This window comes from Strix aluco, chromosome 1 (genome assembly GCF_031877795.1).
Source record: "Strix aluco isolate bStrAlu1 chromosome 1, bStrAlu1.hap1, whole genome shotgun sequence".
NCBI classification, from domain to species: domain Eukaryota; kingdom Metazoa; phylum Chordata; class Aves; order Strigiformes; family Strigidae; genus Strix; species Strix aluco.
Genome location: NC_133931.1, coordinates 54,712,036 through 54,856,214, shown reverse-complemented (window position 1 = coordinate 54,856,214; position 144,179 = coordinate 54,712,036). Strand labels below are relative to the sequence as shown.

Sequence of the window (144,179 nt, the reverse complement as noted above, 5' to 3'; positions counted from 1 at the left end):
GCCGGGTTGCTTCTGGAAATGTTTTCTAAGCATGGTTAAATGACAGCCCGGTGATAGCCCGGCTTTTATTTTCATCACTGAGAGGAATAATGCTAACACGCTGCGGAATGTGTCTGGCAGAAAGTGCACAACCATTTTGTCTTTTCAGGCTAAATTAATTCTTTCCTTCTGCTATGGTGTCGTGTTTCTAGCTTAGAGCTCTGCTGGTCCAGCTCCCCTGGTTCCATCAACTCTTCTTCCTGCCATTGCTGTCTCAGGTTGGTGGTCCAGCTCCTTCTGTCCCTCTTGTTGCTCTGCCTCCCCTTTCACTTGGACATTTCTTCCAGAATGACAGCTGATAAAATACTGGGTAGCCCTCTTCCCTTCTATGTTTTGTTCTTCTTTTTCTCTATTAACCAAAAAAAGAAAATTCTTGCCTGCTGCCCTTTTCTAGGTTCTCCTTTTCCCTGGCTCCTGTGCAAAATATAGCCAGAAAAGGACTTTTAATAGCTGTCAAGTTTTCAGATTGTTACCTCAAATTTGGGGAACGGCTCTTGAGAGCTTTTTATTTTTCTTAAAGCTCTCTTTTGTGGTGACACCCAGAGAAAAGCAGTAGCTGCTGACTACAGGGTTGCTGGGCATCCATGAGCTTCTCTCGCCTGCCCTGCTGTGTGCCGGGAGCCACCTCTGTCTCTGGTCCTACGCCTTGGTTGTGAGCTCTGCCTTGAAGCAGCATTTGGGAGGGATGCAACTGCTGCTCCTTCGTGCAGTGACATAACTCCTCCTGATAATGAAAGTAATAAAACATTAACAGGCTCTTGCATAGGAGGGAATAGCATTTTGCAGTTATTAATCAAATCCAAACATACTTATTTCCAACAGCAGGAGGTTGCGCTCTTGGACCCAGGGCAGAGAGGCATTTTTTCTGCACAGCTTTTCTGCAGTCTTTGCAGCTTCTTCCATATGCTTTCTCCATCTGGGATGGTGTGCTTTGAGTCCAGTGATTTATTATTATTATTATTAACTATTATTCACTATTAGCTATAGATTTGTGAGAAGGACATTCCTCTCCCTTTGGGGTGGGTTGTACTCAGTACTGAGCTGGGGGACATCCTGTCTCTTTTTGTGAGTCTCCCAGAAGGTAAGAGTTCAGCAGAGCATGGTTGTCAGAGCAGCAGCAGTTGTTGGGAGGACACTATAGCAGCACAAGACATTTAAAAAAACAATCCCAGTTTGCTGTTGATTTTCCCAGGATCCTGTCCCCAGAGATCCATAGGATCCTGGGTGATGCCTGTTATAGGATCCTGGGTGATGCCTGTGGCCTCTTGCCCAGCAGAGCAAGCTCATCTCTCTTAATAGCAACCATCTGGGAGGGATTTCTGCAAGCTAATGATCAGCCTTCAGCATCTCCTCAGCCTTTTTCTGTGCTGAATATGGGAGTCAAAAGCAGCTCTACAAGCAATTTTTGAAAACATTTTATGTGAGAAGTTACTTCTGCCAAATAAGCTGCATTTTGCCTATTGAAGCCATTTTGTGTAAGTTTTTTTTGCTTTAACTTCATGCTGTGTACCAGAATGAAGTAACTTCTACTGGGCTGGTCTGAAAGTTTCCATGATAAGGCTACATGTGTGTAAACTAAAAAGTAAATCAAAATCAGTAGGGATAGTTCTTCATTATACTAATTAACAAATGATGCGTTATGCTTGAAAGTGATTAATACATGATACAACAATAAATCATTTTTGGGTTTGTCCATTTTGTTCACTTATAAGCAGTTTCTGTAATTCTGCATTGAAATGAGTTGTATTTTGTAGCAGAACTTATGTTATAAAATACCAAGCAGAAATGTAAACAAGAGTTTACATTTACATTTAGAGTAAGGTCCACTGATGTTTAGTTTCTAGAGTTCATTCCTTTTTTTTTTCTCTAAAGTTCATGTAAGGCAATGCACAGCAGAGAGATTAGAGTCTCTTATTTACTCCTGAATCCTCCTCCCTGCGTCAAATTTATAAAACACAGGCACAGAGTCCATTAGACACTTTGGCAATTACGTTGGCAGAGATATTGCTCAGGTTTCTGCACTGCATTTGGTGGATGTCACCTATGGTGGCTGCTGAGGAGAGGGTGAATGGGGCGGCTGCTGGTTGGTGGCCCTGGCTATCATTGCTAAGGGATGAAGAGAGGAATGCTTTAGAAATGCCAAGCGAGTTCCAGGCGCTGGTGGCTTTGCAGGGTAAGGAAGCAGTCTTTATTCAACTCTACAAACACTGCAGAGAGTCGTCAAAGTCTCTGCAGCTCAGTAAATTGTTCTCAAAACTCTTTAACTCTTTACTGTGAATATTTGGTATAAATATACCTATAGCTGTTTAGGTGAAAAAAAAAGACAGCGATCTGTATGCATTTTGTTCCTGAATTAGACTCCCCAGGATTATGGTTTTTGCTTTTTCCCTCATTTAGAAATAGTCACCCACCCTCTTTGCAAGTGTAAATTGCTCTACTGTAATGAGATCAATGGACCTTCACCAATTTACAGTAGTAGAGAGTAATCTGGCTCATTACGCATTTGATGAGATATGATCTGGGAGGCTATCTTTGCATGGATGGATAGTAAAATAAACATTAAGGACTAATAAAAAATGTCGTATTCTCCACCAGTGTGCTCTGGCTGTGTATATAGGGATATGTCACTACATAGGAGTGGAGTGAAAGTATCCATGGGTCACCTCCACAGGTTGCCCAGACAAAGCCTTTTCTTTTCTTCCTGCTTCTGTTGTGCTAAAGTCTCCTTTGTCAGTCAAGGTGGCAAGAAGCTTGGGTTTAATCTTGGGTTTAGCAGATATCCTGGCAACGTGCAGCTGCTCTTTACACAGACATAACTGTTGGGGTTTTTTTGTCTAATGGCAACAAAAACCCTAATGAGGTCTCTTACAGAGTTACCAGGCTGATGTTAAGGGTAGGTGTTTAGAACCATAATCGGGATTTAAAATAAAACCAATCACCTCCAAAATTGGTTGTTCCTGTAATTTGGTTGAGTAAGTAATCAATCACCCTTTGACAGCCAGCTGGCTGCAGCAAGACTTTCACATTCCTGCACTTGCAGTGCAGATCCTCAGAAACTCTACCACTGTGACAGTGCTGGTGACTGGTTTGTGCTGCCTGCTGCTGTTGATCCTTTGGGAAAAAGTTGAATGTGCTTTCTTATTTACTTTTTTTTTTTCCACAAAGAAAATATGTTGCCATGGTATTTACTGTGATATCGATAAATTATACATGTTCCATCCCTGGTGGTGTGAAATCAGGAGAGGAAAGTGGGAGAATAAGATAAAATTGGTTACAAGAGGTAAGGAGTGTACTTTAAAAGTAGTAACATGAATTGTGTAGAGGTCATCTTCTGTAGTCTGTTTTAAGAGTTAAATTATTTTTGTTTCTCCAGTTTATACATAACTCAAATTAATATGTGAAAGTGAATTTTGCTGCTATTAAGACTTCTGTACAAAAGTAAATATGAAAGAGCTCTGCTGCTGGCCATGGTTACTGCATGTTCTTTTTCAAGTACTTTGAAAAATACTTTGTTTTCTTATATACAAATATTTCCCCTTTTATGTATTACTATAATGAGTTAGATGATGTTATATTTCTGGTTTATTCACATCTTGCACATAGACTTCTGTGGACTGACTTCTTGCTCAGTATAACACATGTGATGTTTTTACCAAACACATTAAGAGGAATGGGCAGAAAATGTCTAAAGGGATCACCTTGAGCTTAAAAAATTTCATCTTTATAGTAAAAATTTGGAGCACTTAGAGCTTTTCACTCCATAGATGCTACTAATGAGTAGGGTTGGGTACCTTTGTACTTAGTAATGGCAGAGCTCCTTACTTTTTTTTTAAGTAGATAACTAAATAATGCTTATAATACTAGAAGGCAATATATTTCACACACTTCGTGGGTTAGGAAGCACTCAGGAAAACAAAGATGGCTTTGGTGAGGTGGAATAATCCTCCAGGCTCCTACTCAGGAGGATTGGGTTTAATTTCTAGGCTATGCTATTTCAAAATAACCCTTTTCCTCCCCTCAGTGCTGATGACTAGTCCGAAGTGTTTCAGCTGCTCAGTGAGGCCTCCCTGCCATGAATCGGAGACGTGTTCTCTGATGGCAGTAATCGCGGATGAAATATCTGCGACAGCACAGCAGCCCTTTGGCACCCAGGGCTGCGCACTGCAGATGCTTCATTTTTGTATCCACTAGCTGCTTTGAAATGCATCATAACAGTGCCGGCGTCTGTGCCACAGAGTGGGCGCCCGGGCTGCGGGAGGAATCATGTATGAACCTGCCGTGCTTCAAATCCAGTGGTGATGTCTCCATAAATCAGGAACATTAACTTGCTTAAAATGTACTGTATTTTGTGTGACTGCATGGCTTCACCTGATGTGGGATGCAGAAGATGCCTCTTGTCCACTGACACCAAAACCTTCCTCTGATGTGTGGCCATGACACTTGTGAGAAGCACACGTTTGCAAAAATGGCAGAGGTCCTTCTTATGTGACGATCAGTGTGTGGTCAGCTCCAGCCATGGGTTGCCCCAGGACTTCCTGAAGTAGGTGGGAGCCTCGTGGGCTGTCTGGTGCTTGCAGTGGTTTTATATTTATGTCATAAATTTCAGTCACTGGGCAGAACTTTATTTTGCTGTGCATTGTACCAGTTTCAAACTAGAGCGGGAAATTAAGGGTTGGGATTTACACACCCACACCCACACACACACCCCGCCCCCAAAGGGAGAGGCTATATTCCTCTTGGAAGTGACAGCAAAGGTTTTCAGACCTTTTTTTTTGGTTTTCATGTCAGTTGCAACTGGACTACAGTGCACAGTCTTTTTTCTTTTATTATTATTTTTTATTCTACCTAAATGCCACCTCCTACTGCTGATGGTGATGAGGGGAATAAATGCAAGTCAACCAGGACAAATAAGCCCTTGTGTGTTTTGGTTTTAGTTGGTGGGTTTTTTTTTTTTAGTGTGCTTCACCTCAACACAAATTTCATTCATTTGCTTTGCAAGTACACAAATAGAAAAGCTTGTCCTAAGTTCTGCAGGAGGTTCGTAACTAGTGTGAATCCAGCCCCAATGTCCTCAGCAGCGTGCTCAGCTGGTGCCCAAGCATGGCGGTGATAGCAGTCTGAAGGAGCAAGGATTTGGGACACTGAAGGGATTTTGTGTGGGACATTCTCTGAGCAGCTCTCACGGGGCTGGAGCTTCAGTACCTTCTCTGGTGTCACGTGTGACTGGGGTGGGGGGGAAGAGTTCTTGGGTGAGGTGCTTCCTAAGTGTGATGCTTTTGGAGGTTAAACCTATTAGCTTGAATTATTCCCAGAAGCTACCCAACACCTAACGCAAATCTTTTTCATCTTTGGTGATAAGTGGCATGATCTGAAATTTCACATAATAATTGGGTGGCTTCAGTTCTTCTTGTTCCCAAAAACTTTCCAAGCCAAGGCTGCACTCAGAACACACTGTAATCCTGCAGTCTCGAAGTTCATTAGCCAGTCTGGGCACCTACATCTTAAAGCTGTCATGGGGCTGCTTTTCTCAAGTACAGCTGAAAACATAAAATGATTGTATATGAGAAAAGGCAGAATGATTTTGGGAAGTGAATACGCAGAGTGTTAAACATTTTTAATAATTTTGTAGGTCCATGGTCTTTATGCTGCCTAAAGATGTTATTTTTTAAATCTTTTATGAGAATCTGTATTTTTATTTTACATGTCTTTCATTTCATGCTGTTTAAGATTTCACAAGTGAATATGCTCTGTTTCTGTGGAAAAAAAAAAAAAAGTAATATAAGCTCCAGATGTGATTTCATTCTCTTTGGAGGTGAATTTAAACCTAGTGATTCCTTACAGGCTTTGAATCAGCCATTCTTCCTTTTTTTCCCTTAATATCTAGCTGATGAATTACAAAGTAATTCAAACTTTGTTTTCTAGTTCATTTGCTCTTGTGCTGGCAGCTGGCAATTCTTTCGCTGTGACACATACCGATTCACAACTTACTGAGGCTCCTCAAAAAGAGGAGTGCGAAGCTCTTGCGTTGTGATGTTCCTCAAGGTTTACACCTTTGGGTTGAGAATATGCTGGTTGAATATGAAGTCGTTGAAGACTGTTGATCTGAGAAGTCTTCAAAAACTTAGATTTTGTTATTTAAAAAAAATAAATTATGCCCCCCACCACCCTTAAGTGATTGCTCAGAAAGTCATTACTCTATTGCTGCTTTTTATGCCCTTAGCACAACCTTTCAGAATCATTTGCTTTAGAAAATTGAACGATGAAACAGTCTTGACAAAATCAAATTGAAGGCTCAAATAACAGAGGGTGCAATTCTAATGTTCCTACTGCTAATGAAATGTAATTTAACAAGTCAGTTCAATAATTTGCTTCTAAACCCCAGAGTAAAGTTTCATTCAGTGGCTGTCAAATTTAAGATACCCCAAGCCTTGCAGATGAAACAAAGACCGTGTTTATAGCCCATTTACACTGGGAGCCAGACTGTCAATGTGGAACCCTGCCAGCTTTGGCCAGATGAGAATCTGGCTCCATTCAGAGAGCATGAGATCTGTGGTTTTTGCAACTAATTTTTGACCCTGACATCCAATTCAATAACCCCAACTGTAGCTGAATTGCTAACAAACACAATTTTTACTTTTTTGCACAGTAGAAACACGTGTCAAGCACAGATAATGAGGTTCATGTGCTGTTATTGGTGTGTTTGGGGGGGGCTGGGCAGACTTCCTCATGTCACTCTAGCAGAGGGCTAGATATCACATGCAGTCACACCAGAAAACCCCTAGGACAGTAGCACGTGGAGCTTTAACGCTTTGAGAAGGGGCAGAGGATGATGAGGAAGCAAAGCTGGCCAAAACAGGTACATAGGGACATGGTTAAAGTATTTTGTCTGATGACCAGCAAAACTCCAATGCCCTTGGCGTGGGCAAGTGATTACATCCTAGCTGAGATCACCAGCAAGTATTTTTGTGGGGGGGCCACAGGCTGACCTTTCTGAGGGAGAAAGCCAGCCATGTCACTTACTGGTTCAATTAAATATTGTAGGAACTTAGATGTCAGTTAGCATCCTAGCATCAATACTTTGCTTCAGTGGTGATGGATGTAGTATTTACCTTCCATGAACTTTTTACTTGAGAAACAATTCTCTCTCCATAGTGGGCAGTGTCATTAAACAGGAATCTCAAAGGGGTGAGTCAGCTAAATCTGTTCCTTTCTTCAGCTTCTTGCTTTTTCTTCATCTTTCATGTCTAACATTAATTTGATTCTTTCAGAGATAGCCATTTTAATTGATTAAGTAGGCCCAAAAGGTTGGTGATATGTTGCCAACATTTTTAACAATATGTTCCTTCAAAAAAAATCATCCATCAGCTTCATGCTTTTTTCAGAGGAGAGGAGGAAAGAAACCTATCAATTCTACATCCTTCATCTCGCTCCCTAAAAGATCAATCATTCCTCCTTGTTGCACATCTGGTGTAGTACTTCCTAACTCACACTGATTTTTGTATGACTTCACATGAGGGTAGTTAATGTTCCCAGAAGCAATGCTGGAAGAAACGTATCCTATTCCTTCTTCAGGAAAGTGATTTGGGGACTTTTTGCACTGTATTACTTGGGCTGCCTTTGAAAGCCGTGGATGCCTTTCAGCTCCCTGACTGAGCAGCAGAGGGCTCAATCCTAGGCTTGGACATGAGCTGTTAAGATGTGTGCCAGGTTTCAGGTCTGGATGGGTGGACCTGCCAGGTGACTTTATGCTCCAAAGACCTTTTTCCCCTGTTAAGTGTGATTCCTGTTCACTGTTACAGTGCCATGCAAAGGATTGAATGGAGAACCACAAAAAAGCTGCATTAGTGGACTGGGAGGGAACCCTGTGAAGCTTAGCAAAGAAAAATGCAGAGTACTGCACCTAGGAGGGGATCAGCCTGTGCTGTTGCTTAGGCTTGGGGATGGCTGCCTTAGTAACAGCTCTGCAGGAAAGGTCCTACAACTTCATTTGGTAAACAAGCTGAACATAAGTCACCAGTGCAGCTTTGCAGCAAAGAAGACCAACCACAGGCAGAGATCATAGAATTATTTAGGTTGGAAAAGACCCTTAAATCATTGAGTCCAACTGTTTACCTAACACTGCTAAGTCTACCACCAAACCATGTCCACGATGATGATGAAGAGCATAGATGGCATGTCAAGAGAAGTCCCCCCTACTCAGCAATGAACAGGCTGCATCTGGAGTCCTGTGCCCAGTTTGGGGTCCGGTTACCATGAGAGAAAGGCTTTCAATTTTAGAATGAGATTATTAATATAGCAAGGAGGCTGAAGGACAGAATGATGGACCAGGAGAGGAAGGAAGTGTGCTTTATTTGTCTGGGAGAAGAAAAAATTAAAGGGGGATCTTGTGAATGGTTTGTAGATAAGGTGGATCAGACTCATCTTGAAAGTTCATGGAAACAGGGAATTCCTGCTAGGTGTAAATAAACAAATTTCATTATAAGGATGATCAAAATATCAACACAGTTTGCCCAGAGAGTATGCAGACTTTTCATCCTTGAAAACTCAAAACTTGAGTTTTACTCAAAACTTGACAGAACAAACACTCAAGCGACCTGATCTAACTTTGAAGTTAGCCCTGCTTTCAGCAAGGAGATAGGACTTGATGACTTTCAGAGGCTGCTTTCAGCCTGAATTATTCAATGATTCAAATAAAATCCTATACTTTATAAACTTATTTGATTCTTAACAGGAATGACTGCTGGTGTTTCTCATGGGTAGAAAAACATTTTCCATAATTATTCCTGTTTTGAAATACTTAGGCTAACCCTTTTATCCAAAAGGAGTGTGTGCCTCACCTGGAGTGGAAGAAATGGGATTTGTTTTTTCCCAAACCAAAATTATCTTAACCTTGTTTTCAGAAATGAAAGAATAATGTATTGTTTTACCTGTATTCAAATATTTTGACAGTCCAGTCTCAAAAATTCTATTATTCTCGTGCTTTCAAACAAAGCCTGTTAGCCTGGCAGGGTACATGACTTTTTGGCAAGGCCATACTGACTGAAAACTTCATGTTCAATGAGGATTTGAATAAGTTGATAAGACTAGGTCTGGATGGAAGGAAAGCCTCAGAGTAGAGAGTATGACAAGGATCAGAAAGTGGGGGAAAAAAAAGGGAGCAGAACAGAAACAAGTCAGAGGAAGAGACTGGAGGGTGGTATCATTGCTTTGTCCTGGGTAGGACTCATTCAGTGGTGTGTTTGGAACCCAGCCAGCCTTCTGTTTACTTTTTGCAGAAGGGATGTGATAAATGGGGCAAGGCAATGCAGGTGATGAAATAGCAGACTGGACTTGACCCATCATTCAGTCCTATCCATTGCCCCAGAGCTCCCTAGCGATGCTATGTCACTTTATCTGAATTTTCCCTTTTCTGAGGTTTGAACTGAGATTTGAGAATCGTGGTGCAAAAATGATGAGCTGTAGCTAAAAAGTATTGGGATTGTACTAGAAGATACCAAGTGGCGTAAGCACTCTTCCCTGGGTGGCACAAGTTGGGAATCCCAAATTGATGGATGCTTTTGACTTTAATGCGTGTGGCTCAGTCTCCTGGGTAAAATGGTGGCTGAAAAGATGGTGACTATTGGTATTGATCTTGCAGTGCTCGTTTATCAGTGTTAAGCACTACAGGAAAGCATGGGAGGAAATTGATAATTCTGTCTTCATAGCTCAATTCCTTAAATCTTCTTCACCCTTTACATTGGATAAGGCAGCAGTTCCCTCCTGCCCACCGTCCCCTCCCCGAAAAAAAGGGCGAGGGGGTTGCAAATAGTGCATCAGTAGAGGGCAACTTAATTCTGGCATTTCTTAAGTACTGACTTCTGTAATATATAATGGTGGGTAATTTTACCTAGAAAATTGCATTCCTATTTCAGTTTTGTCAATTTTCTATTGTAAAAGTTGGCCTTAGTGACATGTTCCTCTAAAGCTTGTCAGTCTGTTTACATCCTCAGCATTATCTATGTAAAAGGAGAGGGCCAGTTTGTCCTGTCCAGTTCACTCAAAGAAACATAAAAATGTTTTTCAGAGGCCTAGTGGGCCTTTTTGCTGCATGGGCTTCCACCATCCCTTTCACCCTGCTGATAGCGAATACGTATTTCTTCTGCATTTTGGCTCCTGCTTATGATACTGTTAGAGCCTTTATTTTTAGAGTTGCTATCTTTTCTCCTGCTGCCATATCTGTCTGCGGAGTGTTGCACTCCTGCCAAGTTACACTTGCTCTAGACACAACATAAACAAAATTACATGTAAGAAATGTAAGTTCCTTGGATTCACTGTGAAAAGTTGTTTTAGTTTCAAAATAATTTCACTTTAGCCCTGTTACTAATCTTAATCCTGGCTGTCTATAGCGAGGGTTATCTGTTGTTGATGTGTACAGGGTACAGTGTGCTTTAGCTCTTGTTACTGCTTGGAGTTCTGAGATGCTATGGGAGAGTTAATAATGTTACTTATGTGTATCAATAGAAAAAGTTTTCTCATTTTCATACTGACACCTGAAAATGATCACTAGAACTGTTAAATAAATCGGGGGTTGGGAAAAAAAAAAAAAAAGGAAAAAAATAAAAGATAGGAGAAAGATATTTATCTTTCTTTTAAAAAGGTGGCCCAAGTAGTACATGGTAGTAAGGACAGAAAATGTTTTATTCGGTGTCCTCTGAGGGCTCTCTTCATCCCAAATCCGTTAGTTCTGTGATTATTAAGACTATCGTGCAAACCACAAGGAAAATTTAGGCATATTCTGAGAAAATAAAATATTTGTACTTGAGGGCACATTACTTTGACACTAAGAAAAGGAAAAAGAAAAACAAAAACCTAACCAACTTTGGCTAGTGTTATCTTAGAAAACGCCTGTTTTCAGTTAGCTCTGAAGAGTAGATACTTCGAGGCTGAACTTCAGTAACATATGTCACTCAAACATTGCTTTGATGACTTTTGTTTTGTTTTGTTTTTAACTTGAGGAAGAGTCACAGAAACAGAACTGAATCAGTAATTTGGATGGGTCCTGGTATCTGATCCAGTGCTGTCACAGAAGGATGTAGCTGCATATCACAGCTATTATGGTAACAGAGACCCAATGAAAGCCAATTTTTGTTAAGGCTGTTTTTGGAAGAAACTGTAGATGTTATGAAAACACATACACAGTTGAGTTTAGAAAAAAAAAAATTCACTGAGAGACACTGAAGTAGTTGAATATAATGAAAATGTTAATTTTATTCCTACTTCTCTTTCGTGTCATGTAGGACGGCCTGGTATCTGGTGGGGCTAAAAAGGGTTTGACTCTCCCTTGTCTAGATAGTGTTCTGCAATTGGGAGATAAATGTGGTGCCATAGGTAATAATGAAGGAAAGGAATTAGATTAATTAATTGCAAAGCAGGGCACAGATGAACCCTTGTCCAGAGGACCATGGCTCGTGAGGAGGCATGGAGCTTCACAGGTGACATTCTTCTCTAGGACTCATTAGAATAAAACAAGCTCTAGAGAAGAGGTCCCAAACTGCTCTGACCCTGAGTGAGTGAGCCCAAGAAAACATTACGCTATCGTTGACAACATGTGGAGCAGTGGCTTGCAGTGATATAAAATTTACAGTAAGGATTATGTGGCCTTGCGTGTGAATGTGTGAATATTGGCAGTTTTTACTGGCCTGAATAACTTACAGACTCATTTCTGAAGTTCCCAGCAGAGCAGCCCTGGAGCCATAGAGGCTGTGCCCCGCTTTCCCCTCTCCTTGCTTAGGGGCTAGTGGCAGCTCGCACCCTGCCCGCACCCTGCCTGCTGCCCTGCCCGCTGCCCTGCCCGCTACCCTGTGGAAGGGATGCTCTGTTGTGCCTTCTCTCTATGGCAGGGGACAAAAATTAAGCTTGGGAAAGAGGAATACTCCAGACCGTGCATTTTGCAAGTTCTCCTCTGCAAGAAACGATTGGTGTGGTAGGATTGGTGAAAACTCTGGCTATTCTGTATCTTCTTGCTATATGCTGAAGTAAGATATAATTGTGAAGTGAAGCAGCCTATTTAAATGCTCTTCGTAGAGAAAAACATGGGTATAAAAGAAGGAAAGACAGAGTTGTGTTAGGGCCTGGTTGTGGTCTTCTAGCACCCATTTAAATTCCCATTTATGTTTTCCTGATACACTCGTCTCCTTTTTGCCTCAGAGCTGTTTTAATTGAATTTGCTTGTTCTGCCTGCCATTTAGCTGCGAGCTGCCCTGACTAAAACCAGTTTCAATGCAATAACAAACCAAGTTGTTGCACTAAATTTCTGACGTTAAAAGCAACTGACCTTCGTGTGCTGCTGGGAGAAAGGAGGAGGTCTAGTGGGTCTAAAGCTGAGATCCTCAAGCAGAATCAACTTGCACACATAACTTGGATGAGAAATTATTGGAATTGCACTAACTGCACATATTAAACAGAGTTGCTGCCTTCTGTGCAAGTGTGTGTGTGTAATTTTCAAATATTAACTGCATTTGGAATTGAATTATCAAATTGTCTATAATCATATGCTAGAATATGTTTGGGATGATTATGTATTTTGTAATAGTTCATTACTAGACATAGCATAGCAGTTTCTCTTGAATGTACTTTTTTTCATTTATTTGAAAAAAAACAGGTATTTAAAAATTCTTCAATGAATACAGCATTACTACTATTGGATAAAATACAAATAAAGGTGTGGAGTCAGAATTTAGTTTCTCATAGTACACATTTATACAACTATACAGCTATTAATATTATCTTTGTCTAGTTTATAAAACGGAACAGTCAGCCAATGCACTGTTTCTCTTTGACACTATATTTGTGTTGCATTTGTTGAGCCAACTGCTTGACCACCAAGAATATCAGACCACACAGGGCAGGGACACTGTTGCGTCATTAAACTGATGAGTTTTCCCATCCTTTTCAATGCTCCAGGACTTCACTCACTGAGCTGTTGAGATTAGACCTGTCTGTTGCTGTGGGGAGTATCATTTTTACTTATGGAAAACTACTGTGGCAGATATTATAGATAAAACTGATTTTATTTTTTTCCACCTCCGCTGTACTCTCCAGGACTCCTGATAGTCTGTTTCAGGCTCTTGTTGAGTGAGTGATAAGATTTTCAAACAGACATTTAGAAAGCCTCTGTTGCTTCTCAATGGTTTGGTTGGAAAAGAATGTGTCAAGATAAGGCCTTTCAATAGCACCCACGAATAACCTGTGTGCAGAAAGGCAGAGAGACTGTTTATTTGCATGTTTTATAATGCTGCTTTAATTCTTAGTTTTATAAACAACACAACTGTGCAGGCAGAGAAGTGGTCTTCTGAAATCTGCTATGGTTATCAGATGCTGCCTGGGAGCAGAATATGCATGAGGAAATGGGTATGGAGGAAGGAGGGCTGTTCCTGCCTACTCCCTCCTTTCCCCTCGCCAACGTGCTCAAGTTCAGTGCCACTTTCAAATCAACTTTTAAACCTGCTCATTTAAGCAAACTGTTTGGTCTGACTCTGGTCATGAAAATCCTTCTATTACTTATAGGATACTTGAGGATAGCACCTCCTAAAATAATTTACTAGAAAACATAATAGATGTTAAAATAGGTTGGTGCATTCACAATGTAATGATGAACACTTGGACAGAATGTCTGGATTTTTTTTTTTCTCATTCTCATGCATGTGATTAGTTTGAGTTTCTTTTGTGCTAGAAAGTAAACTTTATTGCAGTACAGTGAAGACCTCAAAAAGTACAGAAAATTATAGTCTATAGAGATATAAGAAGCCTGGATAAGAGCAGGTCCAAATAGTTTATACTGGTTGTCCACTGGGGAGTCTGAGTTACACAAAGCTGAGTTGCTGTTATTAACTAAAAATTTTTAAAAATTTTATTTTTTTGTTAGTTAGGAAATGTCGCACGACTCAGCATGATTCATACCACCTCTCCTTTCCATGTTTAGTTTTCTTATTCTAGTAGCAGACTGTTACAACACCCTGCTTCCCTTCCGCAAGTTATTTTACCGCTCTTTGGAGCCATGAGGCCTAAGCAAAGCCAGGAGATGTAAAGATGTGGGTGGGAGGAAGAAGGGGGAATTGAAACTCTCAGAAAGACCTGGTAGTTTTTATTTCCTGAGATATATGTATATAAAGAGAACCTGGTATAGAAACAGGCATAGAAACATCAGAAATTTGGGGAAGAGAATATACAATAGAACTGACAGTTATATTACTGCTACATTGCAATGCTTTCAAAATGCTTTCTCTGATAAGAATTTCAGTCTGGTTTTAGTCCCCTCCGCTAGTAGGCATTTGCAGCTCATCTATTCCACAGAACCTAGGTTTTGCAGGTCGGATTCGTTATTGGTCGGTCCTTCATAATGAGCCAGGTTGACCACTTCCCCATACTGAAAATACAGGCTTCCTGCAAAGTGATCCTGGTATCACTGGGAGTCTCATTCAGGCATGTGTTTGCTCAGGTACTCAAGATGTGTGTGTGCTTCATCTCTCCAGCCCTCTTGCTGTTGAGCGTTGCAGTTGTGGAGATGCGTTCGCACTGCAGGTGGCCCAGAAGGTGGAGGTGCTCCGTGGGGTTGTCCAAGCTCGATGTCAGCTCTGCGGTTGTGAGCAACTGTTGTTTCTCTCTCGCGTTCCACTTCAGATGTGTCATCTCTGTGCACGCAGTGTACAGTTGTTCCCCATATGTAAAACTCTCAAATATTTGGGATTGTCTTAAGTATAGCTATAACTACTTTCTGTGGGCTAAGGAAATTGTACCCAAAACATTCTTTATCCTTAACTTCTAAGTATTATACTTGGTAAGCAACTGCTCTAGATGTTTCAAAAATTTTCTTATTTTTCATCGCTTCCTTCTTTTGTAAATAAGGAAAACCAAACAATTCTTTTTTTTCTTTTCTTTCTGGAAATCTTAATTCTGTTTTCAGGTAGTTTATACAACTCCAAAGACAAATTTTGGACGGAGAATCTTTGGTAGTGGCTTTCTTCTTTCAGCTAATGCAGTGCAGGCCAATGTATTTTGAAGTTTTCATTTAACCAAGCAAAGTGATATAAACACGTATTTCTTTTAGAGAGAGAGAGTTACTTCATCCATATTATACATCAAAAATGTTTACACTGCAAATTAGTGAAGTTTGAACAGAGTACCATGAAAGCCCTATTGCTTTGCATCCTATCTTCTCCAAGTAGCCATCACTCGTGCTTTTGATTTTGACAATGAAAGTGTTTTATAGGTTTCAGACACTAAAAAAGATTACAAGAAGTGGTTAAGAGCAGTTGCTGTACTCCCAGTACAGAAGCTGAGGGTATTAAGGACCTAAAAGATAAGAGAATAAGATGTAACATGCTACGTAATCCTGCCAGAATAGCTCAGTTTGCGTGTATCTAATGCATGATAACTGCTGTTTTATGGCAAGCTTTCCAGATGTCGTAATTGCCTGGTGAGCGTTGCTCTGCTCTGCTAAGTTCATTGACTGATGAATTCTATACAAACTTTAGACACACCACATAATGTGATGTCTGGGAAATTGCAAAGTAAAAATTTTATTTGATTAGTCTAAATAAAATTGATAAATAATAGGGAACATAATTTTAGCTTTACAGAGGCTTTGAAGAAGGTAAGTGAATGAAATGTCCACATCGGTGATGCAGGCTTTGCAGGAGATATTACAGTTCATGTGAATTTCAAGATCCCACTCAATTACAGAAAAAGAAAATTTCACTTTGTTTTACTTTCTAAGTTAATCGTTGGGAAGTTTACCTTCAGAATTCCTTACTTTAATCATAATAGTGGATATATGTCAGAGTATTTGATTTCATGGGAGTTGTGGAGTATTGAAAATTTTTCTCTCAAAGGGTAGCCTTTTTGTCATGTTATTCTAAGAAATGTTTACTATAGGGTGATTTTTTAAAAAATTGTTACTATTATTAATTGCTGCTCATTAAAAACAGGGGAAACAAAACCAAAACCTGCCAGTGAGGAATTTACTGATGACATGAAAACACTTTTTGTTTGAAGCTCATTTCAGAATACTATGCAAAAATGATCTTGCTGTCTGAAGGGTTTGGCACTCTTGCACCCCGAGAAATATGTCACCACAGTTGTGGTGAAAACTTGAGGCTGAGTTTTCCAAGAATAAGCTGCTATATCTCCTGCCTTTTCACTTGGGTGGAATATGAGAACAAGAGCTCAGGTTTCATCATTTATCTGTATAATCACTTTCAGGTTCCTTCAAAGAGTGGCAGAATCCCCCAAAAAGGAAAATAACGCAGGAATTTGTATTTTTAATGCAAAGCAGAGGGTGGGTGTTGTAGGGAAAGACGTGGAGGCTCTGTGCCACAAGATACTACTACAGCATCTTTGATGCTACATATTCAAATCCACCCTGCGTAGTGGTAAGAGAAATAAAAAATGATGGTGGTGTGACCATGATGGTCTAGAAGAGTCTAGAGACAAACCTTGCCTTTCTAAGAGAAATGTTTTGCTTTGGCATGAGCTCAGCCATTAAATGTCCTGCGTGGCCGTAGCAGGCAGGTAGCCTGTTGGACTAATCGAAGCATATGTTGTGATAGACGATCAGCATGTGCAGTGCTGCCTGTCAGCGTGCATATAGCTACTGCATATGGTCTCTCTTGCCTGACAGAAATATCTAAACAGATATTCGGAGCACTGGGCTTGGTGGTGGTAAGGATGGAGCGTAGAGGATAAGGAGCAGTAATACAATCTTAGAAACACAACCTTTCCCATAGTTAATTTTCCTCTTTCCAACTTTTCTCCCCAAAATGTGAAAGAAACATAGGAGAGCAACTCATTGAAGTAATCCAAACCCTCTGAAGGCTCTTTTATGAGTTCAGTTGTCTGGTTTGCTTATGTTTCTTTTTCGTTTCTTTCTTCCACTTAAAATAACTCTTAGACTATAGATTAGGTGCTGTATGAAAAGCAGTAAAATGGCCCAAACCTCCAGAAACTGATTCAACACTGAAGTCAGAACTGGAGAGTTTGAGGACGTTTTATTCCAAAATAATTGAATAATAGAATTTTTTTGCCATTGCAGAGGAAACAACTGTGTGCTGCATATTCGTTTAAATGCAATGTGCATCAATGCCACCATATTTTTCCTTTGAGAAAATGTTTGTGGCTTTCATTATTTCTGCAGTCATGTGTCAGGAGCAAAGAAAGTCTTAAGTTGAAAATACTCCTTTTACAGCCTTATTGCACTTGCCTGGCACCTCAAGCATCAGTGAAATTCCAAATACTATGAGGTCTGGTTACTTTTGTTAAGAGCACTGATAGTTCATGGTATGTATGTGTTAATAGGTGCAATGGCAATTGTAAATTTTTCCTAAGCAGCTTCATGGGTCAAGATACCAAAGTGCAAAGTGATGTGATCAGTCACCGTGGTCTCAGAGTCCTCTGGGCAAGTTGAGAAACAGGACCAGCACAGTTTGTAAGCCCTGACACTATTAACATGATTTTACCTTACAACAGAGATTCCAGTCCCGCTTTTTCTGTTTGTCACTTTGTTTTGGGAGAGGAGCTAGCATTAAAACCTTGAAAAGTGTAGGTGTTCAGCTGCGTCGATTGGTACATTAAAGAGGACCTTGGAAATGACTGACAGTCGAGCAAAATGGGTTCAGATGTGGGAGACGACGCGGCCTGGATCTCTTCATGGGCTTTTTGTAAATATATTATTTTTGTATTTTGTTTGTAACCACTGAGATGTGCTTACCTTTAACTGTGATCAGTGGCACTGCATTGGCCCTCAGATACACTGAATCAGTATTTGCTTGTTCCTGGATTTGTGTAAGGGATGTGAAGGCAGTATAGTTTGTCACCCAGAAAACTAATCTTTCATCAAAATCTTTGTTTAGATTTCAATTTGAACCTTAGAAACCCCAGCACACAGATTATTTTTTTTTTGGAGGCGATGACAGGAATTGCTACATTTATTTTACGACCAAGAACAAATTGTGCGCCCAGAAATTTTCTGGGAAAGAGACAGAACACCTCTTCTAAATGCAGGGTCCTTATGTAAGCTTGTGCTTCCCTATCGGTCTTTTTTCCTAGTAACTTTCTTTAAAGCAGGAGAGTTGGCCTGATGCTTAAGGCATCGAGAATGTTGCTTGGCAACTTCGGGCTGTGCGTGCATCTCTCCGGGAGCAGCCAGACAGATGTTTGCACACAGGCTGACTGGGAGCAACCCGGTGGCAACCGAGCAAGCCCGGTCCTAAAATTACTGGTTCAGGGGATGTGTGGTAAATTAAACATTTGCACTGTGAGAGGCTGCTCGTGATACTTGTTATTTGCAAAGTGTAAAAAGCTTTTCAAAAGGGCGAGAGGCTGAGATGCCTTTCTTGGGTATTTTTCAGTGCCTAGGGCACAAATATGTATCATTTGTCCTTTGGGTGAGTGAAATTTGTTTAGTTTAAAGCTGTGCGGTGAAGATGATGGTTTGGGGTTTTTATCTCACTTTTAATGTAACAGTAACATTTTCATGATACTAAGAGTATTACTCTTCAGAGATGCAAACCCCGATCCCCCAGGGTGTTTTGCAGGTCCAGTTAGCAAGTAGCCGCATTTCAGTTAGAAAGAAACCAGTAGAGTGTGACACTGCTACTTTTCTATCCCAGGATACAATATGCTGGGTGCACACAGAGCACCTGCCTTTAAGGTATGTTAGCGTATTTGCCCAGGGAAAGACACGAGGAGCCTGGATTGGTACCCCCCAATGTTTCTCCATGAGTACTGACACTGAGTGTGAGTTGCAGGGGGAGGGAGCTGTCAAAGCAGAGGGAAGGTATGGGTTTCTTCTTTTCTCACTACCTTCAACTCAGTTTTGCTGGCAGTGTCCCATCAACTGAACATGAGAAACTGTAAACTGAATTAGAGCATTTTTTTAAAAGGTAGTGCTTTTTGAAAGTGTCTGAGCAGCTATAAACATAAGGTGGAGGGGCTCCTGGCTGTGCGCAGAGGCCCTCTGTTAGCTGGAGGTGGGCTGGTCCCTGGGAGCCCGGTCAGGCAGGGGCTGAAGATTAGGGATATCACTCTGAGCAGTCGCTCACATAAATAAAGGCTGGTGGCCAACACTACAGTCTGACGCTGGCACAGGCTGGTGTGGCTGCAGAAAGAGGTGGTGGTGTGACTCTGCTGTCATCCCCACTTCCCCTGTCACACCACACCGCCCACTTTTCAGTCTCATATTGATAAGATGTCATGGGGAAGCATGGTGAGGAATCAATCAGGTTTATTGTCTTCTCCCTTTTTAGTTTTAACTGGGGTGGGTTTGCCTGCTTTTTCCCATGCCATCAATAAGTGCTTGTAGTGGCTTGAAGGAGGCAGGACAGAGGTGGCAAGGAGCAGCCAAATGGGAGTAAAGATGGAGACTTTTCTCCTGTTGATAATGCAGACCTTTAAACTGGCTGGGAAAGTGTGGCAGACTGCGGGACGGGGAGAGGCTGCAAGGAGCAAGGGCTACGTCTGGCCAGGTGGGCTTGGAGCGACCAGGCGAAGCGTGGGCACAGACCCGTGCCCTTGGCTGTGAAGAGCAGCCACTTCTGCTGTTAAAATAGTGTGCGAGGAAAGAAGTAAGAGCAAGAGGAGCCGGAATACTGGGAACAAATGTGCACTTTTCTAACTAGAGACAGAGAAATTGCACTGTATATTTGAGGTTTTGCTTTCTTGTTCTTTTCTTCAACAAGCATATTTGGTAGATTAAAACCACCAGCCCTTTCCCTTTCTGTGAGTAAAGTTTACTTATTGTCAAACATCAGATCTGGGTTTTCTACTCTTCTGGCACTCTGAGAGAATAAAAATGGAGAGGGATAGTTTGACAGGAAAGACAGCCAAGAAACCTAAAATTCCTCTTAAGACATGCCAGGTCAGAAATGTTTTAATTCTAAGGCATCCTTGGAACTAGTCTTTTAACCATTAAAGAAAACAACCTGTGACATCTTAGAATGCATAACTGTAGGACAATACAGATATAGGATAAATGTGTTCCTTCTTGAGCAGGACTTCTTACCTTTTCTTAATAACACCTTAGTATTATATTAAGCATAAGCATAGTTATTCATTACACTTTAAGTTAGAACCTGCTAGCGCTTCCCTTAATTGCTATTAACCTTCATTAAGATGAGAGGTGAACTGTGTTGGGTGCTATGCAAACAGTCATTAAAGTGCCTTCCCTCCCTGGTAAATCTTGCAGTTTATGAAGACAAATGATTTAAAAGCAGTTGGGGGGCTGTGCCTGTTAACCTGGCCACTGAGAGTCGTTTCATTATAGGTGTCATGAGGAAAAGGTATCTTAAGAAGAGATTTGTAGAGGCAGTTATGATTCAGGATGGCATTTCTATTTCTGATAGTACTTAATAAATATGAGCACTGATTCTCCTTGGAGTCAGTGAGATTTTAGCTTATGCTCAAGGTAAACTCCTGCTTAAATCCTTCTCTGAATTAGATGCTTCATGAAAAGAAACCATAGAAGAGCTAAAGGTAGTTTTGTAACTAAAAGGCGAGACTGCGTTTAATGGCATGGAAAAGGGAGAAGGAAGGTGTCTGCTTTCCTGTTTAACACCTCACAAGTAGGGCAAAACAGCATGCACTGTGGGAATGAGGGCAAAAAGCCAGAATTTCATGGGCTGAAATAGATGGACTCAACAGAAGCCACACCAGTAAAGGAGAAGGGTCTGTGTTGACCTCAGTAGAAGGTGGTCTCAATCTAGGATGCTCTCAGTCCTAGAGCTGCCGATAGAAAATGAGAGTTGTCCTTGCCTCCCTCATTGTTAGGCTGTTTAGGAACCCTACTTAAATCAGAATAAATTTGTGATACCTGCATATTGCATATCTTCTGTATTTTCTGTTTCCAATAGTCAGTGTATATTAAATCAGAGCACAGTTAAACCATATTAATGATTATGCATAGACAAAATAAATTAAAAATTAAAACCCTGAGATAAAAAGCTTCAGTGTATTACTCTGTTTGAAAACTAATTCTTGTTTGTTTTGGGCACAGCCTCAGGTACATCCCAAAGCATCTTAGATCCATAAAATTTGGTTACCTTTGGTTCATAATGGAGGCTGGAGAACTGCAGCAGGAGGTAATCACTTGATAATCCAGTTAATGCTCTCAGTCAGAAAGCGGCTACAGATACGAAAGTGGCAAAGGCCAGTGCTGAATTAATTGCAGTAAATCTTCTATAGGCAGGATTTCAGTTGCAGAGGCACTGGGGCCAAATTTACTGATTGTTCTTTCAGTAGTCTTAAAACAGGGTGGATTTGGCACTGACTGGCAGAGTGCAATTTACTTCGAACAGCAGACCAAATAAATCCCTGCACTGAGGTCAATAAACCCGTGTCAAGAATAAATCTGACCTGCTGTATCACTGAGTTGCACTAAGGGTTGTCTCACCTGAAGGTTTACTGCTTACATATTTGAAGGCGATGGTAATATTGGCCAGTTAGAGGTCTGTGGGCATTATGTTTGCAGTGAGGGAAGACAGAAATAGAAGATTTGGTCTGATTTCTAAATCTTACCTTCATCTGCTGTCTCACAGTGATCGCTCTTAATTATGAGAATTTTGTTTCATTGCCATGCAGAAAGCTAAGCTGCATGAGTCATGGGCAGAACAGTTTGCTTTTAATAAATGGAAGTGGATACGGTAATAATAAAAAAAAAAAAAAAAAAAAAAATCATCCATTTGACTCCAAACCCATCTACCCGTCTAGACAGATAGTGCCAAGCTGCTGTCTGCTAAGAAATATCTTCTTAATAATGCTGTAATAATGCTACTACTTTTACAGTATTTGCCATTTTTCCAAGTGCTGTACCCAGCTAATTCATCGTTGGCTGGGCTTGAGACAGCCTTTTGCTGAGTTTGATAGCATTTTTGTGTCTTGCTTTTCTGTAATGTGCTATTTTGAATGCCATGTCCAATCAATTAGGGAATCACAAGAATGTTTTAGGCAGCAGTTCCCAGGGCTGGGCAATAATCCTTGTCCCTGCTCTTCCAGGGTTGCCTATTCATCCTTTCCTGGCAGAGATCGCGTGTCTCCCCATTCCTCTCTTCTATAAAAAAAAGCCCTTGTTGTGGCCAAATACTCTGCATGGGCCCATTTTCCTTACAGCTGCTCTACTCTGACTGGTACCCCATGGGGAAGGAGGGGTGCCGTGTGTTGGCACCTTTTCCTTCCCACCTCTAATTTACCTGCTTTATGTCAGAGGCTGTCTTTGCTTTTATTACTCCTTGCCTTTTCATGTCAGGAACAACTCCTTTCCTTCCTCCCTCCCTTTGCAGGGCTTTCCCAAGCAAGTGGCATGTGTTCACTGAAGGGGAGAAACTGGAAAACCAAAAATGATGGATGGATAGAAAAGGAAATGGAGGGCAGAGTTTGCCGCCTATTTCACCCATTTCCCCAGCTTAGCGCTGACCTCCTGGGTGACTGACTATTGCTCATACAGTTGGGTCCTGGCATCTCAATAGCTATGTGCCGTCCTCTTCTGCTGCACAGAGGCAGTTTGGATGTGCATCTAGCTCCTTGCATGGGTAGGAAATGGAGGATCGTGGCCTGGAGAAAATGCAGGGAGGTATATGGCGCAAGGGGAAGGAAACTGCTTTGGAGGGGAGGAAGATGAAGAGATACCTCTTGTAAGGGCAAAGGAGGAACAGAGGGTTGGGAGACCCTTGGCCAAGAGGTGTGGTGGTAATGAGGGAGGAGGGAAGGGACTGGGTGGGGATGGAGAATGGGGTGTGCTGGATATGGGAAGAGGAAAGGGGATGACCTGGCAGGAGCAGGCTGGGAGAGGTTTTCTGCAGTCACCAGAACGGAGAGGGGATGGTGCATGGGTAGTGGCACGCGGGGAGCTTGTGGCTAGAGCAGCAGGATGTGAAGGGTTCAAAGGCTGTGTGTTCAGGGCAAGCGTGAGTGTGTGGCATCCTGTCCAAGCTGGAGCTGTTTTTAAATGAGGAGAATGCAGGAGTTAGAAATTTCTTGGTGGTGGGCAGCAGGGGCTGTGCGTCTGGCTGCTCGCAGGGCGTGCGCTGGGAGCTGAGACAAATGGAAGCTCAAATGGGACCATTACACTCATTTGCTCCTGACATCGAGGTCTGAAGCACCACCTCCAGAAAAGCAAGAAAATAGCAAAAATAAAACTATTGTCCTGTAGCAAGGCAGGAGATCAGTGTCTTCTAGTGCTGCCTGGACTTGTCATCCGAGCTTCCTTTCATGTAAATGGACACTGAGGTAACTCCAGTGAAGTGCAGGGGGATTATTCATGTTTCCAACCTCTGTGAGATGAGTATGGATTCAGGCTTGCTATAAATTACTGGAAGAACAGGGTTTTTTTTAAATAATAGTTAAAAACTGCTGACTCATGAAAACCTAAACTTCCATGGAATTCCCATCTAACAGAAGTCAAGGCAAGCTGGCCAACTAGACCACTTTGGAATTAGAAAGTAACATTTGAAAATGAAAAAAAAATAAATACTGTGAGTGTTGAGAACTCTGAAACTTAGGCCCATATTGGTAGCCTGGAGGTAAAAGCTACCTCATATCTGTTGCAAAGGCTTCCTGCTTGTAGGAACAGCCTGTTAATACCACTTGATGTTTTGAGGTTAAATCAGTGTGCTGAAAGCCTTCTAGATCCTCGGATGAAAGGTGCTAGTATATATGCAGTATATCGTCAAAAGGGACCACAGAGTATATTGTAACTGTGGGGCAAATCTGCCTGCGGTACTCTTCAAGGACAACGTGTGTTGCTGTGAAGCGCTAATACTCCGGCGGTGTTATCTCTGCTTAAAAGCAGTGTCAACACCTTCCTCTGTAATGGGCAGTACGAGAGCTGCAAAAGGTTGAGCTGGTGAATTGTGCATTGTTTTTCAAATAATATTTTGTAACTCTCCTAGCTTGCTTTTGAGACTCATTTTGATTCAGGCCAACTCAGTCCTTTTCTTACTTTGCTGCTTTTATTTTTTCCCCCAAATCAGACCTTGTTAACTCTAACGTGTCTTAGCTGTCAAGTCCATTTGCTTGTGATTCATGATGGCTTCCAGAGCTCCTGGTGGAGAAGAGTATACAAGTCTTTTTATCTCAACTGCATGACTAGAGGTATGCCCTCTCTTAGTTGATGGCACGCATTTTCCTTTTGAAGTCTCTCTCCTTGGGCACGTTACGGTGTGCCAGATCTGCCAAAGAGCACTCCTGCATAGCAGGTGAAGGGGAGGGGTGCGTGTCTTGCTATGATTCTACACTAAATACAGAGCAGCGCAGTTTTGTGGATCTGGGAAAGGTACGTCTGCTGTCAAAACCTCTTTCTCTTCTTAAATCCCACAGAGATGCTGCTAATTACAGATCTTCCTCTCCCCCATTCATGTCAGAGGCCTGAATATAATTTGGATCTCTACCATTTTTGGGAGCTATCAGAATACACTATCTAAAGAGAGAATAAGCCTAATTCATCCACTGTGTTGCAACAGGACTGAGGGTGCAGCATGAGAACACGTCAGTCCGTGGCTCTGCCATAGCCAGCCATCGCTGCCCCCTCCACAGCCAGTTACCCCCTGGAGAAAGATCAAGTTCAACTGCTGCTGGTCCCCCCAAGAAGCGCACGAGCAATGCCTCTGAGCGCCGTGGTGCGGCAGAGTCTTGGATCCGACAGGCTGCTCGTATGCGTGTAGTTAGTGGAGAGCTCACTTACGTGCTCTTCTGAGAGGAGCTACGTGTTTACCAAAATGAAGTGGTGCAAGTGGGATCATCCCCTCCCAAACGGCTTCTGTAAGCGCTAGGGATTTTTGATGCTTTCTGACATGTGGCATGTTGTGGTCTGTATTGTAGTGAAAACTCCAAAGTCATTTTCAATTTTAACGTTGCCCTTTCTGGATCGGGAGCTGATGTGTGGCAGGACCTATATTCTTCTCTGTTCTGGTGATGTGGTTGAGTGAAATAGGGTCCAGATTTTAAGAGCGTGTGGTTTATCACTGGAAATTAAAATTGAAAAGACTGGTACCCCCCTCCCCCCCTCAGCAAAAACCCGATGTGTAAATCAAAGCCAGACCTTGCCAGCACCCAGCTCGCTGCGTTTAAGTTCCCAGGGAGTCTCTTCATCGCCACGGTTTGGTTGCAACTGCAGCAGCTAAACTCATCTGCCTCGAGAGAAGAAGAACTCATGTAGCTGAGCCAAACCCCGGCCGGATCCCTACGGACGCAGGTGGGGACCCCGGTGCCGGGCGGGGGGTGCCCTCCCCGCTGTGTGCCCGGGGACCCCCCCCTCGGCGCCCCGCTCTCGCCCCGCGGCAGCAGGCGCGGGGGACTGGCTCCAGAAACCTGCCGGCAGCAGGCTTTTGCCGTTCTCCGCGGCGTGCGCTATTTTTTTTTCCTTCTTTCTTTTTTCTTCCCCTCTCTTCTTTTTTTTTTTTTTTTGCTTTCTTACCCCCCCCCCCGCCCCCCTCCCTCTCCTTTTTCCCTCCCTCTCTCCGGAGGAGCCTCCGCAGCCCTGATTTGCTGGGAAGCGGCGGAGGCTCGCTCTGGGCAGAGCCGGGCTGCGCTGCCGCTGCTGACGCGTGGCCGTGGCCGCCGCCGCCGGGAGCAGCCCCGGTGCCGCCGCCGCCGCCGCCGGGCGCCCCCGCCGCTCCCGCCGCCCCCGGAGGTACCTTCCCGCCGCTCCCGCCCCCGGTGCGTGCAGCGTCCTCGGGGAAGCGGAGGATATGCCCGTGGAGGGGAGGGGGGAGGCGCGGGCAGATTACATCCCCTCCACCCCCCTTTTTTTTTTCTTTTTTTTCAATGTATATGTATTTATATTTCTATATAAACCTCTTTCCTCGGAGCCATTTTTTAAGTTAGCAGCCGCAGGGGGGGGGCGGCGTGTGCGTGAGGCCGGGATGCCCGGGGGGGCGCCGGGAGCTCGGTGCGGCCCGGCCGAGCCGGGTTGGGGGTGGGGGGGGGGCGGACATACGGCTGCTCCCGCCGCAGCTGTGCCGAGGAGGGTGTGGGGTTGCTATTTAATTTTTTTTTTTTTTTTTTTTTTTAGGGCGATACGCGTTTCTGTGGGAAACTTATGTAGGCGGCTGAGGCACGGCGGGGGGGCGCCTGGCTCGGTCGGGGGCACCCCGAGGCCCCCCCGCTGCCCCGCTCACCTTGGGGGGGGGGGGCGAGCACAGCGCCTGGGCGGTGCAGGGGGTAGCTGGGCCTTGCAGTGAGGGGACACACATACACACTGGTGTGCCCCCCCGCCGTGTCGTGTGTGTTCCCCCCCCCCCCCCCCCCCCCCCTTCCGTGGCTTCTGCAATGCGGTGGGTGTGGTTATGTACGGAGCACATCGCAGCCCCGGACCGCTGCAGTGGCAGCGCCGCGCCGCCCCCCCCCCCACGGCCCCCGCCTCACGGCCCCGGCCGGCAGCGAGGGGCCTGGGAGCTGCCGGGGCCGCCCGCGGGAGGAACCGCGCGTGGGGCTCCCTGCACCCCCTGCCTGCCCCCCTGCCTGCCCCCCTGCCTCGGCGCGGGCTCCCAGGTGCGCGGGAGCGGCGGCGGCCCGGGCGCTGCCCCCCCGCCCGTGTCCCCGCGGAGCGCGGCGTGGAAGTGGCGGTACTCGGCCAGGTCTGTGGGGAAACGGGAGTAGAGAACGCGAGTGGGTGGGCGGCAGCAGGGCTGTGCGGGTCCCATCCTCTCGCACCCCGGCTGCGGCCCTTTGCACGTGGTTGACCACAGAGGGGCTGGAGGAGTGGGGGAAATAGTATTTTATCTTTTTAGGTTTTATTTTTCATTCAGAGTTGAAACTTTATCATACGTACTGAGAAGCATGAAAACTCGCACTCTTACGATATATGCAATAGTGAAGTATAGCAAATCTGGCCTTGCAGTTTCTTGATTTCTTTTTTTATTTTTATTTCCCCTGGGGCTGAGCTTGAGGAGGAAGGCATTTGGTAAAGGTGGTTATATCACTCTGAATGCTCTTCTTCCCATGTGTGCTTGTGTTTGAGGCAGAGATGGCATGTATTTCCTCAAGTCAACATGCACGTTGCTTGTAAGTCAAAGGGAAAGTACCTACGATGTTTGAAGACTTTTCTGTCAAAATGATTGCAAGTGAGAGGCCTGCAAAAAAAAAAAAAAAGCTCTGGGTTAGGTGCGTCCCACGTGCGTTCATCTTTTTAGTGTGGCAAGCTGAATGATACCTCTTTCATTTTAGTTTTAATGTTGTCAGCATTTGTCTGTGTCCATAGAAAGTTGTCAGATTTGTATGGAGAAAAAAAGTATAACTGAGTCTCATAGAAGATGAGAATATGAGTAAACTATGTAAGTTTTTGACGAGTAAATCTTGGTTGGATGCGATTGGGTGTATGCTTTAAATCTATTGAGAACGGTCCTTTCATAGAGTATTAAAAGGTCAAGATCATTGTGCTGCATCACTGATGTGGTTAAATTCACGGCTCTTGCTGCACCTGTGTGTGTGTACATGCATAATGTAATACAGGCGAATGCTGCTATGCTGGTCTCCTTGGGCTGGAAAGTTTCAGCTCGAACGTGAGGATGAGACCTGCATGGCAATCAGGGGAGAAGAGAGCCCAAGAGCACCGCATTAGAGTAAGAGCCACTGGAAGTTTATTCCTTACGGCGCAGCTTGAACCGTCAGCGTGCTGCAGACCTGCACGCTGCAGCAGAGAACACGAAACACAACAGGAAGCATTAAAAATACATTGGTTTTATTTAATCAGACCGGTACAGCCTGGCCTCTCCCCAGACTAATTGCATGCAGTCGCATCCCTCCATCAGTGATGCAGCTGATGGCCTTTTCTCCCCAAAGGTTTACCCCTATGACTGAGGAGCTGGTCAGAGGCGTGTCAAGAGCTCATCCGATGGGAGCCCACTTCTGTGGTGGGCAGGTTTTGCCTTTGGGAGGAGGAGGAGGAGGAGGGGGGGAGCATCAGGGTGTGGCACCATCCCCAGCCCCCCCCCCCGCCTCCTCCTTGAGGGTTTCTCACAGGGTGGGGCTGTGTCTGTCTGCTGGGGAACTGCAGCAAAACTGGAGAGGTCTAATTTTAGTTGGGGTTTTATTCTCTCTTCTGAGAAGGAGCAAGTGAAGGTGAAGCTACAACTTACGTAATTTTTGAATTAAACAGGGTGAGGTCCTTTTTTTTTTTTTTTTCTGTAGTGGCAACCTGCTGAATATTTACTCTTTGATGAAAAAGAATTACTGTTCACAGGTTTTTCTTTGAAGGCTGGAAGGGTTTTATAGATGATATGGTCACTGGTGGTAGGTTTGACCCAAAGTAGCATGCTCACACTTATACTTGTTAGATTTGTTGTTTGGTGTAATGGTTGTGAATTCCTCGGGGGCTATGCATGGCTATTTTTTTAAATGCATAAAATGTCACTTCTTTGTATTTCAGGCATAATCTTGAGTTAACAGAAAGTTCTTGAAATGTGTTAAATGTGTTATTCACGGCGGGTGACATTCAGACTTGTTCCATGGAAATCTCATGTACCAGTAAATGACTGCTTGTTGTCTCAGAGAAAACATCAAACCATTTATAAGCAGTTATAAAAGAATACTTGTTTCTCATGAGATGAAGCATAAGCTTTATCTCTCGAGGTACAGCATTTTCAACATGGAAGTATTAATAACTGTGTGACTTTATCACATCGAAATACATCCTGGGGTGAGAATCTGTGTACAGTCAGTGCGCATTCAGTGTATGCTGGGCTTTGGAAACAAAGGGTTGATCTGTGCAGGGAGGTCTGTTTCGTGAGTCTGCAGGATTGTGCGTTTTCAGTGTGTATAGCATGACCCTGGGATATTGTGTTTTAGCATCTTACTCATCACGTTTTTAACTGGAAATATGTTACGACTGCAGAGTTTGAATTTTCAAAGTGTTTTGTTCAGACATATTTCTCTCTAATCAAGTGAGAATAAATGCATATGTATAACTGAAAAATATGATTGCTGTCAACTAAGCTGAAAATTAAGCTGAAAACGTGTTTATTCCAAAGGATCATGATGGATTGTTTTTATTTAGTACAGAAGTTATAGAGTATGTAAAAGAGTGTTACCCAGAACTAGACTTAAATAAGCATCACTAAGCAGTTTGAATCAGTACCATAAAGGAAGCCTTTAAACAAGATGAACTACTGAAAAGATGATGGATTCTCTAGGTTTTGTCACATGTTTGTCTTAGTTTTTAATCTCCAGTATTAGCCATTTCTAATGGTTCGGGAATGGTCGAAGTCTAAACGTGTACATGGACACACAGCACTTCCTCTCACATTAGCTGGCTAGAAACACCCAAAGAGAAATGCTTGTTTTCTTTGGAAAGTTCTCCATTTCTTAGAATGAACAGCACAGGTAGTTGAGAAGAGGAGCATAAGCACCTATCTTGGCTTTGGTAAGAGAAATCCTATGGGCCCTTTGCTCCTGCCCCTGCCATTCTCAATCGTTGTCACCATAAGCATCGGTGCAGAGGAAACTCGGGAGGATTGCCGAGGACTTAATAGCTGTGGAAAAGCAGAAATGGGTCAGTATTTGGGACAGCTGAGTTAATCTGAGACAATGTGCTGTATAGACAGCAAACTCAGTATCTTCTGCACCCTTCCTGAGCAACTGATACAATGCAATTTGAGTATTTGTCAGCTTTTCGTCTCTGGAGGAAAAAGAAATCTTTACTTTTTACGTCGTCTTTGTATCAGCAGAGCTCGTTGTTCTTGAATAAAGCGAATAAAAGCAAAAAGGAAATGATAATAATCTTCTAAATCATGAATCTGTTTGCATCCTACGGGATGCAGTGTATGAAAGGGTAACACATAAATAAAAGTTTAAAAAGTATATAGAAGTAAAAAAAGGGGGAAAATAGCCCTTTTACATAGGCCACTTCAATTTTTACCCTTTCCTTCATAGATCTTGGAAATACTTTGTGTGCCACAGACAGAGAATCTCTTTCACTACCTATCAAAACTGATCTGTTGGCGAGCTGAGAAACAAAAGAAGTACTGAAATCTGCATGAGGATCGCCCACCAGATGTTTGATCCCACTGAGAAAAGTCCTTAGAGGGTTAAAGAAGAATGTGGAAACCAGGGACTTGGAGCGTGTGTGGGGGGTAAAGGGCTAGAATAAATGAAAAGCATATGTGAATATAAGGAAATATTTTGGGAGGCAGGGGGGAGAGTAAAGAGAAAAAAAGCAGGATACAATTTTGGATACGTGCTCACGTGCATGTATTTGTATGAAACGTATGTTTACTGACAAATGTGACAGAAGGGAAGAGTCATAGCACTGCTTTAATGAGTTAGAGGTGGGAGAAGAAAGCTCCCACATGGATTGGAGAATGGTTGATGTTTATGTTTTTGGGCTATGTTAAAACCTGAACTATCAAGGTATAGCATGCGTCTATTGCTTGGCTTTCACTGCAGCTTTTTTCCCTAAAACAGGGACTGAATTTTGATCCCAGAGGGGCTGCAGGTGGCAAGCAGGGGAATGTATTTGAGGTGGGAACAGCTGACCATGGCGGGCTCTTGGTTGGAGCCGTGTGGATGGATGATGGGATGTTAATGGTAGAGAGGAAGCGAAAACACCCGCCTCCAGCCCGTGTCAGACCAGAGCAAGCCGCATGCTTACGCCTGTGGTTTTGGTCTTCTCTTTAGTTGTGTCCTGCTCCCCCAGCCAGACTGTTGCCTGTCACTTCCACCGCACATCCCCTTCCCCGGGCTAGGGACGCTGGCTGGGTGGCCCTTCCTTTGGGCTCCTTGGCGAGGACCCTGCTGGGCAGGAGCCTCTGGCACCATCTGTCCTTCCCATCGCCCAGGAAGGTGGTGAAGCACCTGCCCCACTTCTCCCCCCTCCCGATTTGGGATTATCCCTCCATGTTCCTCATCCTCAGAGCTTCATCCCTTGCAGTGGCTCAGCCTCAGCGCTTTCCACCTCACTGGAGGAGCAGAGGAGGTGAGTAAATCCTGGGAGGCAACCACATGCCAGCATGCCCCAGCAGCCTTTCCCCGGTGGCAGGAGGTGACATGGCTCCCGGCAGCTGGGGAATGTGACATTGGTGGTGGCAGTGGAGCAGGAGTCCCTGGGGGCGGAGGTTACCTTGTTTACTCCTTATGAATTTGAGGGCAATTATGTGTAACACCTCCTGGTTTCCTAGGACATATTGGCTGCAAATAAAATCTTGTTTAATAAGCCAGTAAATGCAAACAGGCTGTGAAGAGGAAAAAAAAGCTCTTCCAGACCTAGGAAACATATGTTTATGCTAACTGAGAGACCTGTTCTTGCACCCTGACTCGCGTCAGGGAGTATCTTTATCTGCCAGTCTTCCCACAGAGATTGGTAAGTCTGTCTGTGAAGCAAGGCTTGATTTGGTTTAGACAGAGGTATCAAAATCTGACCCTGCCAAATCATAGTTTAGGTCAGGAAGCTGTAATCTCTCTAAGGACCCTGGAGATGATGACTTCACCAGGTCCGCTGAATTCATCACTGTTTTCTTTCAATTAAATTACCGCGGTTTCAGAGCAAGGGTTGGGGCAGACAGTGCTCAGCCCCTCTGCTCCCCAGCACAATGTGATTGCTGTGGGTGCCCCACAGCAGTGCTGCAGTCAGTATACAGCCATACACATCTATACAGAGGGAAACATGGCTGCTTGCCTGTGGGAATTATTTGCAGCAAAAAACCTAGTAGCTCTGGTTTGTTCCTAGTAGCAGTTCTTAACCTTGCATATCAGTAAATATGAGGTTTGATAAAGGTAAAGATGGTGTGTGAGGTGTGAAAGTGTGCTTTCAGAAAAGCAGGGTCTCTTTGGTTTAACTGGATGGTCTTGGTAGTCCAGGCACTGGTTGCACAGAGCCCTCTGCATGGGGGCTCTGGCACCAGCGTTGGCCAGGGAGGTTGGGGGGGGTGATGGGTGGCTGCCTTTTCGGAGGTCAGCACGTCGCCTTGTCTTGAAGCAGGAGTAAAACACAGATCTTGCTCCTACCTGAGGGGCTGGTGCTAGGCAAAGTTACCTCTTGTTGTAAGCAATTTTCTTAATTGATCACTTCTATTATGGCAGTATGTTGCTGGTTTAACCGTGCGGCTCGTTAGGCAAACGGCAATGTAAAATCTTGAGAATGACCCTGGAAGGAGAGGCCCAGCTGCAGGGTTGAAAGGTGAAGTGAGGTGGTGGGTTTTGTACCCTGGAATTTGTTTTTTCCATTTCTTCTGTCTCTCTCTTTTGGATCATTCCAGAAGACTGAAAGTTTTGGTTAATTATCCGTGCTTAAAGGGAAACACTGTAATGTAGTTTCCACGTACTGGAGCATTATTCTTGTACAGCTGGAGCTGGCAGCCTTTCATTCCCTTACCACCTCCTTTTCCTCCTAAAAATAGCAGCACACTACAGTGGGATTACAGGAGAGGCAGAAGAACGTTTCCTGAGCAACAATTTTTGCCGGCTTGTGGTTGAGGTAGCATCAAGAGCAGATTTTGGGGGAGTCGAGGGAGCCATAACTAGGAATAGAACAAAATGGGACAGAGACAAAACTGGGGTGGAGAGGATGAGGCTGGTAGGCAAGAAGCGTATGGCTGGTGAGGTTCATTGGACTGTGTAACAGCCTGCTCGGGGAATTAGGAGAAACCTCAGCACTTGAATCATTTAGGAGTTGCCGAGACAGAGCACTCATCAGCACCGTATGGGTAGCAAACTCAAAGTTCAGATAGGAGGCGTGGGCAAGATGACCTAATTTCCATCTCTGATTGCTGTGATTTATTAAAGAGTTTTGCAGGCTTTCTCTTAGCAGGCTTAGAGCCGGAATTTGAGGCATGGAAATTAGGAGGGTCCTTTAATATCGTACAAGCACACTGTTGGGGTTTGGACACTCACTTGCAGGGGTGCAAGCAAAGTGCAGCAAACAGAGATTGTGGACGGACTCGACGACAGTTTAGATCTGGTATTGACACTGGTTTGCATTCTGTGCTCGGTCCTGTCCTCAATGCCACTAGTCCTTATATAGATTATAATAACATATTAATGGGCTATAGTAGATATCTTGGAAAAAGGTAAAAGTAAAAAAAAGATAACCATCACACACAACCAATTCTCATGCCACCCTATTTAATGACATCTTCAAGAACCAGAGAATTGTTGATTTGTCTTAGTTTATTCCGATCTTGGGAAACCCTTTGTGCCTGTAATGGGTTGAAGAAGAGCCAGAAGACAATGCTTCTGCCCCCGCCGGTTGTCCAAGGCAGGGAGCAAAGACTGCGCCCGCTGCCTTCATCAATATATTTAAATATATTCAGTTAGTCTTTCTATCTATATAAGCCGTGTACCTACTGGCATTTGCATGTAACTAAGTATGTCATGCAATTAATTATTGTGATGGTGAAATGCTGATATAACTAAAGTTACATGGAAAGCTTGCCTTTCTCTTCAAACTGTTGGCATTGAGGTTGTTATTTCTGATCTGTACCCACTGACTACAGTTCTTACAAAGCCAAACGAAACAATCCAGAATTTCACATGTAAAGTTTGAAAGTGTTTTATCCTCATTTGCTAGTGGTGTGACACAGATTTCTTGACTTGCTCTTAATTGTGCAAACCCCAAACTATTTTTCTTACACTGACGTCATATATAAACCATTAGTATTGCACTTTGCAGCTTCTCTACTAACATGGTAATGTGGAGCAGTAAAGCCAGTCCTTTTCTCATCCTGAGGGGGCAGTGAATTAAGGATGCAGAGCTGAAGAATAAAAATAAGTTCTTCTTTTTAAATTTTTACCAACTTCCCACTGCTGTGCTATAGGAACAGACATAAAAATTTCTCTTGCTGATATAAGGCAAATGGCGTGGTTTTGGGGTTACCCACGGAGTCAGGACAGTTGTAGTTTCTGTGTTACACTGGCCAGAAGGATACCAGTGGCTTCTGTAACAGGAGTGTCTGTATTAAGATAAACTCTCTGCCTGGTTTTTGACTCCCTCTTCAGCTTTGATTTTGTTCTTACCTATCTGCCATGCAGACATGATCATTGTGTTTTCCCCGTCTTTTGTTGTTCTGAATCACCTCACATCAAGCCAGTAGCAGTTTGGTTATTGCACTTCGTTTTGCTGTTTGCCTCTGTCCTGCATTTTCCATCATCTGAAACACTGCTTTCAAACTCTTGCCGGTGTTTCTTCTATCTGAAGGCAAGGTAGCTGGTGTGAAAGAACATGCGCTCCATGACCTTCTGATCCTGTGATGTTGCTTTGAAGAATGCAATCAGTGTAGTTATGCTTTCTTCTAACCAGTTTATGGAAATCAATACAACTGTTTAATATCTCCGTAATATCTCTGTAGATTTGCAAGAAATCTTGCTGTGCTTTTTTTTTTTTTTTTTTAAATAAAAAATTGCTGGCATGCAATAGATGATGCAGCAACATGCCATCATGTTATAGATACAAATTGCCATAAGATACCTGTCTTTCTCTAGCTTCCAAGCAGTTATAAAATAGATACATTAACTACATACTACATTACATGTTTACTAAAATTACATGTTTACTAAAACCTTCTTTCAAGGCACGCCAGGGCTGTTGTTCCTAACCCGCAGAACTGTGAGTCTGCTTCCTTGATAGTGTCCTCTGTGCTTGGGATGTTGTTGTAAGAAGAAAAATCGCTGCAGGATGGGACTTGGCAAACAAATCAAGGTCTCGGCCAAGGAAATGCATTGTCTGTTCATTCTCTAAACAAAACTAGTTCAGCCGAAGGCAAGTGTTTCATATCTGGTTTCCACTGGCTGTATTTTGATTTTGTAAAGTAGATGTGATAAGCAATTATTTCTGCTTACATGCTGTTGTTTAAAAAATACGAGTGGTTAAATATTTCTTAATTAAAAGTTGTCTGCTGAGCCTGAAAGAAACTGTCCAGAAATTCAGAAGGGGTAGCACAAACATTAATAGGATTCGGAGTAAGTGTTTACATGATGAATAGGATTATTTCCTACTTAAAAACATACTAGTTTGAGAAGTAGGCTGAACAGAAATCACTCTCTGACTAGTGGCACATTGAAGCCAAATATCTTGAGATTTCCAAGCAAGGAATCCTGCTTTCTGGTGGCATTTGGCATTCATTTTAAGACCTTATATAACCTACTTTACTTTAGCCTACTATTCTGAAATTGTGGTGTATGGCAACCCCATTTTAAGTTACTCTGTCAGAATTTTTAGAACTTTATTTCTTTCTGAACTCTGGTTAGACACCTAATAAGGAAATTATTAGTGAGATACAAAATTAGTACCTAAGAGTAATATTTAACACCATTTAAGATGACAGGTCTGCAAAATGCATGGTGTCTTCCAGAACTGGAGTGGTAAGGCATCATGACAAGTGTAGTCTGTTAGAGAAAGGCAACTTCTTGAGAACTTAGCAGGAGCTTGGAGTATTTATCGCTTGCTGTAGGGAAATGAAGTAGTGACTGGTAATAGGTAAGGCTTTCCTTCAGGCATGAGTGAAAAGCTCCTCAAGCTCCTTGGTTCTCCCTGCCAGAGCCACCGGTACAGAATAAACCGCTCGTTCCAGGCTCAGATAAAGCCCTCAGCTTTGTTTCTCTGTTGCCCTCCTTGCAAACCACAGCATTTCTTATCGGTGGGGCTGCTCAAGGTCCTCCCCTGCTTTGGAGAACTGAAGCTAGGAGGTGGCAGTGGGGGCAAGGATGGAGGTCCTGGGCAATCCTGGCTGCAAGAAGTGCTTCACCCCAGGGTGCTGCAAGAAGCTGCTTCCCCATCTTGTTCTGTAGTAGCTCCTGGGGCTGGTAACTGACTGCTCCGCTTCATCCTTTGTTGTAGGTGCTGTGAAGATTAATAATTCAATTTGTCAGGTGAAAATTTAAATTGCATCAGCCACACCTCTTGAAGACTTATCCTGTGATTAAAAATGACAAACAGTTTTCAATGAAACACTGTTTTTGCATTCTCCTAACCTCTCAAACCATACGTATTTGAAGCTTAAGCATGTTATGTATACTCTTCAAAAATTTACCTTTAAAATTATGTGTTTAACATAAGGAGGGAGAAAAGTTTCACCTAGAGTTTAGATAGAACTGAAGGTGTATTAATATCCACTTAAAATGTTGACCTTCCTTGCCTTGCCTCTAGGAACAAGCCATAGCTGTCCAAACTTTGAATTTTTGCACCTGTCTGTTACGATCTCTTCACTGAGCAGTGATGCTTTTAGACTTGACAAAACCTGCATGATTAATCTGCTTGTAGCCCTCCAAAATAGCCTTACAGTAGCTGATAAATCCTGTGCAGTTATTGCAATATTTTGCAACATTAAAACCTTAATGTTAAATTGATAACCTCAACGAACAGGCTAAAATTGAAAACAAATGCGTTCCTTTCCTGAAGGTACCCCACTTTGTTTAAATAGCAGATAACTTTCATCAAGGCTGCAGCCTTCATCCCCTGTGAAACCAGCCTGCAGTTTCTAAAACGTGAAGGCTGGATCCAAGCGCTCAATTTATCTCTGCCACGTGAGGCAAAAGGCAAAGCCAAAGCATGCTGCAACTCCTAAACACGTTAAGAGGAGACACGGAGGTGACTGACCCCAAACATCCCCGCGTCTTCATCAGCAGGTGACAACGCGATTGCTGCAGGCTGGTGTGCTGCTGGGATTGCCGGTGGACACTCGCCAGTTGTGTTACGAATGAAGCCCACTCAATGTTTGTAATGATAGTGCTTTGGCAGTTGAGCAAATGTTGCTCTACGCTACAACAGATAATATCTGGGGACATTGGATCCTGTTTTGCGGTGCACAGAGTTGCAGAGCTGTAGGACTGAGGATGCCGTGTGTGGTTATCCAGCTTTCAGGTTCGGGGTGGGGGAGCTTTGTGGACTGAGAGGTTCAGCAGATGTCCCAGACATTTGGGGCTCATGAAAGTAACACGGGTTTGTGGCTGTCTAGTGGGATTTTCTTGTCCTGGATCTGAAGAGCTTCTGGATTGTCGTTCTCCTGAAGCCCATGGTGTGTATGCCCTGGGTGTCCCGCAGCCCTGACCTGTTGTGTTCAGCTGCCTCAGGGTCACGTTATATCGTGTTACCAAAAAATACAGTGTTTGCTTCAGACATCTTCTCCCTTCCTTTTTCAACTGTGAAGCCAGTAATTTTCTCATAAAATATCAGATCGTCTTGAACACTGTAACAATAACATCAGACAAAAATGTTGCCAGCCATCTCTACTGTCCAAGTAATCATTTACATGAATGTGAAAAACAGATTTTCAAGATTGAAGTGCTAACCCCAATTTACTGTTTCAATCTAAAGTAAGATGTTTGGTCCCTCATTACATTTATTCAGAAGGTCTTTCCAAATCTTAGTTCTTTCATCTCAGAGCTGCTCTTTAAGCTTTGGGCTTGGATTGAACAGCTTGGTAGGTGATGGTGGTTATTCAGCTCTTTTCAGTGTATTTTCCATGCAAAGTGTGGAAGCACTTACAGTGTTTAACCATCAGTTTTCAAGCTCTTTGCACTCCACCTATAGGCACTATAAAAATGTATTAGTTTAATTATTAAGATAATGCTACTTGGCCATTTAATTTCCCTAGTAAAAGGGGGGACAATTTGTAAGTGAATAGGAAGTTTTTAGCCTAAAACTTATAAGAGTAAGAGGCTCTGGTCCTAGCCCATGGTCTTAGAAACTGGAAAAAGAGCTTTTTAGGGACTGCTTAGAAGCAAATGATGGATATTGGTGCCATCTCTGAGTGTGGCAGCTGGAAAGTTTAATTATAGGCTGGAAAGTCAGTTAGGGATTAAGGAAAGTGTTAGCAGAAGGGGTGAATGTTAATGACAGCTGTTTGCTGTAGGCTTCAGGGAGGCAAAGTACATATAGAACATAAATAAAGTGTAGGGCCAAACATATGCTGACTTTGAACATTCAGAAACTCCGGGTCACTTGTTCCTTGACATGTGAACCTGGTTTGTATGAAATCATTTTAATGGCTCGCACACATGGGGAGGTGTGTGTAGAGAGGGGGAAAAAATTACTGCCTTTGTTTCAGAGCCCTCAGCATGGACGAGCTTGTGTTCACTGTTGGAAAACAGCACCTGGGCCAGGGATAAATATAAACCAGGAGAGAAGCACGCACCCACGTCTGCATTAGGCAAGGGGCATTGGCCTGAGAGGAGGAGATCCGTACAGTGAAATGTTAGGGGCTGAGGACTTGACATCCACATGCTTTGCACTGGCTTTACTCTGGTCCCAGACAGCACGCTGATTAAAACAAGTTAGAAAACCCATGCCACCAAGTGTGAGAGTTGTAAGCATGCTGTAGCTCATGTTGCAAACCCACACTGGTAGTTTGAGGGAAAATTCCAGATCCTTTTGCCTTTAAAAGTGTGTAAATTGGGAAATAGTTCTACACCCTCTTAGGGTACCTATAAACCCTACTGTACAGATCAGGCACCGCTGCTGAGATAAGCAATGGTGCAAATTGCTAGGACAGTTATAGCCAATACAGTGTTAAGGTGGAATCATTCTTCCCTTTCTGTCATTTTTCTCAGGAGTGAGTTTAGGTTTTTTCATTGAGGTACATTTGCTCTGGTCTGAAAATATTTTTTTTTTTTTTTCTTCTATGGCACAGGTTTTTCATGCTATACATTTTGTTTGAATGAGGAGTTAGACGGGAATGTGATTCAGACTTAAGCTTGCTAAGTGCATATGTGACTTAATGAATCTTCTTTCTAACACACTACAGCAACCAGAGGTCATCCTCTGAGAGGACAATGAATGATAACATGAGCCATCTTTTTGGGGAAAAAAAAACCCCACAACCAACCAGACAACAACCAATCAACCACCCAACAGAAAAAACCCCAAACACCCAAAAGCAACCAAAAAGGGAAGACCAAAAATCCACCTTTTTTTGTTTTGAAGTGTTTAAAACAGACACGCACTAGGGGCTTGGTGAAGTTTTTATTCTTATGTTGAAGGCTAATAGCATATATGGAGAAGTTTGGATTTATCCCCGTTGGATGTGAGTTTTAAGATTGCCTTTCATTCAGCTGCAGTAACAGATCTGCTGTACCTTACAGACTGCTGTGGCCTGAGTGTTAAAGGAATAAACTAAGGGAATCGTCTTCCCCATAAAATCAAACTAATTTGAACATGTGGCATTATTTATAATACATTTCATAGATTTATAGCTGTACATGATCTTCCTTGACAATTAAAAGCTTGTAGAGCACAAAAATGTGTCTAGTTTAATAAGCTACAGAACTGTCCCATATGAGACTTCTGGATGTTACAACACCGAGGTTGTTGCAAAAAGGTAATAGTAATTCAGCCTTTCCACGTATAATTCAACATGACCAGCCATAATGAGTGTATGGCTGCAGTGTGTAGGGTAGTACTGCCAGATGCTTGAAAAATAACTGTGTGATCTTCATACTAAAAGTTGGTAGCTTTTGGGTACTTGCTGATTTTGGTTACAGCTGGAACTAGTTGGTGGTGGAGTGGCTGGTTATCCCACCGATGGTGTTTTCTGTCCTCGCTCGTGTGAGCCTGGGTAGAGGGGGCTCGGGCAACACCCAGTGCTGGGTGGGTGCCGTGGGACGCAGGGGCTGCTGGCTTCCTCTCTAGCCCAACTGCTTCCCGCTCGCCAGGGAAGGACAAAAGGTATTTACACCTCTCTTTCTTGGAGGGCTTATGGTCCTTGGGAAGCTCTCTGGCAATGAAAAGAAAGCTCTTCATGTGGTATTTAAAGTGCTGGACAAGAATTCACAGCAGGCATTTCCTCTCTTCTGAAGTGTGAACAGAGGGAGAGAAAAGAGGGAAAACCCTAGTAAAATACGGCTTACTTTAGGGATGGTGAAACTGCATACTTGAACCTGTTTTACTTAAGGTTATGTCAGTGTAGGTCAAGCAACGTGCTGAACTGTAGATGAAATAACAAGAAATAAAAAGAACCCTCATCTTCCTGAAGGCAGCATGCTTTTAACAGACCGTAAAAGATTACAAATGGGGTGAAACAGGGAAGAGTCTCCAGTATGTTTGCTTTGGGAATTTTGCCCTTTATTGTATGCTTGCGTGTGAGTGTGTATGTGTAAGCAAGAGAAGAAGTCCTTAACTTGCTCAGGCTGCAGGCTGTTGGGTTTTTTTGTGTTGTTTTGGTTTAGTTTTTCTCCCCAGTTGATTCTTTTTTCCCCCAGCTTGGAAAACCCATTAATTACAGCTGTAATTCTGAGGTTTAGATGCAGTTCTGGGCACAAAGGATCTTGCCATGTTTCTGGTCTTATTTAGTACTAATGGACTAGACACAAAAAAAAGTCTCAGAACCCCACCCTGAAATATTGCTAGCTGCTTTTCTTCTTAAGAACTCCTAAATATCCAAGTCCACACTTGCATCTACTTAATCCAGCTTGAACTGGCTTCTTTGCAAGTTTTCAGTCATCTGAATGCCAGCCATTGTCTAGCAACTGGTTTGAATGAAATGGTATCCTATATTGTCCTGTCAGCCCATTCCTTGGCATCATGTCCCCATGGCACGTTTACTGTTGGTACCAGGAATAGGAAGAGCAGATGTTCTCCTTAGTGGGGTAACATAGGTTGGGACTTTGTTCCCTCTTAAGTTATCAATATCAAAACTGTTCTTAAAATATAGATTAAAGGAATCAGCCTCAGTCAGTCTTATGATTTTCCATTTTTTATTGGCGAGGCATAGCATGTAGTTCATTTCGTGAGTGTATTAAGATGCCCAGATTAACCTGAAATAGCAGTCTTTTCTCACCATTTAACTTTTGGTTCAGTAAGGGTTGAGGCAAACATTTGCCAGCATACCAAAAGGGACCTGACACTTCTGTTGCAAATAACTTTTCCCCAGAAGCACTGCTAGTGTTGAAACAGTTTGGGTTCTGGCTTGCAGCCATGGGTTCACCTAAGCATATTACAGGAAGTGACAGGTAGACAGAAGTAATACATATTTTAATGTGCTTGACTCGGCTAGAGACCGTAAAATGGGGTAGACTAGACTTTCCTTTCCTAGCAGATGTGAGCTTGCTCCCAATTTATTAATAAGTTACGACACTGCCAGCACTGCCATTCAGGTCACCTTAATGGCCCTGAGGCTCTTGAAAGCGGACAAGAACGTCGAGTTCCTGCGGTTTTTGGAAGATGTTCTCAGCTCCTGTGAAACTGCTACAGAAAATGTGCTGAGGGGTCAGCCCAGCCAAATTGCTAATGCCCCTAACACCTGCCAGGGCCTGAGGTGACTGTTTCTGGAGTGGGTATTTCAGCAGTGGATGGAGGCTGAAATTGGAAATGTTTCCAATTGGTACTCAGTAATATTTTAATAAATACGAGAGTATCAATGGCTCAAATGTACTTCAGATACAGGGAACCACAGTTGTTCTAATATAAATCATATGCTCTCTGTCACTGAAACTAGATCTCATACATTAATAAATACTTGTTTGAATGATACTCAGCACAAGAGAGGGAACTTTTAAAATATTATTTGAATTTTTTCATTTTATATCTACCTAGTAGATGGAGTTTTTTCCTTTTATTGGATATAATGTAGTTAAGATAGTTTTCTTCCACTTGGGAGATCTTTAGATAGGTGTTTAGAGAAAACAGTGTGGGATTATGAACAGATCAAAGGTTAAAACTAAGCTGGTAAGTGTCATAATATGGTGAAAATGTTGAACTCTTTACTACCAGGAGGTATAAAGAGGAGTATTGTTTTCAGACATAAAGCCATCCTTGCAATCTGTTCAGCACCAGTAAGCACAGTTGATCTTCAGCTGAAAGTAGCATTTGGATGCTATTGCTTGGGGAAGAGGTGGACTGATGGGAAAGAGAACAGAGGAGAAAGAAAAGAGCCTGAGAGATGGCTAAAAATAGGACTTGCCAGAAGAGGCAGAGAGTGGTCTGAGGGGGGAATGGCAGCAGCCGTCTGCAAGCTGCAGAGCCACGTTATGCATCCACTGTCGTCAGGGTGAGGAGTGTGCCTACATTTCAAGTAGGAAGAATTAGGTCAGACATTTGGGAAAATTTTCCTAAACAGTAAGGCTAGGGAGTTAATGAAATAAATGGCCTGTGGGGAACATGGAAACTTCACCATTGTGGGATTTTAGTAACAGGTGACATGAATATATACCAGGTAGAGTTTAGACAAAGGGAGCTGGGAAGTGGACTATGAAGCACTGATGTCTGTATGCAAGGCACTTTGAAACGATAAGCCCCCTAGTTAAGGTCCAGCACGTATCTGATGTGCTTGTGTTGTCGGTGGTGCTTTTGACATACTTGCAAGGCTGTATCTCTCTGACAGAGTTTGGTGGCTGCTGCTGTAGGGATAATTAATGCTGTTCTGGAACTGGGGGAAGGATTAGTTGGTTTCTTGCCTCTTTGCAAACCTTTAGAAAAATGATTCCTTCAGGGTAAGGTTTCTGTGGCCCCAGCTGTGGTGAAACACATACATATAGCGAAGGCGATGGACAGCAGAGTGGGTTGGACTCCAGCTGCAGGGCACTGCTTCCCCAGGGCACGCATGACATCCAGGGAGGGGGTGGATTACTTCATTCATTTTTCAGTTCAGATGTAATGGCCATGTGAATACTGGCATGATTTTTGTCCCCACAGAAAACAGACTGCAGAGTGAACAGAAGAGGGGAAGGAGAAATGAAATGCAACTCTGTTGTCTAGCATCAGCCATAGCTACTAGAAGAAATTTTTTGTTGTTGAACCACAATTTATGATGAAGTAGGGAGTAATTCTATGTATTTTCTGCATGCTTATTAGCTCCTGGGAAGGGTGAATTGTGCACTAAGTTATCAAAATTGTTTGAGAAATTAAACTTTGAAATTATAAATGCCTTTTTGAGCAAATCTTTCCGGTAAGAAGAGAGACAGTTACTGGTTTTTCCCCCCACACTACCATGTAATGTAAAATATAAATAAGTTGAATTTTACACACTGGGATCTGAAACATACTGAAAGAAATGGATTGGCATAAAATAATCAGTAGATACAATGCACAGTGGTCCTTTGTCACAATGACCTGCACAATGCCAGGAGGAAGGATGGAAAAAGCCATTTATGGACCTGTTTCACTGATTTGGGTACTTTCATGGTTAGCACAGGAGACAAGTTTGGAACTCAGCACAGTGAACAGGGTCTGGTATTGAAGTCTTTCATTTTATTTCTGAATTGTAGGATTCTCCCTTAAATTAAGGTAGATCATTTGGATTATTTAGTAGCTACCAGATTAGTATTTTGTAGCCTTAAAAACACACCATCAAACATTTAGCAGAGCTATACGTAAGGAAAAGTACGTGAGGAAGGAAAGAATTCAAGTTGTAAAATCATTCATTCCTGAGTTAGGAAATAGCAACATCTAGCTTAATTACCTTCACTGCTGCTTTCAAATTATCAACTAGATACAAAATAGATTTTTATTTTCTTAAAATGCTCAATTCCTGTTGAGTAGCCTAGAATGATTTACGTGACTTTCTTTTTTGCATTCCCGTTCATTTAAATGCTGCAAAGAGCTTTTCTTCCTCTTTCGGCTGCAAGAGTTTGTCCATTGCGTTTTACTCTCATTTTTGTGATTAAAGCTGCATCACTACCACATTGTGCTTTCTTATTTTTTCCCTCTTCCCTTCCTCCCCCATTTTTTTCTGACCACTGTCTTGCAGGGGCACTTCAAGCCACCTGGCTGTCCCCATTGCCTCAACCCCTTCTGTCCTCTCTTGAGCTGCCATCACTTCTATGTGTCTTAAGTCCAAGATAGTCAAACATGTCGAGGAGTATGGTGACATCCATCTTCAGAAACAGCATATTTGAGTATAGTACTGGGTCAGGAGTATATAATGTAATTACTATATAGCTGTATGTATAGCATTTCAGGGTTTGATAGGTAAAAAGGGTTAGACCCTCTTTAAAGATAGCTGTTTTCTTTGTCAGGCTGTACTGGATGCTGGTCCAAATCCTCGTAGTTTAGTGTAGCTGCACAGATGGTGAAAGGTTTTGGCTTTATTGGGGTGTTACATGAAGATACAGAAAGCTTGTTCTTAGTTCCTTGTAGAGCTTATCATGCAAAGGACCCTCAGGACTTAACTAGTGTGCATTGGGATGACATGTGCACCAGCTTCCCATGCTTTGGAAACACATAACTAAAATGGTCCTAGAGCACGTAACCGAAGCGTAACTGAAGCTGGAAGAGAATCTTGCTTGCTGGGTGATTTTAAGTGACATCTCTCTACTCTACAGATGCCTGGATATGCCATAAATATTCTTGTTGTCCATGCATTTCCACTCTGACCAATTCGTTCCTAGAAGTCCCTGCTACCACACCATCCGTAGGTCTTGGTTTGCATCCAGTGTGTTATTTAACAGCGGGTGGCTTTGAGGCATCAGGGCTGACTGCTCGTATGTGCACTTGAGTTTTGAGGGGGACATGTTGAACTGTGCAGTTTCTCCTGGTTGATGGTCTGGCACACTGTCATCTGCGTAGGGCCGGGAGGATGGTTTTGGAGTGACAGTATAACCTGGAGTAGGGGTGTTGTGGGCTAGCTGGTGGTGCCAAATGAACGGTATTTTTATAATCTGTAGCAGGTAATTAAAGCACTGGGGAGCGTGGGGATCCCAGAACAGTTCAAGTATAAAAAGCTGGCTGTCTGATGCCACGGGTTTGGTTGTTTAGACTCACAAGATTTTAATTTGTTTGGGGAGCCAGTGGTTTCCTGATGTGGTGCTCCAAACTGGAAAGTCTATTACTTGATATTGCAGGGTGTTTTTTACATTCAAAACTGACGTGAATGCCCAGGAGATTAAAATCTAAATACGAAGTGAATAATCCATTTCAGAAAAAAAACCTGTTATGACTAAACATGCTGTGGTGTCTCATCATGTAGCCTTACTGCATCGGACCAGTTTAATGCCTTCAGAAGTTGAAAAACAGGATGTAAAATGAGTATGATACTTGAGGAAAAAAAGAAAAAGAGGAAGATGAAGTAGGAGAACTTTCAGCTCCAGGCCTCAACAAGATTGCTCTCCTCGCACAGAGCTGCCTTTATTTAACTAGGACCCAGTATGGATTCATGCGTCGTTCCTCTGGTTTTTTTGCTGCCTGTGACTTCTTCCTTCCTTTTGTGTCTGCCTGAGTTTAAAGTTTTCTTGATTATTTTAATAATTTTAATCCAGTGTTCAAGAAAACTGGCAGCTTCCCAGTGATGGAGAGCGGGTACTGGTCTGGGATGCCACGGGGGAAGCCATTGCTCAAGCACCCTGTCTTGGACGGCTGCCTCCAAGAAAAAATGATTGATGACACCCTTACAAAAAATTTTTAAAGGGCTCAGTTCTGGGCAGGTTTATGGAAAACACTGGGGCTGGGAGCTGGGAGCAGAGCTCTTGGCCTCAGTGCTAACGTGTGTCTTGCTGGGACAGAGCAGCAGTGGAGGATGGAAAAGTCAGTGGCTGACTGGAAGAGCATTAGCCAGCTGACTGCAAAATGGGTCTTCTCTGCCCCAAATGCTTCCTTTTTTCCATCTCTGAACCATGCCGGATTGGAGAAAAGGCTACAAAAATGTAAAAAAGAATGCCCTCAAAACCATAAAAATGGGGGAAGAAGTATCCATTCACTGCAAAAGCAAAACAAATTGTAATCCTACATTGCTTTTGCCGGCTGGGGAGTGTTTGATTCATCCGTGAGCAGTCCTTTGACTTTTTCAAGCACCACCCAGTGAAATAAAGCAAAAAACAACTGGTTTCTGTGCTGAATTTTAGTTAGTAAGATGTCCAGGAAATCAGAAAAAACATGTTGATATTTTAAATTATAGCTCATCATTTTGTGATCAGCTTTGTAGGCTTTTACATCACCTGAAAGATAAACGTCTGGTGGGAGGGAGCAGGAAGATCCATCTTGGAGGAGATGGGCTTGATGCTCTGATCTGTACCTTGCCTATCCGATTCCCTTGTTTCTGGGAGGTTAAGCAGGTCACCAGCTTGGGAGCACTGGAGCACAGTCTATTTAGGTAGTGTATGAAACAAAAAATATTGTTCGCAGGTGTTACAGTGTTTTGGCCTGAGGGGTGTGTGGTAATGTAGCACACCTGCCGTGTGTCAGCAACTTGTGCAACTCTTTTTTTTTTTCTCTTTTTAAAATTTTGAATTGATTCTATTTTGTGCTCAATATAAGAGAATATGAGCTTTAACAATCTGATGCCTGAAGCACACTCGGTCTCTGTAGCATTAAGTACAACTTTTAAATAGTGAATGATACACAGGGGGCCCCATGTGAACGTTTGGCTCCTGAGCAATTCAGAAAGGTCAAAACCTCACTCAATGTAACCCAAGTAATCAAAGTCACTTGTCTGCAGAAAATCAGGATGTGCCATTGAGGGCTCTTTCTTGCCTTTTTGGTTGCTGAATGAAATATTTATCAATCGGTTGTAATCACAGTACTACAAGCGGTTTTGCAGTGTTTACTTTTGCCTGGATTTTTTTTTTTTTTAAACTGAGATGAGGAAAGGATGAAGTTGGGCGTGTTTCAATGCAATTCTCTCATGACCAGCATCTGTGGGATGTTGCTGTAGTCTTCATTAGTGCTTCCTTCATTTCCTTCTCCTCCTCCTCCTCACATCTGCCTCCCCCCTGTAATTCCCTGTTGTCTCTCAGCATACTTAGTGAGTTACTTGTGTATTACTTCTGCTCCCCCTTACCTTCCTGCAGTCACAGTATTTGTGCGGATTAAAGCTTTTTGGTGAGTGGATGTTTTGCTGAAGTGTGTTATAAGCAGCAGTTTCTTGTGTTTCTCAGGTGTCCTACTTTTACCGTTTGGGGTTTTTTTGTGTGTGTGTTGCTGGGGTTTTTTGTGTTTTTTTTGTTTGGTTGGTTGTTTTTGTTGTTTGGGCTTTTTTTTAATTAATGAAGTAGCAGTCAGGCTTGGATTTAATCGCTGTGCACTTCTGTAGTTATGCCCAGCACTCCTCAGAAGGTGTGCGTTTGACAGCTTGTGTGTGTGGCTTCTTCCAGACAGGAGCCGTCCGCAGGAACTGCGGTGTGAGCAGTGGGCAGTGGCTGTGATCCTTCTTTTGGAGCTGGTGGATGAATCCTGGCACCGGGGGATGTGGGGGGCAGAGCCAGCCCCCACTCTGGGTGCAGGGAAGGGTGCAGTGGCAACTGCACCCCGTGCCTGGAGATCTGTGCAAAGAGTTTGGTGGGAGAATGAAGTTCCCTTCTTCTGGTAAATACCTGTCTGCCCATGGGGAAAACTGCTTGGATCAGCAGGGCGGGAAAAAAACCAGCCAAAATGGGTTATGATGGCCCGATTCTTCTTGTCCTGATCAGAAATTAGGGTAGCCTTGGGGTGCTCTAGGTGATATGACCTCCAAAAGGTGATCTGTTGTCTTTAGGGAATCTGGTCCATCACACTCTTCATAAACCTTGTGTGTAGGAGGGGCAGCAGAAATTGCATTGATTCTAGGTTTTTTTGCTGTGGGAAGCCACCCATCCAGAGAGTAAAACAGACCCAGGAAATTTCTCTGAGTCACAGAAACGAAAGGTAAACAGGAAATAAAAATGGTAATCTGTGCATCCAGATGCTCCAAAGAAGCAGCAGATATATACATATTGTGAATTCAGAGTTGTCAATCCAAGTGGGAGGGGTAAAAAAATCAACAAAAATTTTAATTGCTTATGCTTTATAAAGTTACAAACAGAGAATTTTGCTGCTGCTCTCTGTACATGTCTCCAGTGATGACTCCATACATCTATAGATAACGTCTTCTTGACTGTCATTATAGTTGATATACCATCTACTCTAAATACCACTTGATGCCAATCAAGTTCTTGCTCCACTATTAGCAAATGCTTGATTACTTTCTGTCTGCAAGAAGCCTGTATGTATTGCAAGGCTCTTATCAGCTCCCGGCTCTCTATTCCCTTTCCCAGGGTAAACAAATTCAGCTCCTTAAACCTTTTTCCACTGGCCACATTTTCTAAACCTACTCTCATTCTTCCTACTCTCTTCTTAACACTCTTTAATGCATAGTTTTTCAAAAAATATGAATCCCAAACTGAAATACAATATGCTTTATACTTGTCCCTGGTGCTGCAGAAGGCAGAATAGCTCCAGCATCATGTCCCAGACTGAAATTCATCTTGTTTAACGTGTGACTTCAGACTTTCATGCTGCTTCCTTCCTGCTGCCTAACCCATAGCTTCCCCATCACTTTTCACTTCTGATGTCCCCACTCCTGTTGCCGTTACCCTTACAGGAACATAGTCACATCAGTATATATATGGTTTCTGTCAGACTGCTTTTCTCTTCTTTAAGCGTGGTGAGGATGCCAGCAGCGTGCCCCAGCCTCCCCAGTGTGATGCTGAGCGTGACTGACACTCTCCTTTCCTTCACTGATGCTCAGAGGACTGTGATTCCTCAAATCGATAAGTTCTCACAGGTTGTCATCATGCTACTGGTGACTGTTCGTAGGCTAGGGTTTGGGGTTTTTTAATCACTTGTACACCTTTTTTTTCTTTTTTTTTTTCTTTTAGTTGTTTAAACTGTTTTTATGGTTCACTCATGAAAAAGTCATGTGGGGCTGTTTTAAAAGCCTTTCTAAAGATAGGCTCTGTCATCTGTACCACTTTCTTTTTATCAGCTGGGACAGATGCTCTGTGAGAGTGAGCGAGAGGGACATTACACTAGTTTGACGTGACTATTTCATACATTCGTATTGATTGGTTTTTGTGTGTTTTGCTTTTTTTTCCTAATTTCATTATTTTTACGGGATTAGAAATCCTTTAACAGTGTGCTCCAGTAACTTCTCTGGTATTAAAAGTACACTGTAATTTCTGGCTTTTTCTGTCCCTACTTTCCTTTGTAAGATCGGGTGCTGTGCTAGGTCTTTCATTTCTTTTAGACTTTATCTGGCCTCTCTGGCATCTGCAAGGCAGTGGTTAATGGCTTAGAGAGGATTGCTGGTAGTTCCCCAAGCACTGTAGGGACATTTCCAGTGGTTCCTGCTGACTTGAAACCGCCTGGCTTACTGATGTGTTTGCTGTGTTCTTCCCTTACTCCATCCAGCCTGTGCTGGCACATCGTGTGCGTCAGGTGAAAGATGCCCTGAGTGTCTGATCCCAGCTAGCTGCTGTGAAATAAGGTACTGAGTAATTCAGCCTTTCCAGTGTGCAGTAACAGTCCTGGTTTTCCTTCTAATGTATTTATAGACTCTCTTCTTATTGTTTGCCACATCTCTTGCTGATTGTTAAGTCACTTTGCATCCTAATCTTCATGTCTCCTTTTATGTTGGCGTTGGCCTTTTATGTTCATGCCTGAGTCATGTGTCCTTGGTTCTGCTTTGGTGTACAATCCCCTTTTGATATTTCCACCCCTCCATCCACTGTCATTTAAAAGCTCCTGGTGCTTCCCTGTCCCCACCCTTGCTAGGTGGAGGATAATCTCTCCAGAAACACTGATCTGCGTTTTCTTTTGGTGGAGGTTCCAGAGAGGTGCATGCGTCTATGGGGTGGTGGAGTTTTGGGTCCTTACAGGTAATTCAAGTCTGCCATTGCCTTTTAGTCCCCTCTGAAGGGAGTGTCTGTTGGTTTCAAAGTGTCTCCTCCATCTCCTCTGGATTACATAACTTCTTCAGATGTTGCCTCCATTTTTCTTTCTTTCCTCTTCATCAAGAAGTTTTAAAGAAATCTGCATCATGCACCTTCCTAGAAGGCCAGACAAATTTTTTAACTCATGCTATGTGTTGCAACACCTCCAACCAGCGTTTTTTTATTATTGCTTATTAACACCTCCCTGTCCTCCCTGAAGTCTCTTGCACTAATGCTTGGGCCCATGGCTTGTGCCACCAGATCTGTTAAGTTGCTTAACCCAGAGCATGCTGCGCTGGCACGATGGCAGCTCCTCCTGATGCTCAGCACCTTTCTCCACTGGGTTTCCTCTCATCTCTCTTGTTGTTGCTTTTTTGACTTTCTTCTCATGTTTTTTCCATGTGCTGACTCTAACGGGTTTGTGTTGATGTTATGTGTGTATGTTTAAGGTGCAATGCTAAACTCTCAGTACAGCCGATGTGTTTGTCAGTTAAAGTATAAGGGTTGTACTTGCTGGACTAGAGCCTTACAGCTGTGTTAGACAGGGTGCCTACTGATGCCCAAAGGAAGGGTGCTGCTTCCCCTGACCCCATCTGGGGAGGTTCAGCCCTCCCAGCTGAGCCACCCAGCCCCCCAAAATTACATTGGTGCTGGCATGAGAGAGGTGACAAGAGTGTGTGGTTGGGAGGGGGCATCCAGTTGCCCTTTTCGGGGTTGTTTTCCACCCGTGTCTGTTTAGACCACATCTCTGCACTTGCTTTGGCTTGTTGGTGTTCACTGGAGAAACCATAACGCCAGGGAGATGCCTCCTCTGTAAGGCCTCCGGTTGCTGCCGGCACCAGAGGATGGCGATGGGTAAAGAAAGAGCTGGTGTTAACTCCTGGCGAAGTGCAGCAGAGGTCCTGCCTCTCCTCTCTCCTGGGGACCCAGCACCAGGCTTTTGTGGCTTAGGTGCCTCCTAGGTGCACATGAGGGCAAAACTCACCTAAATTAAAGGGGATCAACAAAAAATCTTTGTTTTCTTAATAAGGAACCCAACTGGAATAAAGTGAACTGAGACTTCAAGCAGTTTGATGAAAACAGTTTATATTTCAATCTTAGAAATCAACGTTCTGGCATGTATTCTTTTCTTGAAACATGTATTGACATTTCTGTTACTGCTCATAGCAGCAATATTGTCCTCCATATGCTCTTCTCAGCAGCATCTCATCGTTATTGGATAAATATGTCTCTCGTTATGCGGAACATTATTTTTGAAGTATGGAATCATTATTTAGTTACATAACTTCCAAATTTGGACCTCTGCAATGATTTATAACAATCTTCAGAAATTATTGTAATTAAAGTAGAACTTTCCACAAAGAGAATTAATTAGATCAAAGAACCATTTAAATGTAAATCATTAATCTGTGTGTTACAGGAAATAGTTAGTGGCTATGTATAGTTCATTTAATTATACTTGGTTCAATTTTGTTTTGTCATAACATCACAATTTATTCAGAATTAATTTGCAATTTCTTCTGTAATGTGATTTCTGTTTGCTTAATATAGCAGATATTTTCACTAGAATGTATTTATATATAAATAAAGATTTATTAATGACTGCTGGGTTAATTAAACTGTGGACTCTGCTGTCAATTAGCTGTGAATTTTGTTGATCAGTAGATGTAACCTAGAATGTCTGTGCCCATAGAATGGGAGGCAAGGAGTCAACTTGTTGAATGTATGAATATATACAGTAGATTGTGACTTTCACTTGCTGGAGGGGACCAGGTGACATAGTCTGGGCTTTGCCTGCTCAGAGAATTATTAATTGAGGACAACATGATTCTGGTTCACGTATGGAGAAAAGGAAATGATGTGCTTTAAGTCCATAGTAAGTAATTGGTAATGGAAATGGTAATCTCCCAAGCCACTATATGTTGGTAGCTGTAGGTAACAAGGACTAGATGTGTGGGAAGGTTTTAGGATATAGGCTTTTTGCACAAGTGGTTTGCAAGTTTTGCAATCCACATGTAATGTCTTTGCTTTGTAAGGGTATGAAAAGGGTGTAAGGGTATGAAAATACTTATTTTCTCTGATTTGATCTAATAAAACGTATTTTTAAATATGTCAAGTAGTTTTTTGAAGTTGTGTTTTAATACCTTGATAGTATGTTAATGTTTATCTTCCCTTAATTATACCTCTGCAGCACTCTCAAGCACTTATATTTTAAACCTTTACACTGCTGAAAATACATACATTTTAAACTTAATTTTTAAGTAGTAGATTAAAATAAGCTAGTTCTTGGCTTTTTTTTTTTTTTCCTTTAATCACAAGACTTGATTTTCATTCTGGTTGATTCTGTAGCCAAATTGACTTTAACCTTAGACTATCCAGTATTAGCAGCATCTGTGTTAAGTTTGGACTCAGCTAATCTTTTGGAATCTTTGAATATTGGGTTGTAAGCCAAAACTTAGCTATCCAAGAGCACATCTGGCTTGCATAGTATTACCTCATTTGTATAAAGTGGTGCTCTTAGTTTCTTTTCATTAGTTTGTTTTCTGTTTGTTGGAAAGGGGAATTTGATACAGGAGTTTTGCTGGCAACAGAAAAAGTTTAAGGAACTTAAGTGATTTCTTTCTTCCTGTACTGAAATTCACATTAGAAGTCATGATTTTGGTACATAGTGAGGTATAGTAAATAAACTAATAAGAAATTCTCAGCCAATTATATGTGTTTGGCAAATGTTTAGACACTACTAGCTATTCTGTAAGGTTTGCTGTGTATGAACAAAGGTACAGTAATAGTTATGTTGTTAATATTATTAAGATAACTGTTATTTCTTCCAATAAGTGCAACAACCTCTTCCTAGGAGGATTGTTGTGCCATTTATAAAAAATGAAATGCTTTCAAAGTTCATTTAGATAAGCAGCTGTTTGCTGAGGAAGACAAAGCAACCTGCTGGTTCGCACTAAGAGAGGAGTGTTGTTTTCTGTCTTGTAATTTAGGTATTTTCAGCCTGCACTAGATGGAATGAGATAAGTCTTAGCAATACAATCATCCGAGGAGTTTGTAAGAAGTTGGATTCGAAATGTGTTTGCTTTGCTTCTATTTACATCTGTAAGATAACAGCATGAAATCAATGGTATTTTGTTCTCAGTATTTGTTATTAAACATATTAGTATGCGTAGGGAAATAAAAAAGACATTTGGAAATGGGTAGCCTTGGGTTAATTAAATCCATCTGCTGTCTGACTAATGACAGGAATATTGTATCCAGGGAATTGCTTATGCTAAAAGATTTGATAACACACAAAAAGTTTTCTAACAAAGCACTCTTAGAGCCAGCGAGGGCTCGTGTAACTGGAGAGAAAACCAGTCCCAGAGAGTAACTCACAGTATTGTAAGGCTGCTTCATGTGGTAATGTCCCAGAAGAAGTTAAGAACCACATTTGTTGTTCCTTGAGATGCAAAATTATAACTGGCAAGGAAAGTAAAATTTATTTTCATCTCATGCTACATGAAGTTGTGTTTTATGGGGCTAATTTAAATGGCTGTGTTTCCATGCTCACGAACAGCCAGGATACAAATGTTCATTAGGAAACAAGCTATATAGGGTGCAAAAATGATCTTCCAGAGATGCAATGATGGCGGCTGAAGGAACACAGACTTCTGATTCGTATGAATTTGGCAATCTGATCCTGTATAGGTTAATGCCTTGAGATACTTGGGGTGACCGTTTCCAAACAGCAAGTATGATAGTTGCTTTCTATTTACACTGCTCTAACTCATATTAAGAGGAGGAAAAAAAGTCTTTGTACTACAACTTCCATGTACTACACTTTGTATCGGTCATCTGTGCTGGTTGGTGTTGTTTGATCACCGATTTTTGTAGCTGTAAGTTAGGTTTTTTTTACTTTCTAATTCATATTTTCTGAAAAAGAAAATCAAATAAATTGATTTTATTGAATTAATTATTTGATTAATTTGCATTTCATGTCTTCATACACTTGTACAAAACATGGTTTGAGAGTGGGGGGGGAAAACTTGTGAAGTTTGTGGAGACCTGCGTGCTTTTAAAGCAAGGCAACCATAATAGGATCAGATGAAGAATGGTTTATTCCACATTGATCTGACAGATGGGCAAAACAAAACTCTGAGAGATTAACATTGTTCTGGAATTTAATTTTTAAAACGTACAAAAAAGAGTGGCTTAATAGAATTGAAAATGGAGGATGGGTTTGTTTGATCTACAACGGAGGAACTTGTTTAGGCTTCCTTTGTAGCGAGTCGGACAAAGTTGTGCTAGTATGTGATTTATCTCAGCCTAAAGGAGGCATCTAAAATAGGTCAGATGAGTCGCTCTCTGAAACGTCTGGTTTTCTCCTCCACATTTAAAGTGACCATCTCAGATGTGGACATCTGAAGTCTGATTAGGTGAATGCCTTTCTGACTGTCACATTTTAAAAGACATGAGTTAATTACTGCTTTTTGTAGATGCTAAATACAATTTGTTAAACAATACATTTTAAAAGGCATTTTTGATACAACTGTGCCAGCTTGAGTGTAGAAATTTGAGATGTATTCCTAAACAAGTGTGTCACACATTAGGACTTTGAAAATGTGGCCTGAAGCATAAATCTGCCATATATGCTTTCTAGTTCTGCTTCTCTCTCATGCTGTTTTGGCATGCAGAAGATAGGAACATGCACCCGTGTCCTCACATGAAGTGCAGAAGCTGAGCACAGGCTGAATGCTGTGCACTTGCTTGCTGTATGGAGAAATGTATTCACTGGAGAACTTAGCCTTGAAAGTGCGGAATACATAAATGAGTTTGAAAGTAGTAATTGGCCTCATTTAAAACATTTTATATCAAGCAATATAGTTTATTAAACATTTAAGTAAAAAAAAAAAAAAGCCTGTAATTTTTTTGTGATCTTTAATAAACCTACTTCTACTAGTAAACACCATAGTGTATGTTGTTAATAGTTAATAGTGACTTCCTACCAGATAAATTAGCAGATGTGTATTCAGTGGGACTGCTTATAATTACATAGTAGCTATGGTTACCAGGTTAAAGAAATCATGGCCTGATGATGAGCAGAAATAGATTGCAGCAGACTGGTTTGTTTTCAAGTGGCTTAAAAGCAAAATGCTCAGGGATAAGATCATGAGGACTAAGAATGTTTGAGTAACATAAAAGCGTGCTCTCTTTGCTGAACTGGCACAGAGTCTGCTTTTTCAAATCCTTGTTTTGATATAAAATCACATTATTTTTTTAAAGTTTGGGTTTGCTTGTATGTAGTTTGAGAATTGGGTGCTAACCATCTATTTATAACAGAACTATTTAATTGAAATAGTTAAGATTTTCATCAATATTGCTAATATTTTCATTTTGATTTAGTACTGGACAAAGTTAAGTTCAAACAGATTCTTCAAATTCAAGAAAAGTCATATTCACTTTTTTTTAAATGTTACACTTAGAATGACTTAATGGAAGTATTTATCTTTTCTTTTGGATGCTCTAGCACTTAGAAAGAAATGACATATGTGTGGGTGAATTCAAGCAGAAAGGACAGAACTGGGCTTAAGGACAGTTGTACATTTGCACTGATGTTGGTGGGCCCACTTCAGATGTTTCCAGCCTATGTGTTGCCTGGAAGCATCAAAAGTACTTGAGTCCATTTCTAAAGGGGAGTGCAGGTGTTGAGGAGTTCAAGCCGTGTTGACTTCATTGTAAAGAACAAAAGATTTAATGTTTTCAAAAGTTTCCACATGGTTTAGAAACCCAAACTGCAGTGAATTGTGTTGGATTTAGGGCCCTCAATCGCATGAGTTTTTCTCAATGTGTTACTCTCCTTTTATGAATTACAAACTATGTAGAACTGTATGTCTGCATTTAACTTGAACATAAGTCCTCTAATGTCTATATATTATAATGTAGAATAAGATTTTATGGCAACACGCTCTTCCTTACAGTACGGATGCATTTAGACCTGGTCTTTTGCACCAGGGAAGCTTTCCTAGGGGTCCTTGTTGGGTCAGTGTAATAGCCACTTTACTTGAAAAGGCTGAGCATATTAAGACTAAAACTTTGCACCTGATGTTTCTCTATTTTATAAACCTGGCTTACAAATTCACAGAGATCATACTCAGTAGGTCTGCTCACCTTGTTTTACAGAATAACCAACCATGACTACAGAATCAGGATCGGACTCTGAGTCCAAAGATAAAGAACAGGATCAGCAGGAGAGCCCTGCGCAGCAAGGGGCGGCAGAGAGGCAGCCGCAGGACCAGCAGCAGCAGCTGAGCGAAGAGCATCAAAACGCGCTTGAGCAGTTCTCGGCTGTGGCAGCCCACAGCACCCCAGTGAAAAAGGAGCAGGTAAGGGAGCCTGGGCATGCGCGCTCGCTGCATGCGACTAGCTACATGTCCAGTTATTGCTCCTGGGAAAAGCTTGGTGTGTTAGGAGTGGAAATATATATTCAGATACACATGGAAGACTGTTTGGTGTGATGCTGTAGATCTTGACTGATTGGTATTTTGCGTTTAAAAAGTAATAGTTCTCACACAGAATGTTCTGCAATTCATGGCAGGTCTTTCTGCCTCCAGTGCTTAAATACAAGGGCAGTCTTATTAACTAAGCAGGTAACATCTTTAATCTTTCATTTGTGTTAGATAGCAAACAGTGCCAGTTTTTAAGAAACGGAAAATGTTTTCAGAGTTAATTTCTTCATTGACACCTGCCGAAAACTGATTTCATGCTTGCTTGTCTGATGTGTGAGCCATGAAGAATCTGTGGTCCCTTAAGCTTCTCATAGTTCTGAAATGACTGCATTATAATTACTTTAACTACTCATGTAATAGGTTTCAGAAGAGCTATCACATGCTTTTCCATTTGGTTTATTGTTGCACTTATTAAATTTGCGGAAGCTGCTTTCTTTCTCCCGTTAATAATTTCCAGTCAATAGGATTAACAGACATTGTTCTTCATGGGTAAGTGACACAATTAATGAGGTACCTGCAAATCACATCCCTTAGCTTTGTAGGTTATGACCCCCATCTGATCGCATTCGCCTTTAAAGAGTGGAATAAAGTCAGTCTAACTCCTCCTCTCCCCCACCCTTTAAAAGATTCAGATTGTTTGAAGTGGGGTCCTGTTATTTTACCTAGCGGGGAGACAGTGCTTGTGAAGGCTTTACTTAAAATCAGCATGAGTGCTCCTGTAGAAGCTGCTTGAGGCTGGTTGTGGTCTTGGGTTTTAAGCTTTTGTCCGCAGAGCTGCAGCCCAAACTTGCTGTTGGTGGGGAAAAAATGAGGATATAAGCAATTCCACATACAAAGTATTTTTATATTTCCCTTGTTTAAGGGTGCATTACCTAAATGCTTGGGGCAATAAATATTTCTGGGACCAAATTAAAAGAGGTATATTATGTCTGACTTCTAATATCTCAAGAAGTAGACATGACAGGGCAGGATTTCTGGTCTTTATTGCTATTGAAGATCAACCATTGGATCAACTGGGTGGGGTTTTTTGATTGCTAACCATTGGTCAGCCTCACTCTGTGCTCACCAAGGACCTCTCTGCTCTTGCTCTCACATCTACCAATTACATGTTGGGACAATTTGGTCTCTGAAATAGATGAGAAATTGCATGTAGTTTGGGAAGAAGAGGCAGGCTTCTTTGTCCAAAACAGAAAGGTGCTGCACAAACTAACTGGTCATTAATTTAAAGTGTAATTCTACCAGGCCTAGGCGTAAGTATTATTAATTTTGTTCTTCCAGACATCTTCAGTAATCTTTCCACTCCAAGTTTCTTTTCATCTGAAAAAAACCCAAAACAAAACAGACCCCAGAATAACCACCAAAAAAATCCCAAAAGCCTTAGGCACCAAACCTGCCCATCTGTGTTTATGGAGGTGTGAGTTTGGAGACCTGAGATGCTCTCATGTGCTGCGTGATTCCTTCCTTTCCCAAAGATTACCTGTGAGCTCTTGTCTGTAGAAGCCTTGATAGAAGAACTGGGTTAATGAAGGGATATGTGAGACCTTCCCATTGAGATTACCAGATTGAATCTAAAAGTCCCTGTTGTAAACTCACTGCCAAATCCAGCTTCAGTGATCTCCCCAGTATATTTCGTAGTGGCTTAAGTGTCTGTATCACATGAAAGAACCACTTAAACGCAGCACTAAGAGACAGAGCTATTGGCAATGATGTCATTAAAAAAGCCAAAAATCGAAGGAGTAAAGGATATCATTCTGTCCCTTGCTGTCTGTAATCACAGTGAGGAAGTTGATGATTTTTGCTATCACTCGTATGAGAGAATTTTGGGAAGAAAGATTTAAGTTACCAATCCGTGACAGTGACTTCTTATTGTCATTCTATACACATAAAAAAGAACATTTTAATGAAAACAAAAAGGCTTCTTCATGTTGAGATTAGCAATTACTAGAAAAATGTGTCCTTCCTATCAGCTGTAATAATGCAATCTTACTATCTTCCTGCCTTCCTATCTCATTGAAAAAGAAGGTATCACGTGGGTTGAGCACTAATATTTCTGAGCAACTACCTTAAGTAGATGGGATTCATGCGTTCTGCGAGCTTGCTAATATCACTTCATACCCCAGTGAGAAGCTGTGAAGCATCAAAGATTATTACTGCTGACTCCTGTGACTCCAAAGGCTTGCTTCGAGAGGAGGGTCCAGCTGTAGAAGGGGTTGAACATACTGTGTCATGGTAAGGTACAGTAATACAGATAGAGATGAGAGAACTTACGCTCAAAAAACACAAGCCCTGAACCATGTGCTGCACTAGAATTTAGTGCACAACACTGAAAATACTGCAAAAATACAGTACAGAAGTATCTTGGAGAAGAATTTAGGAGAAAATGCACTGTGTTTGCAGAGTTCAACATAATTTACTGAGTGCATGGGTTTTTCACTGGCTGCTTTTTTTTTTTTTCCCTAGATAGCAGAATGTCGAGTTTCTTTAGGAAGAAGAGTCTTAATACAGTCTGAAAGTACCTTAATGCCTGAACATGTCAGTATAGTTTGGGGGATCTTCTCTAATAGTTCTTGGCATGTTTCGTTCTCCAGACAAATGAGAGAAAATCCTTTGTATGATTTTAACCTAGACACATTCCCCTGATCTTAATGTAGACAGGAAGCTTAACAAACAAAATAACCTCAATACTATTTTTTAAAAAAAAATTATAAATAAGCAAACGTCTGCTGTAGTCTTGAGATACCGCATGTTTTCATGAAGAAAAATAATCACCAATCCTTCAGGATTCACAGAAATTGTTCTAAAATTTAAATGTCTGCTGGGTGCCCTTGTTGTTGTGGGCTTTTATCTCAAGCAGCTTTCCCGTTTTCTTGAAAAAGATTAATTCCATGCATCTGGGTTTTTTGAGATTGTTTTTTGTCGGAGTGACGTGCTAACTCTCACATGAACCACCAGGTATGTCACTATATTTTTTCCAGCCCCGGAATGGCAGGTTTCTTTAACAAAACGTACGGAAATCATCAAAGAACCCTTCTGCCCATCAGCAGCAGCGCAGCTCTTCACAAAGGCCCTAGCAGGAGGCATCTTCATCTCGTTATTCTCTCGGCGCAGTAGGTTGGACCACTTGCAAGCTGGCCACGGTTGTGCTAGAGGGGTAGCTGGCCTCAAGCCTTGCTGTGAGCCTGGGGGGACTCTCCTGCTTCGTCATGGTCGCTGTGAGTGTTAAATGCTCAGCGAACAGCTAATCCACTGACATACGCTGTGCCTTCATCTCCTGCCAGCCTTCAAGGTATGCAAGGACCTTGACATCCAGACGCAGAGCTGGTGTCCAAGTGCTGGAAGGAGAAAGCTCCTGAAGCTAGATGGGGGAAGAGATGCCTGGCGTTGGACTGCTCCTGGGGTAGAACGTCCATGTCTCAGGGGATGAGGCAGATCTTGAAAGCAGCTTTTGTGTTGCGTTTTATCTTTCTAGTCCCACTTTCTTCTAGTCTCCCCACCCAGGGAAGCCCAGGAGACCTTTGCTATGTCCTCTCTGACAGGGAAAGGAGGAGCGTGGGTCTTGCCTCGCCCCTTTGCAGTTGCTTCTTTGCAGTTTGCTGGGGTGTTGGTGGGAGCTGGTGCTGTTGGTAGCTGAGCTATTTCCAAATTCCTCTTTCCCCCATTCACCTGAAGGCAGAGTGGAAGATTACGGCTTGTTTGTATGAAATCTCTCAGGGAAAGTTCCCTGTGATTTAGTGGTACATTGTTGTTGCTGGTTACATGATGCAAGGTTGTTCTGGTCTCAAAGCAGATTAAAGCCTTTGGACAGATTTGCTCCATTCTCATGAAGGTTTATTATATACAGTGAATGGAAACAGACTTGGAGGATTAATTTACAATATATTCACAGCAATGCTTGTTGCTTATTACACTGAAATCATTCAGAGCCAAAACAGGTTTTTATTTTCTTGTAGTGAGATAACAGAAAGATGTTATTTTATTTTATTTAAACTTTAGCTTAGGTATTACTGCACTCCTGTTGAGGTTTTGTTTGGAGACTGTCAGAGCCATAACTGATGAGAAGGGTAATGATTGCAGCACAGTGCTGTTGCTAGGAAGGGTGAAATCCTGTAGAGCTGTTCTGACTTTCATCTAGTGCTGTGGAGAGGACCGCGGGCTGTGCTGCATCACGGTAACTCTTCAAATGGTCTGACCCTCAGATAAACCCAAGCAAAAATAACCACGGTTGTTTCTTCTTGCCCCTTTTCCCTGCAGTGTATTTGTCTTTCAAATAGCACCTACTTCTCGCCAGCTTGAGGGACTTATTGGTCATCTGCAGAGAGCAAAATTGAGCCTCTCATCCTGTACTTATCATCCATTAGCCAGCCAGCTGCACATAAAAGTTGTTTGGCCACTCGCTTCCATCCTGTTTGTTTAACCCTTTGCTTGGGTGCTTGGGGAGCCATTCTCTCTCCCAGGCACGTCAGCATTCCCCTGCAAATTTGCACTGTCATGGGGATACCCATGCCCTCATTCAGGGTCTGTTCTCTCGCTGACAGCGAAATTAGTGCAAATCTGATGATCTTTTCCTGTTCCGGGAAGCATCATATGATTTAATAGGTACAGGACTTAAAAGTGGTGTCAGTAAACTGTAGGAATATCTATTTGTCACAACATTACCAATTACTCAGCATTTCCAACAGAGGACAAAAAAAAACCCAACAGGTCCAAGAAGTCCAAGAGGGATTTTGTACCTATGGAAAAAGTAGAAGCCTAAAGTATTTTCATGCATGCCCCTCCTCCACAGGTATTCTATACCTTTTGGAGTGGAAAGAGAGGGCTGGGAGGAATATGGGCAATATGGGAAACCTTTTCAATAGGTAAAGAAGACTCTGTCCTGCATCAGGGACTTTCTTGTACAAGCCCCACACTAGGCTCACTTAAACACTTGGATGCAGGGTGCATAGTGTACTGCATGGCGTGAGTGGTTTATCTCGCTTCAAAAAGTATCTTTCTTTCTCTTTATAGGCCACAGATAAAGAACAGGAGTTTGCTGCTGCGAGTGCAAAACAGCTGGAATATCAGCAGCTAGAGGACGACAAGCTTTCTCAAAAATCATCGTCGAGCAAACTTTCCAAGTCTCCTCTAAAGATCGTCAAGAAACCGAAAAATATGCAGTGTAAAGTGACACTCCTGGATGGATCGGAATATGCATGTGAAGTAGAGGTAAATTGCTTTTTGTCATCTTCTTTTTTTCATCCTGTTTGAAGGAAAATACTTGAAATTAGATTCCTAATTTAAGCAAAAGGATGAATGGCCTGATAAGGATGAATGGCCTGATATTTCACCAATGCCAAGCACAGAGATGCTTCCGTTGTTTTCTCTGGAGGTTGAAGACATTGCACAGCTTTGAGCTGGATGAGGGATTTTGAGCAGTCCATGGAACAGCCAGAGACTTTGGATTCATTTTATGTCAACACATGCCACAACAGAATGCAGAAAGTGAATTATGGGCAGCAAAGTCCATAAAGAAGGATTTGATTCCATAGGGCTTCTCTTTTCCTTGGTACTCTGCTGAGTTGAGACTCGCATAGAGTCACTGTCCAAACAGTCATTCTGACCATCGTGAGATTAGCAGGGGCATGAGAGGCATGAGAGGCACCTGGAGAGGTGGGGGAAGTGTCAGGAGCAAATAGCAGTGAGAATGAGGCACTTTATGTGCTTCTCCTCGATGTCTGTGAATCTTAACTGTGTCTGAACATTACTGGCAGAAAGTTGCTGGTTGTTTTCTGTAAGAAAACTTTCCTTCCCTGCTGGGACTTTGCCAGGAGCCTACTTTTGGGAGGGATGGTCTTTGCTGCACAGTCACTTAGGAACCGGTCTGTGCTTGTAGGCAGGCCCATGCTAAGAGGATGCCTTGCTTTCAACTCCAAAAGGCCATGGAGGAGCAGAGCATGAGTGAATTCAGCATCTCAGAGTGGACCCATTTCTCCATTTAGCCTTTCCAGCCATGTCGCCAAGGGTGGTCTCTGGGCAGTGGACCAGCCTGTCCTGAGCCTGCTTCAGGTCATGAGGCCTCAAACAGTGGCCGGGAAGGGAAGGATGTGTGTTTGAGGGCTCAGCAAAGCTGGGCCTCCTTCAGGCAACCACAGGATGTGGCAGAGAAGGAAAGCCACCTGGGGAGGACAGAGGAGTATAAAGATAGAGATGAGACAGTCTGCAGGATTGAAAGGGGAACCCACAGAAACACAAAGAAGGAGAGAGGGTGGAGGAAAGGAGTATCTGACTGACAGCCACATCCTGATGTCTTGACCATCAGATTGTACTCAGCCCTTGCATCCTCCAGTTGCTCTTGTTTTAAGCACTTTGGAGAGTGGCACGTGAGGAAGAACTTTTATGATTTTCATTTAACTGCAGCTTTACAGTTTGGGCAAAAATTTTCTATGCTAATACAGAGGCTGTGATCTTACTACTCTTACAGCAACTTAGCAGTCATGCTGTGAAGTATCTTTTAGTTTCACTGGCCAAGTCCTGTGTTGTTTCCTTCAGACTATCAATAGCTATCTGGCCACAGACTTTGTGACTATTAAATTGTCCTTTCTTGACCAGTGGTCTGTCAAAAATAGCCTGCAAATCATTAAGCTGGAAGAATGACTAATACTGACTTTGATGGAAAGAGTCAAACTCATTTCAGCTTTTGCCACTTGGTTATAAAATGTGAGTCACTTTTTGGAATACATTCAAGCAAATTTTACCAAATAGGATTTCTATGGAAATCTTGTCTAGCAGGCTGAGCTTTATGAGAATATAAGACGGAGCAGAAGGGGAGATTTGTTATGTTAGACTCCCACTTATGCAAAAAAATGCTGTGAATAATACTTTCTTTTAGGAAGTTTCACTTTTTCACTGGAGTTGGACTCTGTTGAAGTGTCAAAATGCTAGCGTATAGAAGCCGTCATGTTTTATTGCTTGTCAGATTTCTGTGCTTTGCAAGTTTTGAATAGCTCTTGAATAATGTCCAATATAAATTTTGTATACATTTTTTCTACTTACACTACTGAAATATTTTGAAGTTGTATTGGCTGTCATCAATAATCACTTTATCTGCTTCTAAGATGGTTAGACTTCCTAGGCAGAATGTAATATTGATGAGAATAGAGCTCCTAAAAGGATGAATCCTCAAATGACAAAGCTATGATGATGAGCAGACCATTGGGTACATTGAAACAGAAGTTAGTTAGGGAGCATTTCAGAAGGCACAGATATTTCAGGGAACGAGTGCAACTGGAGTGATGCATGCATTTGCATACCTTAAATGGACAATCCATACTTTGCATGCTTCCTAAGTGGTGGTGTCAGCATACTGTGTATTGAGGCTGCAACTGCAGGTACCTCTCTGGCACAGCCCACTCTGGCCTGTGGGAACACTTGGTAGATCCCCAGGGGAGTCCACTTTCCATGTGCATAAAGTTCAGCTATAGCAAAAGGATGCTGTGTCCAGCCAAGAGAAATGTTCTGACTTTCACTGTGCTTTTTCTCCCAGGAAGAAAAAGTATATACAAAAGGAGTTAGGGTGGGGAGACTGAGGGTCTGTCTCAGGAGACATCTCAGGAAACACTGTAGGAGACTGAAGGTGAAGTTCTACAGTAATTTTGCATAATAACAAAGTTCTGTGGCTGTTTCACAGAAACTCAGTGCTGCAGCATAAGAAATAAGTTGTCTCACTTCAGAAAAATGCTATCATATTTTAAGGATCATCTACAAATGAACTTACTGTATTCCTTTAAACTGTGAGGGGAAAAAAAATATATAAAAAGTATACTGAAAGACCTAACAAATTATAGAGGTCAGTAAATTCCCCAAGATTAATTCCTTAAAAGAAGGGGGAGAGGAGCAGATACCACACGGCAATCAAATATTTAATATTTCCATTCCTTGTGTCTAACCCACTTAACTGCATCTTTTGGTGCAGACGGTGGCCCAGGGTAGGGATGTGACAATTGGTGGATGTGAGTCAGAAATGTCATCCCATGTTGTCAGCTCCTGTCTTCCAGATCTGTCTGTGTGTCATGCTTCTACCCACTGAAGGCTACAAAGCAGTGTGATCTAGAAGGACTAGAAACTAAGAAACCTAATTCTGAGCTAGGATAATAGTTCTGTCAGTGAATCTTGATTTGGATGTGGGCTAGATATTTACCCTCTAGAATTGCATTCCCTAGTCTGGGAGTTGGGAATTATTGTAGAATCCATCAGTTACTCTATAGAGTGCTTTGCAAATGACAAATGCTTTTATATATGTTAAATATTAATATCATTTGAAGGAGCTTATTGCTCTCAAGTAGAGCACAACCTACAGCTTATCAATTATGTGTTCATCCAGTTAATGACCTGACAGCTGAAATTGCACATACTCACAGATTGAGATGCTTCTGAGGCAGATTTGGTTAATCCATTATCCCCTTGGTGTCCTTTGTTTCAGAAGCCCCTATTTCTTATTTCATATTTAATGTTGAGCATCTTCACTGCCTTCTGCTATATCTTTCAGTCTCTCTCAAGTCCAGTACTTTGCATTTGTGACACAGGAGTTTTTCATATTGTATGAGAAATATCTGCTGGGGAAAATGTAGTGGAGGTGAGGTTGACAATGGTTCATCTAATGTGGTGTCCATTCAGTGAAAGGTTCTTAAACAAATGTCAGGTTAAAGCTTTCTCCTGGGGCCCCACAGTGTTACTGCCCGTGTGCTGTATCTCCCCTGACCCAGAAAGTCTTTCATGCAGGAACACATTGCAAGCCAAAGCCATGTTAAGTAGGTAACCCAACCTGTTCATTCATCCTTCTCCAAAACCATAAACCAGAAGCATTACATCTGTACCCCCACTGCTGCTCTTGTCTGGGAGCCTACAGATGGTAGTGGCAGGCTTATTTAAGTGGAGGGTTTCCTTTCAGAGGTGGGATGGCCACCTGATGGCGCTTCGCCTGTCCAGAGACATGTGTTCACTTTTGGAGCAGAATTATTTGCTGTACACTGACATTGTCCCTGATACTCTGTCAAAGAAAACCATCCTCAGGGTGGTTATGTGGTTCTCCTATGTCATGAAGACACTGGAGGTTTCTAAAGGGTGCTCAGTCACGGGAGTCGACGCAGTCTGCTCAGAGGGATGCTGAGCGGTGATTTCCATCTAGATGTCCACCCTGCTGGAAGTGGTTCTCCTTGGGCCCATGATTGTATTCTCCCAGCCAGCATCAGGATCAGAAATGCTCTTTGTCAGAAGTAGTCAAGTCCACAGCTGGGGCCAAAACTGTGCTGCAAAGAGGGTGCTGAAGACTTCTCTGTTAAGCAGACTAGACCTATACTTTACATTTGCTGGTTTGAAGAACCAAAGATAAAGCAAGATCCAAGACTGCAAAATTATTTCAGATAACCATAAAAAAGACAGTCAATGCACTAGTTCAGGTTTTTCATAAGATACGAGAAAAAAAGCAGAAATAACTTATTTCTGGGTTCTTCCCACTTTAAGTAGGTGTTTTCAAGTGCTGTAGTAAAATTACACGATTTCTAGGTTTTATTTCCCTCCTCTTCCCTCTCTGCCCCATCTCAATTTTCTGTTATCTAGACTGATACATTTTAATTAAAAGATGCAAGTGGAACCAGCTGTCATCCTCTCTCTTACACATAGCCTAATTTGAAGTGTCTTCGTAAAACAGGTTGGAATTTGTCTTCATTGTTTCAGCTCCAAACATATACATGTTATTAATCACAAAGTGCGAGCAGAAAGCTATAACATAATCTGTCTAAATAAATGGTAAAATAATTAGATTTCATTTTCAAAGGCTCAGCTGTCTAAGCCCATTGGTAATTTATACTTTCTTCATTCCTGTGCTGCTGAGACTTTCTTATCGTGCAGGACACTAGTAAATGAAAACAAATGTTCCTATGGCAGCCCGTCTGTGGCATCTCTGAAGCCCTACATCAAACAGAGTGAGTTGCTGTAGGATTTAGACAGGCTGTAGAGCACGCGGAAAGCCAATGTCTCAGAAAGCGTTACTGATACTGCCTTGTTTTGGTGGGTGGGGGTCAGCTGAGGTAGGAAGAGATTGGTAAAAATATGCCATTGGTTGGGTTTTTTTCACCCAGTTTTCTCAGTCAAGCTGCCGTTGGGACCTGGGCAGCAGCTGGGTGTCCCGTGCTGTAGCCACTGCTATGCCTTCGTGATGAACCCTGGGTGACTCCCTGATGGAGACCCCATTTTCTTAGTAGTGGGTTTCCCCGCGTCCTCAGGTGACTTAAGAGGAGAGTGCTTGAGTTGCAGTGCTGAGACGGTTTATTTCCATGTATTCCAAACCAGAGTTTAGAACACGGACAGCGGCAGATGAGCGGACAAGTCTTTCTGCTCTGCACAAGTATGTGCTGAAACTCCTTTTTGGAGACAAAATGGGCATGGACTATTGTGTCTTACACAAATTTTTCTTTTTCCTGTAGAAAAGTGAGAGTATATGGATGCTTACTTAAAAAATAAGTTGTTAAAGATGGTCATAGGACAGCCGTTGAAGAGTGGACAACAAGCAGACTTATTTCTGCTCTGCCACCACTGCCAGAAATGAAAGAGCGCGGTGTTTCTTTTCTGGCTTGCAAGACTACCCCTGAAGGAAAAACCCTTCTGTGTTTCTGTATGGGAGCAGGGGAATGCGTGGCCCTGTTGTCCCCCTCCCCGCACAGTGTCCGAACTAACCCTTCCCAGGAGCCGTCTGAGCCCAGACATGCACGCCGCTTTTGCACAGGGAGTTTAATAACATTGAATTTCTCATCCGTTTTGAGGTAGGCTTTAAGGTCAGGAAGGAAACCTCTGTAATAAGATGCACTCTGCTTTCTGAAGGATACAGTTTCAGTTACCCCCTGCACATTTTAATTGTTTAATGAATTCCACACAGTCTTGTGCAAGTGGCTTTACATGTGAAACTGATTACTGAATGCAAGAGGGAATTTTTTTAATAAGTCTTTTCCTTTTGACCTACTCATTGCTTACATTTCAGTTAATTTAATATGAAGAGCTTTGTTTTAGGTTTTTGTTCCTTCCCCGGGATGTGTTTCAGTAGATGTGACTGGGTTGAGATGCAGTGTCGTCGTTACACAGAATGCTTTCTGTCCCCAGACCTGCTAATTAGGGATGACTTAGATTAGCCAGGGGATTCAGTTAAGATCTATGTTACCTGACACATGTCAGTAGGAGTCTGAGTATTGCCTGAATATGTTCCAGCTGAATAGAGCTAATATACAGCTCTTCTGTCTTGCTTTTTCCAAATACTGTAGGCATCTTTTTATGAGTTAAAATACTTGTCAATTCAAGAAGCGTAATGGTCTGGAAAATGATACTGATGTTGTCCAGCTCATAATAATCAACTGTGAGGCTGAGCAGAAAAAGGTTTTTTGCTTCACTTTGGTAATTGAAACAAAAAATAAAAATGTTTGGGCTCCCTTTTGGTGGTGATGGTGGTGATGATGATGATGATTATTATACTTACTATTTCACTGAAGCTGAAGTAATCTAAATTAAACAAAAAGTCACTTCAGGTTGAGCCGAGCCTTTTTGGAAATGCCACAAGGCAGAGGGAGGATGCTGGTGTGGCATTTGTGGGGCTGGAGCATTTCCTGCTTGCCGGAAGAGGCTCAGCTTCCCCAGCTCCCCCGCAGCTCCGCGTGGCTGGGAACATCTGGGCTGTGTGGTATTCAGGAAAAAGATCTCTTATAACCTTCATAGGAAAACACACCTAAGCAATTAGACAGCCGAGGTGAGGTCTCTTGTATTTCCTCCAGTTAATATGCAAGTATTCTACAGAGACTGAAGGAAAACCAAGAATTAAAACCAAGTCACTCCTTCAGACATCCTGCCAAGTAAACAGCAGGTTGGGCTTTAAATTCCACCTTTTGACACAGCAGAGGACATGGTCACAATCAAAATAAATGCCAAAAGTTTAAAATAACAAAAAAAAAAAAAAAAAAAAAAAAGTGTGTCCTCTCCACATCTGTTTTCTCTATCTAGTCCTCTTATCTCTTGCCTTTCATGAATAGTTTCTGAATATGATTTGGGCAGTGAGATGATGGGTTTAGCAAACAAAAATCTTCGTTTTGATACTTTGGAGGTGCCAGCCGTTTTTCATAATGGTGAAAACTATTAAGAGGGGTCAACCTACATAGACAAATAGTTTCAGCTGCCCTGAAACTGCATTTTCTAGGGCATAAATGTTTAGCTGAAACTTTGTAGTGAAATGTTGCCTCTGGTTCCCTCCCTTTGGTGGACCAGTTGGACACAAGCCAGGCAACAGGAGCTTATTCTCCATCTGGCAAAGTTTTAAAAAATGTTTTGGTCAAGCACACTTAAACCCAAGTACTGCAAGGCTCATAGTTGGTTAACCTGTTTCCAAGAGCCCAGGAGAGGATGATCTTTTACTTACCTTTTACCTCAGACAGATAGAGGTCTGTTGGCTTCAGGGGTCCTGTCCCTGTCACCATCCTTGCTGATGGCCTCCACCAGGGTGAGACTGTATCAAGCCCTTCATGTCTGTTATCTCCAGGCTCATCTCCCAGCGTGGTCCTCACCCCAGAGAGGCTGCTGCTTCTTACTGGGGTGCCTGGTGTAGCCAGCACCCAACCTCTGCACGCATTGTTAAGCGCTACTGGAATATAAATCACAAACAGTGAATGAGGGGCCTTGCTTACCCTTTTCCCTTCCCCAAATGGATGCTCGGATTTTAAAGCCTCCTGCTATTTCTGGACAATGTGTCCATTCCCCCATCTACTCCATGACCACCCTCCCAGAGAAGTTGCTGATTTTCATGTCACTGCCCAGTCATGCTTCTGCCAAGCCTCCCTGCATTTTCTCATGTTTCCTGCCTGTTTCTGTGTGGTTCAGGTGCCTGTTACCTGCTCCAGCTCCCAACTGAACCATCTGAATTCATCTCCAACTCTGTTGCTAGTTGCTCCCATTTTGTAGGTGAGGTCCCCATGTTAACACTTAGAGTTGCTGTTTCCAGACCAAAACTAAGTAAATGTTTACTTTATTATCATCCCCTAAAGATGTTAGCTCTCATATAGAATCCAAACACCTCATATAGGTGATGTTTTTCCAGCTGAGCTCCATGCAGAGTTCTCTGGGCTGCTTTTATGTTTTCTTATCCCTGTCTGTTGATACAGTGAACAAAATATCAGAGATGGGACTGAGTAGTGAGGAAATACCTGCTTGCAAAACAAAGCTTTGATAAGCAGCAAGGTCTGTCTCTTATGGTTTATCTTGCTCTGGCAGAAATGGTTTTGATCTGAAGTGGATAAAGCTTGCATGTAGCTTGAGAACAGGCTATGTTATTTTTCTTGACAACCCCAGTGTTGATGGTGTAATACTGTCTAAGGTACCCCAGATCTAAAAGCCTGATCATCATGCTGCCTCTCCTGCCTCAAGAGCATCTTTCTGTGCTATGGTTTCTGTGCGATTTATTTTTTCACTCCAGCCTGGCAATGTAGGTCAGGGAGAGCTCTCTGACTTTTAAATTCATATGGCAAGATTACTCTGCAAATCGGACTATGTTGACAGTAGAGCTTTTTTCAGCTGAAAATAAACAAAATGTTTATGGTTGATTTTTGCGGATATATGCCAGTAACTATTTATGTTTCAGGTAGCAGTTGGTTCCCCCTGCTGTGTCGGTGCTAGGCTTGTGCATAGTTAGCAGTTATGCAGGAGAGATGAGTGTTTGCTGAGCTCATCCAAGTATAGGTAGAATAAGAAAAATATTTATATTTATAACCCCCACTGGAAATCTTCAACTGCTGTATTGAATCCCAAGAGGCCTGCTTGAGTTACCGCAGAGCGTCTTGCAGGAGGCGGTAGGGCAATCAGGAGGCATTAAGCCAATGGATCAACTGCACATCTAGTTAAAATCCAAGTCCAAACAATCTGTGTTCTCAAGAAAGCTGAGAAAGGGGGCTGCTTTCTCTGTTGAAAAGCCTCAAAAATCATGGAATATGGTTTATTATTTTATGTGTGGATTTAGCAAATGTGTGCGACTAATCAATGTGCTCAGAATTGAACTGCTGTTTGAGAAATAGTATCCACTGGTTTTTTCTTTTATTGAAGAGTAGTGCTTCTAAGCTGTTACCAGATCTCAATTTTTACAGTGTGAATTCTGTTGATGCACTTGGGATGCCCAAGCATTTGATAATTGTCACGTTTGACAGGTATTTCTGTAGCTGTTGTGCACACGCATTCATGGCTGTTACGCTTCCACATCTAAAGACGTGCTCCAGAGTATTTATTATTTCTCAGGTGCCCGCTTTTGCCGATTTGCATTGCCACGAACGAAGTGCACACTTTTTTCCTAAGCATGCAAACTGTGTAGCACACACATCAGTATACTTAGAGTTCGTCTGATGCCAGTGCTGGTGTGATCTCCATGGCTGATGTAGAAAGCAAAAACCCTAATTTGGTTTGATGCCAGAATCAGGACTAGGTCACCAATCTTCTTATTGGGATTTAACAGCCCCCTGGGTTTTTTTTAGATTAGTGCTGGTTTTTTAGGATTGCAAACTCAAACGGCATTAAAGAAGGTTGCCCCTGATAAAAACTATGTCATGTTATACAATGTCATTGACACTTGCTGCAGGTATGTAACTGTAGCATAGACAATGTTACGTATTTATCTAAATACTTGTATTACATGCTTGGGAGATAGGTGTCAGAAAAGGTTATTTTCAGGAATGATAATACATTTCAATGTGCTATATTACAATAAATATCAATAAGCTGATAAATTGTAGTACTACTATGATGGGGAAAAAAAGAAAATGATCAGTTGTCACTGTATGTTAAAATACCTTCTAGTCTACTGTAAGTTTTCTTATGTGTTTATTCGTATGTCCAGAGCAGTATGGGATAGAGTTCTAAATTAAAAAGCAGAGATAGGCAAATCACTATCGAAGTTTTTATTTCAAACTATTAGAACATATTAGTCACCTACTGGGATGTATATGCAGGTTAACACATAAAAAAGTTAATAAAGAAATAGAACGTTTGGAGAGCTTGTATTAGCATGAAGCTTTCAGGAAAGGCATTTCCTTATATGAAATATATTCACATTGGGAAAAAAAAAAAATCTTTTTAACACAACTTTTATTCAACTAATTCTTTCTGAAATTGCCTAGTTCTTAGTTCTCCCCGCATTTGGATAAATTTTTTATTCAGTAGATTGTATTTGGAATTGTGACCTGGGACATCTCCAAATACAGTTTACCACTGAAGTATGTAAATGATTAAATGGTACTTTCATTTGAGAACCGAAAAATGAATAAAATGAATGTGTTTTGGTTTGAACCTTTTGTTTTCATTGCCTGTATTTTTTTTGACACCTGAAAGGCTGACGGAAAGGTCTTGTTCAGTATCTCCTGCACATGCTGACGAACTGCTTATAGACTAGATGAGAGTATTAGGTCCATCCAGGGGGTACATGTGTCCTCATAAATGGTCATTTGTAATATTCTGCATATGTCAAACCCAAGATTTTCCCCTAAGAAACATAAAATAGTTGGAGTAAAAAGACCAGATGAGTTACTTTATTTTACCTTTAAACTTTTTTCTGTTTGTCTGAGGAAGAGGGGAGTAGAGTATTTGCTGTTTGCTTTGTCACTCTGTATATCTTACCGGTGTCTTTGGTGTACAACGTTGTACTGGTAACTTCAGGAAAGTTTTTTTCCATAGAAGAAGTTACTTCCTTCAAAATGTTTTATATAATGCCTGGAATATCACTCTCAACACACTGAACTTTCAGATGAGCTAAATGTTGATGTTTCTGGAACTGCCAGTGCCATTTTCAGCAAGCACAGCAGGGGATGTAGGGGGCCTAAATTCCAGTGGTTAAGTCGTGTTATGCTTTAAAAAGTTCTCATCCTGCAAGTTATATGTCACCTGTAAGATATATTTCAGTAAACCAGAGGAAAACTTGCTGATTTTCTGTCAATTAACACTCCAGGAAAGATTCTCCATCCTTTTCTTCTTCCTGGATGCTCCCCACGTAGCTTCCTGCTGAGGACTTCAGTTGAGAAATGATAGATTTGAAGAAATTCAGGGTTTCTTTTGTCTTCTGTCACCTTTCTCCTTCATCTTCTTATCCCCATGGGGAGAAACTGTGCAGAAGTGTAAACAGCACAAGAGCAAATCCTTTGAAAATGCAAATTACAAATGTGTAGAAGTGAAATGAAGTTAGACTTCTTTGGAATGACTTCTTCTGTTTATCTTCCTTGGGAAAAATAAACCTTCTGCTATTTTTTTTTTTGGTCTTCCAATCAAAATTTGTTAAAAAAAAAGGTACTCTCCCTACTTGGAAATTTTCTGGCCTGAAGTGCGGTGATTAGCTTCTAGAATTTCTCAGTTCAGCCCTTCGTATCTTGACCAGCTCAAACTCTTTCAGAAAAAACATGGGAAATGTCATAATATGTAGATTTTTATTTCATTCACAGGTAAAAATGCGCTTCTTACCAGAGTAACTGTATGAGTTTAGAACCTCTGATTGACTCTCCGTAGACGGAAAAGCGTTGTAGTGTGGTCACCAGCTCCTCTGAATTTGGAACCACATGGAATGTTCACTTATAAACTTGCGTATGTTTGTGTATGCACATATTATGTGCATTAAATTATACACATATTTGCCTAAGCATATTAAATTTTGACATATATGTGATGCTCACATCCCTCCCCCAGAAATGGGGTTCTCAGTACAAAAGTCATCTTTGAAACTTGCATGTAGTTGATTACTTTAGCTTGCAAGTAATGACTGTGCAAGTAATGTTTTTCTGGGATTGGGCATATTTTTGTGCAAATTGGGTAATTCATGAGGAAAGAATGAGAAAGCGTGTTCTGAGGAGGCTGGAATTCAGCAACTCAGAGACTCAGCTGGGGGAATTTGTGGAAAGAGAGTGCTCACTGTGTCCTGACAACCAGTTAATTATTTACAGTTGTCTGTGTTGGAAGAATAATTGCAGAAGCTGCAATGTGGGGATGGAGGAACTTCCCCTTGTGTATGCTAGTTATTTGTTGCCATATACATTTTAACTTTTATGGGTGTTTTCCTTGCGTTTGCGCAGAGGAGGCAACCATGTGGCTTATGCGGTGTAGAAACCACAGTGTTGATGAAAATTGCATTTTGCAATTTATTTAAATCAAAACAGTAAAATGAAATAAAATCATTGGATTGGACACAATAGGAGTCTTTTTCATCATGCACATTGTAAATAAAAAAATTAGCTAATACTTCCCCCCCAGAAGGAATGAGGGAAAAGGAAGAGGTTAGTATAGCCACATGCCAAAATACATTACAGCATGCAAGGCTAGAGCCAGCCCACACGTTTATACAGTACATTGTTAAGATCCATTGGAAAATGCAAATGCTAATTAGGAATGTGAACCAGATAACCTCAACATCAGTTAAAGTCCAATTATTCCTACCGGGATTTCGTGATACTAATCTGTTTGTCCTTCTTCCAGCGATCGTGCCCAAGGAGAGTTATTACAGTAATTGTACAGAGTTTAACGCCAGGCTAGTGCTAGTGTGGCGTTGCTTTCTGGCAGCTTGACAGCTTTTCTGAGAAAAGCAGCAGTGTCGTGTTTGCATATATATTCGCGCAGAAAGATATGTGCAAACACTTTCCATTTAAAATCCAGATCCGCAGCTGGGATACTTGTCCGTCTTGCTGTGCTTCTTGACTGAACAGAAAGAGAGGTGAAGTTTCAATTCACTGGGGTGCCCTGACCTTGCAGTTACTGTGCTGTGGAAATGATGGTTATTGGTGGCAAAAATGAATCCTGTTATAGCTGTTTGGCTGTGGGACTCTCTCTCTCTCTTTGGCTTTTCCCTTGCCTGTAAAATTCAGTCTGAATGTGTTCTCTTGTAATTGCTTTCAGATGGGAGGGGCATACCTGCATGCTGCAGACAGCCCTTGCTCAGCATTTTGCATCCACATGAGACTGCAGCATCGGATGCAAAAATAGAACCGCTCCAAATTGCGACACTTTAGAGGTTGCAATAGCTTTTATTTCTAGGAAGCTGAGAGGGCTGTTTGCTGCTCATCCTAGTTTTCTATTAGTGAGAGGAAGGTAATCTGCTCATGAGTAAAAATAGACTATGAGAATAGACTAACACTCTGCACTTTAATCAGGTACACGACGATTAACCCCTTAGCACCTGCAGAGGTGCACAGGGAGCCGAGTATCACAGCTGTGGTGGTTGGAAGGGATGCGGGGGGGGGGTGTCCTTAATTTGAGCAGGGTGATGTCTGGCACTGGGTCAGGCCAGCTGTGGCATTGCCTGGCCAATGCCTTGAAACCCTCTGAGAACAGAGGCTCCTTGGCCTTGCTGAGATACCGGTCCCAGTGCAGCATTGCCTTCCAGGGAGAAGTCGGTCAGATGGAGGGTTGGATTTGGTCTGGAATAAGCCTGAGTGGTGACAGGTTCTTAGCAGAGGCACGTCTCTGCTGGAACAAAGCTAGAGATGATGTCTGGTCCAGTAGGTTGGAGGTTACCCAGCAAGCAAAGGTCTGTTGTTCAAGGTGAGGGTGCATCAGAAGAGAGGCTCAGGCTGCATCACCAAAGTGGGTGCCAAAATGCCCTGCAGGAAGATTGCAAATGGTCATGTTTCAGGGACAGGACAGGATTGCCAAATCAGGAGCCACAGCAGCTTGAAGGAGACGTTTCTGAGAGATGGTGCCTCCTGGTGCGAGACAGCCAAGCCTATACTCTTGCAGAGAAGCAAAATTTGTCTCTCAGAGGTGACAGTTCTGGATCCTGATAAATTTTGTTCTGGCACCACTGGCTTCCAGTCTGGGAAGCACCATCCAGCATGTAATATTTTAAATATCTCACTAAATAGCAAAGAGGGTTACTGGGATCTTACTAACATTTGCATGACAAGGAAGTTGTTGGTTGGTCATTTCCCATGTAATTTTCCTCATTGCTTATCACAGTACAGTAACATACAGTTTTGGTAGCTTGATTGCTGCAATACAGGGTTTATTAGTAGCGTCCTGATGGACAAGGTGAACAAGAGTCAGCAATGTGCCCTGGCAGCACAGAAGGCAAGTGCCGTCCTGGATGGTGTTGCCAGCAGATAAAAGGAGGTGATCTTTCCCCTCTGCTCAGCTCCCGGAGTGCTGGGTCCAGTTCTGGGCTCCCTGGTACAAGGGAGACATGAACGTACTGGAGTCCAATGAGGGGCCACGAAGATGATGAAGGGCCTGGAGCATCTCCTCTATGAGGAAAGGCTGAGAGCTGGAACTGTTCAGCCCAGAGAAGAGAAGGCTCAGGGGGATCTTATCAATGTATGATGGGAGGATTAAACAAGACAGAGCCAGACTGTGGTTACTGATATCCATTTGCCAGGACAAAGAGGCAAGGGGTGCAAAGTGAAATACAGGAATTTCCATTTAAACAGAAGAAAAAAACATTTTTACTATGAGGGTGGTCAAACACTGGCACAGGTTGCCCACACAGGCTGTGGAGATATTCAAAACCCAAGTGGACATGATCCTGAGCTACCTGCTCTAGGTGGTCCTGCTTGAGGAGGGGCAGGTGGACTAGGCAGTCTCCAAAGGTGCCTGCCAGCCTCAACCAGTCTGTGATTCTGTGATTATATGAATGCGCAATACATATTTTGTGGCTGAAGTGATAATGTATCTGTAACAAAGGCTTGCATTTTTTCACTTTAATAATGTTAATTTATCGTAAGTACTTTACAGCTTAAGGGCTTAATCATAATAAAAAAAAACTTTCTAATTATTTTTCTGATTAAGAAGTAGCAGACATTGTACCCAAATGTTCGCCAATGAGAATAATTGACTTTATAATAATCTTGTTATCCAGGCAGAGCTAAGATGGAAGTACTTGCTTTTGAGCTCCTCACTCTCAGTGATGTATAAAGGGTTATCTTGGTCTGGTGATCCTGTAAGGGGATGAGAGTGTGATAGAGGGATATGGGCTGAAGAAGCTGACATGGAGAGGTTTGTTTCTGGAGAAGACAGTTAGGGGATAGGTGAGGCTTTTGTGGCCTTGGACTCCTGAGGAGGGAGAAGCTCAGCTCCAAAACCAAGGAGAAGCTGGTGAGGAGAGAGGCTGCTTCTCCTTTCCCTTGCGTGTGAGAATTGCTGGCGGGCGCAGGCTTGCCAAGTTTGCTGCTGCTGGCTCCTTTCACTGGGAGCTTGACCAGGAGGCTGTTTATTCCCATTCCAGCTTCAAGCAAGAGCCCTGGTCTTTATAGAGCTGCAGGGAGGAGGCTGTGAAAAGCGTAAAGTTTTTGCTCCCATGCTTTTGTACTCATTTATACCATTCAATCTATGTTTTGAATTCTTTCTGTTGTCTTGATTTCCCAAAGCTTAAGCAAAGTGTCTCTTTTTCCACATCTGCACATTTCATTTCATCCCATTCATGCCTGAAAAATAGCTAAGAATATTTCTGGAGGAGACTCTTACCATATTTACCTTTCAGAAAAACTCTTCATTTACAGGGCCAGTACTTTATAGCATGAAGTCTGACATTTTTGTAATTTTTTTTTATTCACATTTTTTGGACTACTGAGAATTAGTTGGCATTTTTGGCATTAACTTGTGATCCACAGTAACCAGAGACTGTCAGTCTTCTATCGCCTTAGAATTGTCACCCCAAAATGGTGGAAAGCAAAGGTTTAGGATGGGGTTGAGAAGCTGTATGAATTTGTAATTTCACCTTTCTCTCCTCCTCCCCCCAATTCTCTCCCTGCCAAGCAATGATACCCATGCCTTGTGTGGCATGCTTATTTGGGCACACAGTAAAATGAAAGCAATTAACAAGAGCACGGGAGGTCTGTTCAGTTGCTTTAATTATATGTTCCTAACTAAACCTCTTAATTTCCCATGGATTTATGGAGTAGCTTCCCCTCACTGTCTTTCTGTGCAATGATGTTTTAGAAGGAGAGTGTGCGTGCTCATGCCACGTGGGTACAAAGCAACAATGCTGCACATACACAGCGGCACGAGGATTTCTTTTGGTCTTTGCAATAGGAGGGCAGCAGGGGTGGCTCCACTGCCAGACAGCCTCCACTCCCCAGATGACGGGAGCTCTCTAAATTCTGTTCTAATGGGTCAGCTCTGACCTGGCAAGAGGCGCTCGGGGGCAGTGGTGAGGCTGCAATGTGAAGCTCATGTCTGGACACTGATGGGCATTTCTGTGGACAGTGTCAAGGAAAGTGGTCCTGGTAAGGCTTCTCCTCAACCATCACCAGTTCACACCTGGTGTCTGGTGAAGAGAGGGCCCCGACCAGGAAGGGCTGTCAGTTATACATGGTATTTCTGAGGTCCTCTCACAGCACCGACCGGGTTTTCCCATATCCTGATGCAGCAGGAATCTTGTGGAAAGCAGCCAAGTGCAACTTGGGCATCTTCGTACAGGAGGAGGAGGATACATTTTGTCACAGACAAAAAATGAGCCATGCAAATTATTCCAGACTTGCCATACTTACTCTCACTTGACTGCAATGTATAGCCAAACAAGAATTCCTCAGTGTTGGGGTTTTTTTTGGTTGGTCGGTTTTTATTTCAGCACAGCCCCACAGAACTGTTTCCTGCAATTCCCTGTCAGAGCCCCATACCTTGCAGCTGCTAGCTACTATTTCTCAAAGCTCACATCTGTGTAGACAACATGGATCAGCCACATAAAACAGCTCTTGTGTTGGCCTTATCTGACTCTTAAGAGGACATTGAAGTGTCACAATTCAAATACATGTAAATGGTGCAGTGGTTCACACATAGTGTTTCTCAAAGCAGGTATCCTCTAGAGCTAACCTGCTTATTTCTCTCCATTTAGTACAACTGCCTGGTTTGTTATCAAGTAGAAAAGCAAGAAATCTGGCAAAATACAGCATTGCTTGCTTATAGCAGAAATGTGACTATTTCGGCTTGAAGGCTTGAAGTTGATTCCTTTCTGCACACCTGTAGTGAGATCTTTTTTGTCCACCTGATCCCCTCCATAGAGCATCAAACCACCAACCTCTTACTATCTACTTCCAGGTTTGGGGCATGAAGAATTAACTAAACATTTGTTTGACATTATAAAGGAGCTGGTGTATATTTATGCTTCCTACTACAGGGTGGAAAGCATGTGACAAGCAGAACAAGGCCCTAGAGCTGTTTGCTCAAATGATGCTGGAAGACGCAGTAAATGAGGTTACAGCAATACGCTTGCAATGCACTTCTGTGCCTGTTTTTTTCTCAGCTGGAGAACGCTTGTTAGACTCTATCAGCCACACTCTTCAGTTTCCTCATCGATAAAAATGTAGAGGATATTTCCCTGCTTCCTTTCTAATATGCTATCAGAGCCCCAGTAGAAATACCAAATTTAACATAAATTAGGTTATGCCACACAACTCCCTCCATTATCTCTCGTAATGTTTTCACAGGGTGTTAGGCAGCAACCCTCAATTCTTTTTTTTGTTTTTTTTCTCTTGGCTTGCTTACCACTTCTAAAATAGTTTGAGGCCAGCGTTGGGCTCCATGGGTTTGTTGGCATAGCTGTGTCAGCTTGGATTGCAAAATATCCACCCCGCTGGCCAAGGCTGCTGGGCTGGCAGCATGGTCCGGGTGAAGCTCTGTCAGTGGTGAAGCGTAAATTCGGATGCGGCGTTCTCTCCTTTTTTGTGTCAGCCTGCTGTGTTGCATTTGAAGAAAGTAGTGTATTTCCAGTCTGCTTCAAGTCAAGTGTATGCTACAGATAAAGGAAATGTGGTGCTGACATCAACTAAAATATGTATGTGTGTGTTTGAAATAAAGTGGGGAGATTTCTTCCTTTAGCTGGGTTGCACTTGGGGAAGCAGTCAGTGATGAAACAGTGGCCCAAATAATTTTGAATTGTTTATCATAATTAACACACATCAAAGTTGGCACATGTAGGTTATAAAGAGGACATTTCTGTCTGCATTTTTTTTTTTTGAGCTTTTTTTCTCAATGTCACATATAAGGCTGAGAACTAGGATGACCTGAATTTTTATTGTCCAATACGAGAGATACTACGAAGCTTCTCTTAAGGTCTCTGGCTGTTGACAGTGAGAGATCTTCTCATTTAACGTGTTAGCAGTAAAGAAGGTTAGTGGGACACTGGAAAGCTGCTTTCTTTCCCAGCTGCATTCCCAGTGAGATACTAGGCTGTTTGAGTAGATGGTGTTACTGCGTTTCCCTGTATATTAGACGAAAAAGGATCTTGGAGTCAGTCCACATTGTTACTGAAGCAAAAAACATCTCCACGTTTCTTTTTCCCTCCAGTGGATCACCCCCCAGTCACACCTCTGATAGTCTGTACCCGGGAATTGTTGCTACTGTTGCACACAAAGAGCACTCCGGTGCACACAAAGAACACTCCGGTTTGCTGAGATATGACCTTGGGATGCATTTGAAGTTGCCATTTCTGAAAGACAGAAGAGATCTTCTCATTGAAACTCGAAAAATGACATGTATTTACTTATTTTTAACTCTGCAAGAAGACCTGAACTTTTATGAAAAGCAGTTTTGCCCCATTGAGTAGATTCTTATGAAGCTTCAGGTCAATAGGTTTGAAAAATGGATGAGTTGAATTAAATCACTTTGGAGTTACTGATTAAAAAGAAAAGGCATTATTTTAATGCTTATAGTACTTTCTTTTGCAAAGATGATTTTTTTTTCCTGTTCATTTCCCACAGAAACGTTCGAGAGGTCAAGTGCTATTCGACAAAGTGTGCGAGCATCTGAACCTTTTGGAAAAAGACTACTTTGGGCTAACATACAGAGACACAGAAAACCAAAAGGTAACCCACAAAACTGCGGCTGGCCTTTGACATGTGAACGTCAGAGCTCCCTGAGACACCCCCCAGACAGTTGCAAAAAGTCCAGAAGTTGTTTTTATCTTCCTTGCCAAGTTCCATAGACGTAGCTTGAGCTATTGTTTTTTGTAACTCTTACTTCTTGGGAGCATCCCCGGTGTTTCCTTGGCTTCCTTCTGTGCTGGCTATTTATGACATAAAAGAAGTTAATCATATAGCTGGTTCTCTTTCTAGTATGATTTATTTCATTACTGCCGTAGCTGAAAGTCAGATTTACATTCATAGATACACTACTAAACACATAACACTAAAATATGGCTTAATAATACTGTGGTTGGGATACAGATAGCCAGGAGTTTATTGACTGCTCCTGCTAACTGCTAAGATAAAGTAAGACTTTAAGTCTTGACTTGCTTTATCTTAGCATTATTGTTGATTTGGCTAAAGACATTAGTCTTCAGAAGCAGTTGGTAGCAATAGTGAATCACATTCTGCTTGTCTGCATCTCAACTTTAGTATTAAATAAGCTGTGTATTAACAGTGTCCAAGATGATCTAATTTGCAGTTGATATATATATATATTGTTTTGGACACATTATGATGAGAGCATCAAAGGAGCATTTAAAATATGCTGTGTGATTTTGGCACTTTAAGATAAATATTTTGCAACAAACCAGTAACAAAACTTCTTAGCAATGTGTGCAGTAGCCTAGCAGAGCTCACCAGGTGAAGTATTTTGTTCTTTGCATGGCCTGAAAGGTCTTCCTTGGTGGAGCTGGAGCTATTACTACTTCTTTAGCTGTTTATATCTCGTGAGAACAACAGTTGTATTTTCTGGGCTTGCCTTTTTTTCGGTTAGATATGATACAAAAGAAATCAGTCTTTTTGTCTCTGTTTTCCCCTTTCTTTACAGATTTCTAAATATGAGGATTTTGTTTCTGATTCAGAAAATCACTTAAGCAGACACTTGCTCCATGCTAGTGCAAGATAACGCTTTAGCATATGCTTGGTTTTGAGTTGTGGTAAAAGTTAGGCAAATGTTTAAGTGCATTTGCAGATAGGTGCGCTTTCCTGTACTGGAAAGAGAAGAATGTATTCATTATTAACAGGTGGTTTAGAAGCACTAAACATTTATAGATCACCAGTTACTTTACAAAGCTAAACAGCTAAGAGAATAACTGCCTGTCACCACATATGTTGATCAATAACATGCATATTTTTAATGTCAAAGTACTTAGCTATTCACCTCCACCCTATACCAGATAACTTCCAGCCAGACAATATATGTGCCCACATCACATCTCATCTTTGAAAATAGAAATCCTGATGGTTCTTTAATTTCTTGGTGCACAGTGTGCTTCCATGCCAGGAATAGCTGGAGCTCTTCAGGCTCATGTTTTGCACCACAGACCAGGTTTGGACAGCTGCAAAGTGGTTGTTTTTGTTGGGGGGAGATTGTTGTGTTCTGCTGGTTTGATATTTCTTTGGTATTTTTTTTTCTCTGATACATTTGTTTATCCGTCTTTGGAGAAAGTGGAACTTCCCTTGGGGAAGAAAACTTTTTGTTCTGGGCTGTGTGACGCATTTTAAATAATAATTTGATTCTATTAGAGGACAAGGCAGCAGTGGCACTAAGAGACCCCAAAGTGCTGCGCGCCTCCTCCACAGGAATTTCATCTGCTCCTTGGCATCCATGGAGTAGTAACACATCGCTGTGATAATTCCCCCACCTCCTTGGCAGAGGTTTTGTCTTGCATAGTCACCGGCCTCTGCACAACGTGGATGGTTCTGCCTCTGGTTTTTCTCCATGCTTCCTCTGCCCTGGGGAGCCCCTCATGCCTGTGCCAGGAAGAAAATGGGACAGTGCCCTACCCCACGCTTGCTTATCCTCTAGAAAGGCTTTTCAGCCCTTCCAGGATTAGAGAAAAAAAACCCCAACCAACCAACCAACCAACCAACCAACCAAAAACCTTCTTAACAAGCTTATAGAAATTTAATTTTCCCAGAACATACTCTGGAAAACCATTTCTGTGGATTTATTTTACTAATTCCTTTGTTATCTTTTTTTAAATTTCAAACCATTCAAACCCCTTAATGTCTGGGAAGGTTAATAAAAATCTGAATTCTACCTAGGGCCACATCTTAAAAGTTAGTGTTATCCCTGCCTACTGCTGCTCCAAGGAGAAAGGGCTGACAGACCTTTGCGTGTTCTAGCTTTGACTCATAACACCATTTTAAAAAGAATGTTTATTGTGTTTTCTAATTCAAATTGAAAAAAGGAAACATTTTCTTTGCAGAATTGGTTGGACCCTGCCAAGGAAATCAAGAAGCAGATCCGAAGTAAGTTTGTTATCATTTGTGTGTTTATTTCAGAGTGTCTGGAAAGCTTTCATTCTGGTGTATCTGGACCCCAAAAATCTGCACAGAAAAGTCTCTTCCTCTAAACTGCCATCAGTGTTCGTGAAGGCGTCAAACCCCTGTGGTGTCGAGCAGGGATGCAGGAGGCAGAGGGGGCTCCCCGGCATGCAAGAGGGGCATCATAGGCACCGGGCGCCCGTCACTGCCCAGCCCCTCTGATCCTAAAGGGCTGGGGTAACTCGCCGCTCTTGGGTCAAAGGGCCCATTCCACCAGGGTGCCCCCAGCACCGGGGACTAGGCAGCCTCCCTCTCCCCAGCCCCTGCCCCAGCCCCGCTGCCCACAGGGTGAGGGGAGAGGCAGGACAGTGCCACAGCCCCCTTCTTGGTGTCTTTCCCCAGGAGAGCATGCTCCCTCCAGGGTGACAAAGCCTATTTCACAGTCGTCTTTTGCAATCTATCCTGAGTTTCTGGCAAAGGAATTACCTGCATCTTTTAGGTGTTTTGCCCCATAATGAGTGCCAGCAGTTACTGAGACTCATAACACATGAACTCGCATTGCTGAAAACAACTTGACATTTGCAGAGATGCAAAAACCTGAAGTTTGACATTAAGCAACATAACCTTGGGGACTGGGCCAAGTATATAAATTATTTCTTTGCGTTACTGATATTTATATCATATCCAGGATCGCTGCTTGTGCCTTATACTGAAATACTTCACTGATGCAAAGATAGCACTCTTATCTAAAATATCTTTCCTTCCCATGTTTTAAAAGCTTGAACTTTGCTCCTAAAAGGACCATTCAATTCACAGAGAACCGGTCAATTTTCTGCTTCACATGAATATTTTAAAAAACTCGGTTGTTAAATTTAGCTGTCTGCTACATTAGAAATTCAAAAACCTCTCAAAGGAAAACCTCATCAAGACTGCCAGACTCAAAATTTGACCTGCCTTTTTTTTGCCCCCTCACTTTTTTTTAAAATTGATTAAATGTTTGTGTATGTGACTTCTCTGGGCAGGAAAGCTCAGTAGTTTTTTCTTTGCACGTTTTGAAAATGATCTCTTCTAGCACTTGTGCTTTCACAAGCAAGCACATCTGGCATTTCACATTTGTTGGGTCACGTCTGGCAAATGAATTACTTCCCTCTCCAAGATTCAAAGGGTTAATTTACACTGGCTGGAAAACTTCCCCACTTACTATGAGCAACCACACCTTTCCACCAGTATTATCTTCATTAAAAGCAAGTGATCTGCAATAAAATTAATGAAAATCCGCCTCTTTTTAATCTCTTGAGAAGATGAATCTGGAGAGGAAGGTGCTATAGACCTCAGTGAGTCAGGTTACGCTGATGGTCAGTGCAAGTAAAGCAGCTCAGCTCCACACCACTGATTTGAATTGCATTTAATATGTGCCTGAGCCATGAGATAGACAATGAAAGGTTGTGACAGCAAGAGAATAACCAGAGAAGGAGTCTTGTCCTGGACTTGACACAGAGGGACAGTTGTATTTGCAGAAGATGACAGCAATAATTTGCTTGCTCTGTACAATTCACCCCAGAAGTTTGGAACAGGGCAACAGTGGAAAAGTAGGGCTGTTACCCATGACACTTTCCAAAACACATGTATATAATCCTGCTAAATGCTGGTTGAGTTGTATAACACTCAGATATCTGTGTTTTCACTGCAGACCATAGGGATTTCATCCCAGTGGTTGAGAAATGAGACTGTCACTGTGTGTGCAGCCCCTGGTTTGCACCCCATTAGTTATAACCTGCTAACTTGCACAGTGTTAGGTTTTATTTAAACCCCTGTAAGTGAGAGGTGAAGGCCTCTTACTCTGGTATTTTAACCGTCCATGCTATAAGATAGGCTATATCACAGGCCTGATTCATTTTGTGTGTGCTAGAGGAATACGTTTTCAGGTCATGGCCCCTTCCCTCTGTTGTGGGGCCAGGTGTCACCCACAGGCTTTGCTCCCACCTCAGGGCTGGTCCACTCCCCAGTGGGAGTGTGCCCCATCCTTGCTGCTCAGCCAAGTCTTCCTTCTACCAGCTTTTATGGTTCCTAAACTCAAGGAGCTGAAAAGTCTCACCAAGAGCTGAAGTCCCGATTGTAAATGTCAGAAGTCTTCTCACACATTGAGCCTGTTTTCTCGGGTGCGTGGATGTGCAAAGTAGATGGGGCTTTGCACAGGATGAAATTTCCTTGTCCTAAATAAATACTCCCAAACACCCAATTAGGACAACCATACAGCATTTCCAGGCAAGCAGACCTGTCCCCCATATAAACTATCTTACCAGAGAGTGTACCAGATACACCTTCAAACCCCATACTCTTTAGGAGGTGCCTAGGCACAAGGTGTCCCTGATTTGAAGATCATGGGAAAGCCCTAACCTGTCATGTTTTTCACAGTCTTCACAAGCACTTCCTTATTCCACAGCCAATACGGACTTAATACGGACTTTTCAAGAGAGATCTGTTTATTTCTAGTTAGATTGGTACTTTGACATCAATGCGTTTCAGAAAACAGAAGTGTCATTACTTTGGCTTTGGTTTCTTGACTTACAGACTTACAGAAATACTGTAATTTATGTGGTAGAAGTATGTGTAAGAGGTATATCCCCCCACAACAGAGGCCTTGGTGAAAAGTCTTGTTACTGAAAAACCACTGTGTTGCTTGTAAGAACACTGTGGTTTGGGGTTTTGTTACTGCTTTTTATTTGCATTCGAGACATGAACAAGTATAACCTGTCCCTTTTTTCAGAATAGCTCTTATATTTACATATTGTGTTCAACTCTTTAGTCTTGATACTCTTTCTTTACAACATTCAAAGCTAACGCTTAAAAGAAAATAGTCACAAACTGGTGACACAAACCACTATCGTTCCCATTAGTCACCTAAACTTACTGAAATAACTAAACAAGAATTCCCCAGTCTTATGTACTGTTTTTCAGTCATGTTCTCTGTGTTTGTCCTTGCAGTTTTCTCTGCACAATAATTTATGTCTGCTGGAGACAGGAGCTATGTGCTGAGGCAGCACCCTGAGAGGATGCTGTTAGCTGGTTTGGGCAGCCAGACCTCGGCACATCACCCCGCTCCAGAGCCCGTTCATACTCTGGCTTACTGTGTTTCCAGCACCTCTGTGTTCTCGGTTACTGGTTTTTAAAGCTTTTATACATTGTGTTTTCACATGGTTAATTCCAGTAAAGGTTTTTTTCAGACAGAGGTGTTTTTAAGTGTTAGTAATAAATCACTGCTCCCTTAGGGTCTTCATTTCAGTGGAAATCTTACTAAATAAGAAAAGAGCTGTAAAATCTGATCTGATACTGTAATTGTGAGAGTGAAAAGTAGTATCTTCAGAATGGTGTATGAGAAAAAGATACAGCATCCTGTTCTTATGAATTGCTTGGCTGGGGTATTTTTAAGTCTGCTGGTAATCAAACAGCGTGAGCATCTCCGTTGTTTGCACTTACAGTGTACTTCCAGTCAATCTCTGTTCTTTTCCAGGTGGTGCTTGGCAGTTTGCCTTTAATGTGAAATTCTACCCTCCGGACCCTGCCCAGCTATCTGAAGATATTACCAGGTGTTTAAAACATTAAATACCTTTCTAGAAGGAGCTTAAAAGCTGTTCATAGTAGTGCTTACACTGTTAATTATCCAAGAAAAGGAATGTTTTGTATTCCCACTGGCTTCCTTTCTCTTATGAGCATATGGAAAATATGCGATGCTTTGGCAGAAAAGACACTATGAACAGTGTCCATCCTTTGAACTAAGAAGATTCTTGTATAATTTAACCCTAAAACCTAGCTTTTCCAATATACATATTCCTGAGAGTTGATCTTAATTTTCACAAAGATGCCCGATGCCCATTTTTGCTAGTGCTAACAAGTTGTTATTGTAAATAAAGTCATAACTGTGAAAGAAAAAAAGTGGGTTGAGAATAAGCATGTGTGTAAATTTCGTATGTCCTTTGATGAGGTAAGCAACTGATGTGCACGATATAGGGAATACAGTGGTAATGAATGGCTGTTCCCTGTTGTTCAAGCCACTTAGCTCTGCAATCCACACCTCTGCTCTCTGGTTTTGTATTCAGATTGCAAACACAACCAAAAAAAAATCCTCACCTGGTTTCCTTCTTGGTATAAGGCAGGAAAACTTCTGAGCCATAATGAATTTTGTGCCATCAGCAAACCATTCCCTAGCCTGTTACAGTATTTTGCAACCTGTGGATATTTTTAACTTCCGTTGCTTTGTAGACTACTTGTTGCTTTTAAGCTAGTATAAAGCCTTTGGCTTAGATCAGAGATCCCCTGTGCTAGGCACTGTGCAGAAAGACAGTGTGACAAGAGTTCACACTTCAACCGAGGTCTTCCAAAAGAAAGGATTGCTCTTTTCCTTGTCACCCTCAAATCTCCCTTGGGAACTCCATGCCTTCACCACCAAGCCAATGCTCTTCACTCACTTTCTTCTATCTGGTGATCCCTTGCACTGCTTCTCACCGTGGTTTTAACAGCATTTACTGTTTAAATGAATTTTGAGAAACCTCAACAGCTTGCTAAAGAGACAACTTAAGGTTTTTGAATAGCTTGGAGTTTAGCTACCCTTTAATGAACAGTATTTGGGGGTTTTAATTATTTTTAAAGAAAAGAATCATCAGGTAGCTATATATCTTGGTGTTTTATGATAGAAACCTTGTACTGTTGATGGGTAATTCTCCGTCTAGGTCACTAAACAAAGTAATAACCTATTTTACTGAGAGATCTCCATGCTGCTTTATAAAGATAAATTAGGCATTGCTACCCATAAGTTAGGCAAGGGTTTGGTTTTTTTTCCAAAATTATTGCTAACCTTGTTAACACCTGAAAAACTTTGGGCTTGGGAGTTTTTCTGCAAATTAATAGAGGAACCGAGGCCTCTTTCTGGTGCTTGGACAGTGCTCTTTTGGGGGCAGCATTGGAGGAGCACTTTCTGAGCCACCTTGGTGCTCCGTTGCAGGTACTACCTCTGCTTGCAGCTGAGAGATGACATCGTGTCAGGTCGGCTGCCCTGCTCGTTCGTCACGCTGGCCCTGCTGGGCTCCTACACTGTGCAGTCAGAGCTCGGCGACTACGACCCCGATGAGTACGGCAGCGACTACATCAGCGAATTCCGCTTTGCACCAAATCACACTAAAGAGTTGGAGGATAAAGTGATCGAGCTGCACAAGAGCCACAGGTAGGTAGAGCACATCAGTATGGGCTGTGGCCTGCTTTCAAGTACCGTCCTGGTGCATCAGGAAACGTTAAAATCTGCTGCAGTATACTTAATAAGAATATTTTTCGGATGAGACTCCTCTTCGTGTCTTCAGTTAGAGAAGAGCTTTGCAGCATGAAAAATAACAGGATCTGCACCAGAGCTTTGGCTCTGGTAGGCACCCAGCTACCTAAGGGGTATGGCTGTAGTTCTGACAGGCTGAAAATGTTTTCCAGCTGCTGGATTTTATTTCAGATTCTGTTTCCTTAACATTGATGCTAGAATTGATTGCTTTTCCTCAGGGGAATGACACCTGCAGAAGCTGAGATGCATTTCCTGGAGAATGCCAAAAAACTGTCAATGTACGGAGTAGATCTCCATCATGCCAAGGTATGTACTCTAGTTCTTTCATCAGTCATCTTTCTCCTGTGGCATAGTACTTGAATCTGCATGGACTCCTTGATTTATTCTTTCCTGTTGTTTTGAGACAGGCCTTTTCTGGTATAAATCATGTGTTAACATGAGGAAAGGTGACTCATAGGATAAGCATAGATTTATCTTGTAACTAACATAACTTAGCCTGTAGATTCAAAGATGTTGCACATCAACCTTTCATGTTGATTAAGCAACCAAATCCTTTGGGAAAATATCGAATGGATGGAGTAATGAGGAAGGTTATTAGAAGCTGTTCGGAGGGTGATCCATTGTCATTTCATTCAGTTACATTTTCCAATTTAATAAGGCCAACTATGGTATCCTAACTAGATAAGCAGATCATTTCTAATACAGCAGAGAACTTTCAAGCAATTATTTAGCTATGCTGAAAACCTAATCAGATTGATAGTAATGGGCAGACGACGGCTTGTCTCTCTTCTGAAATGTGGTCGTTGCTGTTGACTGGAAGGGCAGTAATTCTGCTGGAAACATTCTCCCATGATGAAGTAGTTCCTCTAATCATCGACAGGTTAAGTTATGAATAAAACATGGTCATTCTTATTGTGGCTTGGGAAAGCCACCTACCAGCCTCGTGTTGATTGTCTTTTGGGGGGGGGGGCGGGGGGTTGTTTTTTTTTTCCCAAATAAATAATTACTTTTTTCTTCACTCTTCAAAGTAACGCTAATGGATTTTAACATCTTTGAGGTTAGCAAGCATCCCTGGCAAATGAGTGCTGAATGAAGAATCGTGAGCTTTGGAGAGCACTGAATTTTCTGTAAAGGTCAAATTATTGTGAGCCTGTTTTTGTGCTGCAGCAGATCCTTTCAAGAACCAAGATAAATTTGCAGCTCAGATCTTGAAAGGGCCTGCAACCATGTCCCTGGGGCATTTCATAGGAATTGTGCATGTGTGTTACAGAATTCAAGGCAATCTTTTGTGTTCTGTTAATTGCCTTCACTGAAAATGAAAAATCTGGGTATGGCTCAACAGGCAGCACTCTTCCAGGAGGCATGCCACTGCCTTCCCCATGTCTTGCAGATAGGCACAAAATCTTGAGGCGCATTTGGAGCAGAGATAGAAATGGATTGTCGAATGTCTCACAATAGCTTTTTTCCAACATCGTTTGTCCAACACAAAGAAATGTGCAAAACAACAACAAAATGAGTTCCTGTTCTAAATATGTTACAGGCTTTGTTAGTGAAAATTTAACATAGCATAACATTAAGCCCTAAGTATTTTTTTCAGAATATTGGAGAAAGGCTGTGGAATTTAAGATAGGATATCCTGAGATAACCATTTTGGGTTTTTTCTAAAAAATACTAGTGTCTAGTTTTACTCTTCTGTTTTTCATATGGAAAGACTCAGAGCAAGAGAAGTTGGTAGACAAGCTGATCTCACTCTAAAATGATGTTCTTAATTTAAAAAGCTGCAGTGGTAACCGAATTGGGTCTGTCTGTGGGTTAAGAAACCCAACAGTAATCTTGGAAACTGAGCTGAAGGTGAGAAAAGTAGACTCTGTGTGAGAAGTAATGTTTAATTTTAATTAGGTCTGCCAGTGAGATCTGGTGGTATCAGGCTAGGGGACAAATATCTCTGTGGATACCTTTTTGAAGTCACACGCTGGCAGATGTCTCTATGTAAACATCAATTCATTAAGGCTGTGCCAGTATCTTAGGTATTCAACAGATGCTGGACTCGCCAGCTGCGGTTAAAACTAGTTCTCAATTATCCAACACAAGCCTACAATAAAAAATGTGTTCAGATAGACAGATTTGTCCTCTGGGCTGTCACTGTTCTGATAAAGCCCTCCATTCGTATGCAGAGCTGCAGGGATGTGCAGCTCAGCATCTTGTGCCTTGGACATTACAGCTGACAGTTTTCTGTTCCATGCAACCACATCACTCCTGAAAAAAGTCAAATTCTTTTATTCAGGTTTCCTTTTACACCACTAGGATCACATTGAAAAGCAGTCTCTGACACCGACAAGTAACAGAAGCCTTGAATGGACTTAGATCTACTGCAAAGGTGTGGATGAGGGAAGAACACATTTCTCAACAAGTTTTTGAGAAAGTGTATCGAAAGAAGGAGACCCTTGCACCTGTAGCTATGTGCTGTATGTGAGCACATGTGCGTTTCAGGCATTTGCCAGGCAGTGGGATTACTGACATTGAGTCTTTCTCTTTTAGAATGTGTTCACCGTATTTAGATGTTACTCTTTGCTTAGGAAACTGTGAAACTGAAGTCAACTGAAAAAAATTAACTTTGTTTCTTCTGTCGTACCTGGCAGTGATATCACACAAGAGCTTTATTTAGAAAAAATCTACCTTTAAGTGGTGATATCATCACTGTTGAAACACAGTTCCTCTATTGGTGCGTTTTCTAACACTGGAGTGACTTTGTGACCCTAATTCTGTGTTCTGATTTTAAAACAATTTTTTTTGTATTTCAAGCTGTGCCATAGCCTTTTCATCATGACTGACCATGCATGCCTTGTGTTCATCTTAAAATGTAATCAGATTTTCACTGTATGTCTAAACGATGGCTTGTTCGGACAAACAGAGGAAAACGATGAATTCATCTCATGACTATTATAGGGTGACATCTTCATGGCCTCTGTTGTCAGACTTCTGTAACTTTTAAGTTATTTTAAAATAGTTACTGAAAAACTCTGTGCTTTAAGGTGGATCCTTCTTTTCTCCAGTGTGAGTACTTAGCTAAATGAAAAAACCAGTTGTACAGGCTAGTGGTGATAACAAACTGTGAAGATTGGTTTTAGACTGTTTGAAGGCTTCTAAAGGAAAGAGAAACATGCCTTACTTAAAAAATACATATTTATGGGTATGTTCTGATAAGACTGGCCAGATCTTTTGTAGTGCTAACATGTCTGACCTACAGCTTCCCTGTCAAACATGGGTTATGGCACAGGCACAGTTGCACATTTTTAAAAGAATCTTTCTGGTTCAAATGCCCAGCTTTCTGCCTGATGTTCATTTCAAGTGAAAATACTGAGCATAGGCACAACAGTGTTAAGGAAACTAGCAAACCAACTAAAGCCAAGAGGAGCAAACTACAGAAGAAAAATCCATCTAAGGATTCACAAGGCTTAGTCATGGAATGAGTGATGCCAGGAGAAGTAAATTTGTATGCTGTCCTATTTACTTTCAATCTGGTATTTATGCTAATAACACTTTTTTATTATGCTAATAGAATTTTGCTGTATGGTTAATATAATTCTTTCAATAATATCTAAAATTTCCCCCCTCCTTTTGGGGTCTTTCTAAAATATAAGGCAACATTTGCAACACTCAGTTTCTCTCACCCTGCCCAACCTTACTATTACTTGCATGAATGCAGTCAATGAGTAGGGTAGCTCTCAGAAATCAGGTCACTACAGCTGATGCATTAAAAAGATGAAGCTCAGATAGAAACACAGTATACAAGAATCTGGAGTACTGGAGGGTGTAAGGAGAGAAATATTCAACAAGGTGTATTGCTTGCTTTTCCAGGATTCTGAGGGAGTGGAAATCATGCTAGGAGTTTGTGCAAGTGGTCTCTTAATATATCGAGACAGACTCAGAATAAATAGATTTGCCTGGCCAAAGGTTCTGAAAATTTCCTACAAGAGGAACAACTTCTACATCAAAATCCGACCAGGGGAGGTAAGGGCATCCTGACACTCTTTAGTGAATGAACCTTTCCAGAAAACCCATGTTCTCATTGATTTGTTGACTTGTTGTGTCTTGCAAGACTTTAACATTCCTCTCCATTTATATTTTTTAATCTGTGCTGATTTTCTTAGGAAAGATTAGGTAAATACTTTATTTAAAATATGGGTAAAATCTGCTTTGGTGTTTTTCTGTTTACATCCATGCACTAACATAAAGACGAAATATGGCCATCTGCATATAAAAAGCTCATCCGTATTATGAATACTTTGGGAATTTAAGTAACATATTGCTTATTCATGGAGTGCTTGTTATCCAGTGTCATGTTGTATATTAAATTAGCGTCTATTCATCTTACCCACTACGAGTTGTAACAGGCTATACCAAATTTTATAAGCATATCAAGCTAGTACATTTGAACTCAGAGCAGAAACACAGAAACTGGTAAAAACTGAGACAAGCATCCATCATTCAGCATTTTTGGTAGCTACTACACGCATTAGCCCTCCCAGGCCCACAGGAGCTGTGTTCTGGCTCTGGAGAAGGTGATGTGAAATCTCGTACAGTGAGTGCCCTCTCGTGGCTCAGCCGGATGCGTAGCAGATGCCTACCTCATGGGTTGAGCGTGCACTAACCCAGAAATAGGATGATAAGTCTTAGGAAAAATCCCAGAAGGAGTTCAAGGTCATCACAGGCAAAGGAGTGTCTCCATTTTAAGTGCTGAGACAGTAATCGGTCTGTGATAGGATGAAAAACCCATATCCATTTTAGGGAGTGGAGCTGTATAGCAGGACAGAAACCACCTGGATGAGGACTGGCATTTCTCCCTTAATGCAGTATGGCAGTTGGGAGTCCCCAGCCAGTGTCTCCAGCACTGACTTCATAAATCACCTGGGAAATCTGCTGGGGCCTCTCATCAACCCAGGACCTGAGCCCTTTTTAGAGTCCTAAACCAAAATCCACAAACCTACATCTCCTGCCTCTCAGTAGAAACCGTTTAAGTAACCAACTTCCCAGTCTTGAGTTTGATTTAAAAACAAAACAAAACAAAGCAAACAGGCAAACAAAAACAAATAGCCACTGATGTTCCCAGTGCCTGCACTGAAGCTCTCCACCACTGAAGCCCTGTTGAGCTCTGCTGGTCTTGGTATGTAGCATCCTGTGACCAGGTCATAGTTCCTTATGCAAAATAATCAGTGCAGTCTCTTTCCAAATCACATCTGATGACAATGAGATTCACGGTCCCGTGCGTCACTCATATAATCTTTATTCTTTTGCTGTTTCCTGCCCTGCCTCTCTCCTGTCAGTTGCCCATAGGGATCCAGGCTTCCTTGCAAGTGCCCTTCTGCCTACCTTTCCCCGATCACAGCAACGCTGTTTCACCTACTCAGCTATCTGTATGTACCCATCAACACGTTACAGCAGTTGTAGCTGGCACAGATTTTGCATCTGGAATATATAAATCTGCAGCATGACCTAGAAAGGTCTCTTAGTATCCCCAGCCGACTCTCTTCAATTGTGTGTCTTTTCCTTATCCTCACCAGGAGATAAATTAACTAAACTGTGATTTGCGAACTGTAGTTCTTTCACTGTAAATCTCCTTAATCTAAGGCTGTGTGATCAGTCCCTGGGGACTGTTGACCCCCCCAGGCTATTAGCAGGCTTCCCACTGTTGTTTAACCTGGTGAAGTTAAAACAACAGGGTTAAAACACTTAAATAATGTTTTTCTCAGAAGTCTTCCAAGTCTTAACTGATCTCTTTGTTACTATAGGACATAAATCATCACTGTCACCATCAAAACCCTCTTGCTTGTTATCTGGGTTTCCCCAAAAAAACGATCCTCAAAAGTTGCCATTGATCATCACTCACCGCTTTCTTCCCAGATATAGTCTGCAGAATGTGTATATATGTGGTTATATACATGAGCTTATACATTCACTCTTGCAATGAGATGGTATAGACAGAGGAAATGAAGATGAACCTGTGTACACTGTCTAAAAATAGATGCACAGCATCAAATACATACTTTTTCTTTTTTTCCTACCTAGTTTGAGCAGTTTGAAAGCACTATTGGGTTTAAGTTGCCAAATCATCGTGCTGCAAAGCGCTTATGGAAAGTGTGTGTTGAGCACCACACATTTTTCAGGTATGTGGATTTCTTTTCCTAAAAGTGTGATAAAAAACGCAACAGAAAAGCCCAATTCTGCCAGCAGAGACAAAACCCTTAAAATCAAATTGTCTTTTTGATCACAAGATATCTGAGTAGACAAGGGAAGGTTATTGCTTCTTCAGAATTTGAAATGTTTCACCCACATTATTCATACTATTTCAGATAGATGCTGAATGTTTAAAACCACCATATGGTCCCAATTAATCGTTGTGCTCTATCTGTGCCATGATATTATCAGCCGCTATAATTAAAGAGACGAAGGACTCTGCTGCACTTCTGTACATACGCTTGTATAAGGAGAACAACTTAATATGGAAAGTTACTGTGGGATGTGGATAAGAGTTTAAAAAAAAAATGAGATTTTTATTTAATGACATATGAAAATACAGACAGTAGTCAGTGGTGATATTTTTTGGTCATCCCAGAATACCCAATCCACAGCTGTAATTTTTGTCCTGCTGAGGCATTTTCCAGCTATGTTCTTGACATCTAAGATGACCTGAGAAAAGTTTGGGGTAGTGGAATAAATGCTGTAATTAGTTTGTGTTGATAGCCAGCAAGGAGATACTTAACAATGGAAACCCAAAAGGGTGAGATTTTCAATGGCACAAAGGGATGCGCAGCATTAAACACCCTTCTCAAGATGTTTGGGAGGACTGAAGAATTTCTCTCCTTTCTTAAAACTATTGGGACAGGCTATCTGTACTTAGCAGCAAAAGATCTAAGAATAAATTGAGCGTGCATTTTTTGAGTGTTTTCTGATTTTTTAATAGAAAATCAATGCCTAAAGCATAAACTCCATAGCAGGAGAATGGCTTTTTCAGCAAACTCCCATAGCCAAAATACAGACAGTGGGAAGATTCTAACCTGAAAAATGTCTGCATCCCTGTGAGTGAATACTGCCTGACATTCACTGGAAATCTCTTCTGGCCCTGTCCTCAGCATAGCAGCACCATGTTAAATTTGAAGTATGAGAGATATATCCGTATTTCAGCCCAGATCACAGTCCCTGATACAAGGAACACCTTATTTTTAGTTTTGGTGATTAAAAATAATAAACCTGATTTTAAAGCAGTAAGAGACTGAGTGATTCTTGCCCATTAGGAAGAACTCAACTCTTCAAATGCATTAGCTAAGCGTTTTTCTCATGCTATAATGAGGGGCATCCTTTGATTCCCTTTTAACTACAGACCCATGAGGCACAGGTTGCGATGGAGAGTGGTACCCAACAGTCATCTCTCCTCTGCAGAAATAGTAGACTGATTTTTGGAGGAGAGGGAGTAACGGATGCACTGCTTGGTGTGTTTTAGGCTCCTGCTGCCAGAAGCACCTCCAAAGAAGTTCCTCACACTGGGCTCCAAGTTTCGCTACAGCGGCCGGACGCAGGCCCAGACAAGGAGAGCCAGCGCCCTCATAGACCGTCCTGCACCTTACTTTGAGCGGTCTTCTAGTAAACGTTACACTATGTCTCGCAGTTTAGATGGGGGTAAGGGCCTCTCAATTGGCTTTGTCAGAAGTTATCATCACGGTGGTCACTGCTTTAGATTAGGTATAATAAACCCCTTGTCATCTCATCTCCTTGAGCTTCAGCTGAGTGGAAGCTGTGAGTACTTGCACGTTCACTGCAGGGGTAGAAGAGGATGCAGAGAAATACTGTGCTAAATGTACTGCTGCGGTCCTTACAGAGTGTTTGTCTGGTCCTTGGGAGCCCACACCTCATTGGAGGCTCTCTCCTCAGCCTCACACCTGCAAAGCACTTCCCCGCTTTGGGAGAGGACGGGGCACCTGGACCTGCCAGCCTGGACCTGCCTGCCCAAGCAAGTCAGGCTTCAACACTTTTTCAGGGTTTGCATGAGTAACTGTTTGGGTTTAATTTAGCTTTTTCTCCTACGTAGGTTTTGCATTTAAGTATATGTTACAATTCATAAATGAATTATTTCCCTTGATTGAGTAATAACACTTGCTTCCAATTACCTCGTGTCCTAGTCGGATGAGCTCTTAACAGACTTTTTCCATACATTACTTCTGAAGGTGTGAGATGGAGAGTAACATGTGCAGGTTAATAGTACGTCCTTCCTCCTCCTCTCTTTCTCTGTGGTTCATGGAGGTCACAGTTCTGCTGCTCCCTTAGGTTAAACCAGCGTGTGATTCAGAGTCTCAGCTACTTCATCAGCTGTTACTGTTTTCAGATGTTGAGTAAAAAGAGGTCTTCGTTTATTTTTGTAGAAAAAAAAAGACTGAGGCTAAATTCAGAATTGCTATGGCTTAAAAAAAAAAAAAAAAAGGTGGATTCTCCTGGAGAATATCACAAATTAATTGCAATGAATATAGATGATGGTGGGGAGAGGGAGAAGCTTTGATTTAAAAGTACTAGTGACAAGCCTTCTTTTCTCCCCCTAAAGGTGCTGCTTGTCATTAATTATTTTGGAATCTTCTAATTCTGATGTGCTTCTTGCTCGTTACCAAGCAACTGGTGACCTGATTGCTGTGCATGTGTCTCAAAGCAGAAATTATCCTTCTGCGTTATTTTGTTTGTAACGTCTGAACAAGATGTCTCCCTCTACTCCCTTTGCTTTCTCCTACCTCCTGAGCTTATTCCCAAGAGACAAGATATCTGAAACGCTTTTCCCCAGCATTTGTTAGACTCCGCAGGTTTTTATGATGTTAATTTGCATAAGTGCAAATGGGGAAAAGAGGTTTTTTAATCAGTGCTTATGATTTCTTCACTAATGTCGCTACTATAACACAAACGTGGCTGTAACATTCTGCATCACGATTACACTGTGATCCTGGCCCTGTCATTTGTTACAGATGCAAGTAACTTTATAAATTTGAATAGTCCTGTTGACTTAGAAATTAGTTACACAGTAGTCAAGAGCAGGGTCTAGGTATATATTAGTGTTTTGATAACATTCTATCTGTAAATTTACTATTTACTTCAAAATCATTTATACGTATTTAAGTTTGCTGAATTATCGAACGTTTGCATCCTAAAATATTCTGGTTTGGCCCACTGAATTGAATGCCATCATTTCCCAGAATTTTTTAGCATAATGAGCTCACTCAACTGGCAGACTTTACTACTCAATGATACAAAGATCCCATTTCTTGATTCTCAGATATTATGCCTGTGTTACATCAATATTGTCATTTCCTGTAATGCAGCACATTACTTACCGTGCATTTGATCTGCATTGTTATATTCTGACAGAGTTCCAAAAAAACCTCTTCCACCCCCATGGCTGATGTCATAGCTGGTTCTCCTTCTGTTTCCTGCCTGATAACTCTGGCAACGCGTTGATTTTTTTCTGATGTTTTACTACAGTAGCGCTTTTAATGGCTTGCTAACATTTAACAACTGTGTAATGCGCACATTAGCTACAGTAATGTGTGTATACACATCCATAATATATGTTTATGCATATAAAAGCTACAAGCTTTATTTCAAGTAAACAGTTTATTTAAATGTATGCACATGCTTCTGGTTTCCTGAAACATGACATAGTTGTGTTTTCAGCAATATCTGAAATGTTTTACTAACCCAGCTTTTTAATTTTATGCAGCTTCTCAGCAAAAGCTATTTCAGACTTTCCCTCTTTAAATATTTGCTTTTAGCATCAGTGAATGAAAACCATGAAATGTACATGAAGGATTCTGTGTCTGCTGCAGAGGTTGGTACTGGCCAGTACGCCACAACAAAGGGCATCTCTCAGACCAACTTGATAACCACTGTGACTCCAGAGAAAAAGGCAGAAGAAGAGAAAGATGATGAAGAGGGCAAAAAGAAAAGAGCAGAGGAAGTCACCCCGGTCTCGGCAGTACGCCATGACACCAAGGTAGAGTTTTGCGGTTTTTGTATTAAACCGACCTGTCTGGAGAGCACTCGGAAAAATGCAGAATTGTTAGGGAGGGAGGGAGGAGATAACCTAGTTCTGTGAAAGGTAACTAGAATATACACGGTTGTATGTACGTGTATATATATATATGTGTGTTTTGAATCAATATTTTTAGAGTCCTTTCACATTTCATATGAAGTTGTAGAAGTTAGTTCCTGCCTCAGGCTGGTTTTTAAAATCCATTTAACAGTCAGCACGTGTTTTTTACATAGCATTCAAGGGCTTTTTAGGAAATACCCAAAAGTAGCCTGACAGTGCACGTTTTGCTCCTTTGGTCTTCAGTTGTATTTTGACTTTAGTATGAGCATCATGTTTTTCATTTTTTGACAAGGCAGCAAAATAGTTCTGTGTTCTTGTATGTAGCTCTGTGCTTTAAACTATTGTATTTTTCTCATTTACTTCTCATAATACTATGTTTCCTTGCATGTACTTCAATGAGCATTTTTCTCTATTAACTTGTGGGTAGTAATACACTATTATAAGCTTTTTTTTCCTGGCTTACAAAAGCATTTGATTCCCTCATTTGAAGTTTTGCATTGAAGAAAACTGTTTTTGTTGATGATTCTCTGCTCAGTTGTTAAGTTTGATTCATTCCTCACCATCTCAGATCCCAGCACCACTGCATACATGTACACACATTGCTGTGCATTATAGCTACTGAGTTATTAAGATGAGGTAAACCAAACAGGGGCACAGAGAAGATACTGAATTTCAGAGATTGACAGTGGAGAGAAATAAGGTAGAATCAGAAAAGATCAGGTGTAAAATATCCTCTGTTTCTTTTACGTTGAGGAGAAGAAAACAGAATATGAAATACTGAATATTATTCAAAAATACTGATATAATTCAAAAAGCGTACTTTGGAATGCACTTGGTAAACAAGTAAGATTTTCCCTCTTCTTTTGCAAGGAAAATCCTTAATGTATACCTTTACACCCACAAAACCATCATGCATGCAAATGTTAGAGCCTGAACTTCTAGCCTTATAATGTAAGGCCACAATGAGCTACACAGCTAAAGGATCAAGTCCTCAAAAAAGAGTTGCGATTAAGGTACCAAAAATCAGAAACAAATTGAATTACTGAAAATTGCAGATGAGAAAAGATTTTCTTTTGAAAGTGTGTGATATAATTGTAGCATTAAAAAAAAAATCTGTAAAATTTAACTGAGGTCTTCTTTAAACTCCATGAGTTTCTGCATGGAGAAAAATTGATGAAAATCAAATATGCAGAAAATATCCAATAGGAACTAATGGTGTCCCAAGTGTTTGTTAATTTAGGTCAATGGAGAGATCAGCTGCATTTCAAAGATCGTCTGTTCCTTATATATGGCTAGAAATACTCAAAGATATTTTTAGGAGAATATTTTGATGGTACTTAAACATGCGCAGATGAATGATTTTTGCCCCGCACTCAAGAGGTGGGTTCTGTTTAAACCATCCATTAATAGAGCTTCATTTCTATAAGCCTATAGAGATCTCAGTCCTGCTTCTGCTGGACCTGCTAACAGCTTTGTCATTCATCATAAAGAGAATAGAGTCTCAAGAAACACGGGACAAATTTGAAATCAGATTCCTATTTAAGGGTATATAAATTTTATAGGTAGGTTTTCAACTTTTCCACTAAGACATTTTTCTTTCGCTTTATCCATATGTAGTTAAGTACCAGAAGTTATTCTAAATATTAACACTGCAAAGATGTCAGTAAGTGAATAGTCTGTATTAGCAAAGAATAAATTTACTTTGGCTTTTTGCCTTCACAATGTAAAGAGAAGTTCTGTGTATTTAGCTCACATAAAGTCCTATGAGTCCATCAGCATTGAATTTTGACTTGAGCTTACTGCACTGAGCCTATAAAGAAGACATTTGTAAGTGGTTTGAAGTTAGGCTTGGTTTTGGTTCCTTAATTCAGGAATACAGATTGCCTGAACTGATTGCGTTTTTAACTGTTCTGGTTAGAGAAGAGAGAGAAGCAAAATATTAAGAGGGGAAGGAGCTCTTCCGTGTAAATATTGGGCTCAAATCCCATTCCTACCATTAATATATCTGGTAAAGATTAGGCTTAGTAGCTAGTGTTGATGCAACCTGTGTCTAAAACTTAAATCCTGCTTGTTGGCTCAGATTTAGCATCAGTTTGTACAGGCAAATGCTGTTTTGGCTTTGAAGTCATTTTGCTCTTGGGAGCTGGGAGTGGCAGTGGGGTTGAAATGCCTTTTGTAGCTCCTCAGGGAGATGCATAGATGCATGGTGGATGGAGCAGCTCAGGCACTTAGGGTTTGGTCATGGAGCCAGTGTGCCACTTCAGCTAAGTATGCCTAGTTGACTTTGGCCAAAACATCTTCAATCCATCAGTATCATGGCAGGTCTATCATACTGAGGTATTTTGGTGATGATGATGGTTGTTGTCCTTCTAAAGATCAGATGTGGCTGCCCTCAGGGAGCATATTAAGTGACAGTCACCCCACCTGCTGAATCACCTCACTCCTCCTACCAATTTTTCATCCTTAAATAACCTTAAAGACTGGTTGAATGCCCTGCAAGAGGCGTATCAAAGCAAATCCTGCTTGTTGGTAACCAGTATTCTTTGCATTGTGGTGAAATTTGTAGCAAAAGTGTTGGGTATGTTTTTACCTCTTCAGTATGGGTAGAGAGTCACTTTTTGACTATGGGGAGATGTGGCTGTGTGGGGCATGAACGTCTCTGTGGTCAGCCCCCCTTCAGATCCCCAGTGAGAGAGCATGGCGTCTGCCTAGCCTAAAACCCGCAGCTCTCTTCTTTCAACATGTTGCGGAAGCAGTGGGGTGCAGCATAGAGGGGCAGCAGGGCACTGCCAGCCCCCTGGCACTGCCTGCACCAGCTCACTGTGGGCAGAGGTGAGGGCAGGGCTGTGGGGATGCCCGGTGAAGGCCAGCCTGGGCAGTGATAGGAGCCGTGCTGAGGAGCTGGCTGATGGGGTAGGTATCGAGCTAGTACATTTTTTTCCGTCGGTAAGAGCTGACATATGGATTTATGCCCCCCCTCAAAACTAGAATGTGTTTTATTTAGATTTAGGACCTAGATTTTTTTTTTTTTTTTAATATTGTAATGGAGAAATTTGGGCACATAGAGTTTTAAAATCCTTGGGGTTTTAATTATTACTGCTGAGGTTGTCCAAGGCATAGATGGGAAGCATCTGGCCCCCACTGGGTCTCCTCCTGACTGCAGGAGTGCTTTCACAAGCAGTGTTGGTATTAGAAATACATTCCCTCATTTCTTTGTTGCTCTCCATGTACTTCATGTTTGAAAGCTCCTTATGATCTGAAGCCAGTCTTACCGTAAGTGGAAATTGGCAGCACCTGAAACTCTACATATGGCCATGAAGGTTTTTATGTAAATCCCGTGCTGCAGATGACTAGACAAATGCTGAATCAAGAAGTTGCCTTTTGTAAGCTGTAACCCTGATTCACTAATACCTGTGGTGTGCGGCATGGGAACATGCACCATTTAACTCAGTGGAAAGCTATGGTGTTAAAATACTGTTTATAATTTTTTATATATATATACTATTTATCATCACAGAAGAAAATTAACTAATTACAGTTTTCTTTTTGTCCTTTTGCTTTTGCGCCTTGTTTGCTGCTCTTTCTCTGTCACCAGCCATCTTTGCTTGGCACTGACTCCCACCACCCCTCGCCATCCTCGCAGCCTGGCCGCCATGTATCTTCAGCAAAGCTTCGCAGGAGATGCAAGGAGAGTGCTCGAACAAAGTCCTTAGGCTGTGAGGCGCCGAAAGAGAGCGCTCCAAAGCACAGCGAGTCGGAGCCAGACTCTGACAGAAAGGGTCGAGTTTGCTCTGCTGAGCAAGATGTGCCTTTCGGCTATAAGCAAAAAGCCAGCAAAGGCGGAACACTGTTTTCCTTCTCCTTGCAACTTCCAGAGTCATTTCCTTCCCTCCTGGATGACGACGGCTACCTGTCGCTCCCTAACCTCTCCGAAACCAACCTCCTGCCTGCCAGCGTGCAGCACTACCTTCCCATCCGCTCTCCCTCCCTGGTGCCTTGCTTCCTCTTCATTTTTTTCTTTCTGCTCTCTGCCTCTTTCTCAGTGCCATACGCCCTCACTCTCTCCTTTCCTCTGGCTATGTGCCTCTGCTACCTGGAGCCCAAGGCGGCCTCCTTGAGTGCCTCACTTGCCAATGACCTGAGTGACAGTTCAGAGGAAGAGGTGTGTACCTCGGCATCGAACACACTCTTTTTTGTGTTCAGTGCTTCAGTCCTAACCAGTGTTAGATTGCTGCAATAGTGGTCCTACTTTCAGAGCCTCATTTCTGTCTGTGCTGATATGTTAGAAGGGGTGTTTTTGGTTTTTTGTTTTTGGTTTGGGGGTTGTTTTTTTAAATTCTTATTTTTTTTTTTCTCGTGTTGGGAGTGCAGCTTGGGGCCCAGGGTTAGGCACAACACTGTGTGGAAGTGGCTTGGTTTGAACTGTGTCAGCTGATGCAAAGTGACTTGCACTAGACAAATTGCCACTGATCAGCTCTGAAGTATTGTATCTGAACCCGCCAAGACCTTTTTCTTCCCCCTGTCAGTTTATACTAGTTAGAATAGTTTTCTAAATGGTGGGTATTAAGTACAATTTCCTGCATAATTGCATATGCATGTATATATATATGCATATGTATATACATTATATTTATATAACCAGCTGCCCAGTAATAATGGGCACCCTCACCAACTTCCGCATGTTCAAAATTCAGGTGGACTCAGCTTTTTGCAAGAGGCTGTCAGCTGTAACCTGAGCCCAGAAAAGGCTTTCTGGTCCAATGAAACCTGGACCTGCATTTTCAGCCTTGATCCCATCTCTGCTGCAGATTAAATTGTTTTCCCGTGCTTAAATCCAATGTATCAGTGAGAGGTCAGATTGGGACAGCTGTTCCGCAGCTGTTGGGGGAGCATGCCATGTGGGACATCTTGCCATTTGCAGTGTTTAATTAGCACTGCCAAAACCGATGCCTCAAGCCGCCAGGGTTATCACAGGCAGATAAACCAACTGCAGTAGAAGAGGAGTCCACAATGGTTCTGGGAACTGTGATAATATAACCAGAAGATAATACATACAGAATAATATAATATAACCAGAAGATAATATATCCAGAAGGAATCTGCTTGTTTAAGTAACAGAGTAACTGGCATCTCAGTTTTTGCCTGTGCCTAGTTATTCTGTGTTGACAGAATAAAATAATGAGTTCATTTTTTCCTTGTTTTTCCTTTTTACCCTTCATCTTCAAATGCAGAAATATGGGTTTGCTTTGTATGTAAAAATAACCCAGATCAGATAATCGCAGACCAATTGGCCATTTGTAAAAAGACGCCTTGGTCACTTGCAGTAGTTGTCTTCAATAAACCAGCTTGCTCATCTAAACATTTGTGTAATCTGCCACTGTTGGTTTTGTAGGACTTGGTGCAGGATTTCATTTCCTTTTTATGGAAAGCCAAAAGTCACATCAATTTATCTTATAAAAACATTTTCTTTAGATGCTTTTGCCTCTGCGATGCCTAACAACTAAACAATAATGTGCAATTTCTGATAAAAGGCATCCAAAATGTTGCTGTCTCATTTTGTGTCCTCATTTTGAGATAGCATTTAGGTTTCAATTTGCATTAGCTCTGCACTTGAATTAATCTAATAGCAAAAACAGCATTAATACAGTGCCAGCTCCAGAGGCAATAACGAGACAGTGTTTATGTAATACATCGGTCTGTTCCTCTTTCAGAAATGAGCACTTCTTTTTGTTAGTAAAGTTAGGAATATTGAGCATAAAAATGTATAAAATAGGCTTTTTAGTGTCGCTCTTTTATGAGGGTGATTACTCTGGCAGTGCTTCCTGGCAGACAACACAGACTTGTGCCTAATCCAGGGGGTATTTCTTGTTCAAAATATTGCATGAAAGTGAATATGTTTTAAACTTGGGCATGTCTGCATTACATTGGCAAAACAAATCACAGCAATTAGGATCACAACTTAGAGGAGGTGCAGCCGCAGCTTCTCAGGAGATAGCTGCCATCCCTTCCTGCTCAATCCCTCTCCTGCCCTCAAGCCCCACCAGCAGCTGCATTGTAGCCCGTCTCAGAGTTGAGCCCGACCTTTCCTACTTCCCACTCCAGAGGAGACCTGCCTTGCTCAGCCTTAATTCGCCATTCCCTGCTCTGCGATAACCCCAGATCTTTATTTCAAGTAACTCAGTAATGCTGACTTAACTCCATGGCTGTTGATTGGCTAATTAGCAGACATGTATGTTGCAATAAAGCAAATTTTATGCCTTACTTAGGATTTCATTGCTGTTACAGTAAAAGAAACATTTTTCTTTTCCTCCAGTTCACAAGAGATTGCACACAGTGATGCAGGAGGCTACAGCCAGTATCCTGAACCAATCTCAGACCTTGTTGAGCTCTGTTCTCCCTTGAGCAGTGTATCTGGAGGCAGTCCCTGCAGTCAGAGACAGAATCTCACCCCTTAGATTTCATTAGCTTCTGTGTTTGTACCTTAGCAGCTACTATTTCTATTGGGTTTTCACTAATGTTCCCAACTTCAAGTTCGTAAATGAATCCTGTGTGCCAGACTCACACGTTACAGTGCCTTGACACAAATCTTTTAATTCCTTTTAAATGTCCAGATTAGTGAATTCCTCTTTTTTTTTTTTTTTTTTGTAAATAGGGGTGACAATGTCTAGATCTTTTTTATATTGCCATGCCTTTACAATTGCTTATAATGTTATAAAGATGTGAGATCCTTCACTAATAAACAATTTTCTAACATTTTAGTGAAAGCAATTTGATCAGCTAGGTTTTGGCACTATACTTTCATTTAAAAATAAAAGTGGTCCATCTAGTGAGTGGTCATTGCTTGAAAAATTGCATGTAACTTATATTCATGCACTTACAAATAGGGCAAAATGCCTGCTTATTCTTCTGCCTGTCATACAAGCAATACAAATTATTCAAAGGAAGGAATGATAGATGACAAAGCAATGAAAAAATATCAGAAAAGCAGTTTTATGAAACATTGGAGTTGTCAGAAAATGACAGAAGATAGGAGATTCAAACACTTGATACTCCATCCACCAGGAGGTTGCTTTTTTCTCTTGTTTCATACTGATGTGATTTGAGGATGAGATGTATTGTCCTAGATATAAATTGCCTGCCTGGGTTACTTTAGATTATCTAAGGACCACAGAAAATCATTAATCAAAACCAGAGCTTTCACTGAAGTTAAAACAACTTGAATGTGCCAGTCCGGGGCAGTAGGGAGCACTTTCTTTAATTGCTAGTTTTCCATAAGCTTGCATAACATCAAAAATAGTCATTTGAACTCTCTTCTCAGCCTGTAGTAACCTACACTTGACTCTCTATTTATTAAATCTCAACACTTGTGTTCTCCACTAAAATGTTGTTCATGGTGTCGAGCAAAGCAGGGATAGATCAGTCTGTGCAATGCTGTGCTTTGTTTCATTTTTATCACTTGTACCTAGTAAGTGTTTTTTTTGGCGGGGGAGGGGGAGGAGTTACTTTTCTTTTTTTCCTGCTTTCATCCATATTCTTAAATGGAATGAGAAGTATTTTTGATTCTTTTAATGGCAGTTTTCTTTCTTTTTACTATCATTAACAATATCAGCTGCTCTTTATTGGAACCAAGTGGGATCTGAGCCTTACCATTACTCCACAGACAGACAGTAGATGGGCTGGGGGTATGGTTATTTGAACTCCTTGGTAATGCAGACAGCCTCATGGTGTATAAATGTGGAGACAAGAAAAACTTCTGTACAAATGAGGGGCTGAAAGTCAGGTGACTGTTAAAGTAGCCTTTTTTTTTTTTTTTTTTTTTAAATTATCTTTTCCCCCTCCAGAGAAAAAGTCAACCACCACATTAATCTGTATTGGTTAGAACAAAAATGTGATGAATAATTTTCCTTAAAAAAAAATTATAGGAGGAAAAGTTTGTTTAGAAAATACTAGCTTTTTTTTTTTTTCCCAGTTTTTTTAAAGCCACCTGGCTTTCTTAAGAAAAAAAAAAAAATCTGCTATTCAAATAACACATTTCCAGTAATGTTTTGTTTGGCTTATAAATCTGTTCCAGTAAAGCCATATACTGTGTACAGTACGCCTCGAGTCTTCCTCTGAGTCTGTTCTGTTTACTAATATAGCATTTTTATTTTGCTTCTTTGACTTGTGCGTGGTTTGAAAAGCAATGCTAATGCAGTTCACAGGGATGTTGAATTTAACAGTTCCCCGTGTGAGCCGCGTGTACTGATGAGCTGGGTTTATTCTTTATTCCTGCCTTCCTCTTGGGACCCGGTTACTTGTCTAACCAAATAGACTGACAGTGAGCAGACGGATACTGCAGCTGATGGTGAGACCACTGCCACCGAGGTTTGTACAGTCGCCGGCACCCAGTTATGGCAGGGGAGAGCATTTTGCCTCATCTCTTCCCGACCCTGGGCATGAGGGCTAAACAGCATGTCTCCTACGGCAGCTCAGGATCCCTCTCTGCGCGTGTGTGCATGTGCGAGCGTGAGAGTTTTGCTCGCGGAGTTGAGTGTTCAGTGCTCCCTGCGGGTTGTTCTTATTTCTGTGTTTGGTGTGGAAACTGCAAGGCCTCCGTGCTGTGTAGACTGCGGGGCAGCGGCAGCGTCACCCATGCGAACGCTGCCCACCTGGGTGGTCGTGCTGGCCAGATTGTGCCCTGGGTTTTTCTATTTACTTGTCTGCTTTTATACTCTGCAGCCTGTGTGTGAGAGAGAGGGGCAAAAAGACAGTAAAAAATTTACTGGATAAAGGTATTTCCACATTATGAGTATCTAAGGTTTTCCTTGAATGTAATTTCACGTGTCACCTTCACGTATTGCCACCAGTAGTCTAGGTGTTGTTTTCAAAGGAGGAGCATAAAAAATTTATATTTTCTTTGCACTGAGAAGCCTTATATCTACAACATGGTATGTAGACTGTGCAGGCAAATTCAACCCTGTGTGACTCCAGTGAAGTGCATATAATGCTTTCATTATTAATATGTTTGCAGCTGCAAACATGAGCTGAATTTGGTCTGACATCTGGTAGAAGACAGAGTCTTACCACAAACACAACTGTAGGTTTTCAGTAGGATCTCATTAATATTTCAGACTGTTAAAATTATCATCAAGGAAAAATTCTCTGTATGACACGTCAGGACAATTTGGCCTCAGCTGTAAACAGAATAAATTTGAACTGAGTTAGAAAGTAATCAACAGATTTTCTCATGGGTCATTTGAATAATTAGGACTATATGAAAAATTAACAATAAAATAGTGGCACGAGCATTAAAAGAATCCAAACGGAGTAACAACATAAAGTCTGTTGAGACGAGTCAGGAGTACAAAATGCTTTGAAGTGCCTCTTTTACTCTATAGCTTCAGGCCTCGAGCCCTACAGAAAGTAAAACATAATCCTAAACCCGTGACATTTAAAATGTTCAGTTTATTACTCAAAAATGCGTTATAATCTCCCTAGCTGCCATCTTTATTTTAGGGGAGAAGATTTTGTGAACCTCAATTTGCCTTACGGATACCTGATTTTCAAAACCTGTGGTATACTTGCCATCTGAAAATGCAACCCTCAGAAACGGGGCTGCTTGGGCAGTCCTTATTGCATTGCTTCTGAAAACGTGAGCTGAAGTGAATGTGATGTGTGTGCCATTTCGGAAGACCGCCATTGCAGAGAGGTCATGAAAGAATATCAGGCTAAATATGAAATGAAATTATATAAAAACAGAAAGGGACTGAGGTTAGGGAAATAGCATTTTAAGCAGATAAAATGTGCTTCATTCTGTAGGAAGTGTTGCAGCTTGTTTACCTATGGTGAGTTTCTGCAAAGCTTTGCCTGTGGCCCAGGAGATGTCATATGTTTAACCTCTGGGATTATGGATTTCCAAAGAATTTGCTGTTGCCATTCGGTTCTAAACCAGCTGCAGTCTTGGTGAGAAGGTTCAACTGCTGCTCCCTAAACAGAGATCTGTGAATGTGGAGTGCACCAATATTTATAAAAGGAAAATGTTTCATACGCCTTCGTTCCCAAATAAAAAATTTGAAAAGAGGAAGCTTCCTCTGAGTTAGGGGAACCATGCAAAGTCAGCCAGTGTGTCTACTCCTTCTCTTTAAGCCCTCAACATAGAGAAAATGTGATTTTAACCTAGTGTGTTCCTGTCACCAATTTTTGTAAAGCCTTCAGTCATACAAGTGGGTAAGGTGTTGTTTTCCAATCTTTCTCATGCTGGCAGTCGGATCAAGAGGAGGATGGAGAACTAAAGGCACAGGTACAGAAACGAAAGGCCCGGATGTTGCTCAAGTATCAATGTTGGAGGTGTTCACCTCTCTCAGCATGTTATTGTTGGTTCTCTGTGAAGAAATGTGTAGAAACAGCATTTTGTATCCTTTCAATACTGTGTCCCTTACCTTTCCCTTTCTTTTTCACTTCTTTCAGAATAGTCTGATTAAGCGAATACAGGGTGAAAATGTGTATGTCAAACATAGTAATCTTATGTTAGAGGTTGGTATTGGTATATACCAGTGCATGTCCGTACATGTGTGTTAGCTTTAGTGGTAAACTGTGAATCTGCACTATGATGCATGAACTGTGTATTCCCACCTGCTAATAAATTAAATAGATATTTTTTCCTCAGATTATGATGACTCCTCCTCTAACTATAAATATAGATATATGCGTGTGCGTATATGTGTGTGCATCCACGCGCATATGTATGTTTGTTTGAAGCCTCTTTATCAGGTGTAAATTATAGCGGTATGGATAAGCTCTTTAAGAGTATATTTATACTCACAGATATGCTATTCTGTTATCTTTCAAAATGCCACATTTTCACAGAGTGTTGTGTCAGTGCTGTGCTCCCCGGCTCCCTGAGATGTTACTTCCCTCTTTACTAACCGAGTTGTGTGTTTTGGCGCTAAAATTTGGTTGGCTTAGGATGTATTACAAACTGCTCTATTCTTTTAAAACTGTCCAGGACCTAGACAAAACCCAGGAAGATCTGATGAAACATCAGACCAATATAAGCGAGCTGAAACGCACCTTCTTGGAAACCTCCACAGAAACAGCTGTGTCTAATGAGTGGGAGAAGAGGCTTTCCACATCTCCCGTTCGGCTTGCAGCAAGGCAGGAGGAAGCTCCTATGATTGAACCACTAGTGCCTGAAGAGGTCAGCGTGAGCTGAAAGGCTTCATTATGTATTTGTCTATTCGTTTTACTTGTAATAGCTCTCAGTCGATTAGAGACTGTACTTAGAGGCCATTCCCCACTTACAGGTGCTCCCTTTTCTCAGGACTCAGGCTCTAGCAGCAAAAGATGCAAGGAAGAGCAGATACTTTTTATATATATGTATATATATACATATATATATATTTAGAGTATGAAATTCACTGTAAGCTGCGTGGCAGAATTGGGTCTCTCTGAGGGTTTAAAACGCACGCTTTGTTACAGGTTCGCTGAGCTTGAGGGAGTCCAGCCATGCATGAAAGAAACCGTGAAGGTGATGGAGAGGAAATTTAAGTAATGGTGACTGGTTGGGAGCAGGAGTGTAGTGGCATGGATAGGGGTATGGTACCAAACTTGACAAGAAAATACAGGACAAAGGGCAAAACTCTTTCAGTCTTTGAAGACAGGGAAGAAATAATGATGATAATTAGACCTGCTTGGCCAGTTCCATAAGGGAACTGATAGTTGCTGCAGTCTGCTGGATACCGTTTCGTTGAAGGCCCAGTGCAGATGCTAAGCATGTGCATTTTCATGTGCATGCATGAAAAAATCTTGCTTACTGTGCAGTCTTGAAGTATTTGTAGGAAACATGCCAATTAAAAATCTGCCTTTCATTTAGTTTGTGGGTAGGCAAGGAGATGTAGAGGTAACAATGTAACATTCGTGTTGCTGTAATCTTCAAAAAAGGCAGAGAGCCTTGGTTTAAATCCAGTGGAGCAAAAGGAAATGCTTGTGTGGTCTGCATGAAAATTTATTTTTTTATTCTATTGTGCATGAATATCTGATTTCTGTCTCATAGGAATCATCTTTATGGTTACCACTTGTTTTTAGCATTACAGACCAATAAACGGTCATAAAATTTGCTTCTGTCCCCCCGCACTAACATAATGTTGTAAGGAACTCAGCAAAAATTGGCTGGGAAGTATAATGCGAAAGAGCCTTCTGCTTTCCCACCTTAGGGGTTGGTGTTGCAGACCCACAGTCCCCAGACCCACTGGGGAAGGGAATCCCTGGGGACACACAGATAGCACATGTCAGCTTCCTCTTAGGGAAACGCCAAGAAAAAGGCCCCAGTTCCTCTTCTCTTACACTGTACCCATCTAACCAGTGGCTGATACAAGCATCAGATATGCATTAGAGTGGCCATCAAGTTGAATTAAAATACCTAAAAAGCAGACTTGGTGCCCAAAGCTTACCTTTTGGAGAGGCCACTGAGGAGTAATAATGTTGCTCCTGCTGTCTTGTTCAGGAATCATAATGGATCCTACAACTGTGTTAGTTTGGTTGTAGTTGAAAATACGGGTTTTCTTTCGTAAAAGTAAAATTTTAAATAAAATGAGCAGGGTGCGTTTTACGTATTAAAGATGTAAGGAACTGTTGAAAAGGGAGCAGCTGGCTAGCTGAGCCTGAATCAGAGGAGTGCAGGTGAAGCAAACTTGTATCCCCACCCCAGTTCATTTCATGTCTTTATTACTTTAGAAACTTAATAATAATTTCTAATTAAAATGCACAAGCAGTAGCAAAGCTTTACACAGTTATGTAGGCTTCACCCTGAGGAAACACATCTGAATTTAACCTTTCATTTGGAAAGGAAAAGAGCAAGAGTTATCCTTATCTGGTATCTCTTCTCTTACTGGAAGAGAATTACTCTAAAGCAATGTCCAGTTACTGTATTTTATATGCATCTAAGTAAACTACAGCTGTCCCACAGAATCTCATCCAAATGAAGGCATTTCTGTGTAAAAATGCGAGTGGATTTGAGCTATCAGAGCCTAACTCTGAGGTGACTTCTGGCACTAAGGGAACCCTGCTGTACATAACATCTGACCGTCCTTTTTGGTCCCAGTGAGTGGGATGGTTTCAGTTCACGTGTCCTGCTGACAGGAATTTTTCAGGAAAAAAAAAGGAAGCCATGCATAGGTCAAAATCAGGACCTTGATGTCTGTGTCTACTAAGAAATGCAGAGGCAGTCAGGATGGAGAGCACGTAGAACCGTGTTATGTAATAGCTTCTTCTAGTCAAAGAACTTACACATTTAACTTAGCATATCCACTTTAAAAATGTATTCAGTGTTGTCACCTGTAGCTCTTTAATATAATAAAACAAGAAGAGAAGGGGCAATGTGCCTTTTCAAAATGTGTGCTTTGAGCATTTGGCACCTATGAGTGTTTAGTCAGTTTGACTTTAAGCCTGTCTAGTCACCGGGTGGTTTCTTACAATAATACGGGTAGTACTTTGTTTTTCTTTAGTTATGAAATATATAGTTTTAAATACCTGCTGTGATGGTGGCCAGATAGCTATAGAACATGAAAGCCATCATATTAACAAACTCCTTGACAATGTTTAGTCTGATCTGGATTGGATTAAAACAGCGCTTTAAACATTAAGAAGTTATGCATCTCATTGCAGTCAGGGAGATGAGCCGTTTCTGCCTTTCTCGCTCGGGTTTCTAGTTTTGTATCTTTCTTTAAATGTCTACCTTTCTTCTTGAGTACATGAAGTATACATATTTAAAACAGTACCCTTTTACCATGTCATGTACATAGGACTTCCATTGGCATGTCTAATGAGGACACTAGCCATTGAAGTGGGTAGAAAGAGTTTGGCAAGAAACCTGCTTTGCTCTGCAGGGGCTTACTTGCTCTGGCCAAGTTGAAAAGGTGGCCAGCCCAGAAGCTGGACTCAAAAGGCTTAGGAAATTGAGTCTTACCGATATTTAAAACTTTCCCCGTTGGTCAAGTTGCAGAGATGCTATTCTCACAGCCATGGGAAGCTACTAGAAGTCCAGAGTGAAGGTGGAGGGGCCAGTTCTAGGCTGTTCGTGGAAGTCATGTAGGTTGGCACCAGACACAGTTAAATAAATAGTAAAAGATGAAATGAACACAGTGCATCCACATCTGGGTGTTATTCAATTTAGTGGGTTTTGTGCTACACAAATGGTACGCTCATGTCTGCTTTGCATTCATCACAGAGAGACACTGATTTCATTTCTTATTGGAAACCTCTTTGCTGGAAAATTATTCTGTTTAATTCTGTTTCCTAATTTACCATGCACTTAATAATCTGTAGAGATGATGAGCTATTGTAAAGTATAGATGAGCTCTTGTAAAGTATAGTGGACTTTATAGCCTCCATTTACTAAAACCATTTATTCCCCTAACATTAGACCAAAGAAGAAAGAGAAAAATCAGAAAAACTCATATTTTTGCAGAAGGGAGGTACTACATTCCTTGAATTGCAGGTAAAAACAAATAATAATTTCTTGAAATGCAGTCAGACAGGCTGGCAATGATTTGTTATTTTATTATCTTTTTTTCCTTTCCAAGTCTCCCTCCCTTTTTTTTTTTTTTTTTTTTTTTATTATAAGCTTCAGAGAGAGACATAATCTGGGGGCCAAATTCTGAGGAATGAGTCCCCTCCAGAATTTATGGCTTCCTAACAGACACTGATTTCTCTGCTAGTTAGAAATCTACTTGCACGGTGCTGTTTGTGGATGTTGTTTGCAGTTGTGCATGCATTTCCAGCATAAGCCTCACTAAGAACATTATGGTGAATGGGGCACTTCTGTCATTAGAATGAATTTCCTTTATATTGTCAAGTGAATTCAGATTATGCTGAGTGATGGTGAACTTTGTATTCTTATTGGTTTTTCTATTAGCCAAGTGTGATAGAGAAGAAGCTACAGGAAGGAGAATCTGCTGGCACTTTGGTTACTTCTCATCAAATCATTATCCAGAAAAGTATCCCATCATCCCTAGAGGTTATTTTTAATTCATTCAATTTTAAACTACCACATTTGCTTAGTTAAATACAGAAGTTATGGTCTTGAGGTCAAATAACTGGATGCTGATCGCATAGACAAAGCAAATCACATAGCATATTTGCATAAGGAGAAAAAAAGATGCTGCATTCAGTTCCATTCAGAATCTTTAGTAGTATGGAGCTTACTGTGTTGTACTGCTCAATTTAAACAGTCCTGGAGGGGGTTGATGTTATTCTAATGAAAACAAGGAAATTTAGTGCAGGCTACAGTTACATACAGATGCATACTATTGTAAAACCTCCTCAACAGTGTGTTTATGACAACTGGGGAACAGTTGAATGGGCTTATTTTGCTTATTTTCGTAATTTGTTTTTGACTGTAGCATTATGAACCATTGTGATACGTGATTTTGAACCTCAGGATGATTCCAATCATCATTTTAAATGATGCACTAAAATGCTGTTCTGTTTCAAATTAATACAGAAATAGTGTGGCAAAAGTAATTTTTTTCTGTCCATGTTGTATGGGCCTCTAAGGGGAGGGAATATGCAAAGAAATCATACTTTGCCTAAGGTGATTCTGTTTGTTTGTTTGATAACTGCTCTAAGAGATACAACGGTAAAAGTTATATGCTTTCAGAAGAGGCAGTGTTGATTTCTTAGAAGTCTTCATACTTTAGTGCTCCTGAAGTACAGATAAACATTTAGATATTCTAATTTAGCTTTTATATCTCAAATATAGGGCACTGAGGATTGGGTTATTATAGACAAAATACCTTCTGAGGTAGTTGATGGTGAATCGAAAAAAAATCTGGCATACAAAGTAGTGACTGTGAGCAGTAAAACTGCCTTTCCACCTGAGATATTAAAATCCAGTACCGTTCTAATGCAGAGCTTTGAGGACTTGGAAAGTGAAATACAATCCAAAGAGGAGAATAAGCAGAAAATGTTCACCCTAGGAAAGTCCTATGATACCGTATCCGGGAAAATTGTAACCATGACAAGTAAAGCTAAAGAGGGTGAGAAAGCAATACAGCCTTCAGTAGAAGCTTTCCAGAAAATGGAAAGGGAAGTGCAAGAATCTGTGAAAATCATTCCGGTAGTGGCCGAGTATGAAATCCTTGAGCCTGTCACTGATGAGAAAGCCAGGCTGGGATCCGAAGTGCAGAGCACGAAAAGAAAGCTGTCCGACTCTCTGACACCCATAAAGGAAGCAGAATCTCTGTTGCAAAGTCCTGAAGAGGAGAGTTTGAAAAAGACACTAAAGATGGACCAGGATTTGCAGTTACTGGGAAGCTTGCAGCTTGGCAAAGCAGAAAAACACCTTGGCAGTGAAGCTGTAAAAGCAGGGGCGTTTGCCCGGAGAGATAAGAGCCTGTCTGAGTGGAGATATTCCAGAGAACAGCCATTTACCATTGCTACTGCTCACTATGTTACCGAGTCATCTGCGTCAAAAGTAGTGGTAACAAGTGGCTTTGACTTCATGCCACGGTTTAAAGATTAAAGCATGACTTCTTTTAGGCAATCCCCTCACACCACCCTACCTTTCGGTTCTCTTGCTGCCTGGCTTTATGTTGACAGCAGCCAACCCAGCTTATTTTTTTTCCTTCATACTCTGAATCCGTCCCACGGTCTGAAGCAGACATTATATAAGGCTTTCAACCTTTCTGGTTTATTTAAAGATCCATGTTACTGAAATGTAGTATTGCTGCTGTGGCTTGTTAATCAAAGGAAAAAAAAAAGGTTTGCTTGAACCAGCAAAATGCCAACGCTAACAACTGTGCTTTGTAACTACTGCTTCCTACAGCCATTATGAATTTGCTCTGATTTATTTTCCTATTCTTTTCCTGTTTCCAACCTCTCTGTGCCCCCGCAACCTTCTCTCCCTTTCCTCCGTCTCTGCCTCCGGTTTTGGCAATTAATATGTCTGTGCATGTGGGTCTGCCTTTCTTCTGTGTGTGACTCTACATTTCTTTGTCTATTTAGACTAAACAGTCCACCAGTGAAAAAACCTTGGATGGTTCAGATATCTTCAGTTTAATAGAGTCTGCCAGAAAACCGACTGAGTTCATAGGAGGGGTTACTACTTCTTCACATAGCTGGGCTCAGGTGGCCGTTTGATTCCCTCCATTGTTATAACCGCACACCAATTACTTTTGCTTTTCTTTTGTTTCCTGTTTTTATGCGTAATTCGGAAACGATATAACTAATGCATGTATTGGTGTGCCTTTTCCTTTGTTACAATAGACCACAATAGAAACTTTGCCAAAGAGAAAAGAAAGCCAAAAAACCCCTGGTTTTCTCTCATTTCACTTTATTTTGGTCATTTTGCAGGGTGCTGTATTTTGCCTTTATAAATCTCACACAAAAATACCAACAAGAAAAACATTGACATTTCTCTTCACTTTTAAAAATTGTGATTCTTGCTTTGTTTTTCATCTCTACTGTTCTGATAATGTCCTGAGAACGAAAATTTATACAACGTGAGAGAAATGCATAGGCAAAATGTAATACCCATTTTTTTTATTTACGTTCACAGTACATTAAGCTGAGAAGCCATTACAAGTAGTGTTGCCTGCTTCTGATGCTGAGGGGTTTTTTTCCTCCTTCCCTGCAGAGAATAGACACAACGACATCTCTGGAGATAACTTCTGGTGAAATGAAGCAAGCAGTTCAGCCGCATCAGGATACAGCAAAGAAGGTTGTACAGGAGACTGTAGTTATCGAGGAGAGACACGGAATGGATGTGCATGCAAGCAGGGATCCCACTAAAGTGGCTGGACTTGCGTTGGATGCCCAGGCTGAGGCAGCGTCGGCGGTGGCTGCTGGCGTGAAAGGGAAGGAGGGTTCTGCTGGGACTGAGGGGGCGAAGGAGGAAAAAAGGGAGGAGGCTGGGAAAGCCCTAACCAAACAAGAAGGAGTTGCTGCTGCTGCTTCGTGTGAGCAAGCAAAGGAGCACAGTACAACAGTCCACGTTTCAGAGTCTTTGGAAAGAAAACCTCATTTTGAGGTAACTCATTGATTCAGTCATGTCTGTGCTGAACTGTGAATGTTAGGCAATAGTGGACTAAGTTATTTCCTGTCATGGAAAGTAATGTGTACCAAGCTTGTATGATTGCATCTTTGCAGCAGGCAGTTTGTTTCTCCTCTTATTTCCTCCTTGTGTGGCACCTGCAAGGCTTGTTGCTGGATTCCATCATTGGCAAAATGCCGTGCATGTTTTACCTAAAAGCGCTTTTCATGCTACAGAGAAAAACCTAATTGGTGGCATTTTATGCAACGGTTAACAAGAATTCAGCTGGCATTCTCTTTGGGAAAGTCCATTAAGATTGGCAAAGTTCATGTGTCCTCAAAGACAGAAAATACATTGTTTTTTCTGTGCTTGGTACAATTGTAAATAAGTGTACTGTGCCTTAAACAACCCAGGTTCCTTATCTTAACCCCATTAGCAGAATTTCAAGAACTATTTGCAGGGGGGTGAAAAAAACCTTGTTCTTGCTTTTTTTTCTATGAGCTTGATGGAAGATTAACCCTGAACAGGACTTGTTCTCTTGGCATTCTAAGAAAATGTAGAATCACAAAATCCCAGAATAGTTGAGATTAGAAGAGACCTCTGGAGGTCATCTGCTTCAGCCCGCCCTGCTCAGGCAGGGCCACCCAGAGCCAGTTGCCCAGGACTGTGTCCAGGCGGCTTTTGAGTATCTCCAAGGATGGAAAATCCACAACCTTCCTGGGCAACCTGTGCCAGTGCTGGGTCACCCTCACAGGGAAACAGTGTTCCCTGATGTTCAGAGGGACCTTCCTGTGGTTGTGCTCATTGCCTCTTACAGTGTTTAGATCTTTTCTGAAGTTTATTTTCATGAAATCCAGGATAGTGCTAAATGTTGCCAGCATTATATACATGTATGTACCACTGTAATGAAGAGAATTTTCTCATTTTATTAAATGCAGAGCACTTTTTAGTTGTTCCCCCTCCTTCTCCCAAGGAAAAAAAAATATTCTGAGAAATCCATAAGCTTTGCTAAATGTTCCAATTCGTTTTTTTTTTTTTCTTCCCCACACAGTCGCCAGTTGTGAAGACTGAGACTATCAGTTTCAGTAGTGTTTCTGCTGGTGGGGAAAATCTTGAAATTTCAACAAAGGAAGTGCCCGTAGTCCATACAGAAACAAAAACCATTACGTATGAGTCTTCTCAGGTAAGAAATTCTGCACAAACCAAGGTCTAATTTAACATGCTCTTAAGGAACCCATGTTTCTTCACCCATCTTTAAGTGTATGCTTTAGTGTAAACTGTTGTAAGTTGTTCAAGTATTAAATATTAGCATGAGGAGGATGTACATAAGAATAGCTTACCTGAGGGTGACTCTCATGTCCTGGTGTAGGGCCTTTCAAGAACACTGATGAAACTACAGATTTCAAAGCCCCAGCTTCTAATCTGTCCTTCCAGAAGCAAAGGGGAGTCTCCAGATGCAGAGAGAAATACTGACACATGATCACCCTAACAGCAGTTATTTCCCTACCCTTAGATACTCCTTTTATGAAGAACTGTAGAAGTAAGGAAGTGCAGCCAGTCCAGTTCTTGCCACCCTGTGCTCAGGAGCATGTTTTTGATGATTGGTTTTGTCATTTGGTTCCCTAGGTGGATTGCAGTGCTGACTCAGAACCGGGTGTATTGATGAGTGCACAGACTATCACATCTGAAACCACCAGCACTACAACCACTACACATATCACCAAAGTGAGTCCTCAGAAAACAGGGGGCTTTTTTTTTCTTTTTCACAAGGGTGTATGTTTTCTTAAGTTCAATTCTATTATTTATTTTAAAACATGTACACATGCTTATGCTCTCTGGACAAAATCCTGTCTGTTTTGGGTACCTGTCTTCATTCACCTGTCTTTGCCTATATTGGCTTCATTAATGCATCATCCAAGGACTTGACAAGAGTCCTGAGTGTCATAAACCCTTAGGGTATGTCTATGCAAGCACAAAACCTTGCTGTGCAGAGACATGTGAGTTAGCTGAAAATACTGCCTAGAACTGGAAGCAGTGTAGCCACGTTGGCATCATACAGTAGCCAGGAAGAAATAATTTGCCTGAGCATGAGGCTTCATTGACAAGCCTTTGAGTCCTGAGCTATTATCCCTGTACGGTGTTGAAAACACACGGTAAATCTTTATCACGTAGTCATAACAGGACATTTAGTCAGCTCGGACACCACAGTTGCGTTGCTGGGTGGTGCCATAAGGAGCTTGCCCATAGCCAGACCAAAAGCTTATAGCTGCACAGACAGATGATGTTGGGTCTTCCAAGTTCCATGATAGCATCAAAGTAACAGTTGCTCCCTAAGCAGAAACCCTCTTAGTGCCATGACAGCTCTCCTACCAATATTCACTTGAGGACGGCAACTTTCTGCGCTGAAATTCACCCTTCAATAGATGAGCTATACAAAAGCCATATCACCCTATATGTCCTTCTGAAGCCTGCAGTTGGACTTAACTAGATCCATTCTTTTCTTCATGGGGTGAATTTACCATAAATACCTGCCAGTTTTGACATACAAACGTCTCTCCTGACATGTGTGCAGACTGACTAGAATCATAAAATTATCTGTGTTGGAAGGACCTGTGGAGGTCATCTAGTCCATTCAGAGCAGGCAACTTCAGAGCTGCTCTGGTTGCAGTTCAGGGTTGTCCCCTCTGTGCGTGCTGTTTGAGATAGTTCAGTCCAGTCCCATCTGGGTTCCTGCACTGATCATTCTCTGGATGAGTAGCAGCATTCTTTAAAGTAAGTTACTGACATGTATTTGTCCCTCCCATCTAGACTGTGAAAGGCGGCATCTCAGAGACAAGAATTGAAAAACGAATAGTCATCACAGGAGATGCAGATATTGATCACGATCAGGTAAAATGTATAAACTGCTAGAGACTACCCTGAAGACTGCCAAAGAGAACATTTCTAAACATTGCTTTAAAAGATACTAGTCATACTGGCATGCCTTAAATTAAACTGGATTAGTAGTTAAATCAGTGATGGTATAGTTCATATTTTAATCATTTTCCTCATTTGTAAATTGTGTAATATCTCATTAATCTCTCCACCTTGCTACTGATCATGCATGTTCCACCTCCTTTTTGTTTTTGCCCTTCTGTGGTTTCCTTGGGATAGGCGCTGGCTCAGGCAATTAAAGAAGCCAAAGAGCAGCACCCTGACATGTCAGTGACCAAAGTAGTGGTACATAAAGAAACAGAAATCACACCAGAAGATGGGGAGGATTGACCACAGGTAAGAGGACTAGATGATTTTCCTAGGCATTTACTGGGCTGGCATGTTGCAAATGTTGTTTTCCTACCATAATTCACCTCTAACTCTGTGCTTTCTCTCACTGGCATTTGCAAGTTGCATTTGTGCTGGTTATCAGTTCTGGTATTTGGATGTAAACCACATTCAGCTCTAAACATCTTCCTTTTAACGGTGCCAGCTGGAGAAAGAGAAACTACTCATTTGCTTTTGTTGGCTCTCTGGAAAGTCCTCATTGTCCATGCTTTGATATAGTCTAATTTTCTAATTCTGAAGTCAGAAAAATCTGTTGTCTGCTTTTATGTCATTTAAGAACAAAAATAATTTGTTCTTAAAGGTATGCATTTTGTTTACAAATGCTAAGGGAAGAACCTACAACTGCTTTTTAAATCTCCTGTGCAGATATGTTGCAAATTAAGCTTTAATTCCTAACTTGCAAAGATACGGTCCAACTTGCTTTTGATTTTTCTTTTAAACCCAGTGAATTAGTGTGTCAGTATTTGGATGTCTTGGCTTTCTTGTATTTGAAAGAACATTTTATGTTTTAAAGCAGCATTGTTTATCAGGGTGAGATGATAATGCAGCTTTTCTCGTGTCAAGCTTTTTTTCAGTAAAGGCATGCTCTCCAACTGTGGCTGGCTAAGCAGACGTCTTAATATTACTATATTTATTCTGTGTGCAAAAACATGTCATGCATACTAACCTGCTATGCAAAAGCTGTTTAATGCCAGCACCATTGCACAAATTGCTTTGAATGATGTATGCAGAAGGTGAAAAAAAGCTGCTTGTCTGATTTGTTTAAATTGGTAGCAGCATTTTATTCTTAAAACAATACATATTCCCTAGCACTTGGTGTAAGTAACAGAGTATAATGCACAGCACCTTTTGAAGCTGTTTTGCTCTCCTGCTTTTGGATATACAGACCCTAAAGAAAACTGAATTTCAGTATCTGTTACTTATTTGGAAGATGGAACCAGTCACTGAGGAGTGAGTAGCTGTGATTCTTGTGGTATTCTGCTAATTGTTTCAGAGACAGCGCAATGTGACTTGCTTAAAAGTCTATTGATGTCACTAATTCTTTCCATTGGCGTCAGTGGACTTTGGATTTGGGCCAAGTTGCATATACTGGGATGATGCCGTTTTCAAATAGCTTTTGTTACACGAACAAATTGACAAGATCTCTTTTGCAAATTTGCTTCAAATAATTAACTCACTTCTCTTTCCTACAGGAATAACCTAGATTGCATATGAATCCAGACATGCACACCAGTAGGAATACGAGAGCCTATACGGAGTCTCAGTTCCAACCTGACTGACTTGTATCTGTCTATGGAAAATTTCAGTACAGAAGAATTGACCTTGACCGTTAATAAAGAAACTGGCAGAGATACCTTCCCATAGAAAGCAATCTGAATCAGCAGCAGTTAAACAATATTGCATGAAGCAACGATAAAATTACAGAGAAGCAGCATTTTTAATTTTCTTAAAATGTCTAAGTTTTCAGCTATACCTGCACGTTCATAAACAATATAAACAGTGATCTCATGTAACACATAAACAGTTCATGCCTTTCACAGTTTATGAAAGTCTAAACAAATTAAAATTTGTTAGGTGGCAAGCCTTTTGTTTACAGATATTGTAAATGAAGATTACCCCCAAAATGCTAGAAGCTGTATAGGTACTGTGTATAATGTTTTACCACACATTAGATGTGCCAATAACACAGTTTATTCAGTAAACAACTTCAATCTTATATTTGTTTCATCTGGTTTTATTACTGCCCGATAAACGATGATGGATCTTTACTCTTCTCAAAATATTTAAATGCTTACAAAGTGTGCTTTGTATACCTGACTGAATACCTTACGAGGTAGTAATGATTTTAGTATATTAACGATTTTTGTCAGCATTGTTCAGAGTCAGCTTCCAGTCACCCTTCACAGATCCTAACCTTGTAAATTACATGTAGTTATTTTGGAGAAAAAAATCTGTATTTTACTTAGTTTGCAGCATTAGAAAATTATTAATCTGAAATAACCGTGATGGTTTTCTATTGATTTCCCTTTTGTTCTCAGAGGAAAAAAAGGAAAAAAAAAAATCTGTTTGAGAATCTGGTCAGCAATTTACAATCTAGTTCAGAGTCAAGCCTTAACCTGTACAGAACGTCCACTGAAAACTCGTTAGTGTCCAGCTATAATACCCACTGAAGGGATAGCATCCATTACACTGTCAGCTGCATCACAACACATGGTGAATGTATGTTTCTGCATAGTGAAATAAAAGTGGTAAATGCATCCAAAATCGTATTGTTCTGTGTCTAAAAGCACCTAGTGTTCTTTAATATTCAAAATGTTAAGTTACTTTTGTAAACAAGACACCACAGGTTTTACTCATTGGCACAGTAGACACATTTTGTCTTCAGTGGCTGACACTGCACTGTGCAGACAGTTGGAGTTAGCGGAGCATCCAAAGGGCTGACAGTGTTCACCTTTGGGCTTATGATGTTTGCAAAGGAAAAGGAGTATTTGGTTCCTTCTGTTTTCTCTGGTTGTGTACTGTTTCACTGAAGCTAAATGAAGGATTTTGTGGCTGCTTAGAAAGCAAAGACAAGTAGCGCTTGATTCAGATCCACTCTCTTCATGTACTTTTGCTCTGAAACATGGATAAAATCCTCTTCGAAGCAGTACTTACTTATCTGTTCCTTTTTCTTGCTCCTTTGCCACATCTCGTTGACGCTGCCCTGGTAGTTCAAGAGAAATTAATAACAATAAATTCACTCTTCAATATCTATTTCTTTGCAGGATTGAAAGAAATGGGTACAAGCAGACTTTTCAGGACATAAAGGGCCAAATTTGCCCTTCGTTGTTTACACGGAGCTCCCTCACATTGAAGTCAATGGATTTGGCTTCAGTGGAGAGCAGGATTTGACCCAGTGACTTGTTAATAAATGTTTATTTTCTTAATTTAGAAAGAAAAATAGTATATATAGAGCGAGTAACCTGTAGATAATAATTAAAAGTAATATCTCGAGGCTTTTAAAGCTTTGTCCTTAGTCTCTAAAACGTCTTCCTTCCACCAGCCATTCTTCATGCCTTTAATCCAGAGTGCTAACTATGTAACTCCCCCTACCACTGTCATTGCTTACCTCTCGCCTAATGACCGACACAAAGATCACGGTCTGTTGTGATCTTTGATTGACCTCTCCTCCTCCTAGTTCAAGAGCATCTATGTTCTCAGCCCCCTCGGTGACGGTAGGCTCAGCTCTCTGGTGCTGCCAGCGCCCGGCGGCAGCCAGGGGTGGAGGAGGTACTCACCCTGTGTCTCAGCAGGCGGCATGCCAGGTTCTCGCTACTGCATCAGGAGTTTAAAAATAGACTCTGAAGCCATATTGATCTTCCCTCAGGTGCCCCTCATGTTGTCAGCTAAGAAACAGCATTGTATTACCTCAGAGAGATGCGAGGCGATTGCACAGCCTTCTCTCCAGGAGTTAGCGTTATATTTTAGCATGGCTTGAGGAGATTGTACTTTGGTAATACTGCACAGTATGTACGCTGTCTAAAGATACTGTATAGTAAGAAGTTAGTCTCCTTGGAAAGGACACTCACAGCTAAGATATGGCCTAAGCGTATGCGAAGTATGAGGAGATGAGAGTGGACAGGCAAGGACATCTCAGTGCCACTGTTGGCAGTGGACCCTTGTTTGGGGGATGGTTTGGGGGATAGCTTTGGTTGTTGTTAGAAACTGTTTCTTGGGTTGTCTGCCTAATGCTGTGCCACGTGAAATAAAGAACACCTGCCTGTTTCTACCAACCATCTTTCGTCTCTGTCTCTTCTCATTTATTGTTGGTCTTTGTCCAGCTTCTTGACACAAAACGGCTTAGAAACCAAACTATCAAATACTGCGTTACTTGAAAGCACCGTTACCGACACAGACACGAGTACAGGAGACAGCCTCGCTGGTTACAACTGGAGTCACAGCTTCAGCCCCATGAGAACTGGCTGCTCTGCACCATTGAGGTAAGAGTCCAGGATGGCCAAGCAGGGCTCTGCACACCAGGCAAGAATGGGCATAGCAAGCAATCAGCAATTGTGACTATTACAGATAGAGAAAAAATTAATACATTGCCTTGGCATTTTTAAGGCTGTTTGGAATCACTTAACATTTATCCCTCTGAAGTTTTTTAAGGTTGTTTCATCACAAATGGCAAATAATGGTGTTCTGTGCTCAAGCATATTAAAAGAAAAAAAAATGAATGGGCCTCTAAATCCAGATATTAAATCAAAGCAAGGGTTTAACAGCTTAGTCTTACTTCTTCCCAGAGCAGATTTAGGCAGCTGGTGAGATGATGTGGGTCACCTCTACAACAGTTTGTATCTGCTGAAATTGTTTCTTATAAATACTTCTTCATGGCAAATAAATAGGACATTGAGTCCAGGCTTCAGTTTGGCAAACACCCTGGCAAATCTTGCACCAGATTTCTTGCCTTAACCCGAAATAGTTCTGTCAGTTAAGATCACAAGGCCCATTTTCAAGCTTCACCTTTACATTTTCTCTCTTCACAGGTAATAAGGGTGAGGTAAAGAAATATGTTCCTCTTTTTTATACAGGAGCAATAATAGTCCAGGTTCTGCAGAGCTAGGAATCAAATCTTATTTTTTAGTAATTTTCATAGTCTATTCAAAGTTTGTGACATGCCTGAGGCAATGTTGAGATACGTTACAGGACTTTTTTTTATGTTTGTTGAAAACACCAGCAGAACATACTATACACTCTTAACTGTTCTGCCCAAACAAAATCCTGTTCAGTCAATGACATGTTCAATCAAACTGTCTGGCATCATTTTTATGTTGTTAGTTACCACACAGTCAGAGCCCCTACACAGAAAGTCTATCTCAAATGACCAAAGTTCAAACTAATACCAAAGGAAACCCCATTTTCATTTGGCTCTAGTTATTGCAAAGCATTAAAAGGAAAAGTGGTATTTTTCAAGGTACATATGTCCCAAATGGCAGTTCGCTGTTTTGAAAGTTGATCTCAGCTCTTCTATATTGTTAACTTTAAGGAGAATCCTTAAGTGGGCAATTTCCCATTCCCAAGCCTTAGATCCACTTTCTTCTGAAGTACATAAAACAGTAACACGCGGTTAATGAGGGGAGATTAAAAACAATTGCTAGATTCTCTTCTTTCCCTTCCCCTCCATTACGTAAAGAAGCAGATACTGGTTTTCAGATATCTTTCGTTGGTACTGAACGAGTTGACTCTACGGATCTAATCTCTGAGATGCCTTTGCAATTTCTTTTGCTCCTGAAACCCTCTAGTTACAGGCTTTCAGTGTTGATGTTTTCTATGGCTATGTGCTAATGAAATGACACCAAACTGTCCATCAAGTGGAGTAAGACCAAAGTCCTCTCAAACAGGGTCTGGGGCTGAAAGAACATGAAGAAATGCTTTCTACAACAACAGGAGCTGAACTGGACATCGTGCAGTCCTGTATAGATCCCAAGGTATAGTGGTGGTTTGGATGGACTATGGGTGTTGTAATGGATGACGATGAGAAATGCTTACTCTATTGCATATGTTTTTCTTAAAGAAAGAGGAAATGAAGCACTTTTCTTAAATCAATAGATTCCAAAGGCTATCTCAGTCTTACACTGCAAATGATGGTTTTCTCTGTCTTTTGTCATTAGTGTTACACCACAGCAAAGAGGTTGTCCGTGGTTGCTCTGGATTTCCTCAGAGCAACACAAAATACCAGCCTTCCTAATAAAAATTTGGTCATACACTTAAAAAGGCTTATCAATTATGCATCTTTTAGTTCTGTCTCAAGTAAGGATTTAGGTTTAAATAAAGTGAGGCATATTGCTGTTAGTTTTTATATAAAAATGTTTTCCACAAATTCCTGTATTCATTAACGGAACCCAGATTATTCTGTTATCTTGGAAGTACTGTTATCCCTTGTTCATACTATAAATTACTCTAGTTTATGCCATTTGAGTCCTTCATTCTGTCTCCCATTCAACATCAGTCCTGCTTCTCAGCTAGAACTAATGGCTGCTGAAAAGACTGCTAGGAGCAGAATTTCAAAAATCCTTGTTTAAAGGAAAACCAATACGCTCAAATTATGCAAAAATCTCAGTCAACTCCCTTCATGTCATGCTCCCAAACGTGGCTATAACCTCCGTAAATCAGTGACCTCACTCTTGCAGCTGATATGACCATCACACGCTCTAAGTAGGATTAATAGCCTGTCTTTGAGAATAACTACAGTGACATAGAGGGGAAAAGAAAAAAAAAGAGAAAAAAGAGTACTGACACTAGAAATTATTTTTGGTTTTAAACACATTAGACTTTTATTTGTATAGTCCATCAGCTCGTTCTTCTCCAGTGCAGAACTTAAATAAGAACCTTTTTTTTCTTGTTTCTTTTTGTCCAGAGTTTACTGGGAATTTCCTTTAGTTTTCTAGAAGTGTGTTTGCTGTTTGCTTCTGTGGTGAGGTGTACCATGACTCTTCACTTCTGCACACAACCAAAGCTCAGGCAATGATGTAAACTAATCTGAACTGCAAAACGCAGATCCTGGAATGTGTCGAGCTTTGGAGTTGCCTGAATTACAACCCAGGGTGGCATGTTTCTGCACAAGTCCTGCCTTACAGTGCACGTGTTGCTTTTTAAGTACTGGGCGTGTGTTCTTTGGTGGATAATCCTGGGTGACTATAGTGCAAAAAATACAAGATGAGACAAAGCACATTAAAGAGCTCAGGGAAGTGCATGTCGTAAATCATACAACAGAGCAAAGAAAAAAAATTAAAGCAATATATCTGAAAGTACAAAAGGAAATCATTAAGAAACCTTTAAAGCCTCTTCCAGTAGGAAGAGTCCAGCTAATATGATGCTCACTCTTTCCTTAAATCAAGAGTGCTACTAGCACAGATATCCTTCCTTGATGGGTTTACAAGGTTGTTTCTCAGACATACTGTCCAAATTTAGTTGATGGATTTGGCATATGAGGGCTTCTAAAGGCATTTATATTCCTTCAGTCCAATCTCCAATCCATAGACAAACATGAGTTGTTATATAGTCACAGAAATGTTGACAGTTTCACCACTCATCCCTAGAGCTCCAAAATCCCAAGATGCTGTCCAAATACACACACACACACTCACACACACACATATTCCCACAGAACATTGGAACATTGTTTGTTCTAACAGTATTTCTATGAAATCATCCTTGAATATGCATTAGACAATGGATTTTTTTGTTTTCTTTTTCCATTCTAAATGTCATCTGGTGATTGACATGTCACAGGATTATTTTTTTCCTGCAGTCAGATGCAGTATATCAGTACAAATACTTTTTGTCAGATCAATCTATAAAAGTGTGAGTATGTAACATGAAAACACTGCAACATGTGGCCTGCAATCACAGAAATGAAGGACTGTCTTGAATATCTGCATGAGGTGGCCCTGTGACAAGGAAGCTTCTGCAAACTCTGGGAAGACAGCCTGTAATAGTGGCTTGTTCCACCACCTCACAGTTATTTTAAATTTTCTTTGTCCCTTCTTGCTTTCTTTCATATTCTCCAAGTTAACCCATCTGTGTTTGATCTGTCAGGTTCCTCTCTTCTGCATCTTCTCTCCTTTTCAACTTTTCTCCCAGCTTTTGAGTAGACTCCATCTGCTGCTTCTCTTTCCATTCATTCTACTGTTACATCCTATCCTACCTATCAACTGTCTTTAAAGTCTTGCTAGTTCTCTTTGTCCTGCAGTCTTCCCCACTCATCCTTAACAACTTCAACTCCTACAGTGATGATACATCCAACCCCTAAGTGCATATTTCTTTGTTTTCATATCTCTCTTCAAATTTCAGCCTTGGTTCTTCTCATCACTGGTGTCTTTCCTATGACTGATTTTATCGAGCAGTACTCTCTCTGAGGTTTTTTTTATATCCACTTTCTCCCTGTTCAGCCATCATCTGATCTCTTTCAGCATCAGCCTGATCTCTCTCACATTGACACTTGGCCCTTTCATGTTTCTGGTCCATTAGCTTTGATGGGTTGTCATCTGCTTTCAAGCCTTTCAAACCCCATCCCTAGTTTCTCTGCTCCTCTTTCTGACCCGTCACTGAAAAGCATGCATGATGGAAATCCTGTAGATAGTTTTCCTTCAGTACAATAAACATTCTTTTCTCTAACAATGTTAAATGAATTTTCTTCTATTTAAATGAATCCCCCCAAGCAGATAATAATGCTGCCTGTTGCCTCTACTTCTTTCTGCAAGGGCTCCTGCCCATACCTTCCAAAGGGAGCATATTTAAAAAGCAGAATTATTTTTATCACCCTCTCAACTTCTGTCTTCTTCATCCTCAGCTTCCACTTGCCCTTTTCACAGATATTGAAGTTTATTGTCCGCTCCAACTTCTGACAGCCTCCACACATTTTCATGAGTGCATCCCAAGGAATCTTTCTCCTCACAATATCAGGTTTATTTCCTAAATCTTTAGGTCCTCTCATTCTAAAAATGTCTGCTGTGGTCCCCACCAACTCTCAATTTCACATCCATAGCCATGTTGTTAGCATTATCTAGAGCTGCTCTTTCCACTCTGCAGGCCAGCATGTTTTCCCCCACAACAGCTATCACTGCACCTCTGGTTGTCTTCTCCAGGCTCAGGATGAGTACTCTACTGTCATCCTCCATGACCTGTCCTCTCTGTAGACACATACCCCACTTTTCTATCTGAATCCTGTCCTCCTCTCTGTGCTCAGTTAAGTCCTCCTGACTCTCTAATCACTCTTTTAGCAACAGGCTCCCCTTCTTTCACTTCACTTTTCTGTAGGAATCTTCAGAGCTCATGGTGTGAGTCCAAACTGCCTCACTGCGACCTTCCCCATGAATGTGGATTCAGCCAGCCCCTATTTCTGTCTCACTGTTGAAAGTAAGGTTAGTATTGCTTCTCTTTAACCAATTTCTGTGTGTTTACAGCTGCAGCACTATTTAGCAGAAATATTGCTGTCACTCACCTCACCTGTGTGAAGGCAAAATGGAAACACCACCAGGAAGTGTGGTATTTATTAGTGTGTGAGAATAAAGAGGTAACATTATCACTATGTTGACACCTAAACTGCTCTGGAATAAACACCTAGTTTTATTTCAGATGATAAAGAAGCCTCATGACCAAAAGGGCACCTTCGCTGGGGCTCAGCGTTGTAGAGCCTCTGAACTGGAGCTGGTTTCTATCTGATCTGCTCAGAGCAAGGGCTGAAGAATGAGACTGTCTTCTCCCATTCTTGTACACATGACCCTTACATAAACCCTAGGAATGCAGTGATATTATATTATCCATGTGAGGCAGGCTGCTGTGACACAGGCTGAACAAGTCAGGTATCAACTCCCTGATTATGTGCGTTGGCACATTTGTACTGAAATGGTGCATCAGCATTCTTTATTCAGTCATGACACTAAGCTCTCCACTGCTTTTAATGCTGTACTCACATATAAGTCTGAGTGGGTTTAGGAGTAGGAAGAGACAGCAGAAGAGAGACAGGCAGAGCAAAAGCTCTGCCATAGCCTTTTGGATGACAGAAGCCTTGGCTGACACCCTGCATGTTCCATCTGTGTTGTCAAGTACATCAATCATTCCAGCAATTAAAGCTGATGGATGTTGGGACAACAGTAGCACCAGCTGGGTCCCTACCCAAATTTTGTCGTTATATGTCCTTGTTTGGCCAGAAATATAAATACATTGTGGAGACCTGATTCCAGTTTTTCCAGTGAAGTAGGTTAATCTCCTATTGATAACTAACCCTGCAGTGTCAGAAAAGCCACCTGGTGCTGTGGCAGGCCAAAACCCTTTGCCCTACTGATCAGGGAGAAGGTTTTTTGTTATAGGAAACCTAATGTGGCCAAAACAAAAAAACTGCTGGTGATGGGGGGAAAAAACCCTACCAGCTGCATTAACAAAATTCCTCCAACAGCAGCTGTATTGTTCACATGTTATAGTGGGAAAATCAATTCCTTCATGATGTGTGATAGAACTTCATTTGTGCGCCTGGGGAAGATGATGTGACTGAAAGATTAGGTAAGGTGGGAATAGTTCAGTATCAAGAAAGCTGCTTCTTATGACTGAGTCTCAGTAAAGACTTTGCTGTAATGTCAAACTTTGTGCTGTACCTACAGCATTAATTTTGCGCTTCTTTGAGACAAAACAATGCTGACAGAGGGTTAGAAAAATCTTGTGGCTATTCATAAGAGAACTATCATGTGGAAAAAAGAAAACCTCCATATATGTGCAAGTAAAATAAGGGAGTAGTGTTGCAGTAAGGGGTACTTCAGCGTGGCACAGAATGATAGCTAGTGGGTTTTGTAAAATTCTTCCTTTTTTTTTTTGTTTTTTTTTAGGACAATGAGGTAGGGGGTACAGTGCTAATTCAGAACTTCTGTAGAAAGAACACAACCTATTTGTCTAAGTGACACTTGGTAAAACACTAAATCAGCCAAAATGTTGTACCGCAGATGTAATAAAATGTTCACATATGCAATACAACGTATCTCTTCTGTTACCATGTATCCTATAAAAATAGCTTGATGTGCTCTTAGTGTTCATTGCAGCCACAAATTACTAGTGTTGCTGTCTCAAAAAAGAGTATGAATAGTGATGGACTAATATCCATTCACCATCTGAAACAGGCTTTTCATTTTCAAAGGTATTTCACCTTTACAGGCTATTACTTTAAAATCTTGGTGAATAGAGATAAGAATAAAAAAGGCCATTCCCATAATGTTGCTAACTTCCAAAGCATGTTTTCAGTGTATATAGAACTAAACCATACCTTTAATTATGTCTTTAGATACTGACAACTGTCTTATTATTTGATGGTATTTTTAACATATAGCAGGGAGATACTAAAGGAAAGACTGTCTGTATCCAATGCCTGCACAGCTCCAGTTGCTTAGTGAAGTTACTGCTGATGACTCAGTCATGAACACAAATGTCAAGAGGTGTCTAGATTCATGATGCAGTAGTACGCTCATTTGCATTTGTCCCTACATAAACAGGCATGAAACTATAAATTTGTGTGAGCAAGCTCCAAGTAAACACTAAACTAGTAATATCTCCATACCTACATGAAATTATGCAAAGCAGCTATTGCTGAGACTCCAAAGTGATCTGATTGCAGCTATATAGCCTTGACTAATGATGTCCATCTTAAAAACCTTACTTGGTCAGAGAAGACCTCTGTGGGCTCAGCTATGCTGGCAAGTAGGTTTGTTATATATCAACTGGTAAAGCAAATATTATTTGTCAAAATTGATGTGCGTTGTGTTGGCACCAACAATTAAAACTCCCCCATATCCCTCCTGCCTCCAGCAATGTTTTGCTGCCAGAGAGAGAAATAATGATCTTTTGAGACAACAGATATGTCTAAGACTTTCTAATATAGATGCCTCATCCTCTGCATCTGTTTCTTCCCCAGGGGAGGAAAAATTAGACAAAGACAGCACAATTTCTCTCTTGTTTCTCTTGGGAACATACTGATGGATAGAAGTCATAATCCCATGCAGGCTTTGCTTCTGACAGGGCAAGCCTCTGTCTTCAGAAGATGTGGTATTTGAGAGCATTGGATCTGTTGGTGTCTTCTGTGTGGTTTGCAGCAGCGTCCTCACCAGCCTTCCCTCTTCAGTTACATTTTAACTAATGTAGAACTGCAGTGGGGAGAAACCTGCCTCTCCTTGTTCTGCTTCTGCTTTCTATATTCCCCCCAGCTACTCTTTAGTGTTTCTCATTGTATGCATTATTGGCCCCTTGGCACTCAGCACCCACCATTATCTTTCTTCTTAACAAAGCTTTCAGCTTCATCTCTGTCTTTCCTCTCTGGGGTGGAGTCATGGCCACGCTTCACGCTGAGCTTTACTGCTGGTTTCCTGGTAAAAGAAAATAGTGACACAAATCACAAGACCTGAAGTTCTGACCTTACTAGTCTTCTGGATTCAAGCTGCAAAAAAACCCCTACTACTTTGATGGCAGAAATTTTTGTATGCATCCATATCCATGCAAGGTGACAGGGTCACTTTCCTCATGCCTACTTACTTGCCAGACAATACCTGCAGCCTTTTCAGAGCCTGCCATGATGACAAACAGCCCTAGGATCTTTCCACATTATAAATACCCACGTATCGGGTCTCAGTCCCCTTGGTGGATGACTAAGCACTAATCTTTGTGTGAGCTAAACAAAAGTGCATACAATAGCTACCAAAAGAGAAGTTCAAACCTAAATAATCCCCTCCTCCACAATTTTCTATTTTTATATTTTTTCAATGATAGGTGAAACATGTCTATACCCGTTTATCAACAACTATTTCCAAGAATGCCTGCCATCATTCATAGCTCTTCATACCCTGCTGCTATGGCTGATGAGTGGGAATTCACAAACGCAGGGTGTGTTACTGCATTATTGCCAATCATAAAACTAATATTATCCTGAGTTCAACATATTCCATGGCAAATATTAAGGTATAAATTTTTAATCTCATGGCTGATGGAGAACAAGTTCAATATTTTCTTCAATATATTTAATAGGAACTTCTTTTAGGCTAAGCTCAGTCATCTGGTGTACAGAAACACCCAGCTCTCTCAAATTTACATATAGGTGATTTCATCAGTAAGAATATCCCCAGCTCAACCAGCAAAGAAAAAAAGGATATTACCTTTGCCCAGAAAGTTGTAGCAGCTCATGAAAAGCCTAAAAACTATTGGGACCAATGAGAAAAGGCACTTCCTACAGTTCAGCTGTAAGAAAGACATCAACCTCACTAATGGTTACAAACACATTGTGTGTGTCTGAATGCATCTTTTCTTCACTTGCAAATAGGTGCACATCCAGTTCACGACAGCTATCTGCTGTCATTCCAGGGTAGATTCCTCCACGTGCCCATGTTGTATGTTATGCTGTTCAACAGCATGGCTTGTCAGGATCTTGCTTTTGCAGATCCTAGGACTACCAGAACATTAAGAGCAACTCCTTTACTTCTCCATTCTCTTTACTGTTATACATAGCATTTTAAATAAAATTACTGGATAGTTATCAGATCAGACATAGTAAAAACTTATTCTAGGCCTAAAATACATTTGAAAGGCAACTGCCAGCTCTCAGGTCTTTCAGGAGACTGTGTCTGAAGTAATTTCTCTTTCTAGATCTCTCTCTTGGTGACTGTCTTCATTCCTCTGCAGCACTCAAATGGCTGCTAATAATACAACATAGTGCAGCAGTGCTGGAAGCTCAGCAGTGAAGGTTAGATGGCAATTTTCTTGGTTAATTACCATTTTCATCTGATATGCAAGCAAAACAAAATGAGAACTTAGTTGATGAAATTTGCACTTTGAATGACAACAGTGTCACTGTCCTGCACAAGCTCGGTGGGTTCAGCTGCTAGGGTGAATGTGGTGTTTGTAACAGAAGAGGTAGAGTTTGGGGGCACAGCTCTAAAAAGCCATGCTTCAGTCAGAGAAAGTTATCTGTGACTGGCAAGGGTAAACACAGGAGATTAGAGTGTGGATATATTTGCCTTACAGGCCATACAGTATGTTCTCCACGGTAACATCATAAACAGCCAGAAGTATCCTGTGACAAAGACATACCAGATGGGTGGAAAAACTGTCATTTTGATTTTATATTATTTTCTCTGTCTGCCCACTGCAAGTACAAATGAATTAGGCACGGCAGTGGTAGTTGGGAGGCACAGCTTCAAACATGCGGGGCGAAATCTCACAAGGGAGATGTTGTCTCAAGACATGGAAGTGTGTAAAGTGGGTATTAAAGAATGCATATTCCTTTCTACAGTGCAAGACAGGGAAAGAGTTACGACAGATCTAGAAGAAAATATAGCATCTGCCTATATCACACAGATAAACAGAAGTATTTGTCTCTAAAAAGAGATTTAGTTTGGAAAAGAAAGTCTGTAGACCCTGGGGTCTGGGATGCAAACAACGCAAACAAATAGGTCTGAAGGATATAACCCTAAAAGAAGGCATACAGTTGTATAGCAGATACAACAGGTTGTAATGCAAGCAGGAAAAGTCATTTGGAACTGAAGTATTATTATGTGTTTGCACTGTAAGAACCAAACTTGTGAACAGAACTTGCAAGGGATGTAATTTATGTTATTAATGAATTAACAGTCAGAGCCTGACTTGAAACTGGGTGAGAAAAGAGGAAAGGAATTCTGCTGTGGCGAGTTTTGTTTGGGCAGCAAACAGAATTCTGCAAGGTCTTCCCATAGATACAATCATTCAGGTATTTGGTAAACTTCATACAGAATGTATATGTTTCACTATCAGCAGGAACTGCAATTATGTCTTTTAAAGCCTTCTTGCCCTTTAAAACCATAGGTCTCCAAATGTTTCATGAAACTGTTTGTGTAGAATTTCTTTGAAGTATGATCTTGCCTCAGAATTTTACTTCAGAAGACCAATATTCCTTTAAAAGGGAATCTGGCAGTAATCCAAAGCAAATCACTAGAATTATAATACCGGAGCAGCCTCATAGTTAGAGCACAGATTTCCAATGAAAACCAAGGTCTATGAAGACCACAGATGTCTGAGGGCCTGAATTGGTGAAGTTGATTTTACCATGTGAAGGTAATTCATAAGACAAGTATGCTTACTGTTTGAACTGTGTTATTACTTTTTTCTTCCATGGGAAACAGTGCAGATACATATTCTAGAACCTCCTAACCATGTCACTGGGTTTAAGCCAATGTATTGAACACAAGTTGTACATCTGGAATGAAGTTTGCTGACTTATTTCATACTGAAACACAGTAAAAACAGGGGAACTAATAACAAATTAGGTTCATCTTCATTATAGTATATAGATTGTTTTACCATACTGTCTTGTAGACCCAGTCATGGACCAGGACTCCATTTTGCAAGATACAAGACACATACAGAACAAGAATGTGTGTTCTTCCACCAAACAGCTTACAGTCAAACAGTAATGCAAGAAATGACTGGATAAAGACACACAGGTGAATACAAAGGGATATTAGGGATAAAGGATCCCAGTGCACATGACTTATCTACTATCAAGAATTTTGAACAGGGAATTTTTAAGCAGGGCTTGAGGAATACTTTATGGATGTTTATAGAGAATTGCCAGAACAAACACAAGAGTCCCACAATGGACTGATTGGAAGAAAGACTAAGGTAAACTAAGAGGAATTAAGACATGAATTTTGATGGCTGGACTCGTGATAGGACATGATGATGGGCCCAATGATGCAAGAAACTGAACTGTACCAAGGTGGAATGGAACCAAAGATCACAGAGAATTTTATTTAGTGAAGATCCAAATTGGGTAATTATTCCTATGGGGAGTTTTGAGCTAAGCTTATAAGTTGAGCAGAGGTGAGGATGAGGAAATGGGCAGCTAAGGTGGCCCATCAACAAGGAGGTCACTGTCATCTGAGCATGAGGGGCCTTAATAAGGGGAGAAAGACATTCAACAGAGAACAGTAAGTCAAAATTAGAGACAGTGGCCTACAGGGTCCAGGTACTCAGGAATTAACAAGAGAAGAGTCAGGTGAAATCAAATGCTCTGAAAGTCAGAGGAGGTGAGAGTATTTGAAAATAAGATGAATGGAAAGGGAAAGCTGTCACATCCTCACTCTGGTCTTTCTGCACTAGTGATCTTATGAGGGGGAAATGGCATCCAAGCCTTACTTGAGTTATTGCTTTTGTGGAACTCCTGTGACCAACATATTGTATGTTTCAGGAAAAGCAAAGTAATTGGCTGAGCAGAATTCATGGTTAAATTGCTTCTGCAAAACAAGTAAGCAAAAAGTTTTAATAGCATGTTAGAGGACTGCCAGAGAATATTGCTGAATCAAAACAGCCTGCAATGCCTAAGGCTGTTATGATATATTTAGCCTCTGAGTTAGCCATACATAATCCTGCTAATCTTGTAATTATTACAGCAAAACATGCAAACATATATAATAATGTTAACAGTGTAGTAGGTTAACAGACAGCATAAGGATCCAAAGCTCTAACAGGTGTTCCTGACTTGTGTGATGCATGAAATACTTAAATGTTGTAAGCATAAAGTCACTGATTAAAAAACAAAAAAAAGTAAAAAGTGTCATTAACTTGCCAAGCTATATGCTTGTAAGCTAATACATTTACTACCTTTTCTTTTTTTTTTTAAATACAACTACACCTGAGCTTTTCAAGCTAATGGGCCAATAAAGACTGTCTTGGGTTCTCCTGAAACAAGATGACAATTATGTTAGCAAATGAGAATCTTGGAGAATGCACGCTTATATCTGGTGATCTCAAGACAAACAAACAAAAAAACCCTGCTAACTTTCTCTAAATTTGGCTTTGGAGAGAGTAACAACATATCTAAGTGTGGATTGTATGTTGTACATCATCTGACAAGTGCTTGCCCTCCCAAGTGCCAAAGGCTATGACAGAATGTGAGGTACTACAAATGATAAAGATGAAATTATAGTGGTTTCTGAAATGCTTTGTGGACACCATATACCTAAATAGAAGGGCTTCTGCTACTGAAATGAATGGCATCTACAGAACCTATATCAATATAAAAGGTGATGTTTATAGCTGCTGTCATTTCACCCTTGCTTCTGCCAATTTTCAGTCTGTTTGAAAGACTTCTCTGAAATCAGGGCTTGTACACTTAAGGTACCAATCATATGGCCTAAGCTGCTTCCAGCACATGCTAGGACTAGTCCCATAGGCACTGATGGGAGAAATTAAAGGATGGTCTAACAGAAACAACAGCCACATTCCCTCATATGGATGTATTTGAAGCAAGAATTATCCTAGCACTTTGATTTGCTTAAACGTGTATGGAAACCTGCTTGTTGTCATTTTATCAGCTATGCACGCACATAAGGCTAACACAAAGAAATCTGGTTTACTTCCATTACTAAACATATACCTCATTAATACAAGAACAAATCTGGAAATTGCTGCAGTTAGAAAATATCTCTAATTTAAAAAGTGCATAAATAACCCTTATCATTTCAGTGAGTGCTACTATTATGGACAGCACTGGTCAGCATGTGGAAAATTCTGTTTTGACTATGGTAAGCTCAGAGAATGATAGTCAATATGCAATAGCAGTGTACTACACACCTGCTTTATTTGCATGTATCTCCACCTAACAGGTATGAACATCAGCAATGGCTAGTTGCATTTGATTTAAAGAGAGATGATACTTGAGATGGAAAAGGGTACGAAAGGACAGAACCTCTCTTAAAGCACTCTACAGACTTTCCACCAACTTCACTGACATGAGTGTCACCGTTCAAGGATGATCCAGACTGGAAGCATTACTTTCTCTAAACTGGACTACTTGACAGACAGTAACCAGAGCTATTACACTGATACTATGAAAATTGTTCTCCTGTCCTCCCTGTCCCTTCCTTCTTTGACTTATGTTACATACAGATACTGGGACCAAGAAGGTGCTGTAATAACTATTCCTGAACTGTGCATGTATATTGTGTTATTCATGTAAGGTCTTTGAGAAGCTGCTATATCTTCTTCTGCATCACAGCTGGATGATTGGTGACCTCTAGGGTTTTCTGAAAAGAGGTTCATTTTTTAGCATGTGTTTCTCTTACGCATTTCTGAGACCATCTCTGCATTCATGTCAAAATAAAACAGGAAAGAAAACTGCAGAATCTAGAAAGCAGAGAATGATGCTTAGCCATCAACCTTGAACTCTGTGAATAATAAATTTGGACTGAACAGTAAATACAGATTAGTTTAGTTGCCAATGCAGAAAATAATCAGACTGTAGCCAATGCATAAAATAACCAGACTGTAATTCTGCAAATTCTGCTGCACATGTGCTATATGCGATTAATGTAACCCTACCTTATATTGAAATCATAGCACACACCAAGGAAAAAAGGCTTGTTGTTATATTACCATCACAGGCTGTAGTCATATCACTAACAGCTTTGGCTGAGATGTTGGTGGACATTTAAGTCCAAAGTATGCATTAGGTAAAGTGGAATGAGTAATGTTTATGATGACCATAAGGCCTGATTATTATTAATCTCTTTGTACTTGCAGAGACTGAACAATGTTCACTTGCTCCGAGTAATTTGGCAGTCACAGCTGCTGGAAATATTTGTATGTGTTTTGTGGAAAAGACTCTAACGGACTGTGGTTTTAAAACATAAATAATTCAAACCAAGCAAATGTAACTTCTACTTATTTCCATGGGACTAATAATTCACATAAACCTGTAATTTATTGCAAGTTATCTTTCCTGTATTTCATGCAACTTGTACAGGACTGAAGGACACGACCTGATTGTGACTGCAAAGCCCACGTGCATTCGATATCATATATCAGTTTGAAAAATACATACACATATACTGGGGACACAAACAGCTGAAAGAACTTTGGTCAAACAAGCTGGTAAGAAAAGTCTGTTGTGGCAGAAATTTTGACAATCCTGTGGCTGAATAACTAATGCTGCTCTCAGACCAACTCCAACTGTACAACATCATCGCACTAGGAGAAGTGGCACACCACAACCAATTAGCATTCTAGTGTGCAGCAGTTACATCCCATGGCTCTTTTCCAATCTTCCCCATTTATGCAAGCTCTTCAGATTTGGAAAATTCATAGGTTTCCTGCCTCAGCAAGAAGCACTCAGCAGTGCTATATCTTCTTGCTGCAGCAGACCAATTGCAAATTGAATTGTTTGCTGTACCTGTTGCGCTATACCTTTTTTCTGCTGTAGTCATTGCATTTCTCATTTTGGTAACTGTGTTTACCAGTATGTGTAAGGACATATGTTACCCCTGGGGATTCTTGGATGTCAGTCAAATGCATCTAAACAGTTCTCTCAGAGGTCAAAGTCAGATTATTTTGCCATAGGTTAAACATCACCAGCTACAATGTATTGGGATATTTTCAGTCTTCTCCAATGGTAGCAATGCCAGCCTACATCTACTAGGGTGCCCTGAAACACTGTTGAAGAGTGCTGTGCTTAAAGTCAATAGAAAAGCGCGAGCAGACCTGAGCTTCAGAAAGCCATAGTATTAAGTTTTTTGACATTGGACTTCACAGGAAACTAGTTGACAAAAGGAATTGGTGGTGTATGCTCTGGATCTATCTCTGGCAAGACCGGGTTAAAACGAACAAACAAACAAACAAAAAACAAAACAAAACAAACAAACAAACCACAACAAAAAACCCCACAACAAACCCTAGTCACTTTGCTGCGAGTATTCTACTCTGGTAATTCCTTGAGTGAATTGACACAACTGATGCAGTCATATAAAGGCAAAATGAATTGATCTCTACAACGTGAGGAGAATTTAAATTACTCAGTAATGTGAACCCTTGAAAACACTTGTGGCCACCTGTCATACCTGTCACTATGGTCCATACTGACAGTGGAGGAAAGTATTTTGTTGACTATTACATATTATTTGCTCATAACTGCACTTTTTTGCAGTCCAACAAATATTAAGGACTCTTTAACAAGCCTCTGGAAGATGCTGATCAGCCAAGAACAAGTAAAGTAGGAGGAAAGGGGACAGCTGCTTAAGTTGTATTATCTTAAGTTAGTATTTTCTGCACATCATCACTTTGATATACTTATCTTGGGATCTCTTTAACAATTTAGAAAACTGCAGCAAAGCAATTTGGTGAAGATTTTACAGCAAAAGAAATATTGATCATGGTTCAAATCTATTATCCCTATCAGACAGCCCTTTTCCTTCTGGTTATGTTTTTGAATTAAAAGTCAGAACTATTAATTTGGATGTATTCAGGGGATTATTCAAAGTATTTATGGGGGGAAGGGCTGGTATACACAAAGTAAATGATTGCCAACTATTTTTCCTTACCTACAGTTTTCCCTTAATATGACACTAAATTCTGATCTTATGTAAAGCATTTTGGGTATTTCTGAGACGATAAAAATCATTCTTGTCTACAGTATAGATACTTATGCATCAGTAAGGGCTTCTCTGTACCCACGAAATTCCATAACCAACAGTTAATCTCTTTTCATAATAAAATATCACAACAAGGTCCAAGAATAAACACAGGAATTTTTTTTTTCAATGTGGAAAGCAATGTAGTTGGAGCAATGCCTCTTCCAGTAACCTTTATAACCTAAGCATCAAAATGAGCACAGCTTAAGGGAAGAAAGAGAAGGAAACAGAGGTGAGGTGACCAAGGTCGTGAGCTCTTAGGGAAGAATCAAGAAAAGAATGCAGCTTTCTGATTACCAGCCATGGTCCTAATCCATCACCAAGGCAAATACTTTTCCTTTTATGTTACTGTGTTGGGTTTGTGTGTGGCAGGTTTTTGATAGCGGGGGAAGGGGCTACAGAGGTGGCTCCTGTGAGAAGCTTCTTGAAGCTCCCCTGGCTCCAGGTTGGACCCACCTCTGAGCCAATTAGCAACAGTGGCTGCACCTCTGTGATACCATATTTAAGAAGGGGAACCTGAGAGGAGGGGGAGTTGTGAGGGAGATACGTCTGCAAACACCAAGGAAGGCGGGGAGGTGCGCCGGAGCAGAGACTCCCCTGCAGCCCGTGGTGAGAGGGCAGGCTGTGCCCCTGCAGCCCATGGAGGTCACCGGTGGAGCAGATGCCCACCTGCAGCCCGTGGGGGACCCCACGCCGGAGCAGGTGGCTGCGCCCAAAGAAGGCTGGGACTCTGAGGGGCTCTGAGGGAAGGCCACGCTGGAGCAGTCTGTTGCTGGAAAGACTGCAGCCTGTGGCTGGGACGCACCCTGGAGCAGTTCATGAAGAGCTGCAGCCCATGGGAGGGACCCACACCGGAGGAGTTCATGAAGAATGGCAGCCTGTGGCAAGGATCCACGTCAGAGAAAGTGCGTGTAGGACTGTGTCCCATGAGAGGGACCCCATGCTGGAGCAGGGGAAGGGAGTGAGGAGTCCTCCCTCTGAGGAGGAAGGAGCAGCAGAGACAACATGTGATGAACTGACCACAACCCCCATCTCCTGCCCCCCTGCACCGCTGTGGGGGAGGCGGTAGAGAAATCGGGAGCAAAGCTGGGCCCAGGAAGAAAGGAGGGGTAGGAAGAAGGTGTTTTTAAGATGTGGTCATATTTCTCACTGTCCTACTCTGTTTGATCGGTAAATTGGTGGTGGTGGTGTTCAAATTAAATTGATATTCTTTTTTTTTTTCTTCCCAATTGAAGCTCTTTTGCCCATGACTATAATTAGTGAGTCGTCCCTCTCTGTCCTTGTCTCCATCCCTGAGCCTTTTGTTGGATTTCCTCCTCCCTCCTCCTCCCCCTGAGGGGGAAGGACTGAGCAAGCGGCTGTGTGGTGCTCAGTTGACTGCTGGGTTCAAAGCACGAGTTACTCTCTAATGTCTATTAATAATTTACTATTTTAATTTCATGTAAGAAGATAATGGTCATACTATTTTTTATTTCTCTTTAGAAAAGCAAAGGAATATAAACTTGCATTAACTATGTGATCACAGAATCACAGAATCATCTAGGTTGGAAAAGACCTTGAAGATCATCCAGTCCAACCATTAACTTAACATTGACCATTCTCAACTACACCATATCCCTCAGCACTATGTCAACCCAACTCTTAAACACCTCCAGGGATGGGGACTCCACCACCTCCCTGGGCAGCCCATTCCAACGCCTAACAACCCGTTCTGTAAAGAAATGCTTCCTAATATCCAGTCTAAACCTTCCCTGGTGCAACTTGAGGCCATTACCTCTTGTCCTATCGCTTATTACTTGGTTAAAGAGACTCATCCCCAGCTTTCTGCAACCTCCTTGCGGGTAGTTGTAGAGGGTGATGAGGTCTCCCCTCAGCCTCCTCTTCTCCAGACTAAACAACCCCAGTTCCCTCAGCCGCTCCTCGTACGACATGTGCTCCAGACCCTTCACCAGCTTCGTTGCCCTTCTCTGGACACGCTCGAGTAATTCAATGTCCTTTTTGTAGTGAGGGGCCCAAAACTGAACACAGTAATCGAGGTGCGGCCTCACCAGTGCCGAGTACAGGGGTAAGATCACTTCCCTGTCCTGCTGGCCACGCTATTTCTGATACAAGCCAGGATGCCATTGGCCTTCTTGGCCACCTGGGCACACTGCTGGCTCATGTTCAGCCAGCTGTCAATCAACACCCCAGGTCCCTCTCTGACTGGCAGCTCTCCAGCCACTCCTCCCCAAGCCTGTAGCGCTGCTGGGGGTTGTTGTGGCCCAAGTGCAGCACCCGGCATTTGGCCTTATTGAAACTCATCCAGTTGGCCTTAGCCCAGCGCTCCAGCCTGTCCAGGTCTCTCTGTTCAGATCTCCAGATCCTACACTACTAAAAGTAAACTCCAAAATTCTGACATGGTAGTGATTTAAAAATAAAAGTATTTGGAAATTCTTTGAGTCTGTAAACTTTAATAGAAGGATGGAGCCAAAGGCACCAAGCAATTAATGCACTGTTTGTTTTGGGCAAGACAAGTAGCCATATGATACAGAGCTGGAGCATATACTAATAATGAGGAGGTCTGGACTAGTTCACAAGGGATTGCTTCAATCTGAAACAGTAAATCTAATAAGATTCAGCATAGTCATTGTATTATTCCACAAACTTTATTCACAGAAGGATGCAAGTAGTTTCGATACATTTAATAGAAGTAATCACTTACATACAGTTTTCGCAGAATCTAGTCCTGAGAAAACGGACAAATTGATTTTAATAGAGGATTTTTATTTTTCCAAACTCTCATCAAACTAAATGGAGAGGTAGTTTTTTTCATCTTATAAGAACTGATAATTTACAGTAATAGCTTTGAATTTATCAGAATAAAACTCCACTACATTAGCAGAGAGCTAAAATATGCTCAGTCCTATCCTTAACACAGCTTGACACTGTCTCCCACCAATGGAAGCCATTCTAGGTACTTTAGTGGATGTTGGATGAGCTCTCTGAACACTGTGACATTTGGGAAGGGCCTAAAAAATAGAGAGTCACACTAGAAATAAACAAAATGTAAATTTAGGTTTTACTTTCATACTCTAACGTATGACTTTTTAATGTAATGTTGAGACTGCTAAGAGACAAAGGCAGGCATCATTATAAATTAAATCTATCTTTCCCCTAAAAATGTACTTACACCATTATTTTACTTTAAATTAGTAAATCTATTTCCTAAATACTCTATTATGTACAGAACCATAGAAAGGGATATCTTTATAATAGGATTAAAAGATAATTGCATTTGCTCTATACATTTTTCTCAATTAAAATTTGATTATTTTTTCTAAATATGAAATGATGTGTCCAAAATTCATGTTAGCTGATAAGCCAGTTTTATCTGGACACTGGATTATAAATTATGGGTTCACATCTACTTCCGTTATGAGTGGCAGTATTCCCACTGCCTCTAAAGAGAATGGATTCAAGCAAATTGCTGGGCAGCAAATTTTCCCAGTCACATTCCTTTTCCTAACAGGCATATAGTAGTCTCATGATGTTTGTCTGCGTCCCAGGTAACACACATAAACATGAGAAGGAAAATCTTCCCTGCAAAATACACTGTATTCTGCATCTGTGCTGTGACGAATGTCCTGTACCTGCATTTATGAACAGAATATTGGTTCTTACTATGACGGGATCGTGCCCTCTCCATACCTGTGCTGCCTTTCAGAATAGGCAGGAGAAGTTTGATGGCCTAATGGGATATCCTCTCCCCTTGAAGAGCCAGAGTTCCCCTACTTTCATTAACTTGACATTGATACAAAGTGCCTTTCATTCTGCCAGTTCTTTACACAATTACTTGTTCATTGCATCCCTCATTAAGAGCTGAGCCACATAAAAGAGAAGAGGTAGGAGCTGTTTCTTTAGATCAAGCAATAGAAAAGTCTAATTTCTAAAAATTTAAGATTATAACTTTGATAATGGTTCATATTGAGAGGAAAATCTGAGTGACTGAGCAGTTAAGAGTGCATCATAATGCAAATGCACAGAGGATCATAGTGGAGATTACTCGAGTAACCTTAATTCTGCCCTCTTTACCCTTGGAGTGCTCAACTTCAAAGCATTATTTCTCTTTTAATGTAGGCCTTTGGCAGTTGCAGTATTTCATAGACTGGCAAGCCAAAGAGAACTACTATAACCATCTAATTTGACCTCCTATATAAACCAGGACACAATGTCACTTGCTGCTTTTACTTTGAGCCAATTAACTAGTGTGTGACTAAGCATAACTTTCAAAGGCATTCATTTTTTCACTTGAGGATTTAAAGAGATGGAGAATCCATTAGTTTTCTTGCTGGTTTGTTCCAACAGTTAATCACTCCTTCGGTTTAAAAAATGTATGCTTCATTGCCTATCTGAATGATTTCATGGTCTCAGCTTCCAGCTATGGGCAATTCAGGTCTTTTGTCTTCGGACTAAAGATCCCTTTATTCACTCGGTATTTTCTCTCCATTAAGTTAAGTAAGTGTCTTAGTCACTGTAATCAAACCATCCTAATGCATTCTTGTTGAGGAAGTTAAATAGCTTGTGCTTTTAAAGTCTCTCACTGTAAAACACTTCCTGCAGCCCTCCAAATAATTTTGATGCTCTTTTCTGCTCCTTTTTTTTTTTTCTTGCATCTTTTTCAGAGCATGGGAACCAGAACTGTGTGCTGTGTTTCAACAGCAAATGAGAGACTGATATCCATCATGAGTCCACCAACTGAAACCATGCACACTGCCTCCTTATCTCAGCTTACCCATAGATATCTATATCATCTATATCTATATCTAATTTATATCTATATTCTTGGGCAAAAGTCATGCAGCCTCTTTGGGACAGGTACAGACCTATCACATCACGGAGATTCATTTTATATTATGATACCTGTTACATCCCCTTCTGCAAAACATTACAGAAAACCAAATTCATCCAACAAGGTCTGCTGCCACCAACAGTAGAAGTACAAGCAGATAGTAAGAGGAATGAATGCTCTACCATAGGACCTGCCACTGCTCCAAGGCCAGGATCCATTGTGGAAACACTGGTCCTTGATCCAAGGATGCTCAGACCAGCCTAAGCTGGGGGGAGCCCGCTGGTACTGCTGCCTTTACCAGACCTGTGCCAGTCCAACCTTAGATTTCACCTTCCTACTTCTGTATTATTTTCCTTCGGTACCTTAGCTTTCATTTCTC

At 41.5% G+C, this 144,179-nt stretch overlaps 1 protein-coding gene across 16 annotated transcripts; it reads left to right on the top strand.

The window, feature by feature from the left end:
• Positions 1 to 25,621: 25,621 nt before the first annotated feature.
• On the top strand, positions 25,622 to 122,799 carry EPB41L3 (erythrocyte membrane protein band 4.1 like 3). 16 transcript variants are annotated; one of them, XM_074821494.1, is made up of 27 exons: positions 26,463 to 26,639; positions 55,744 to 55,946; positions 61,074 to 61,271; positions 79,778 to 79,882; positions 82,195 to 82,237; positions 85,764 to 85,839; positions 87,252 to 87,470; positions 87,791 to 87,878; positions 91,431 to 91,583; positions 93,639 to 93,736; positions 95,071 to 95,246; positions 97,376 to 97,596; positions 101,291 to 101,857; positions 106,006 to 106,059; positions 107,939 to 107,974; positions 108,142 to 108,207; positions 108,680 to 108,871; positions 112,094 to 112,168; positions 112,586 to 112,687; positions 113,432 to 114,151; positions 114,676 to 114,798; positions 115,307 to 115,699; positions 116,754 to 116,885; positions 117,329 to 117,427; positions 118,511 to 118,591; positions 118,856 to 118,972; positions 120,217 to 122,799. In XM_074821494.1, the coding sequence occupies exons 2-26, from the start codon at positions 55,755 to 55,757 to the stop codon at positions 118,964 to 118,966; spliced, it is 4,320 nt and encodes a 1,439-aa protein (XP_074677595.1). In that variant the 5' UTR covers positions 26,463 to 26,639; positions 55,744 to 55,754; the 3' UTR covers positions 118,967 to 118,972; positions 120,217 to 122,799. The 16 variants fall into 16 exon arrangements, with proteins under 16 accessions (XP_074677601.1, XP_074677616.1, XP_074677608.1 ...); XM_074821500.1 differs by lacking the exons at positions 26,463 to 26,639; positions 113,432 to 114,151 and adding an exon at positions 25,622 to 25,719; XM_074821515.1 differs by lacking the exons at positions 26,463 to 26,639; positions 112,586 to 112,687; positions 113,432 to 114,151 and adding an exon at positions 25,622 to 25,719.
• Positions 122,800 to 144,179: the final 21,380 nt, after the last annotated feature.

Excerpts from the sequence above, each read along its gene's own strand:
- EPB41L3 (XM_074821494.1), top strand. The coding sequence starts at position 55,755 with ATGACTACAGAATCAGGATCGGACTCTGAGTCCAAAGATAAAGAACAG. Across the intron at positions 114,152-114,675 it reads CATCTGCGTCAAAAGTAGTG|ACTAAACAGTCCACCAGTGA; the intron begins GTAACAAGTGGC and ends TTGTCTATTTAG. Across the intron at positions 115,700-116,753 it reads AAAGAAAACCTCATTTTGAG|TCGCCAGTTGTGAAGACTGA; the intron begins GTAACTCATTGA and ends TTCCCCACACAG.